This window comes from Protopterus annectens, chromosome 12.part0 (genome assembly GCF_019279795.1).
Source record: "Protopterus annectens isolate FY-2018-M chromosome 12.part0, PAN1.0, whole genome shotgun sequence".
NCBI classification, from domain to species: Eukaryota; Metazoa; Chordata; order Ceratodontiformes; family Protopteridae; genus Protopterus; species Protopterus annectens.
This window is the reverse complement of record NC_056746.1, coordinates 557,334,006-557,478,184: the sequence shown is the minus strand read 5'-3', so window position 1 is coordinate 557,478,184 and position 144,179 is coordinate 557,334,006.

The window sequence follows — 144,179 nt, the reverse complement described above, 5'->3', positions numbered from 1 at the left end:
TGTGTCAAAAACCTTGGCCAGATCAACATAGGTGGCATGCACTGTCTTACCTTTATCCACCCCTTTGGTGACTTTATCAAAACAGTCTACTATGCTTAATAAGCACGATTTACCCTTAACAAAGCTAAATTGGGTTGGGTATAGTGTTTGAAGGTCATCTATGTCCTTTCTGATAAGGTCTGTGGTGATTCTTTTCAAGGCTTTGCAAATGAGACTGGTTAGACTTATAGGTCTATAGTCCCCAGGGTCAGTTGATGGTCCCCCTTTGTTCAAGGGGATTACTACTGCTGTTTTCCACTCTTCTGGAACAAAGCCAGTTCTCAGGTTAAAGAGGATGCTAATTTGGTCTGCTAGGTCCTGTTTTAGATTCCTTAGTAAACAACCTGATATGTTATCTGGTACCATAGAGGTTAACCTTGGAGAGCACAGATATGACCTGATGTCTAGAGATACTAGGTGGGGAACTGGTGTCAGGTATGCTTTGGGGTATGGCCGGTGTGATCAGTGGCTTGACGTTTGAGCCAAATCTGTCAGCTAGCAGGTTGGCTATTTCCACCAGTGCAGCTTCATGTTTAGACTCCTAGTATTAAACAGCAGAACTTTAAGTTTCCCTCGAGTGGACGTTGTTATGTCAGAACTTTTGTTGCTTTCACTTTGCCTAACAAAGGCACTATGGGGGAGGCAAGCACCTTTGCCAGTATCCGACAGCCTAGAACACATCTCTGGCAAAACAGCATGGCTTGTTAACCATGTAAGCCCAGGCTGAGATATTGGATCTTCCTAGATTGACACCAGAAGCTAAGCCAATTGTTGAAGTACATCAGTTTTGCTTATATTGTGGCATTATCCTGGGTGAAGGTAGAATGATTAGACTGTAGAATGCCAGGAAGAACAGGAAACCAGCACGACCAACCAGTCAACGTAACAAGTGTTTTAATATAAACGTTTTAGCGCTTTCGTCAGGATTAAAACAATGACTTCATCAGAAACTAATGTTAAAACATTCAAAGATCATAAATACTCTTTCAAAAATGTCACATGTTAGAAGACAACCAGTCAATGGCCACTAATTACTCACATTTTATTTAAGGCCATAGGACATTATACATTAACTAATATGTAAATACATAAAATAATAATAATAAACGTGTTAAAAATATTATAGTAATATAATGCATTCCTGTTTTTACTGCTTCTTTAAAAATCCAGCTTCTTGTAAAACAAGTATGTATGCAGTAAATATATTTGTATATGTGTAAATATAAATATAGCTCATCAGTTCGAAAACACTCTTAAAAGACCTTTAAAAGTATATTCAGAAATATTTAAAAACCATGCTAACATTAAAACCAATAGTTAAGATAACAGTAAAAAGTGAAAAGTGAGAAGTCAAGAATGAAGTGTAAAATTGAAAACAGTATAAAATAAAATACTTTATTTTTAAATATTTTTAAATATTTCTGAATATACTTTTAAAAGGTCTTTTAAGAGTGTTTTCGAACCGATGAGCTATATTTATTTTTACACATATACAAATATATTTACTGCATATATACTTGTTTTACAAGAAGCTGGATTTTTAAAGAAGCATACAATGGGTTAATTGTTCTTTCCTGCTTACGTTGGGGGCAGGTTTGTCTTTTGCTTGGAGGAAGTTGATGTGGTTTGAATTTGTATTTACTGTTTGAAACATTCTTGTTGCAACTGTCTGAAGAAGTCTCACTAAGAGGTGAGACGAAAAGCGCTTTATGGTTACTGTTTTTTATTGTTTTTATCATTTGTTTGAAGCAAAGTCTGAAGAATAAACTTTGGAAACTACTACTGTGTACGTGCCTCAAGCCCTCTTGCCTGCATTCCTGTTTTTGCAGTTACCTGTTTCAGTATTTAAAGTCTGTTCTGTGTACTGGTTTGGTTCTTGGTATTTTAAGGTAGAATGATGCTTAGGGCTAGGGTAATGTCTGCCTGGGACACATAATCTGACAGTTCATTCTTGTGTCTCTTTGTATAGTCCAGAGAGGTACATTACCAAAACAAATGCACAACCCAATGATAATGTAAACATCACCCACCTATGAGCAGACCAAGTGGTCTGTGACCTGTGTATTTGGTAGATGGCATGTAGAATGTCCATCAGCATTTTCCCACAGTGGTGACTACTCCCTTGCATGTAACACAACTCCTGAGTATGTGCAGGACATCCACATCAAAGGCCATAATACTTCCATAATTTAGAGCCTTCATCACACCAATAACTACAATTCACCCTTTTTCATGTACCTCCCTACACATCTTGCAGGAATGCATAACTCAAGTGTACCACATCTGCTATAATGAGGTCTCACACATCTTATTGGCCATACCTAGGTATACTTGTTGCATAAACATTACTGTCTGATTGCGGTTAAGGTGTTATACCAGACACATGTGTGATACCTGTTCAGTGATGCACACAGTATATAAGTAGCTGTTTGACAACATTGATGGCATGGGTTACATTCACGACAGTGTGGATTGTGCCATATATATGCCATGCACATCTGTCAACTAGCCTGGACTGATCATAATGTCACATGCAGTATAGAAAAGCAGTGTCCCTCCTAACACCTCCAGTAGATGTTACTGTGTCAGGACAGTGTGCTTGATTACCCACATAGATTGCTCACATCTCATAATAGTTGTACACGTGTGTTCAGGCAGAACTATCTATGATCAGTCACAATCACGTATGTTATGTCAGAGACATGGGATTACTGGTGGTATTATTGTGATATTATCCATGATTGTGGCTGTTTCTGTTTACTGTTATCCATGAGCCTGTAACTATGTGTGCCACATGGTGGAGACCTCTGCTGACATTACAGTCATATTCAGGCAACTCATTTTGCACAGCTTTACAATATGCACCTAACCCCTATTTGTATATAACATCCCTGACAGATGTCCTCTCCATTCTTCATATCAGGGTGCTTATATTACCAAGACATCTTCTCCATTGTTATGCCACCTTGTTTGACAGTCACATAACATAAATTTTCACTGTGTAGTCTGTACTGTAACATGTTGATATGTGATTGATGTTCCTGCTACAACTGTCATTTAAATGCCCTCATCTGCTGTACATTAAGATGTTTCACCTCTCCTCTATCCCCGTGTTCATTCCTGCAATTCATTTATGTGTCCATGTTCAATACACACATTTCCCCTGACTGTTTATTTTAAATGGCAGTCCATGTACCATTGCAGATCATTTACACAACTTTTGTTCAGTATGCCTGAAATGGGATTCCACAATACCCTTGGTCTGGACTATATACATTGCTATATTATTAAACCTGGTAATCATTGTGGCATTCTGCACAATTGCACAGACCTAGTTTGCCTATAGGTAAACAAGGCTACATGTCTGCTGCTGTCTGTGTTGCTTTAAATGGTTTCCTGGCTGGCAACACTGTTGCTAGCCACAACACCATGCTTGTTTACATTAAACGTGGTGCACGGCATGAATATGTCAGTAATGTTGCTGGTCACTGCATAGCCACATGCTTTGCGCATAGCCTACATGGAGTTTATTGAATCCCCAGGATCATCTAATAAATAGGTGTACATTCTCACATGTTTAAACATGTCATTCTTAAACACCAAATATTTCTCCCAACAGCAAAATGCAAAATTCACAAAAATCAGTGCGGATGCTGCCCCTATAGCAACACCAGAATATTGTTTGAAAAATGTATTGTCAAATATAAAATAATTATTCTTTAAAAGAATATCCATCAAGTCACATACCAATGTCAAGTTTTTATCAACCAAAAATTCCACTTCCAATAACACTTCCAGAAACCATTCAATACCCAAGTCCTGGGGAATAACAGTAAATAAATTTTGAATATCTGCAATGGCTAAAATAATGTCCTTATTAGATACAGGGTAGGATTCAATACACCCTACACAGCTCACTAAAAGTGTGTGCACATCCTGGCACTCCACACATGTATAGAGCCACACAAACATGGTAAACATCATGGCATGCTAATTATTGCATACACAGCTGAATTGTATGCCAGTCAGCCAATCCAAGATGGCAGAGCTATTCAACAAGCTATAAAGCAATCATGTACCCTTAGTGTAGCCTTGTTTTCTGAAACCTATTTGAATACAGCCACAGAAACTTCACTGGAGGGAAAGAATGCTATGGGGCTTCTGCTCTTCTGCATGTGTATTTGCAACAGGTTCATGTCTATGCTGCTGCTGCTGATAGACCTCAAACAAGGAGGAGAGGGGTATTTAGACTCCATTTAACTTTTCATGGTCTGCATGAGGTGAAATAGTAGAGTGCTACTGGGTGGATAGAAACACACTCCAGGAACTCTGCAATCTCTGTCATCCTCACCTGAGCAAGGGCAAACCAAGGGGGAACCAATACTTGTGGAGACCACGGTATGTGTAGCACTTATTAGCTAAAGGAACATTTCAGAGGCACACAGGGGATATGTTGGGGGTATCATAGGCTTCAGCATCCAAGATCCTCCACCAAGTCCTGAATGCTATGCTGCAGCATGCCAGTGACTATATGTATTTCCACCATACCCTTGAGAACAGAGCTAGAACTATGAAGGATTTCTGCCCTGTAGCACAGTTTCCTGAAGCTCTGGGTGCCATAGATGCATGCACATTGAGATCAAAGCACCATCTGGGGAACAGGGAAGAGTCTATATCAACAGAAAGGGGTTCCACTCCATTAACTGCCAGGTCATGTGTAATGCTAAGAGAATTATCCTGAATGTGAGTGTTGACAACACCAGCAGTTACCACATCAACTATATCTGGCACAACTCACAGCTCTACCAGAGGTTTTCCAGGGGCCATTAGCTAGGGGTTTGCAGGGTATGTACCCAAACTATAGCTGATGATGCCCATTAGAAATATGCACACACCCAGACAGTAATACTATAATGAACCAAGCTCTCAAACAAGAAATATCATACAGCATGTATTTGGGCCACTGAAGTCACAATTTAGGTACCTTGATATATCAGTGGGTTCTCTGCAGTATGATTCCTGCAATTGTGTCAAAATTATCACAGTCTGTTTTATTCCTAACACCAAGGGCTAGGAACAGTTCCACCATCACTTGCAAGATCAACACATCCACATGCAAGTGAGGAGTCAGAGGGGGAACCCCCAGCTGCTGTGGGTGTAGGTAGATGTAGGTGTGCACAATATACCCTCACCCTGGCCAAGAGGTAATGGATAGCACGCATGCTAAACACCTAAGGGGTACAACTTTCATCCTATGCACATACATACAGTAAAACTGATGCCAGGCAATGCTTACAACATTTACTTAAATGTAATGACTGTGTACTACTAGCGTCAGACAGAGTCAGCCCTGAAGTACAACATTTGTAACTGCAGGACTATCAAGGTAAGTGCTGAACCTGTAAAAGAAAAATAAATGTGTAAGAACATGAATGAATGGCAGATACCTGCATACTGTTACTTGTAAATTTAGCCAAGTAGAATGTGTGTGAGTTGTCCAGCAATGACATCAAGATGTGACAAGACTGACTTATGTAATATATATTTATGCAGTTTATCATCTAACATGGCTCATGCAACTAAAATACCCAGCATAGAAAAATCAGTGCAAACGGTACTTATCCTTATATTCTCACAAGTGGAGCAATAAGCATGACTGCTGTATCAATGATTTCAAAGTAGGAGTCACAACACTAAATTACAATCAGAACAAAATGTCCAAATAACATCACCAATACATATCTTAAGCACTCATTTAACTATCCACCCTGTAGATCAGACAATATACGTATGTAACCCTGAATCAAAAAGATAGAAACAAGGTGACGTCACGATTATCATCATTTATACAGGTTGGGGGTTGGGGTGAGGGTGGGGGTAGGAGGTCAAGACTGACACTAAAGTAGTGAGTCTGTGTGAGTAAGAAAAACAGGCAGGCAGAATGTAGAGAATATGAAATGTTCACTGAAATGGCAACTGAGACAGAATGGCCTGCAACCCTCATTAATGCCTCATGTAGCTGGTATATGTGGGTGTCCGTCGGGGAACTCTCTCAAGTAGAAAGGTTCCATGCCACCTCAGATCCTGTAGTATGACCTCATTCTCAGCATTACTAAAAGGGGATTTTCATGGATTTGTAGGATTGGGTCCCATAATCCTATGTGACATAAAACAGAGAAGGAAAAAATGCATTAATATCACATAAGTAATGTATTTGTTCACAAAAATAATCACCCTGTGAACACTTTGTCAACATAAAGCACTTGAAACAGACTTCTCATTTATTAAGTGGCTTCCACCCCCTCCCACACAAATGAAGGTTTGTACAAACCAAGAAATACTGCATAAGTAATGTATAAGTTTTTGACAAAACGATTAGGCTTGCTATATATTTTCAACAAAAAAGCACTTGAAACTTCTTCTTTCGGCTGCTCGTGTTAGGGGTTGCCACAGCAGATCGACTGTTTCCATTTCTTCCTGTCCTCTGCATCTTGCTCTGTCACACCAACCACCTGCATGTCCTCTCTCACCACATCCATAAACCTCATCTTAGGCCTCCCTCTTTTCCTGTTACCTGGCAGCTTCATCCTTAGCATCCTTTTTCCCAATATACTCAGCATCCCTCCTCAGCACATGTCCAAACCAACGTAAATCTTGCCTCTCTGGCTTTGTCTCTAAACCTTCCAACCTGGGCTGACCCTCTAATGTACTTATTCCTAATCCTGTCCATCCTTGTCACACCCAGTGCAAATCTTAACATCTTCAACTCTGCCATGTCAAACTCTGACTCCTGCCTTTTTTGTCAATGCCACTGTCTCCAACCCATATAACATAGCTGGTCTCACTACCCTCTTATAGACCTTCCCTTTCACTCTTACTGGTACTCATCTGTCACAAATCACTCCTGACACTCTTCTCCACCCACTCCATCCTGCCTGTACTCTCTTCTTCACCTCTCTTCCACACTCACCATTACTCTGAATTGTTGATCCCAAGTACTTAAACTCATCCACCTTCCCCACCTCTACTCCCTGCATCCTCACCATTCCTTTATCCTCCCTCTCATTCACACACGTATATTCTGTCTTAGTCCAGCTGGCCTTCATTCCTCTTCTCTCTAGAGCATATCTCCACCTCTCCAGGGTCTCCTCCACCTGTTCCCTACTCTCACTACAGATCACAATGTCGTCTGCAAACATCATAATCCACGTGGACTCCTGTTGATCTCATCTGTCAACCTGTCCATCACCATTGCAAATATGAAAGGGCTCAGAGCTGATCCTTGATGTAATCCCACCTCCACCTTAAACGCATCTGTCACTCCCACCGCAGACCTCACCACTGTCACACTACCCTCGTACATATCCTGTACCACTCTTACATACTTCTCTAACACTCCCAACTTCCTCATATAATACCACAACTCCTCTCTAGGCACCCTGTCATATGCTTTTTCTAAATCCATAAAGACACAATGCAACTCCTTCTGACCTTCTCTGTACTTTTCCATCAACACTCTCAGAGCAAACATCGCATCTGTAGTGCTCTTTCCTGGCATGAATCCATACTGCTGATCACTAATCATCACCTCCCTTCTTAACCTAGCTTCCGCTACTCTTTCCCATAACGTCATGCTGTGACTGATCAGTTTAATCTCTCTGTAGTTACTACAGCTCTGCACATCACCCTTATTCTTAAAAATCGGTACCAAAATACTTTTTTCTCCATTCCTCAGGCATTCTCTCACTTTCCAAGATTTCATTAAACAATCTAGTTAAAAACTCCACTGCCATTTCACCTAAACACCTCCATACATCCACAGGTATGTCATCTGGACCAACAGCCTTTCCGTTCTTCATCCTCTTCATAGCTATCCTTACTTCCTCCTTGCTAATCCACTGCACATCATGATTCACTATCCGCACATCATCCAACATTCTCTCCCTCTCATTCCCTTCATTCATCAACCCCTCAAAGTACTCTTTCCATCTGCTCAACACACTCTCCTCACTTGTGAGTATATTTCCCTCATTATCCTTTATCACCCTTACCTGCTGCACCCTTCTCATTTAAGACAACAGAATGGTAGGTGACCACCCCCCTCCACACACAGACACACACACACACACACACACACACACACACACACACACACACAAAGTTTTGTAAAAACCAAGGAAAAAACACATAAGTAATGTATGCATGTTTTCCACAAAATAATCAGGCCATCTACACATTTTCAACATAAAAGCACCTGAAACACACTTCTCATTTAGGACAACAGAATGGTAGGTTGCACACTCCCAAAAATGTAAAGGTCTCTAGAAGCACCCATTCTGTCAACATTCATATAGTGAAGACTGAAAAGTTATGTCATTGATTACTGGATGACATTATCATTGCTAAACAGTAAAGAGTATATGCCAGTCAATTTTCACTGTGACCACCATTCCTCTGGAGATTGCCCTGGGCCATCTAAGAAGTATAACACCAGTTTCAGCAACATGCACATTACATCAGTCTCCAATAGCAGATGAAATTGCAAAAAGAAATGTTAAGGACATAGTTGTGCTGAAAGTATAACCTGTCTGTCTCACTCATGTAAATGCCTGTCAAACCTGCTTATGCCAACAGTGAAGTATAAGAAGTGCATACAGATAAAACTTCATTTTCTCCTGCCTATATAAATACATCTGTACAAGTTTGCAAAAATCTAAAATATCCTTGAATAATAGAAGCACACCTTAGCAAAAGAAGGGTTTCTCTGCAGAGAAATCACCTTCAAAGAAATACCAATCTTCTGTTTTGTCTAAATACACAAGTCTCCTCACTTTCAAGTTCCCTAGGTACATTGCTCCCTTTTTATAGTATACAGTCAGCTCTCTGAGCACTGTGAAGATGCAAATGAGGTATGAACTCCTTGGAATTGCTGAATGTCAAACTTTTGACTTTGTGTAGCAGATGTAAACAGCAAGACACCACACATGTATATTTTTTGGCCATAATAGCACAAGTCTCCTGACTTTGATAAAAGCTGCTGTTCACTGTTTTATATTTTTATCACACCTTGAACAAAATGATAAAAAAATGCATTACAGACTGCATATCTGACACTAAAGCAGAGATAAGGGAAGAATGACCATAATACTACAAGAAGATGGGTGCATTTCTGCCAGGGCTGGCGTAGGAATTTTGGGGGCCCCCAGCAAATGACAAGCTGGAGACTCCATGGGCACTTCCAGTTTAAGTGTCACTCTGTCACTGCCACTTCTGCTATCAATCATTTTAGCTCATGCTTCAAACTTTTAGAAGTAGTACACTCAGAGTGACCTGTAGCTACAATACTCTTACATTACAGCAGGCCTATGTTCTGCACTATATTGGCCCATCTCATAAAAGGGACATTCCCACTTGCTGTGGTTAGGGGTCCCCAGAACCATGACCTCCCAGCATACCTCTCAACCTCTTAGAGCAGGAAATCTGCACAGCCACAAGCAATGGGGGTACAAAGGCCAAAAATAGGAACACTTTTTAAATATTGCTCTTATAAACTTAGAAAGTTGATAGAATAACAGATTTTGCATTACCATGAATTTTCTATAGGGTGTGAAGTCTGAAACCCCATTTCTGCCATTATTTCATGTCTTCAGGCCTCAATGATTTGCCAGTGATTTGCCAAAAAACACAATTTTATGAGAAAAAGACAAAAGTTATGGGGCAAAAATCTGGGCAGTCTGCGAAAATCTGGACAGTTGAGAGGTATGGCAGTGACCGTGGGGTTCACTGGTGCCTAAAGCTGGCTAGGATTTCTGCAAACGTGTTCATTGATGCTCATGTGATCACTCATTGCACTAAATATTTTAGCCACATGTACAACCAACTGAGAATGTCCAAATATATGAACTGTTAATACTGGATATGAAATGTGAATTATTTGTATGCACTTGGTTCGATTTGTGTTGCAAAGCTGTGTCTGTGGCAAAGACAGATAACCCACTACAGCTGTATTTTGTAAGTGCAATAGTCTGATGGTTCAAATCCAAAGCTGTTTAACCTTTGTTTCACCTTTTTATATTTTCTTTTTTTTATTGGCTTGACCATTTGCGTGGCATGTGGCTTAGTGCAAATATAGATAACTACCTGAAAATTGAAAATGTAATGTCAGTTGCCTTATGATACGCAAACATGTTTAGTGGCATTGCTCCCTGGTCAGCAACATGGATGGCAATCACTGCAGAAATTCCACATGTTACCTGACTGTCTCTGTGGCACATGGTGTAAATACATTGGGCTAAGAGAGAGAACATAGGTAAAGTGGGTTTGAAGTCCCACAGTAGTTATTTTTACTGAAGAAAGGACATAATGACTATTTACACAGGTAAACATTAGCTGCAGGACAAATTACCAGCAGAATTTTTAAGACTAACTGCTGAAGGAACTGCCTACCCAGTTTCCATTCTTATCAACAGATCTATATCGGAAAACCGAGTCCCTACCATTTGGAAAACCTCCCACATTATTCCACTCCATAAAGACGGCAATTCAACAGGTATGTCTAACTACTGACCAATTGCAATCCTATCCCCTCTGTCTAAGATACCAGAGAGAATTGTTCACAAGCAAGTCATGGACTATCTGAATACTAACAAGCTACTTACCAATATGCAGCACGGTTTCCATCCGTACCACTGTGTTAATGTCATTTACTAACACCTTCTCAGAAACAATAATAAATATGTGACATCCGGGAGGGTGGCCTAATCATTAAGGCATTTGCCTTACAAGCACAAGGCGCAGGGTTTGAGTCTCACAATGGATAATTAGCTAGGCTTAAAATGGCTTGCAAGGGCAGTTAGCCTAGTACTAGTCTATGAATTTATCTTTCTAGACTTATTGAAGTCCTTTGATATAGTCTCACACAGCAAACTTATTAATGCTTACTCCAAACTGAACCTATCTTAGCCTACTGTTGCCTGATTCCAGGACTACCTAACTGGGCGTCAAGCAGTACATTGGAAAAATACCCCCCCCCACTTCCTGTCATCCTAGGAGTCCCACAAGGCTCTATATTAGGTCCTCTACTCTTCTCTATATTCACAAACAAACTCTATACCTCTGCCCCTCAAGCCTCAGTCATTCAATATGCAGATAATTCTACAATGATCTGTGCCGCTGCTATCCTACAAGAACTACAAACACTAACACAAGACTCCTTCTTCAAAGTAGAACCCAGGCTAACAAACTCCCATCTAATTCTAAACCTGAAGAAAACCAAGCTCATGCTATTCTCCCCCACTAAAGCTACCAACCCCCTTCCCACCTTCAACGTTGTATCAATAAACAACACTGTCATCTTACCCTCACCTCACACCAAACATCTGGGAGTAGAAATAGACAGCAATATGAGATTTGACATACACATATCCCAAACCATAAAAAAGTACACAAAAAACTTGGCACACTACATAGAAATACGCAGTATTTTACAGAAAGCAAAAAAACTACTATTGCGCAATCCCGTCTAATCTTGACTCTACTCTCTGCATCACCCATGTGATCTAACTTAAGAAAAAATGACTTAGTAAAACTAAACTCCTGTTATAATAAAATTGCCAGGTGTGCAACAAACTCACCCCCTAGGTCTCATCACTGTTATGCACTCAAACAACTTAACTGGTTAGAGCTCCCTCAACTCTTACTCTTTAACCAACTCTCCATGGCCCAGAAAATCTTCTGCCAACCTGAGAAAATACCATCCCTGCAAGACCTACTACAGCCATACTCCAGTTCCAGAATTCTATGCTCTAGCAACAAACCTCTTTTTAAATTACCTCAGCAAATAATATGGATGGTGAAGCCCTATACTCAAACTGCATTGTCAGAATCTGAAATACACTACCTTCTAACATAACATTTATCTCAGTCCTAACTCAATTTAAGAAAATGCTACAAACTCACTTATCCAATAAGTGGCAATGCCCATGTACATCCCCCGACTAAACTGTCTCTCTCAGCTAAAGCAACTACATCCCTAAGCTGTCACTTCCTAAAGTCTCTGTTAAATAGGTGATACAATGTTATTCAGTGAAACCTCTGTACACGTATGTCTAACTTACTCACTATAGTGAATATGTGATGTTATATTGAATCTGTGAGCTAAGTATATTGTATATTGTAAGCATATTGTAATTCAATGTTACTTATAATTGTTCTGAAAGTATACTATCTTGTATGTGTTTTGTTCTCATATTCTTTTTAACCTATGTGTATTATGTGGAGTTTTTCTCCCTGGAGCTCCGCTGAAAAAGAACATGAGTGTGAGTTTATGGTCAGAAAACAAATGAGCCAGGATTCTAATTCAGCATAATTCACTTTTGAGTAAGGGTGTCTCACTGTAATTTTTCACAAAACTATGATTATAGGTTCATAGGTAGGTACTAGGCTATCGGACCTAGGGTCTACTTAAGCCTAGCCAGCAAGGTATGTTATACATACCAATAGCCATATATAGCAAGTTGATTGTGCATGCACAAACTTTTGTAGGTATCATATGTATTATATTGGTCACTAATTTATGATGTTAATGACGATTATGCAAAAAATGCAGTTGCAAATGTATGGTGGACACAATAGTTTACTAACAATCATCTAAAACCCTCTCATAACACAGCTGTAATTGTAAAACCAAATGTTATGTGAGGTACCGTATGTACCACAAATCACAAATCTACTACTAAAGTAATGCAAGTCTATCTATTCCAGTGTATTGTCAGACATTAGCCCTGCATCAGTGCCAAAGGAAAAAACTTCAAAGATCAATTCACGTAAGGTTCAAGTATGGCACCCTTTATTAACTTGCAGCAAGGAGACAAAGCATGCAGGCAGAATGATTTGTCTGAATTACTAGTGAGCAGTATGCTACTTTTATACAGTTCTATGAAATGTTACTATTCTATTGTTGACGTAGTTAGACACAGCTTTCTGTATTACTCTACAGAAAATGTTACTTAGATTTCCTGCTGATATGTTCAGATTTAAAACTTAAATGTTACTATTCTATTGTTGACGTAGTAAGACACAGCTTTCTATATTACTCTACAGAAAATGTTGCTTAGATTTCCTGCTGACATGTTCAGATTTAAAACTCACTATGTGTTGCATAGAAAATGTTACTTAGATTTCCTGCTGACATGACTGGATTATTGTTGATTTACAAAAACATTTGAGAAAAACAATCTGGCCTTGAGGCTTATTTTTAGCCCACCGCAATCTTTCAATTCTTCAGTTGTGCAGTTCTAATATATATGTGTTACATTTTGCCTAGATTCAAGGTACATTTCTAGCTTAGGTACAAGTAATGCTGACTACGGTTTATACTTTCAAGCAGCCTTTGTTTTCATTATCAATAGCTTCAGCAGCTGTGTACTTTCTCATGGCATGAGCAGAAAATCAATAACTCTTTGTTAAGTCTCATGACACTAGTAGAAATCAAATGCTTCTCGTTAATTTCCATGGCATAAGCAGATCATAGCTGCGCATACTTTCATGACATAAACAGGATTGGAATGTCTCTAGTAGCTGTGCAGATTCAAGCAGTGTGAACAGAATAAATGTATTAACCCTTTTAAACCTCGAGTGCACTAAGCATGCATATTACTAATACATATTTTTCTAACAATCAGAAATGAGAATGCATAAGCCAGGATCTTGTAATGTCACACACAGGCAGACCAAATTATAAGTATAGCATCAGTCACTCTTTAAACTGTATTATCTGTGATTATCATGACTGGCAAACACTTCTTTAGTGGCAATAAGGAAAAATTACCTATATGGAAATGTATGCATTCTCTTTTCTACATAAGTTTGAATCCCACATTGTACAAATGACTTTTAACAGTGTGTAAGCCTGTGTAAGCCCCTACAAAAATATGTGTGAAATAATCACAATGATATCTCTAAAGTCATGGCTTAAAAGCCAAGTCATTTAGCACTTTTCTGTTGAGTGTGGTACAAAGTGTGACCAGGTATAGCAGCTCACATGCCATAAATTAATACCAAATGTCAAATTATCATTACTGTTTTATAAACTCCCTTCCTGTTTGTTTGGCAATTTTTATCTTCACTAACCATAATGCTAATGTGGTTGGCATGGTTGTACATGTTTGAGAACTGGTTGTAAAACACAATATCACAGATTTGCAGGAAAACACTTGTACTCTTGTTGGAGGACCTGTGCAGACATGGCAGGAGCTGGGGAGGATGGTGCCTGATTCAATGCTCAAAGAAGGGGTGTTGAGGAGTCAAAAATATTTGTTCCATTCCTTGTGAAGCACTACAGCCATAGGCTGCTGCAGGAGGACTATATTGGGTCTCGGTATAAGGCTGAGGCTTGGAACAGCTTAGTCAAGGCTGTCTACAGTAAGACTGGCATCCTGCACATTTGGGGAACAGTGAAGGTACCATTACAGTGACCTGAAACTACCCAAGCAGGCACAACTTAAACATAGGCTGAATGACTTTAGAACAGCTGATATCAAGTACACATAAAAAGCAACTAAAGTGATATGGAATGGTGTAGATAGGTGAGGCTGGCATGTATAATGCTTTCAGGTTTCTTTTTTTCTCCTTCTTTATTTTCCAGTTGCCCAGGAAATCTCAGAGAACCAGGAGGCACATGCTGAGATAGGCAAGGGGTATGTATGCAGCACAAATGAACATGATTGCATTAAATATATTGGGATTCTATACATCAGTAGCAACTTAAGCATGAAGATTTTAACTGTAACAACAATCCTGTATACTTTCTCTGTAGCTCTTGGTAATTGCATTAGGCAAGTGTAATACTGTATTCAGATTAGGTGGGTTCATTTCCCACAAGTAACCTATACATACACATTCAACGATTTTTTAAATGTAGTATCTTTAAAAGCATGTATGGAATATCTGCATATTCCAAGGATTACTTATAACAATTTATAATAATTTTTGGGATTGGGAAAGCATTATGACTAATATAATATTAAAAGTATATTTATTGTAATAAAGTGTAAATGTGATGTATAATGATTCTGATCATCTCTTTTCTTTTTTGATTCACCCCACTGCTTATCTCTTTTTTTGAAACTGGAAACACACTGTTTTGATGTCATACCTTTCTGCCAACAAAACAAATACAAGTGCTTTTCAGCAGAGGGCAGTAGGCCTACCACTGTGGTTCAGCCTACCAACCTTCCACTGGGACCCACAGTGGCAGTACTGCCTCTGCAGCCCCTGCACTACCTGGCCCATCCACATCAGGTAACTTTGCCCCAGCTGCTGGTGCATTGGTACCCTTCTGGAGTATTGGTTGAAGCAGTGATTACATCACCCACCAGGACCTCCCAGGAATGACTCGTGATGTCATAGAAACTAGCCTTGGTGCTCGAATCAGTCACCTGGAGTGGCTGCTTATTAAAATAGAAAAGAGACTCCCAGATCAAACAGTCTCACAGGGAAAAGAGGAAGGGGACAGTGATAACAGTTCTGAGAGACTAGATTCTCACTGTTTCCATGCTTGATGGGCATGTGCCTCTGATGTCCCCTACCTATCCCCAGTCATGGTGTCCCCCAACCTTTTGTATATATCACTAGCCTTGTGTCTCTCTTCTTTGCCCTGTTTCTCTGCACCTGCTTCCTCACCTACACTACCTACATGACCCTCACATTCCTACAATCCTCCCCCATCATTCCTCTCTTCTTGAAATCCAAAAGAAAAAAAATCGGCACCTGTCCCACAAAAAAAACTTTGTCCCATATATAGCTCACTACTTTGCATATGTGTCTTCTTGCCAGACTTGATTTGGTCCAATTGGCTATACAACATTATTGCATTGGTGTCACCTACCTGTGTTGTGGTGACAGTCCAAATTCATCCAATTTTCTATACATGTTCACATTATGATGTTGAAGAAGTGGAGCTCAATGGTTCTTTCATAATCCTATCCTGCAAATTCCTTTATTGCTTCTCCTTTGTTCTTCCTTCTGTTTGTCCCCCCATTTCACCACTTTTCTATCAACCCCATTTTCACATTTTTAATCCGGTAAAAAAATAGAATCACACACCACATACACAGTCTGAAACGTCTCATAAAAAAGCCGTCACTTTTTTTGTCCTCTGTACTTGTGGAGTTTGGCATTGGGCACCAATGCAGAGAGGAGGTGAATGATTGCTCAAGTCCTAATGCAAAACCTGGGGAGTTTTTGCCATCAACTGCACTAGTCCAGTTATCTCCACACAATACTGCTTAAACATGCTGCACTAAAGGAACACAGAGTTACAGAACAGTAAAGCTACTACTTTGCAAAAGTTACTCTGACAGTCCTTTACCAGCTGATTGTAACAAAATGCAACTTTCTATGTGGAGTATTGAAATAAATCACTTTACTAAAGACTTTTTTTGCCTGTAGCATTAAGGGTTTGATTCCATATGCATCTAACATTGTTACTTAGTGTGATGTTATACGTGTATAATGTTTCATCACCCATATCTTAACATTTGCCACAGTTATGAGTATTCATGGAGATATATTGAACACTGGTGAAAGAACAGTATTTTAAGTCCACCCCCAAAACTATGACATATTTATCCAACCTTGTTCTGCTTGTCATAAGCATGCTGTACCTCTCCTAACCTTTCTCTTCCCCTATGTCAGTCACTTCATGCTATACAGCATGGCAGTTTAATAATGAGAACAGACCAAAAACATGTCCATGAATGTTCCACTGTATCAAACATTGTGTTTGTTCACTCCTCCTTGTAGTCATCACTCCCACCCCTTTTTATGTGTGTGTGTGTGTGTGTGTGTGTGTGTGTGTGTGTGTGTGTGTGTGTGTGTGTATCCATTAGGCTGATGGATGTACTGGTCATCTCATGGCTTCTGCATACTGGCATGATTCTGCTGATGGATAATACAAACATGTTACCTTGATTCAACAGTTTATCAGTGCTCCTGTTGTGTGCAAGGTTTACAAATCTGCTGTAGAATTCCCTTTCTGTCATGTTCATGTAATGATGGATGAAACATTCATCTAATGTGATGTGGAAACTGTCCTGACTGTGAAGAAGCATACTGCATACACTTTTCAGGTTATCTGGCCCCACAAACACATAGTTAGCACATCTGACGAGTCATAATAACCATTTCACAAGATATACCTCCCATTATCATTTCTAGAAAGCTGTTCACACAATTAACTTGTGATTTGCAGTGAGGACTGCAAAACAGCTACTAGTTACAAAACTGTATTGAGGTAGGCATTACTGATAAAATTTGGAGAAGACACATACTTTTGTGTTGTCATTGACAGTCACATTTATTTTCCTGATCACATTCACTTATCTAATGCTATCCTGGCACAGTTTGCAAAAAAAAAAAAACGAGAATAAACTGGATTTGAATCCTGGTTCATCTATGTTCTGAGCAGGAGCTTACTGTTCTTATACACTGTGCCACAGAGAAAACTAGGTAGCAGGCGTATTTTCCACACTCAGTACTGTCCAGAGTGCTGATGGACACGCATTGCCACTTAACCTGTTTGGAAGAAGGAAGGTGAACCAAATTAAATCTTGCACTTTTTTCTTTAAGCAGAGAACTGTGTTTGTTTGGCGCTTATTGTGCAAACAAGGAAGGCATAGGCAACAGTTATTTATGTAATAAAACTTTGGATCAAAAATTTCAAATTTAGAATACAGAATGAACATCATAGTATCTGTCAGCATTTCCTCCCATACCAGATCTTGCAAACTACTTCACAAGTTCAAGTTGAATTTATGAAATGTGAATCACGCATATGCTATCACTTTTCCTTCATCCTCGCAATGCAGTTTCTCAGTGATGCGCTATGTAAAGAGATGTTTAGCATGTGTTACTCTGGTTTCTGAGCTGTTATCTTCCATGAAATGGAAAGGCATTCATAAACACAAGAGAATGGCAGGCACATGTGCTTGACTGAACACATAATTTTTGATATTCATGTATGCCCTGCAGCAAAGCACTTGCAAATAATATACAAGTACTTTGGCCATTGTCAAACAGACTACAGAAATGCATAGCATAACTATATTGTTACATCTGGAATGGGCTTATACTGACAATGGACATTGGTCAACCATGGTCATATCACAGATATTGTCAGTAAATTCTATTAAAGTAGACATCACTTCATCTGAATAAGAAGATACATACCTCCAACCTTGCTGTACTGGTGTTTCCAAAGTGCGCGTGTGTGTGTGTGTGTGTGTGTGTGTGTGTGTGTGTGTGTGTGTGTGTGTGTGTGTGTGTGTGTGTGTGTGTATTATTTAAACAATGCACTGAGAAATAAGTATATGTCTGGCTCAGTTCTGCAACATGACTGCTTCTTTCACACAGGTTTCCATGATGAATTTAAATGTATTTTTGCAAACTGCAATCACGCAATCATATCCCAAGTCCTGCCTTTGCACACAAGTCTTATAGCAACATATGTTACCTGTGACACTATGATGATGTCATCCTCTATAAAGAGCATTGTGACAATGATAAAATTAGATGTCTGTGATGGCGTGAGTGTTAAGTACAATGTTCTCCAGCTTGTGTAACTCATTAGGTAGGGATCAAATCACATAACAATTAATGTGTGTGTCTGTATGTCTGTGTGTGAGTGTGTGTGTGTGTGTGTGTGTGTGTGTGTGTGTGTGTGTGTGTGTGTGTGTGTTTGCATAGTCAGAAGAGCGTGACTCCAGGTCCTGCTGCCCTCACTCAAGTATCATTCAGAAAATACTTTTGCACTGGTACATGACTCCACAGCAGTTTCATACAGACCTCCCAACATCGTCTTCTCAACATACAGTGATGATGCCTTCCTCTATAAAGTGCAATCTGAGATAGTTAAATTCAAATTTGTGTTGTGGCACTAGCAATGAATACTCTGTTCTCCAGCTTGTGTAACTAGAGGTGTTAAATCTACAGCAGTCAACTTGTGTGTGTGTGTGTGTGTGTGTGTGTGAGTGTGTGTGTGTGTGTGTGTGTGTGTGTGTGTGTGTGTGTGTGTGTGTGTGTGTGCACGTGTGTCTGTCATACCTCTCAACTGTACATATTTTTGTAGAATGTCCATATTTTTGCCTCATATTTTTGGTCTGTTTTTCATAAAAATGTGATTTTCTGGCAAATCACTGACATATCATTAAAGATCAAAGTCAGAAAATAATGACAGGCACTCAAATTTCAGACTTCATACCCTTCAGAAAATTCATACTGATCCAAAACCTGTTATTCTATCATCTTTCTAAGTCTGTAAAAGCAATATTTATAAATTGTCCCTCTTTTGGGGCCTTTGTCCCTCCATCATTTATGGCTTTGTCCAGATTTCTTGCTTGAGAAGTATGGTTTGTGTGTTCATTCAACTATTAGTCTAGAAACAATTTTACACTGGGATGTGAGTCCACATGTATGTCACACAATCCTCCCAACATCTTCTCAGCATACACTGATGATGTCATCCCCTATAGAGTGCATTCTGACAGTATTAAACTGAGATGTCTTTCTTGACATGATAGTTAAGTACTATGTTCTGTAGCTTGATTGAATGGATTAGAAGGAGTTCTAATCTCAAAGCAGTAAACTTGAGTGTGTGCGTTCATAGGTTCATAGGATGATACTAGGCTATTGGCCCAAAGGCCCTTATAAGCCTAGCCAAGAATTTCTCCCATGTTCCCTCAAAGTCAGCACCTGTTTTCCCTGTCCAGCAGGGACACAGGTGAGATCTCAGGGGTGTATTTTTTGTTTCCCATCCAGATGTCCAGGTTCCTCTTAAAGAGGGCTAGAGAGGTACTCTGCTTGACATGGAGAGGGAGTCTATTCCACAGATTGGGGAGTTTTTGGGACACAAATCTATCCCGCCAACAAATTATATTAATGTCACAGACCAGGTTAAGGCCTTGCGTGTGGGTTGCTCAAGTGAAGTTTGTCTTATGGATATGCCGCAACTCCATCAAGGTTGGGTCTGAGATGGCCTTGTATGCCAGACACAGGTCATCTGTAAGCAATCTGTATGAGTCTGAGTAGAGGGACAAGGCTTTTAGACTATCTGTATAGGATAGGTGTTTGAGACCCTGGATTTTCCTGGTCAGGAACCTCTGTGGTCTCTCCAACTTCTGCATGTGCTTGGCAAGCTAAATGCTGAAGGGGGCACTGAACTCGATAATGGGTCTGATAATGGAGGAGTATAGGGATGTTATGACCTCCTTGTTCCTGGATGAAATACCCTTACTTATGAGGTGGGCCATGTAGAAAGCCTTCCGTACAATGGAGGGAACAGAGTGGTCAAAAGTGAGGTTGCTATCAACAAGGGTGCCCAAGTCCCTCATGACTGATTGCGTGCTTAGTACATTGTTATTAATGTGATAATTAGTGGGGATGCCATTTTCCCCAAAGGAGACAATGATGCATTTCTTGGCATTCAGTTTGAGGCCATGCTTCTGGCACCAGTCATTAGTTTGGGTAAGGCCCTCTTGGAGGATGTTCACATCACTAGGGGAATTTAAGACAGCACCTAACTTGCAGTCATCTGAAAACTTGGTCAGCCACAGACCACTGGTTTTGGCTTGCACCTCAGAAAAGTATATCCCAAACAGTAGAAGCCCCAAGACTGATGATTGGGGTACACCGTTCATTACAGGTCTACTACTAGAGGTGGCTTTCCCTACTTTGACTGAGTGGGCTCTATCAGTGAGCCAGTTAGCTACCTATCTGGTAACATATGGGTTGATGCCTAGCTGGGAGAGTTTATCTAGTATGCCTGAGTAGGGAATAGTGTCAAAGGGTTTGACTAGGTCAAGGTAGGCAGTGTGCACTGTCTTCCCCTCGCCCATGGCTTTGGTGACTGTTTCAAAGAAGTCAACCAAGTTTAACAGGCATGATCTCCCTTTGACAAAATCAAACTGTGTAGGGTCAAGCATTTGGATGTTGCCTATGTCTTTGTTTATAAGGTCCATGATAATGCATTCCATGGCCTTGCAGATCAAGCTAGTTAGGCTGATGGGCCTATAATTTCCTGGGTCAGTGGGTGCTCCACCTTTGTGTAGTGGCTGTCCTCCATTAAACTGGGATGAAGCCTGTGCTCAGGCTTTGGTTGAATAGGGTGTCTAATGGAGCTGAGAGCTCATGCCTGAGTTCATGTAGGATACAGCCAGGGATGTTATCAGGTTCCATAGAGACTGTATTTTTTGGCTTTTCTCCCTGGTGATGAGGGGAGGGGTCAGGTGCGGGGGATGTCCTGGTTTACTGATAGAGGGCAAGGGGGGGGGGTGAAGTTTTCAATGAACCTGTCTACCAGAAGGTTGGCTATATCTATGGCATTTTTGTATTTGGTGTTATTGACCACAACTTCACAGCAGATTTGGTTGTTACGTTTGAGACAGCAGACATATGAAGAAGGCCTTGTGATTGTCCTTAGTGGATCTGGCCAATTTGGACTCAAAGTTAGCCTTAGAGGATTTCAACAGTGACCTTATTTTCTTGTTCAGACAAAGGAGCTGCAGTGGCTACGTATGTTAGTTAGGACCAGGTCCAAGATATTTTCACCTCTTATAGGGGTATCGATCAGCAGATCAAATGCATTGGCATTGATGAAGTTGAGGAATCTCTGGTCGTTCATGTTTGTGCTAGAATAGTTCTTCCACTCTATGGCTGGGTAGTTAAAGTTACCCAGGATCAGGGTAGAGGGTTGAATCTTGATGGATTCAAGTAGGTCCAGATAGGTGGAGTGGGCATCCTGAGTCATGATTGGGGATCTGTAGCTATCTATCTATGATTTGAATAGGTGTTTTGTGAACAGTTAACTGCACTTGGAGTGTCTCCTGTGCTTCATACCATTTGACTAGCCTGGAGGTGTGCATGTCTTTGATAAATATTGAAACTTCATCTCCTTTGCCTTTGTAGCCCTCCGTTTGGGGTCTGAAAGTATGGTAGGATGAATAACCTGGTAAGGCTGGGGTGCTCTCCACAGCTTTGAACCAGGTTTCAGTGACTGCAGTTAAAAAAAAGTTAACAAAGGATTCCTTTGTAAATTGTGAATATCATTAGTTAATTAGTGGGGGGAGCCAAGAAACAACATTGATCTTTTATTTAGAAATATCTGTAGTTAGCTGAAGTTCATAGGTTCATAAGTGTGTACTAGGCTAATGACCTTGGAGCCTTTACAAGCCTAGCCCATAGGATTACCCTGGCATCATGCCACTTGACCTTAGTTCCTTGTGCCTCTGTCGAGTACACTGGAGTGATCCCCGGGGTGAATTTTCTATTTCCCATCCACTCATCAAGATTTCTCTTGAAGAGGGCCAGTGAGGTGCTCTGTTTGACATGTTTGGGAAGTCTATTCCTTAGCATGGGCAGTCTCTGGATTATGAACCTGTCCCTCCAGCATGTTCTGTTGATTGTGGTAATAAGGTTGAGGTCTCTGGAGTGTGTGGTGCAGTGGGATTGGGATTTCTTTAGATGTAGCATTTCTAACAGAGCTGGGTCAGATATGGCTTTGTAAGTCAAGCAGAGATCGCCTCTAAGTAGGCAATATGAGACAGAGATTAGTTGGAGTTTTTGAGTCTGTCCATATAGGACAAGTGTTTAAGGCCTAGGATCCTCTTTGTGAGGTACTTTTGCCTCTCAAGTTATTTCAGGTATCTAGTGAGGTACATGCCAAATGGGGCATTGTACTCGATGATTGGCCTAATGAGGGAAGAGTAGAGGGAGACAGTGACCTCTTTCTTCCTTGATGCAAAACCCTTAGTAATGAGATGTGCCACATAGAAGGACTTTCTGACCACAGTGGCAATGTGGTGGTCAAAAGAGAGGTTGCTGTCAACCTGTGTTCCCAGATCTCTTATAACGCCTTCTATGTTCAGTAGACTACCATCAATGTGGTAATTCAAGGGAACCGGGTTTTTCCCAAGGGGGGAGGATGACACATTTTTTGGCATTGAGCTTAAGGCCATGGTTCTGACACCAGTCATTGGTGTCATTGAGGCCTTTCTGTAGGATGTCAACATCACTTGGGGAGTTAATAATAGCTCCCAACTTGCAATCGTCTGTGAACATTGTCAGCCAGAGTTCCTTCGTGTTGGCCTGGACTTCAGAGAAGTAGATACCAAACAGGAGAGGACCCAGGACTGAACCCTGTGGGACTCCACTCGTGACTGGTCAGCAGTCTGATTTGGAGTCAGCTACTTTCACACGGTGGGTTCTATCTGTGAGCCAGTTTGCAACCCACCTAGTGATATAGGGGTTGATGCCTGGCTTAGTGAGTTTTTCAATGATTACTGAGTGGGGAATGGTATCAAAGGCCTTGGCCACATCAAGGTAGGCTGTATGAAAAACCTTGCCTTCATCCACAGCTCTGGTGACTGACTCAAAGAAGTTGACCAAGTTGAGCAGGCATGATCTACCCTTCACAAAACCAAACTGTGTAGGATCCAGAGTTTGGAGATTCCCTATATCCTTGTTTATTAGGTCCATGCATTCCATAGCTTTGCATATCAGACTCATCAGACTACTTGGGCGATAATTCCCAGGATCTGTAGTCGCTTCTCCTTTGTGGAGAGGGATGACTATTGCAGTGCACCATTCTGTAGGGACAAAGCCTGAGGTGAGGCTGTGATTGAACAGGGCACATAGGTGAGGTGCCAGTTCACTCCATAGTTCATGTAGAACACAGCCAGCGATATTGTCAAGTCCCATTGAAACTGTATTCTTGACCTTGGACAGTGCTGTTTTAATCTGTGCATCAGTAATACTGGGTGCCTGGCAATCTACTGGTATTGTGATTGGTCTTTTGGGGGTGAGAGAGGTAAAGTTAACACTGAATCTGTCAGCCAGTATAATGGCAATATCCGTTGGCTAGGTATAGGAGGTACCATTGTGCAGTAGCTAAGAGCAAATCTGGGTATTGCCATGGAGATTCTTTACATAACTACAGAAGGCCTTGTGGTTGTCTTTACTATCTGCTGCAATTCTGTTTTCATAGCTAGCTTTAGAGGATTTGATGAGGGATGTCAACCTTTTGTTGAGGCTGATAAGGGAGTTTTTCCAGTCTTGGGACTTCGTTTTATTCCGCATCAGTTTTTTCCTTCTGTTGTAGAGTTTGTTTATGGCAGAGGACCACCAGATTGGTTTTCTTTGTTTTGAGGAGAGCATCTTAGTTCTATTGGTTATGGCGAGATACATGCATTTGTGTATGTGTTCATACAGTGCATTGGTGTATGATTTGGCTAGGGTGCCGTGAAGGAGCCCAAAGCTAGCTTTGGAGACATTTTTCATGGTGGTTACCCTTGTGCGGGGGTGGGGGGAGGGAGGGATGTGGATTTCCAACATGATTAGTTTGTGGTCGGATCTAACCAGGGAGGAGATGACTATTGGTGTAGAGCAACGGTCACCCATGTTAGTAATGACCAGGTCAAGAATGTTGCTACCTCTAGTGAGGGTAAGAATACACTGGCCCAGAGCATTGGAATTAATGAATTCCAAAAATAATTGGGCAAGTTTATTGGTACATGAGTAGTTTTCTCAGTTAATGGAGGGGTAGTTGAAGTTGCCCAGTATAAGAGTGTTAGGTTGGAACCTAATATTCTCCAGGGTGCTTAGGAACATGGAGTGTGAGTCTTGGGACATGGTTGGGACCTATATCAGGCTATGACCTGAACTGCTGTCTTACCCAGTGTCAGCTGCACCAGAAGTATCTCAGATGTGTTATGTTGGGATACCAGTCTGGAGGTGTGCACATCCTTTATGAATATGGAAACACCACCGCCTTTGGCGCTTTGGTCCAAGTTCTGGGGCTGAAAGGTCTGGAATGAGTTATAGCCTGGTAGTGCAGGGGTGCTTTCTGCTGCCTTGAACCAGGTCTCTGTTACAGCACAAATGTCGATGTTCTCCATTTTAAGGAGTGCTTTGAGTGAGTGCATTTTAAGATTTAGACTTCTAGCATTGAGCAGCATGACTCTCAGATTGCATTTGTTTGTAGCTGTTACGGTGGTAATTTGGTCTTTGGAACACCACCTAAAAAGGGCACTATAGGGGTGACAAAAGCCTTCGCCAGTATCCAGAAGCCCAGAGGTGACAGATGCAGGCCATCTCTGGCAAAGCATTGAGGTCTGTCAATCATGTCATCTCAGGCAGACAGATACTGGATCCCCTTAGAATGACACCAGAAACTTAGCCAATTGTTGAAATCAATCATTTTCTGTTTGTATTATGGTATTCTGGGTGATGGTAGGATGCTGCTTAGGGCTAGGGTCATACTCGCCTGGGCTACATAATCCAAGAGCTCCTCCATGTCTCTTTTCACGTAGTCCAGGGAGGTAGGTCTCAGGTCATTCACACCTACATGTACAATGACAGAGTCATATTTGTACCTGTTGTTGAGGGACCTGAGTGCGTGCGCTATGTGGCGGATCCTGGCACCTGACAGGCAGCTGACTGTTACTTTCTCCTTATTCAACCTAATGAGTGGGACATCAGTGTGCCTCACTATTTAGTCACCTATGACTAATGTGCTGGGCATGCTGTTTAACCTTAGGGACTTTAGTTGAGTGGCACACTGTTTAGGAGATTTATGTGTCTCATCATTAGGCTTGTGTTGTGGTGGTCAGGTGCATTTCTGCCTTGGAGGTCACTGCTGTTTGTGTAGATTTTTATTGACAGCCTCCAAGAAGGTGGGTGTATGGTTTGTGTTTTTATGTGAAGGCAGTGCTGGTGTGTGTTCTGGAGGGATATTTGTTCCATGTGGTGTAGTGCAAGTGTTTGTGTGGTCTGCATTCCTCTGAATATCACTCATCACTGCATTTAATTTTGATTTGAAGCTCTTTATTTAAGGTTTGATAACTTCTATTTTGTATCTTATTCTATTATTACATTTGTTTTGTTTTAAGTTCTCTGTTCTGTTGGAGTTTTAAGAGTTCTTGGCTAGGTCAGTTAAAAAAAGTTACCAAAGAATTCCTTTGCAAACTGTGAATAGCATCAGTTAATTAGTGGGGGGATTAGGGGTAGTAAACATGTACAACTGTGTTGTACATGTGGCAGGGATGCTTAATGTCTACAGAAGGCACACAGTGTAATCATTTGAGCAGTATTTGCTTGCCGTTTCCTGTATTTATGCAGTGATGACTCTCTGCAGAAACATTTTGCTGCTACCTTCCTTGACAGAACACTACTATGTATGTCACCAATTTTCATAGTTGCAATGTGGTTTAGTGGACAAATGGTTGCCTCCCACTTGTAGGGTTGGTGGTTCTGTCCTAGTTTCTGTTGTAATCCTACATGTATCTGGCTCTTTCTTACTTGTAGCCCATGCCATTTGTGTACATGTCCAAAGCTGCAAACTTAAGGCATGTATACAGTTACACATGGGTCTATATTATAAGTTCGAAGTTTGAAAACTTTGTATCTCATATGATCGACATCATATGAGCAAAGTTTTCAAACATCGAACGTTTCAACAGAGATCGCCGTAGGGAATATTTCCCTTCACTTCAATGTAGTGCGATCTCGGAGTTGGTATATTTAAGTAGCGGGGGGTGGGGGGTGCAGGTGGGCTTGTCCCCTTCATAGAGTGTTCAGGTAGGTTTTTTAATTTTTAGTTTGTTTATATTTTATGTTTGATGTTTGAAAACTTCACTAGTATGGAGTTGATCATATGAGATTAGAAGTTTTCAGACTTCGAACATATAATATAGACCTGTTACACGTGTCCTTGGAAGATTATTTATGCCATATAGGGACCTGTTAAGCAAACCACTTCTGAAGAAATAGAGTTTTCCCGCATGTCTTAATAATTTTTTTCTTGTACATATATCACTGTAGTATACAAAGAATGCATGATGAATTATCTTGTGACCTTTTTTTTTTGTGCTGTTGCAAGAAAGATGAGTTGGAGGAAAAACTTCTAGTTGTAAAACAAGAAAATTCTATCACTTTTGTGCTTTATTTGTTTACCATAAACCATCATTTGTTGAGAACATTGTTTTTAATGATCAGTTTTCCTTTCCAGCTCCAAGAGACATCCTTATTCTTCTCTTTATTTAATATTTGCTTCATTAAATCTGTATAATCTTGGTTTTAAAAGACTGATTATTCACTCTTTTTTTAAGGTAAACAAAGGTATCACAAATAGGCCATGATTTAGAAACAATTAACAATCTGCGTTAGATGAAATAGCAAAGTGAATGGTGACATGTAGGGTGGGGCCAGTTCAGAGACATATGTAGGGCAACGTGCTACCTGGAAAAATAATGCTGTTAGCATTACATGCAAATGATCATAGAATGACACACAAATGAGCAACATTATGGAAATAATAACAACAGTGAATGTAATTCAAATGAGGGTAAACTACTGACAACGATGATGTGAAACTGCCAATGACTACTTGGCCATGCAGTGTGGAGGGCCACTATGGAGGCTACATCTGTAAAGCCAGCCCTGTTGTGCCACACCAGGCTTACCACCAGTAATTGGCAACAAGGAATTGGTGCTATGTGATCTTGAGATACCTGCACTGTGGATCTTATCCACAGGGGAGACAATGGAACAGTGACGACAGGTACGACATTAGCCTTAGCAGACTGAGCCAAGAAATTCCATGGAAGCTGCAATAGCTGCCAAGTGGCCATCCAACAATCTGAACAAGTGGGAGTGCTTCCTCCCTCCCTCTCTCATTTGTAGCTGTATGCAGGCGTTGCAAGCCCTTACATATTTATGCATGACATGCAGTACATTGGCCATTTGTGCTATGGCATTGGTTGCATCTGTCTGTACCTGGATTATCAGCCTGCACATCCATTGATTTATGCCCAGTGTGACACTAGGAGAGAGCCATGGCACTGATGTCCACCAGTATATATGTCTCTAGAGCTGTATAATCAGTATGTAGTGGTGCCACAAGTCACTGTTATTTTGTGAGCTGGTGAGAACCATATGCAATGTATTGGGATGCCAGGCATATTGTGCTCTTCCATACCACAGCTCAGTAAGTGGATGTGGGTAGTAGGATGCTCTTCACTACAGCCATTGCTGACAGTGGAGTAATCCACCATCATTATCATGCTCTGATGCTGCACTGACATTGGGTATGACCTGTTGTAATGACAATGATCTTCCAACTGTTGCACCTGTGAAGGTAGACAGTTATATACCCAAGTGCACAACTGAAAATATGTGACAACCCCACAACCTAGTGCTTCAACAATAAGGTACCTTGTGGCTTATACTGCTGTGCTTGTCCAGACATTCCTCTACTGGAGATACTGTGATGTTTACAATCAGCAAGCTCATGCCTATACTCCACTAACATGCCTAGCTAGTGCATTAAGACAGAGACACACAATGTTGTGACCAGTCCAGCCACCACCAGACTTCCAAGCATCGGTATGCTCTCATTTTCCTCGTACAGAGACACCACAAATTCCTCTGTCAGTGAGGGCAGTCTGTGAGGGTGGATCCCACCTGTGGCATTTCTCTCCAATACAATTGTTTCGGTTTTCATGTGGGCATGCAGCATCATGTTAATGACCTACTGCTGGACCATTTTGGCTAATCTGTTGTGGAAATTAATGACATTCACATCCATAAAAAGGTCCTGCCACTCAGAGTCCCTGATGGCTCTGTCAGCTTTGTCTGTGCTTATAATGTGACTAACTTCTTTGACATTTAGAGCCTGCAGTAACATGTCTGTTTCTGTTGAGGATATTTTTTAAGCCATTGCTGTTGTTTTGGTGCCACTTACATTCCTATACATAGGGCCATATACCTATAGTCAGTGACTGGGCACAAATATTCCTGCCATTAGTTTTACTAGTCTGCCTGCCATGTGGACGAAGTTGCATGCCTGCTATAAGGTACATTTATGGCTCACATCCCCATAGTATTCCAGCTGGGACAGCTCAGGGATGGAATGTAGTATAACATATGTGCTTTGATCTATTTATATGGCCTGTTTCTCCTCAGGCAACACCACTATGTGTCCCATAGAATGTATTTTCACCCTGAACCAATTACTGAGTATGCCACCCCCAATGCCACCTCCTTCTAAGCATATGTTAGTTGAACTCCTGTAGCAGATGGTGTGCCTTTCAGTGCATCTGTTTTTGTCTTTGTTGCCAGCCATCACAGTTATTCCAGAACTAACTATTATTCAGCAGTCCATCTGTTGGGTTAGTGATGAATAAACCTGTGCTCTGTCTGCTCATATTCATCTTTCCAGCCCCCAACCCCATGTTGCCAATCCCATTGTCTGTAGGTTGCTGTTAAGCAACACCATAAGGTAAACATATACCCTTTCTGTATACCTACATGCAGCTGAAATTAGTACTTTTACCACAACTGTTGAAGAGCACTATTACTGTGTATGTTACTCAGAATCTGCTTTCTCTACTATAGGAATTTTGATCATGCAATGAGTACCACAATAGTGACCATTGCTTATATTGCACTATTAATAAACTCACAGTGTTGTAATTATGTTAATGATGTAATTTTGTTAAAATATTTCTGAATCACACATGTAGTATAGTGAGATATTAGCTCTGCATTGCACTATGGGATATGTGCCTGCCCATGCATACACGTGATAGAATGTGATTCATTCTGTGCATGCCTGAGCAGCTCTTTTGCACTGAGAGACTTTTGCAATCTAGTCAATGGCCTATAGGGTGTTATACCATGATTTGCGGTATGTTGCCATGCTAATATACCGTGTATATGTTGGCAGATCTGTGCTGCCATGTGTGACAGGTGCACGTCTGCCCCCCCCCCATGCATATCTGCTGTGGCCACACTAGTGCATATTGACATTAAACTGTATCACACTTCTCTGATACCTGTTGATGCACATCATGTGATTTTTGAGTTGTGCATTGATGCTACTCAGCTACCATTCCCTCCATGTATCAACCTGGCAAGTAGCTATGACCTCTGGAAGAACATAAGTTGGAAGTGTTCCTTGGTGGTGCAGCAGGGCAACAAAGATCACCACCTGCTGCATATGCACCACTGGGAGCACATGGTGATGGACTCATATGAGAGCTTTCAGTACAAGGTGGATGCTTGACACTGTCTTGTTAAGGTGGTAATTGATGCTGCAGGCATCCTTGGCTCTGGTGAGCTGCATCTGTACATTGACTCGATGAAATGTCACCCTGACCTTTTCTGCCAGTGGTTAGGAATAAAGAGCCTGAGTACTACAGCACATATGACTACCTACTGATTGCTTTTACAAAATCAGGCCTTATTGTACACCTATAAGCAGTCAATGATGTCTATGGGTATGTTATGCTCATATTTTTTTTTCTGTTTTTTTGTCTTTGCAAATCTGGTGAGATTCAGGAGAACTGACAGACTTGCCAGAAAAGGCAAGCTTGCTTGCCTGTCCAGGTGCTCAGGTATATACACTGAATTGCTGTCATAACTCTTTATCCCTGTCTCACTTTCTTAGCACAGATTTGCCAAGGTTTGCGATGCTGCTAATTTATTTAACCACTTCATATAGTTTTGCTTTGCTTTATGTTTCATATAGATTGCAAGTGCAAGTATACACATACAATTGTCCTTACTACTGCCAGGTATTCCTGAGATGGCCTTCATATTACAGAACAGACTGATCTTGGGTGTAACAATACAATAAAGGGTGAAGGCCTCTGCTAGGGTAAGTTTTCAGTTTGCATCATTTATTGCTTGACACTTATGTGACCGCCATGTAGGCACTGAGCACAGCCTTTATTAGCCATGCTCATGCATGTTGAACTGTATGACTGACCATTCCACTGCGCATGACTGTGCCAAGTATGCCTAGAAGACTGGAATGCTATTGTTAGGTTGTCATATAACAATCCACTTGATTTTACATTTGTGAGGATGCAATGTTGCCACAGGTGTGTATTCCTGTTGGTATACTGGGGGTTGTTTTACATGGTCTGGTGCTACCCTGTGCCCCACATCCCAGTATTTTCCACACACTGTATGCTACCTGCTCATAAAGTGGTACCTCCTCAGGTCTGTGCAATTCATTTATGCAGCTTGGCTATTTCTGCCAAGGTTTGATACCCATTGCGCTCATACTGGTTGATAATCATATGCTGTAGCACCACTCTGCACAATGGTGACAGAGCATCTTCCATCTTACCTACCCTGTAATTCCCATAGACCTATTATAGTATGTCCCAGGCCTGTATATCATGTTTATGTTGCCACATTCCATCTGACAGCATTTTCCCCCTTCCAGAGCCATCATTACAAAGGTGGAGCAGAACCTACTGGTCATTGTATTTTGCCATTCTCTTTACTGCTGTCATTTTCTTAATTTCATTATTTGACCCTTTGTTGTTTAGTTTCTCTCCATTTAAATTCATGCTTTGTCAGCTGAGAGCTGGACATGGTGCAACAGTGACTACTGCACCATGTATCTGCCTCATCATCATCTGCTGAGTCTCAACAGTCTCTGGCTGGAATCTCTGCAGGGTAAGGCAGGTCATCATGAGGGAGGAAGTCTGGAGGTCTCACTGGTGGTGTCTGCTGTTCCTTCTCCAGTGAGGGGATGTAAACTCCTCATCAGAGAGTGCCACTGAGGTATATTGTCCCATTGGGTCTCCCAGTGGGAGTTAGAAAGGCAGGGGAAGGTTGTGGTGGATATCCAGATTGATTCCTTTGATTGCATCCTTAGGTGGCTTACGGAGTCACACAGCTGCATGACTGACCACTGGACACAAGTAGCTGGAACCAGCCATGAAGTCAGTCACAGAAGTTACTGACCTCTGGCTAGGTTTGCCACTGTGCAGCTTGGCATGCAATCCTCACCCCACCACTACTCTTTCAAGGCCCACCATAACTCTTTCCTTTCAAGGCACCCCATTTCTTTGTGTGTCACTCTTATCCCCAGTTTGTTGTCCAACCCTCCCTATCACCAATTTCCTTCCCCTGGCAGTTTGTCTTTGTAGACTCTCCTTTTATATAAATGCCTTCCCCATCTGCCATTGGTTATGTTATATGTCTGCTTGTCTGGTCCTGCTGCCATTCCTGTACCCTCCTTCCCCAAAAACCTTTTATATGCCACCTTCCTCTGTCACATTTTCTTATAAAAATAAATAAAGGGCATCAGTCCCTCAAAAAATACCCTTCCCCATCACTCTTCACATCCCCTTGTTATTCTGGGTGTTCCTTTGCTGGCACTTCTCCTATTTTGTTTTTTTCTATCAACCCATTTCCTTCCTTTTTATAATATAAACATGGTAACGACTTTGGTGTTTAGCTACCATATGGGCTATCAGCTGTCCCCCTGTTGTATAGGAGTGGAACTTTGAAACATCTGTGGATGTGAATATGCTACCTGCTGCCTACTGGGCCTAGGTCACATGACCTACCATGGTGAGGTTATGCAGACTAGCCTGGCAGGTCAGCTCTAAGTTCTCCTTTTGCATGCTTAATCCCTGCTGCATCACATTGTATAACTTTGCTCATGCTATTTCACACAGTGTAGCTGCTTTAATCTTAGCCATAGATTATCATGCTTCTTGCTGAGTGACCTGCAAACATTTTCTTAGCTGGGTTGAACAGCTGACATTGTGAAGTACAAGCCAAGAGTGAGAAATCATCAAGCAAGCAAAAATGATTTGCAGAGAATTTGGGAGTAGACCTGTAAAATCATCTGCCATGTTATTGTTCTCTGATGTTTTCAGTGGTACATTGTGACCCCATTACTGCTGATTCTCTGAGAGAACTGCTATCCAGATGCTTTGTCAACTTGCTGAAGACCAGTCCACCCTGATATGTGGCTCAAATCGGAGCTGAAGCTGCAGTAGTTCGACAAACTGCTGATGACTGCAGTAAGCAAAGTTTCATAGTTTCATAGTATAGTACTAGGCTATCTGCCCTGGGGCATTTGTAAGCCTAGCCATAGTGATGTGGCTTTTGCCACCCCATGAAATGGTACAAAAAATGTACAGAATAAATTTAGAATACTGTGCCTCTGTCTAGTAGTGACACAATGAAGGTCCCCTTATATAATAGAATTAGTTTACTGTGCCCCTGTCTAGCAGTGACACAGATGTGACCCCTGGGATAAACTTACGATCTCCCATCCACTCATCAAGATTTCTCTTGAAGAGAGTCAGTGAGGGGCTCTGCCTAATACGAACTGGGATCTTGTTCCAAAGCATGGGAAGCCTCTGGGTTATGAATCTATCCCTCCAACATGTCCTATTCATACTTGTGCCGAGGTTTAAGTCTTTAGCTCTCGTGGTCCTGATGGATTTGGATTTTTTGAGGTGGAGCATGTCCATCAGATCCTGATTGGACATGGCCTTGTACATCAGGCAGAGATCACCTCTGAGCAGGCGGTATGCTACTGAATAGAGCTGAAGTTTCTTTAGTCTGGCAGAATAAGACATATGTTGGAGACCCTTGATCCTCTTGGTGAGGTACTTTTGTGGTCTCTCCAGCTGTTGCAAATGCCGGGTGAGGTACATACCAAATGGGGCATTGTACTCAATCATGGGTCTGATGAGGGAGGAATATAGGGATACAATGACATCCTTGGATCTGGATGTGAATCCCTTCATGATGAGGTGTGCAAGGTAGAATGTTTTTCTAACCGCTTTGGCAACGTGGGTGTCAAATGAGAGGTCGCTGTCGACTTGGGTCCCCAGGTCCCTGATTACTTTTTCCGTACTCAGTGGGTTGCTGTCTATGTGATAATTTGTGGGTACTTTGTTTTTCCCAAAGGGGATGACTATACATTTTTTGGCATTTAGTTTAAGGCCGTGACTCCGGCACCAGTTGTCCATTTCTGTGAGGCCTTTTTGTAGGATGTGTGTGTCTGCTGGTGTATCAACTATGGCGCCTAGTTTGCAGTCATCTGTGAACTTTGTCAGCCACAGCCCTCCCATGTTTGCTTTAACATCTGAGAAATAAATGCCGAACAAGAGGGGTCCCAGGACAGATCCCTGTGGGACACCACTTGTGACTGGCTTTGAGTCTGACATTGCTCCAGCGATTTTAACTTTATGGCTTCTGTCCTTTAGCCAGTTCGCAACTCATCTAGTGACATAAGGGTTTACTTTTAAGCTGTTGAGCTTATCTATGATGCCTGAGTGGGGTATTGTGTCGAAGGCCTTAGCCAAGTCCAGGTATGCTGTATGGACTGCTTTGCCCTCATAAATGGCTCTAGTGACTGTTTCGAAAAAGTCAACCAGGTTTAAAAGGCAGGATCTGCCCTTTACAAAGCCAAACTGGGTGGGGTCAAGTGTCTGTAGGTCCCCTATGTCTCTGTTTATGAGTTCCATAATGATTCTTTAAATAGCTTTGCAGACCAGGCTGGTTAAGCTTATGGGGCGGCAGTTTCCAGGGTCTGTAGAGGCACCCCCCTTGTGGAGTGGGACCACTGTTGCTGTACGCCAGTGTTCAGGTACATATCCTGAAGTAAGGCTAAGGTTAAATAGCATTTTTATGTGTGGGTTTAGCTCCTCTTGGAGTTCACGTAACATGCAACCCGGGATACCGTCAGGTCCCATTGATGCTGTGTTTTTTGCTTTGTTTAGGGCAGTTCTCACTTGGACATCTGAGATGACAGGGAGATTACATTCAGCTGGGATAAGTATTTCTTCTTTTGTGGGTGAAGGAGGGGAGAAATTTGCACTGAACCTGTCAGCCAGAATGTTGGCAATATCTGTGGGTTCAGTGTATTTTTTGTTGTTTTGAACCAACTCTGAGCATATCTGAGGGTTTCCGCCCAGGTTTCTAACATAGCTGAAGAAGGCTTTGTGGTTATCTTTAGTGTCTTTAGCGATTTTTTTCTCAAAGTTGGCCTTGGATGTTTTTATGAGAGAACATAGTTTTCTGCTAATGTTGATCAGAGATATTTTCCCTTCATGGGATTTTGCTCTGACGTGCAGTAGCTTCCTTCTTTTGTTATACAATTTGTTTATGGCTGAGGTCCACCAGACAGGACACTTACCTTTGGTGGAGAGGGACTTGGATTTGTTTGGGATTGCATGATCCATGCATTCTTGGAGATGTCCATAGAAAGCATTTGTGAAGGATTCGGCATTGTGGGATGTGGTATCCACTGGCACAGTGGGCTTAAAGGATACCATCTCAGTCTTAAGAAGAGTGAAGTCTGCTTTTGAGAAGTTTTTCACTGTGGTCTTTTGTGCTGGGGGTGGAGGTGGGATATGTATATCCAGGGTGAATAGTTTGTGGTCAGATCTCACTAGTGAGGGGTATACTTCCGGTGTGGAGCATTTTGTCCCCATGTTTGTGATGATCAGGTCTAGTATATTATCTCCCTAGTGGGAGAGGTGACTAGTTGTTTCAGTGCATTTGAATTTATGAATTCCAGGAACCTTTGGGCTAGGGTATTAGGGCTAGAATAATGTACCCAATCTATATTTGGGTAGTTGAAGTCTCCCAGTATGATGGTATTTTGTGATACATTCATATCCTCCAATGTCTTCAGGAAGGCTGAGTGGGGTTCTTGAGATTGGGAAGGTGGTCTGTAACATGCTACCAGTTGTATAGCAGTTTTGCCTATGGTTAGTTGCACCTGTATGGTCTCTGATGCTTCATGTGTTGCTACTAACCTGGAGGTGTGGGTGTCCTTGATGAATATGGACACTCCCCCTCCCTTTGTGGTTTGGCCCAGGTTTTGGGGCCGAAAAGCATGATACGAGGTATAGCCTGGTAGCGCTGGGGTGCTCTCTGGAGCCTTGAACCAGGTTTCAGTTACTGCACAGACGTCGATGTTCTTCATGCTGAGGAGTGCATCAAGTGCCTGCATCTTGAGATTTAGACTTCTGGCATTGAGCAGCATTACCCTTAGTTTTTTTCCATTTTTGTTTTCTAAGGAGGTGGGTTTGTCTTTTGAGCCTTGCCTAAAAAAGGCACTATGGGAGTGGCAAGAGCCTTAGCCAATATCCGGAAGCCCAGTGGTGACAGGTGTAAGCCATCCCTTGTGAAGCAGCGTGGCTTGTCCAACATGTCATCCCAGGCAGACAGACATTGGATCCCCTTAGAATGACACCAGTACTTGAGCCAATTGTTAAAGCTGATCATCTTGTCTTTGTATTGTGGTATTGTGTTGCACTTCCACTATTTATGCACTGCTAAACGAAAGAACTATCCTAATGAATCAAGCAGACAAAATACTTCATCATTTATATCCATACTTCATTTAAAGCCGAATGCTTTCACTGACCATTGTTTGTTAAAATACTCCTGAAGTAATACAGATGTGATTTCTACTTTGGTGTACAAGTTCTGCTCAACCAGAATAGTATAGAGATGCTCTGACATGAAAAACTGAGAGTGAGCTTCTCAGTCAAATTGCTTCTTTGTAACAGGTATAGAGTACATCTGCTCTGACTGTCTATGGCTTCTGTGTTTTCATATTATAAACTAATTTACTACAGAGCTTTTAATAGCTTCAGATTTTTTCCCTGATCGAAATATTTACAGGTTGCAGAAACTGGAAGAAGTGTTTTGCAAGAAGAAGGAGGGAGAGGAAGGAGAGAAAGAGAGAGAGAAATCAATAGAAGCATAGTTTACAGAATAAAAATCAATATCTTAATTTGTAGCCAACAATAAAAGGAAGCACAGACCATGCCGGGCCATTTTCACATGCTGTAATGTACTACACAGTTGCTTGTATCAGTTGTAAAGGTAACTGTGCTGTGTCTACTTGTTAATTATTCACAGAAATGGTTATGCAATATGGAAATGTACTGTAACACTAAATGGAATACAGCCTGATCATGTAATACACCATGTAATGCTATAAGAGATCACATAAGGCCATTTTATATTTCTTACCTTGCATAAAATTTAGTTTTGCAATTTCTGCCCACTTTGAATCTATTACTTCAAAAGAGTGAAGGAGAGTTGTCACATTTTGCTTGAGGGAGAACTTCCATGTATTTAACTAAATAAAATATTAAGGTGCTTTACTGGTTCTGTGGATAGATGAATCAGAAACAACTGATTATTGCGTCATATTTATTTTGTAACTCGGTAAGTGCCCTGATCCAAAAAACATTTTCAAACACTACAAGGGCAAAACTGGCATTGGTGAGTGCATGTATAATAATCAAAGTAGAAGTACAAAAACACTAGTAATTGTGTTCATTTTATGAGTAATATTAAACCAAGCTTGTAGCCAAGCAGCTAGCACACATATGAAATGTTCAAATATTTCAAGTAGCTAATTAGCATTTGATATTGGTCAGTCTGTTTCTCTTTTATCATTATGGCAAAAGAAAAAAAACATAAAAGAGTAACAAATCAAAACATAATAGATGATACATACTGGTGAAAGGATGCTATTAGTATGCAGCCTAGGAAGTTCCAAATGTACTAGGAAGAAATATGCTATTAGAGTATTACATAAGAGGGAAAGTATCATTACTGTACTGGTATGTGTGTGTGTGTGTGTGTGTGTGTGTGTGTGTGTGTGTGTGTGTGTGTGTGTGTGTGTGTGTCATTTAGAAAGAACGGAAATTTCATTTTTAAACAGCTGTTCATCATATTTTAGGAGTGAAGTCACAACAACACTATATATTTATGATCTTGATAGCTTTTAAACTTTAGCATTATACAACGACCCCCTATTAATATTCAAAAACGTGCACGCTGATTGGTCAGGATGCATGTTGTAAATTGAGTTATAGTAATGGGAAAAGGTCCGGTCGCCCAGACTTTTTCCATTACTATAACTCTTACAGCAACACTGTCTCGCTATGTTAAACGAGTTTAACATAGCGAGACAGCTTTAAAAAAAGCAACAGAGATTCTCCATTGCTTTATTTAAAGTTGTCTCGCTATGTTAAACCCATTTAACATAGCGAAACAGTTTGTAAAAAGCAACGGAGATCTTGCTTTCTCCATTGCTTTTGCCCACAGCTCTGATGTACTGCATAGGCATACGCATGCGCAGTACATCAGAACTGCCGCAGAATACCAGACAGCTGCTAAAGGGCAGCAAGGAGGCATTATACAATGCCATTATTTAAGAAAAGTAATTATTTTTTTTCTTAAATAATGTCATTGTATAATAGCAATAACCCACTTCTGGGTGTGGGTAATGCTGGATTTACCCACGGTTGGCTTTGTTTGGCCACTAGGGCTTCGCCCATGTGACCAAACCACACCAACTGTGGGTAAATCCAGCATTACCCACACCAAGGCATAGGTTGTTGCTATAATAGCCCACAACTGGGTGTGGATATCACAGGATTTATCCATGGTTGGTGCGGTACCATGAACTAGCGCCCCCCCTTCCTGCAGACAATATCCAATCCACACACTCAACCCCACTACCCACTCTTCAAGTGAAAAAAAAGGAGAAAAATAAATTTTGTTTTCCTTTTATACTGTAGCAAACAGTTGTTACAGCTTATACCCTGCACTGAGCACTATGTTGCTCAGGTTTTAAGAAAGAAATCTGTTTTCTTTTTCTGTTGTAGTAGGCAGTTGCTGCAGTTTATACCCCACGTGGATATAGCATTCATGTTTTAGTTAAAAAATATATATATTTTTTTTACTTTAAAACTGTAGCAAATTACTTGTTAAAATGCAGTTGGTACAATTTAGACCATACACAGAGTACTACAGTGCTCAGGTTTGACCACAAATGCAGTACTGGCTGTTAACTAAAGTGTGATCAGAATCGGGATAATGGATGGCTGATTTGCACCCCCTAACACTTTCTGCCCAAGGCAGTTGCCCTCTTTGCCTCACCCCAGCTACATACTGATGAGGGTAAAGCCCGAGTGATCAAACAAAGCCACCCATGAGTAAATCCTGAGATAGCCACACCCAGGAGTGGATTATTACTACTATACAATTTCATTATTTAAGAAAGAAAGAGATTTCTAACCTTTCTTAAATAATAACATTCTATGATGACAGTTTAGTGTTCTGCTTTCTTCCTTGCATTCAGATGTACTGCGTGTGCATATGGCACTCACATTACCATGCTTGCACAGTGCATTATGCAGTGTAAGGGGAGGTGGCATCTCTGTAGCAGCTGTGTCTCTGTGTCTTAAAAATGAGAGAGAGCAAGAGAGAGAGAGAAAGTACTATAAAATTCTAACATCTGTCATTAGTAAGTGACAAATTCTTAGTGATTGAGCAACAAATCTAAAATAAATTATGAAGGGCAAGGCAAATGTATCATGAAAATTGGGGATCTTATTGCTATTAACCATTCTTTTCAACTGTACAGAGTTTTGTAGAAAGTCCAGATTTTCCTTATATTTTGCTGTGTCCTTCATAAAGTACACTATGGGTGGTGTTTTCATCCTATACCAATAGAAAAATCAACAATACCTTAGCAGGTTAATTTTTTTTCTATGGGTATATGCTCAATTTACAACTGTCACGTTGAGTGGGCTGTCGAATCAGTGTGAGCATTTCTGAATTGTAATGACCCTTTACTGTATAACTGCTACTCTGAAGAACTGTGATTGCTATATTTCTGCTTTAAACAGATAAGGTATTCTTCCACTTCTCAAAGGTATGTTAGACAATTTGGTAATTCTGTACATTGTCTGTACATAACATGTGCAGTGTGTGCATGTACACAGACTAGCACTTCTTTCAATAATATTTGTCTTCCTTGTACTCATTACTTCCATAGAAAGGCTCCTGTTCTACCGTTCTACTACCATTAGTGTAAGCATAGCCATGGGAGAAGAACCATTTACAGGCTACCTGTTCCCATTATAGACATATGCGTCAAACCAGAGGTGACTTTCCAGTTCACCATACAGTTGTCCAAGTTACTCTTGAATTGGATTAGTGAGGAACTCTGCGTCACTTGGATGCAGAGCCTGTTGGAGAGAAGGGGTAATCTGTGGGATGCATACCTGTCCATCCAGCATGTCCTATTTAAAAGCAAGGTTTAATTCTTTAGAATAGGTAATTCTGGTGCTGTTTGTTGGAGACCCATCAGAGTGGGTCTGATGATGCCTTGTATCCCAGGCATAGATCATTCCTCAACAGCCTGTAGGAGACAGAATACAGGCATAAAGCTTTGAGTGGTCTGGATAAGAGATGTTCTTTATGCCTTATATCGTTTTAGTGAGGAACATCTGTGGTTGTTTCAATTGTTGGATGTGCCTGGTTAGGTACATACCAAAGGAGGCATTATACTCAGTGATAGGTCTGATGAGTGCTGAATATAGTGAAACAATGACCTCCTTGGACCTAGATGCCATAACTTAGTTTATACCTTGTGAAATATAGAATAATTTCCTCACTACTGTAGACATTTGATGACCAAAGCTAGATTACTTTCTATGGGTGTCCCCAGGTCCCTGACTATTGAGTCGACTCTTAGGGGTGTGTTGCCAATATGATAGCTACCAGGGGTGAATGACTTCCCAAAGGATACTATTATGCATTTCTTGGCATTTAGTTTTAGTCCAAGGCTCTGACACCAGTTATTTGTTTGTGTCAGCCCTTCTTGCAGACCATTAGTGTTGGTAGGGGCTTCTGTGATTACTCCTAATTTGCAATTATGTGCAAATTTGGTCAGCCAGAGGCCCTTGACATTGGTCTTGACTTCAGAGAAATAGATGAAAATGGAATGGTCCGAGAATTGATCCCTGAGGGACTCCCCTGGTGACTGTCCTCTTTGTTGAGGTGGACTCACCAATTCTAACTTCCCGAGTCCTGTTTGTGAGCTAGATGACTATCCACTGGGTTACATAAGGGTTTATACCTAACCTCTTGAGTTTGTCAACAATGCCCAAGTGGAGGTATTGTGTCAAATTACTTGGCCAGGTCAAGATAGGCAGTATGAACCATTTTGCCCTCATTCATTGCTTTGGCGACCTTCTCAAAGAAGTCTCATAGGTTGAGTAGGCATTACCTGCCTTTAATGAAACCAAACTGGGTTGGATCCAGTGTCTGGAGGTTTCCTATGTCATTATTGATAATTTCCATGATAATTACTTCTATGGCTTTGCATACGAGACTAGTGAGGCATATGGGTCTTTAGTTTCTGTATTACTTATTTGTTTCACCTCTCCAGAATCACAGTGCTCCCTAGTAGACCAAGTACTTTATAAACTGGTAGCCCTTCCTGATTTTAGAGTCATGAAATACCAAATTGAGATCCATGCTATGATATCTGCATTGAGCTTCCATTTGACGTACTATAATTTTTACCATTCGGTCACTACGGCTAGGCAGCAGGTGCCTGCTTAAGATGGCATGGCTGAGGCTCTCCTTCTTCAAGAATAAGCACAGGCACACTATTCTAATGCTTCTGTCTGGTGTGTTCCTTAGTTGTTTCATCTTCTGTTTTCATTACCTTGGCTTTTTTTGTTTTCTCATGGTGCTCATGGCTTAGGAGCTTCTGAGGTTATAGCCCCTAAGGGATTTCCATATACTATGATAAGATGTCTTAGAGTTTGCCTCTATCTTGTCAGATATGGATACTTTACAGAGTTGGTCATTTCTACTTAAAAAGAGGGCTCAGGAAGTAATATTCCTAGCATTCTAGGTGAGGATGCAGGCTCAGACCGACCTTCTTCTTCTGGGTTTAATGGCCACCACAATCTTCACAGGTCTATTTGCACACTTAGGGATGTTGGTGCCAAACTAGAATGTGAAGCATCAATGGCTGAAGAGTCATTTTTCTCTTATATGAGTCCTTCCTGGTGTCATATCCTAGTTGCTCAGCTTTAGAGTGGTGAACATTTCATGGCAGCATCAGTGTTACTTTTTTATCTTGCAGGAATACATCCTGCAAGATTCTTCTGATGAATGGTTGCTCACATAGGGTATACATGACACCTAGATGGTTCACGAAGAGTGGAATGCCAAGAAAATGAGGTTTTGTAAAACCAGGTGGGGCTACTGGTAGTGCTTTGTTCCATGAAAGCTCTGGAAGGGAAGCTGAGATGTGATCTCTTGTTCTTGTCACACAACTGATTCATGGTGTTACATAAACAAACAAGATAACTTGCTGTCATACCCCCTGTGCTGAGAAGTGATGTATGCTTGGCAGTGGATTATACTCCAGGGGCCCTCATCCTTATGACAGTTCACACACTGATAAAGTGCTGATGCATCCCATGATCTACAACTTCTGGTCTGGCCTGTGAGTGAGGATTTGTGAATCTTATCTCATCATTATGCCCTTAGTGTGGGATACTTCGGAGAGCAACCTCTTTTGCCTTTCCGTAGAATGCAGGACTTTGCATGTTCTGCTTTTATCAGCAGGACAGAGGGAGAGATGATGATGGGATATGTACTCTTACTAGTAGAAGGTAAGACCCTTGTATGCCACCCCTATTCCATAACTCAATGCAAAGCTCAGAGAAGAAAGATGAAGACTCATCCTTATCACCTCTTTGCTGGCTTGGAAGAGTATGGTTTCAGTTTTTCATGTCCTTACTGGTGCAATAGCTATCCCAGTACAAGTCTATGAAGTCCCCTGTCTGTAGCAATTATGTTGTCACAGAAGCTCTAACTATGGCCCAGGTGATCTGAGTTCAAATGCCTGTTCAGGCTTCTATTAGAACTAGTTAGGGAAGGAAGGGTGTATCTATCCTTAGAGTGAAGAATGCAAACAGAAACAGAAACAGCCTATTGTCACAATGCCTCATACAAGGAGCAGTGATGCAAGGGATGGCTCAAAGTGGGCTTTCAGCTACCAAGCTGCAAAAATGATTTCCCCCTTTATAGATGCACAGGATAATGCAATGGGATGGGGAGGTAATAGTGGTTCCTGTAGTGATGCAGATCATCATAGCTCTCAACCTCTCAGGGACAAATGTCAACAGAATCAGGGACAAATCCAGAGAAAATCAGGGACACTTTTAAAATATTAGTACTATTAACTTAAGACATTGACAAAATAAGAGAAGATGAATTAATTTACATCTTTTAAAGTTAAAGAAGTCTATAACTCTTAATTATTGTCACTATTTACTAAGTGTAATTCACCACCTTTCCTCCAAATGTTATCGGTTTTAGGAGGGATTAAGAGGGACAGAGCTAAAATTTGTGTCAAAATCAGGGATATCCCTGAAAATCAGGGACATTTGAGAGGTATGCAGATCATATGTCTTCCATAAAGGGGAGTGGCTAGGGCAATAGTAAATATATCCTACTGCTGGAATGCCAGCAAGAGCACAAACCAGCTCTTACGCTGCTTATATGATGACTTCCCTCCTGCCAGTTTTTGTTCTCATGGGGAATGCCCAGTATGTAGAAAAAAATGGTCCTGATGAAGTGGGGAGGGTTTGATAGTTGGCAGGAATAACTGGAGAAAGCATAAAAAAAAAAATGAAATCCCCCATAGTAAAGTTGCCATCCAAATGGACCTCAGAGCTTGCATTTAGACTTGACTCCCTTATTTCCATAAATTCTCCTGACTAAAGTTTCCTGAGGGGATAGAAGCACCAGGAATCCTTTAAAATTATCAGCTATCTTCTGCTAACAGAGGTATTTTTTTTTCTTTGGGGAATACCCAATGCCATCTCATTTTATTAGTTTATAGGTAACCTTAGCCAGTTTGAGAGACTTGTATGACTTCTACATTTTAAGGTAAATGTCTTTGTCGCTAGCATAATGCTGTGATAAGAACAGAACTGTTGCCTGGAACTGGCTAGTCAATTTGCTCTTCGAGAAGCTCTATATATTTTTCCATCTTTGAATAGTCCTTCCTTGTTATTACTTCACAACCTGGGCAGAGCCTGAAATTGGTCACTCCTGATCAACGCTCTACCCAGGTAATCAAAATTTAAATAAAATAAATAAATATATACTAGCCCTGATAGTGAATCATTTTAACATGGAGTAAATCTGTTTCTGAAAAGCAGTATCCTTTGTAACTTGTGATAAAATTACTCCTTTGACAATAACTACAGCTGCATATTTTTTCAGTGCACTTCCCCACTTCAATCTGCTTCATGTTTTCTGTGGCTAAAACTAAGGCAGATCCATGGTACTGAACCCAGCAGCTGCTCCAGCATTTTATATAATTAATATCTGTTACAACTATTGAGGAATTCAGTATACTGAGGGCAGGGCTCATTAGAATCTGAGAGTTTGCAGTCACGTCAGTTACCATTGCTAGCCATTCACTGTACACTGAAATAAATCCCTTTTACAAGACATTGTTTCATTGGCCTAGAAGAAAGACTGCCTCATCCTAGTTCAAAAATAAGGTTCTCAAGCTAAAACTGAAGATGTCATCATGTTTCTTTCACAAGTCCCTTGATTAAATTTGTATACAATTACTTTTTGTTCCGCTTGCAAAAGTGCATTGACCTGCACAGATAACTACATTACAAAAGATGAAGTATGAAATAGCATGGAAAACATGGACCCAGAGTTGGATCATGGTCAGATGGGGCCCTAGGCAGGGTAATATATCAGGGGCTCCTCCCACATCCCTAACCCACAGCATCCCAGCCCAGCAGTCATTTCAGTGTCTCATTACTTGCCTCCCTCTCTCTCTCTCTCTCTCTCTCTGTCCCCAGTTGTCATTAAACACTGTTCTGTTCAAACTTGTCAGTGTGCTTGCTATTTTTCGTTACTTCTACAAAGATTATAGATATTTGGATTTAATGTAAAACCTTTATTTCAAATGTTACAGCACAAACACTAATAGCCATTTGCTAAACAAAACAATACAGTCTCACAATGAAAACATACTTAGCATGAGCAACAATAAATTTGTCTCCCCTTGAAACTCACATTCATTAAAACTACATTGAAACCCACATTCGTAGAAAATGCATCTAACCAGTGGCAGATTAATTACACCTTTGGTCTGTTTTCAAACCATGGGTCCCCTGCGCACAATTTTAGGACCATGCATACATGCAAGTATTCTTTGATACTCATCATGCACTTGGAAAACATGTGTAGTGCTCTTATTTTTTGTGCGGCAGCTGACATGGAGCACTGTCACTTTTCAGGATTGACTTTAGACAGCTGGCACTTCACACACTATGGCAAAAACTCAAAAAGTAATTACACAGGAGATAATATTTTGCCTTCAGCTGTGCAAATAAGCTTGGCTTTAGCACATGTCATTTATCACTGGATATATCACAAAACGTAATACAATGAGAATTTTTTCCACATAAAAACATAATTGCTTCAAATTATTGCTACAATAAAGGAATGCCCAATAGTGCAATGAGAGGGTTGTCAGAAGTAAGTATATTTCCAGTCTTGCATGAATCTGTCATCATCAGCTTACACACTTTGAAAATCAGTTCCCATGTGGTGTTAACAGATAATACTCAGAGTTCAGACGCTCGTGTTCCTTTTTTGTCATGGATTTGATTCCAAGGTCGTATCACACATACTTTATTAATTTTTATGTGGGACCAAGGTATCTTGTACTACTGAAACAAAATGTACATAAGGACAACACAGAGCAACAATATCATGGGGATGATTTCATATTTGTGTGTCACACTGTTAACATTATGAATGCTATAAACCATTCCTGTGTGCATGGCTAGAGGTGGGACTATATCATTTGAAATGCAACTGACATATCAATATTAACCAGGATGAACTGGAGTCATTGTGTTGAGAATGCATATATAGTGATCACGACACAAGTCTAGCTCTTACTGCCATGTTTCTCACCTAATCTGGACATTGAAGAAATAATGCAAACATTTCATTCCACCCCATTTCATTGTCTTCTGTCATGCAAATGCAGTTCTCTAGGTTGTCTGTCATTGTGCACAAGGTTTTGCATGTGAGGTCTGATTTGGGTGCCAGTTCTTTGTAATTTTTCCTGAGATCTTTGAACAGAAGACATGGCAGGTGAAAGTGAGGTTAGTGCTCTACAGATGTGTGCCACTTAACATCCTTCCATACAATGTCCGACCACATTTGCACCCATACTGTACTAAGTGGACATAAACGCGATTGGCCATTATGCAAATGGATGTTAAGTGAAGCACAATACAAAGTATATGATGTTCGCTTAACATCCATGGCATAGAACCTATCCTTGACATTAAGCTGCACATACCTGTATTTAGAACACAGAGGTGGTGTCAGGAGGCTTTGAAGATTTTTTGTAGGACTTCATGCTAAACATTACTGTCAAAGGCTTTTGTAGGGTGCCTATATTGGGTCACAGTACAAAACTGACGCTTGTAATTGCTTAACCAATATGTCACCTGTGCAACAGACATCCAGCACATGGCAGGACAATACTATCACTATTATTATGACTTAAAAAGATGGAAACAGGACCTCCTTAGCCAATGGAAGGAATATTATAGGACCCATGAGCCACCTCAGTTGTGCTGGTATACTGCCCGTAACCAGGCACTATGCTATAATGACTTGGCAACACAAACACATTTTCATTACTTTTTTATTTTTCCTGTTTTATATTTATAGCTTCTGCAGAGATTGTAGAAACTGGAAGGTGCATCAGGAGAGATTGCAATGCCTCAGAGATTCATGTGGTAAATATGGGTTCAGGTATCACTTGAAAACACATTAACAACAACAATCAAACTAAGAAAAGAACTAAAGCTGCGGCAAGCTGGATTCCAACAGTAAAAACTTTAATAAATTGAGCACTTTCATCCCCTAAAACACTGAGAATTCATCAGAATTAAAATCACATCCTTTTCCAAAATATTTACTTGATGTACTTAGAAAAAATCTGGGGTCTAATGTTTTCTCAGGACTTGAAGGTGATGTTAGGGGATACACAGGTTGTGACCTTTAGTAGAAGTAAAAACTAGAAAAATTGGTTGCAAAAGGACAGAACAAGACCACAGAATATTAATCTACAGCTAGAATGTCTAAATGTGGTAAATGTAAATACATTTGTTAATGATGGTCCCTATGTTAGTATTGAAGAGTATGACAAGTTGATAGGATGCCCAGGCTCATGTAATTGTGACTCTATGGGGTTTGTTTATATGGCCACTTGTATTTCATGCTCAGCCTTCTATCTAGATAAGACCAATAGAAGTCTTAAAGATAAAATTTATGAGCACGTACACAACATTAAGAGGCAAAAAACACTAATGCTTTGATTAGGCAATCTGCATTATGTAAGAATTTCAAGAGATTTGCTTTTTTAAGATTGACAGAGTTGTAAGGAGTGAGAGAGGGAGGAACTAAGACAAGGTATTACAGCAGAGAGAATCGATCTGGCAATGGTGTTTGAATATTTGTCACAAGCCTGGCATCAATGATACTGGTTTTATTTCTAGTATGTTAAAGTAGAAATCCATGGCCATTTCATTTTGTTAGATGCGGCAATATAACTATTAAATTTTAGGTCAAATGATTTTTAGTTTTTAAGCTTTGACTGCATTCATTGTTTGAACTATACATAGTCATGTTTTTATGTATTTAAATTTCTTTTGTGAAGGTGTATACATTTCTTGGTGGTTGTCTCTTTAAGGAAACCTGGAAGCAATGTAATTTAAATGGAACCATGTTTGTCACTGATTAAGTAAGAAATTAAATAGTACAAGCACAAATGATGCATTCATAGGTACAGTTAAGGGATAATAGGCTGTATAACAGGAGGAAGAAAATGATAGCAAACATTAGGAGGTGCACCACCCAGCAGGTTAAAAGCACTCTCATCAAACTAAACAAACAACTCAGAGGACAAATAAAATCTACCAAAGTTATATTTGAGGTAAGTTTGGCCTCATAGGCCAACAACAACCACAAACCATTCTTTAACTATGTCTATAACCTCAAAGGCAACACACAATTGTTTGCAAAGCTCATTGTAGATGGAGCCACCTATACTGAGCCAAAAGATATAGCAAACCTCCTGGCTGATAGATTCGGCTCCAACTTTACCCCTCTCTCCCCTCAGGAAATATCATCAAATATAACTCCCCGTGCTATCCCTAGGGAACAGGTCCTTAATGCTCTCTCTAAGACCAAGAGCACTGCATCAATGGACCCAGGCAATATCCCAGGATGCCTTCTTAATAGCATGAAACATGATCTATCAGGGCCTCTGGAACTACTGTTTAACTTTAGCCTCCAAACAGACTTCATGCCTCATGAATGGAGAAAGGCAACAGTCATCCCTCTGCACAAAGGTGGGCCATTTACAGACCCTGGAAACTACAGACCCATAAGTCTCACCAGTATTATATGTAAAGCCATGGAAAGAATCATCATGGAGATGATCACTAGAGATACAGTAAACCTCCAGACACTGAGCCCAACCCAGTTTGGTTTCATCAAGGGCAGGTCATGCCTACTCAACCTGGTGGACTTCTTTGAGAAGGTCACTTAAGCAATGGATGAGGGCAAAATTGTTTACACTGCCTACCTTGACCTGGCCAAGGCATTTGACACAATACTCCACTTGGGGATTATTGACAAACTCAAGAGGTTAGGTACAAACCTGTATGTCACTTAGTGGATAGCCAACTGGCTTACAGACAGGACCCATGAAGTAAGAATTGGGGAGTCCACCTCTACAAAGAGGCCAGTCACAAGTGGAGTTCTTCAGGGATCAGTCTTGGACCGTTCCTTTTTGGCATTTACTTTTCAGAAGTCAAGGCCAATGTCAGTGGTCTCTGACTGGCTAAATTTGCAGATGATTGCAAATTAGGAGTTATCATTGAATCTCACACTGATACAAATGTTTTCCAGGAGAGGCTGACACAGACAATCAACTGGTGTCAGAGCCATGGACTATTTATTTATTTATTATTTATTTGAATTTGTTGACCGGGAGAGTCCATTGGGTCAGAGCAACCCATTTTCAGTGGAGGCCTGGGGAGAAAAGCTCCACAAGTAGTTACATTCATGGCAATAGAGGTTACATTTTTGAAAATTACAGTAATAAAGGATATATAATAAGGAAAAGGCTTTCTTGCATAACATTCCTTACAGAAGAATATAAAATTACATATTAGATAGGAAAATATAATATGAAAATCAATATTCAGACATTTGAGCAACTTTAGAAAGATAGGATATACATGATAAGATTATTGTTAAGATTAAGTTAGAATTATGTAAACATTCCTAGTAAAGAATAGTATGCAGGTTGCTTATTGATTTAGAAGGGTCATTTAAAGCATTGTGAGGTGTTAATGCATATAGAGTGCAATTTAATAGACTTATACCATATAGAATACCACTGAAAAAGGGGAATAAATTCATTACCAGAGGAAATTGGATATTATATTGCAGGAATAGTGTACTGATTCTACATCATTATAAAGAGGGGTCATGGGTTTAAGAGTAGGGGGGGTGTTTAGGTTAGGTAGGAGCATGATGTTTAGGTAGGAGCATGAGAAGGGCATTCTCATTTGGAGGACAGATGGGAATGCAGGGTGAATTTGAAATTGTTATGGCTTGGTATAGTGCGTAGTGGAGGGTGAAGAGAGTTCCATAGTTTGGCTATGGTGTAGGATAGTAGTAACTGGCCAGGGGGATGTGAGGGTTTTTGCACTTGTAGGAGGTTTTGGCTCTCGGATCTGAGGGAGCGGCTGGGTGTGTAGGGTATTAGGGATGTGGCAAGAGAAGGGCGTTCTGCAGGTTTGAAGATGAGTTTGTGGGCAGTGATAAGTTGTAGGCATTTTAGGTAGTTGAGGAGTTCTAGCCATTGAAGGTATGTAGGGAGTGGCAGTGATGATAAAAGTTTTTAGAAATGGTTGCAAATTGCAGATTTTGTGGTAGCAGGATTCGAGTTTGGAATGAAGGCCAAGTTGAAGTTTGGAGAATAGGGGAGGGTCATACATGAGAGAGGGGAAAAGCAAGGTAGTTGTGAGAGTTTGTCAGGTGGAGGGGCTGAGGTAACGGTTTTGTCTGTAGAGGACACCGATTTTTTGATGGGTTTTCTTACTTGTGGAGTAAATGTGGAAATCAAATTTTAGGTTTTCATCAATGGTGATGTCTAGTAGCTTGGTACTGGGAACAATTTCTAGGGGGTGTTATTCTTGATTTTAATGGAAAATAAGTTTTTGTTGAAATTGGAGTTTTTGGTAGGAGTAAAAATCATTAGTTTTGTCTTGTTAGCATTTAGGGCTAGGTGATTGGATTGGATCCAGGATTCGGTAAAAAAGGAGAGGTTGATGCTTTCCATTGGACAGTTTGTTGGTGGTGGGATAGGTAGCTGGAGAACCAGGCTAAGGTAGAGGAAGATAGATTTAAGTATGAGACTTGGGACAGGAGTAAGGAGTGGGAGATGGTGTCAAATGCTTTAGAGAGGTCCAGAAACAGTGATGATACATATTTGCCATTGTCGTGTGCTAGGCTGATGGTTTCAAGAAAGGATAGGAGGACGGTCATGGTGCTGTGGCTGGGGCAAAAGCCATGTTGAGTAGGGGAGAGGAGTTTGTGTAGGGTTAGGTATGGCATAAGTTGTGAGTGGATAGTCTTTTTGAGTATTTTAGATAGAGGAGAGAGTATTGCTATGGATCTGAAATTGGTTGTGCCTATGTGTTTACCACCTTTGTGGAGAGGGATGATGAAAGCATGCTGCCAGGTAGTTGTGATGTAGGATTCTTGTATGGATCTATTTATAAGAATAGATATGTGATATGTTATGGATTCAGCAGATAGTTTGAGGAAGGTCAGTGATAGGTTGTTTGGTGCGTTGTGACATGGTTTTAGCTTGAGGAGCAGTCTTTTTATTATGTTTGTGGGGATGGGTGTTAGGCTGAATGGGAGGAAGGGAGGAGTTTGATTAGGGGGTGAGGGGGGCAGGAGAGGGTGGTGTTGGGGGGTCAGGGAAGGACGAGGATAGTTTTGTTATGCAGTCAGAAAAGAATGAGTTGAATTCAGTGGCTGTTTCAAGGCTGGTAAGATTAGGATCTGGGGAAGGGTTGTCTTTACTACTGGGATTCAGGATGGAGGAACTGGCATTACAAAATTTTTTAGGGTTGGTTGAGTGCATGGATTGGAGATTGCAGTAGTAGGTTTTGCGATCTTTTGTTATTAGTTTTTTGGCCAGGTTATGTAATTGTTTAAATTCTAGGAGGTAGTTGGGGTTTTCTTGTTTTTGGTACTGTTTCAAGTTTTTGTCTTGTTGATGCATAATATGCTTAATTTCATGGGATAGCCAGCAGCAGGGATTAGTTTTGATTCATTTGGTTCTAAGGGGAGCTAGTTTATTTAGTAAGGTAAGGAAGGTTTGGTTGAAATAAAATACAGCACTGTCTAGTGGAAGGGTTTTTAGGGGTGACCAGTCAGTGTGCTTAAGGCATTCTGAGAAGATTTCAGGGTTGAAGGATTCTAGGTTGCGGGTTTCGGCATATTAGTGCTGCTTTTCTGTAGGAGGGTAGGCGGTCTTTGAAGGCTGGAAGGTGGTCACTGAAAGGGTCTGGTAGTATTCCGGCATTTGAGGTAAGGTTGGGGTGGGTTGTTAGTATCCAATCTATAATGGTATCAGAGGTACCATCATTATTTGGCCTGGTGGGAAGGTTTATGAGTTGGGTGAAGTTGTATAGATTGATTGAATGAGATGGGGTGTCAGAGTTAAAAGAGGCCCAGTTAATGTTCATATCACCTAGGATATAGGTTTCATTTTTGATATTGGAGCTAAACCAAGAGAGGATGTTTTCTAGTGTTTTGATATTATCTTCTGGTGGGATGTAGATGGAACAGATGCAGATTGATTTGAAGTTATTAAGTTTTAAAAAACCTACTGTCATTTCGGAGTTGGAAAAGGTTAGGATGCGGTTTGTGTAAGGAGTAAGGATATAAGTGGAGGGGTAGATAATAGCTACTCCACCTCCTTTTCTCTGAGGTCTGTCATTGCATAGGATGTGGTAGCCTGGAGGGAGGATCTCATTGTCTTTGATGAAGGGTTTAAGCTAGGTCTCAGAGATTGCGGTTATATCGGGTTGGTTGTGAGAGAGCCAGGCATGGAGTTTGGGAATTTTATTTTTGAGGCTTTTTGCATTAAGGGTGGTGAGGTGGATGGATTTGGGTTTTTGGGGTTTGGAGGCTTGGTTTGTGAGATTTACATTGGGGTTGGGTCCAGGGTTAGGGTGGATGTCATCTGAGAGTGAGAGGGAGATCTGGAGGAGGAGTTGACTGAGGTAATGTAAGGGGGATAGTGAAGTAGGGCTGTGAGGGGGGAGAGTTTTTTTTAGTTAGAATGTAGAATAGGGTGAGGGAAGGGAGGAGTGGGGAGTATTGTGGGTTTGAACATATCAAGTGGGTTGGAAGAATAGAGTTCAGGGGAGATTTGTGAATATGTGTGGGATGTGTTTGGGAGTTGTGAGGTCATTCCTTATGGGTTATGGGGTAGGTGTGTATTAGTGAGGTGTGTACACTGGGTAAGATGGGTGAAGGAGATTAGTAGGATGGTTTGTATAATACTTTGTGAGGAAAAGGTGGGCATTGTTGTTGGGGTGTGTGGTGTTGGTAATGAGAATGGAGATGGGTGGAGTCTGCTGGAGATTATGTGTTATTGGAAGGGGTGTGTGCAGAAGGCGGGGCCTGGTTAGCTATAAATGTATAGGTAACAGGGGCGGGTGGGAAATGGGGGCAGTGTAGGGGAGCGGAGTGAGCCCAAAGGGCAAACAGAACTGGCAGAGCCGAGCAGGAGTAAGATTCCCTGAAAAAAAAACAATCAGTAAAGATTGCCAATAGGAGATGGGATTGTGCAGCTGGATAGTTAGGTAAGTGAAAACTTCCAGGAGCAAACAGGGGAAAGTAGGGTTAGGGACAGATAAGTTATGAAAAGAGTAAAATTATCTAAACTGTTGTAGCAAGGCTAAAACTGGGACAAAATTGCTATAGCAAGGGATGTCACTGGATAGGGAGTTTCGGTACAGGGAGTGGTAGTTAAAATGAATACTGCTGCCACCAATGGCAAAGTGTAAGTTTGTAATAATGTACTTACTCTCCGAGGAATGGGTAGAGAGAGAGAGGGAAAAGTATACACTGGGAGGCAGAGAGGTAGGGGGGAGATTGGGGGCTGCTGTAGGCTGCTACCATGCACGCTGCAAGTAAAAGACAGAGATAAAACCTGTAAATATTTCAACATGCATGCTGCAGTACTTTTGTTTGGGCAGATTAAGGTTTGGGCATGAGAGAATGCTCTGGGAGCTGTGATGCAGATTTCCTGGGTGGAGGTAGCCTTTCAATAAGGAGGAGAGTCCTTGTTGTCATAGGTTTAGATAGGGAGCACCTGAGGGCAAATAGCAGGCTGTAGAGAGAAAAAGTTATGAAGTAATCAGAGGGAGCACTTAGTAGACAAATGTTGTTTTGTTAGGGTGATTGAGGTGCAAGAGTGTGAGAATGGGAAGACTTGTAAAGGTGCAGAGGAGGTGTACAGTAGATGTAACAGAACCATTCAAAGTGTAGGCAGTTTAACAAAGTACTTTCACTTTTAGCATTTGGTATCAGAGTAGTACCAGTGGCGTCACAGCATTAAGCAACCCAGTCTGGGAGACAGGCATTTTATGTTGATATGCGCTTGTCTTTTCTGTTTGTTAGAAGAATAACAAGATTATGGAGGACAATCATGATATAATTTAAGTGGCTGTGCGTGGTTATGGATAGGCTCGTTTATAGATAAATACTAGATTATGGAGGACAAACTTGTTTAAAATGTCAGTAGTAGGACTTAAAATATAAGTGGCTGTATGCATTTATAGAAAATGTGTGGTAGTGCATTTCCTTTGAGATAGATTAGCTACTAGTGGAATTACTTGACAAAGTAGCTGAAACTGCATCAAAGATAGGATAAAAGACAAATAGTAAGCAAGCACATGCGGCACACTCTTGGCTTACAGGTCTATGTGTATTATACAATATATCTGAGCTGCACCAGAAAGAGAATAGAGGAAAAATAAACAGCATGTGTATATACACGGCACACTCTAGGTTTATAGGTTTTGTTTATATGAGCTGTAGAGTGTTGCCGAGAGAGAGTAGCACCTTCTACTTTTCAAGATGTTAGTAGATAGTATTTGTGTGAACTGCGGTGGTGGTGCTGCGGTAGCATTGTCGCCTCATAGCAAGACGTTGTCCCATTCGATTCTCAGCTAGAGCATCTTCTGTGTGGAGGCATACGTGAATGGGGCGTGCCTTCATTGAAGGTTGTGCGTCAGGGCTGGTAACCCAGTATGTAAAAATCCACTACCAATCATTAGCAGACCAGAGTTCCACTGTGGTGACCCCTACCCGGTAAAAGCCGAAAGACACAAACAATTTGTGCAAGGTAAAATATCAGTAAAGCAGATGTTGGGTACATTGAGCAGACTTGAGTGCAGTATCAGTGCAAAAACACTTTTGAATTACAGATTCAGCTAGGTATCAATTGTATTTTAACCATAGACAAGCAATAGCGTAATACAGTAGCAAACCACAGTGCCTGGTGTTAAGGCAGCATTTAAAGACATTACATTCAAATTCAACTAAATGCCAAGAAATGCATAATAGTATCCTTTGGGAAGTCATCCATCCCTGGTAATTACCATATTGACAACATACCTCTAAGAGCTTTTCCAGTATTCAGGGACATAGGGACACATAGATAGCAATCTAGCCTTTGAGCATCACGTGTCTACAGTGGTGAGGAAATCATTCTATATTGCACAACTTATAAACAAAGGTATGGCATCTAAGTCCAAGGAAGTCATTGTTCCACTGTATTTGGCATTCATCAGACCTATCACTGAGTACAATGGCCCCTTTGGTATGTACCATATCCAACAATTGGAATGTCCACAGAGGTTCTTCACTACAGGAATACAGGGTATAAGTAAAATGTCCTATGCAGACCGCCTGAAAGCCCTACCCCTGTAGTCTGTCTCCTATAGGCTTTTGAGGGGAGAGCTATGTCTGGCATACAGGGCATTGTCAGACTCCACTATGATGGACCTCCTGCATATCCACAAAACAAACAGCAACAGAATTACCCATTCTAAAGACTTAAACCTTGCCTGTGATATAACAAAGACCTGCTGGAGGGATAGGTATGTATCTCAGAGACTACTTCATCTATCAAACAGGCTCCCCATCCGTATGAAGCAGAGTTCTTCCCTAACCTAATTCAAGTGCAACTTGCACAATTGGATAGGAAACCAGAAATTCATCCCTGGTTTGGCACCTATGTCTAATGGACACAGTTAACCTGTAAATGGCTAATCTCCCAGGCCCATGATTACACGTATCAAGGGTATCAGAACTTGTCAAAGATTTAGGATGCATGGCTAAGCTTAAAAAGGCCCTTGTGGTCATTAACCTAGTAAACACCTATGAACCTATGAATAGACCCCCTTAAGGACATTCCTGGTAGTAGCCCATGACTGGATCCCTTCTGTGTTTTTTTTTTTACCCTGGAGATATCCATGATCTAATAGAAAACATCTAGTTCCATTTCTGACAACTGCCTTCATCATGATGGAGCTGGACAGTCTCCATTGTCTATCATTTCAACCTGCAAAGATGGCCATTGAAGTCATAACTTTGGCACACTGGTTGAAAATGCTGAGACAAGTGGAAGCACAGATAATTCTAGTTTTCTTGAGTTTCATGGTGACCTGCATGTTCACTGTCACATTTTACCACTTGCATCTGAAGGTGTTTAATTCAGTTTAATTTCTCCCAGTATTTTGGGTTTCTAATACCATGAAGGGAATGGACCCCATTCCTAAGTCAAAGTATAATTAAAGTTTATGAAATTAGCAGTTTCAGTCTTTGATGTTAGCAAAGAGTGCTCTACACAACAACAGCAATGTGCCCAGAATTGACTCCTTCTGCAAATCATATGGCATTATGTGTCAGTAGTATATCTAAATAAGACTGTAAATTCTTTTACATGAGACCCATTGCTCCTACTACTATTGGAACTGTCTGGGTATCTTTCTTCCACATTGGTTGTAGCAATTTCAATGACCAATGCTTTTCTTGTCTTCTTTTTGTGGACTAATACTTCTGGTTTTCTCGCATCTGTTTTTTTTTAACTGTTGGGAATGGATGAGCCCATGTGATATAAACTTCATCATTCTCTATAATGCTTTGTGGCTCATGTTTCCAATGCTTCTCAGCTACTTCAGTATTTTGTAATGTTCGCACAATCCCCATTGCAACAGTCTTGCCACATTATTATGCCTTTCAGTATACAGTCCTTCTGCCATTAGTGTATCACACTCAGCAACAAGATGTGCTGATACTAACCTTTCATCTTTTGTTTTAAATTCATCTCTGCTTAACCATTCCTGTATTAGATCCTGATTGATATGAGGTTGTTCCAGGAGTTTTTCTGCACTTACAACTATATTTATGCCTTTTCCAAATTTCTGCCTTCTCATCTGATCCTTCTCCTTATATGCTTTCTTTTGTTTTTGGCACATTCAGTTGCTTCCTGATGTTTGTCTGCTTCTGGTTTGATTTCCATTCTAGCTGACATCGATATGCTTCTGCTAAAGTAAGCAGGGAAATCATTTTAGATTTGTACTCTTCATGTTTCAGAATTTTCACTATGTTTGGATCTGATGAGGTTAGCAGATATGTGTGCAATCCTACGATTGTAGATCTATACAAATAGTCAGTTTCGAGGAGGCCCATACCTCTCAATTGGTCAGATTTTTTCAGAATGTCCAGATTTATGCCTCATATTTTTGGTCTGTTCCTCATGAAATTTTGTTTTACTGGCTAATCTTTGGCAAATCCTTGTGAATTGAAGTAAGAAAATATTGACAGACTGCTGAGTTTCAGACTTCACACCCTTCAAAAATGCATGCTAATGCAAAACCTATTATTCTATCAACCTTTTAAGTTGCAAGAGCAATTTTTAAAAATTGTCTTTACTTTTGGGTCCCCCCCCCATTATTTATGGCTGTGACCTAATTTTATTCTCTGAGTGGTTGAAAGGTATGAGGAGGTACAGACCTCCTTCTGAATGAGAAATATATAATCTTTGTATAATAAACTGATTTTTATATACCATTTGATAAGCGTGAAGCTTTTTTCTTGTTTTCCTGTCCAGCCGATCCAATGCCATCTGGGGCCAGTCAGTCACCCTAAAACTGTAAGTTAGAACAGGAATAGCAAATTGGTTTATAGCTTGAAATTTGTTCCTAGACAGCAGGGCTGTTTTCAGTATTAATTTTGGTCTTCTACAATATTCTTTACTGAGTTTTGTTCACATTTTTTCAGGTTTTATTGTCAATCCTTCATCAATTCCCACTCCCTCCTGCTCAAGTTCCTTTGTATCACATTCCTGTCCTAATATTTTCTTGGTGCTGCAGCTTTCCTGCTTTAAATGTTGCCTTTGCACATTTATCAAGACCAAATTACATTCTTATATCATCTGAGAAAGTTCTGACCACTTGCAGTTGTGCTTTCAGCTCCTCATCTAATGAACTATACAGTTTTAAATCATCCACAAACAGAAGATGAGAAGTCTTTACACTTTGCTCTAGTCTGGTAGCCAGATTGTAATCATGACCTAATCTGTTAAGCAGACAATCTAATGGGTTAAGGGCAAGACAAAACAGCAGTGGTGACAGTCACCCTGGAGTGAATTTTTATTACTGGGATATTAATCTGTCCTTTATCTTGGCTTAGCTGCAATTTATTGCTGTGCTTCACTGTAGAGTGAGGTGACTGTAGAGAGCTATCACACCCTCATGAACCTTCTGCCATGGATAGAACTCTCCCATACAACTGTTTAGAAAAATATGGTTCCCAACCACCTTAGGGTGGAGTTATGCTTCTTTTATCTGGACCTGTTGAGTCTAGATTTTTAGAAGTTTTAAATCCCTTTCTCCTCTTGGAAAATATGGTAGAAACCACAGAGGAGACTGAAGCTGACAGAAAGTACCTCATGTGACAGACTTCATCTTTTAAGTGGAAGAAGTTCTCTTTTAGTTCAAGAATGTACCCTGTACCCTATACTACCTCAACTTAGTTTATGGGTAATTATGATATACTCCAGAGAGTCATTTAATTTCATTGTTAGGATGCATATTTACACCATTATGACACATCACAACCCTGAAGTCAGAAGTGTTGCCCTCGATAAGAAAGAGTCATGCATCTGTTTGTCAAACAGCCCCTCAAAAAATCATCACATTTCCCTGTCTTTGAAGAACTCTTTTCCTCCATGGAGCTTGAACCTCTTTCCTGCCAACATTTAAACTTACCACAGTGGCAGATATGAAGTTCTTATTTTGAAAAATGATGTCTTTGGTGGTCATTATCTTTCTTTCTCTCTGTACAAGCCATTATTTATGGGGTAGTCCTATATGGTCCTTCACTACTGCAGGATGTCCCTTAAAACTAAATCATGTTTGCTCTTGAATGCAGTCACATGTGTCCTTAAAGTAGTTCATTCACCTTATTTTCTTTGTTGAGGGGAGGAACAGCCCTTTGTATGCTTGAACTGCCCTTTTAGCTCAGGTCTTACCTGAGAAGGTTAGATACATAAAGGAAAGCTGAACACCTATGAGTCTCATTTGCTTACATTAAACAAAGCATGTCTAAATAAATAACGACCACACCTGTTTTGCCATCAGGGCTACCATACTTTGATTATTGCTGTTCAAGACTACACCATCAAGGTTGTAGGTGCTTCCATTTCTTGTCTCAGGACTATGCCCTTGCAGGTATTTTTGCTACAGACACTTGTCCATCTGTTAATACTTTCACAAACACTATTTTTTCAAACAGTGGCTGCAGAGTCAGGCTTCCTTTGTCATATTAGTGTTTCCAAGACCTTGGATGTTGAACTTCTTTTGTCTCTACTTTTCGAAAAAAAAATGTACTAATTTGGATTCATCCCAGCAGTTGTCCATTGCAGAGGTCTTTCAAAATGAGTTGTACTAGCAATATATTTACCATGTCATTTTTCTGACATTGTAGGCTCCTTTAAAGAGTACTGTGGTTGGGTTCACCATCATCAATATTTAGTAGAATTTTTCCAGAAGATTTCACAATGGAGGCATATTGCTTCCATGATGACACACTTTGTAATGTTACACATTGACTGCATAAATGCACTCATCCTCTGCACCTTTCGCTCCATTTTTGCTAATGGCACAGTTCAGATCTCTAACCTTGCTTTCACTGGTTAAAGAAAAAGTGCACATATTGTATGACCTGTTGTTTTCTTTTGCTGTATTTCCAGATTTAAGAAGAATGGCAGGAGAAAGATCTGTGCAATACAGGTGACATGTTCCCTTTTGATGCCCAGCTCTAGGGAATGAGTTGTGCCTGAGACTGTGCTTGAACTACTCAATGAGTACATTTGACTGGCACTCACTGTAATCTCCAGAATCTCTCAGGAACTAAAATGACTCCTGACAAGCAGGGGGCTTCATTGCCATTATAGCCCTGTATTTTTTGGGAGACTAACATCCTGGAAGGGGCACAATCTTGGCATTTTTACATTGCCTTTCCTCTGTGAGACTGGTCCGGTTCTAGATCCACCCAGCCTTATCATGGAGAGTACCCCTTTGGATAATCACTCCAAGGATTAATAGTATGTTAGACTGGGACTTCTGTTGAAGCCTCCCAAGTGGCTGAGCTGGACTAGTTGACCCCCACTGAGAAAGAATTATAGTGTGATTTCAGGCAAGGGAGATTAGATCTTCGTTGACTTGAAGTCATTCATGTGGATTTTCACCCCAGAGACCTTGACTGAATGCCACTGTCTGTCCCCATGCAGACCTTTCCTCCTTACATGCCATCCTTACCTGACCAGCATCCCTATATGTAATAATCCCACAAGCTTTGATGAGTTTTCCTTCAAGAACTGTGGGGCTTGTGCCTCAGTCTTCAGTTGGCTCCCTGAGGAACTCAAATTGAGAGATCTTCATTTGCAATAGATGATGCTTGAATGCACCAAAGCTCCTCTATCTGATTTGGATTAGATCTGTTTTGGAGATTTCTTGTGATGGCCCATTATGCATTGTTTGTCTGGGATGCAGACTCCCTCTGAGGTTCTTTCTTGCCAGACTCTGTTGTAATCCAGCCCGGGACATTATTTCTAAAGTCTAGCGGTATCTTCATCCTGCTGTTGCTTCTTCCAGGAGCTCTGATGTCTTCCATTGGCCTCTAGCAGATTGGAGTGATGTCCTTTCTTAATATTCTCTAGTTGACTTTTCATGTGATATCAGTGGGATTTCATTGCTTCCTAAGATTGCAGTCTGAGCCCTCCCAAATAGAAGACAAAGGAGATTCAAAAGGGAACACCCTGGCAAAGAAGGTAATCATTTGAAATTCAGAGACTTTTTGGTGTAATTCCTAGAATATCAAAACTGAATGACTGAATATGCAAATTTACATATACTAAATATAAGATTGCTGTTCCTCAGAATATTCCAGTTTTGAGGTATGTCGATCTTGGAGTTGGAATATATACTTTTGGTGGGTGGGGAACTTGACTTTCACATCTGGAAATGCATAGGGTCTTGCCTACCTGCAAAAAGCAACTGTAAAGGAGAAATTTGATGCATAGCTCTCAACCTCTTAGCATAAAAAAACCTGGACAAAGCCAAAAATAATGGGGGTACAAAGCCTCAAAAATAGGGATACATTTTAAATACTGCTCTTATAAACTTATAACGTGGCTAGAATAAAAGGTTTTGTGCTACCATACATTTTCTGAAGGATATATATTCTGAAACTTAAATGACTGTCATTATTTAGTGTATTCAATCCTCACAGATTTCCCACAAAAATACAGAAAATCACAATTTTTATGAGGAACAGGGCAAAAATATGAGGGAAAAATCTGGACATTCTATGAAAATCTGTACAGCTGAGAGGTATGATTTGATGTTCAGTGTTCATGTCCTGTTTTTCTTTTTTTTTTAATTTCAGAGCTCAGTGTTATGAGTCTTTGAATTTCACTAGGGAGTTGGGCAAGAAGTTTATTCTCTGCCACACTGGGGTATAGAACCCCCAGCTGTACATCTAATCTATCCAAGTGACAGGCCTTAATGATGGTGGGTATCTTGGTTAATGTGTGGATCCCTCCCTCACTCTGTTATTTGGGAGGATTCCCACCTTTGTCCTGCTGCTGCTTTGTCGCTCAGTACCATCTTAAAGGCATTCTAGCATTGGAGAATAATTTTCTGTGGAATTGCCAGGCTCCATTCAAATCAATATTGATTGTTTATTTTATTCCTATTTGTTTTATTTTGCTTTTGTTTACCAGGTTTGTTTGACTGGGTTTACTCAAAAACCTTGTTTCAGTGGAGGCTAGAGGAGAAAAGCTCCAACATATTACAAACATTTTAAACATACATTCAGTAATATAATATGAACAGAGATTAATACACATTAACAATTACACACACATTTGCTGAATAGATTCAAAATGTAGAGGCTGCTATTGCAGTGTAAAAGATACTTATTCAATAGCAGATGTTGAACGTTTTGCGTTTGAAGAGGTGTAGGAGTGGTATTTGTCAGATCGATAGTATATCATGTGATTAGTGCCTAGAAATTCAAAGAAACTGAGGGGAGAGGAAAGAATAAGGAAGGGCAGAAAGTGGGGATATTGTAATTAAGATGAGGGGTGCAACGCAGGTTTGGAGACAATTATGTGCATGGCTTTAATAAGGTTTATATGGGAAGTACAGAGGTGGGAGGTGAGCAGTGTCACAAAATAGTAAATATAGCTGGGAGGTACTATTAAAACTATTCAGGCATAGTTGAAGATTGGTTGTCAGGCTCCATCAGTAATTAGGCTTCCTTTTTATCTTTATGGCTGTGAAAGTAACTCCCTAGGGTTCTTCTAAGGTGCAGCCTCTTGAACTGCAGAGGAAAGGGGTTGTTTACCTTCTTAGTTACCACTGTTTTACTTTAGTCTCTTTCCAGTCTGCCATTTTTGGCAGTAAAGCAGCTGAGCAGGCTCACACTGCTACCCTCTTCTTTGAGAAGGAGGACTCTGATGCTCCCTTTCCTCCACCCAGGACCTTTCCTTCTTAGTCACTTAGCCTGTAGATTCCCACCTACACTTTAGGAGAGAGGTCTCTTAGAAATAATTTCTCTCTCTCTCTTGATGTCTCAAGGGCCATGCAGCCTCCATGCCAAAAAATCAGTTGTTTGGCAATGATGATAATTCAACCAAAATTGAACCCCTATGTACCCCTCCTTAGGGTGCTAGCTACCACTGCCTTGTCAAGGATTCCTGGGAAATGAGACTGTCCACTGGAATCCCCCTGACTTTTGCAATTTAAGCTATTTGGAAGTCTCCCAGCTGCAGGACTCTTGGTCTATATGGCCTATTTATTTTCTTGCTAGGTAAGCATTTTTCTTGCTGGCTGGCTTTTTCCTTTGGCATTACCAGGTTATTTTCTTTTCTTTTTTGGTTGTGGGAGTGGCCAGTGTCATGGGAGCCTGGAAATCCTTGGCTATGTTCTTTAGGGAAGATCACTGCCTTCCCCTCTTATTTGCTGGTTCAGTGAAATGGGAATTTGGGGCAATGCCCTTAGGAAGTTCCTGTTTTTGATATTCCATGTTGCATGTCAGGGGACATAGCTTTTAGCCCTTGACTCTTTCAGTGCATGAGGAGGCAATGTGGATCACTCCACCAGTAGTCAAGGTGGTTTAGCTTCCATTTTTCTACATAATCTTTGCCTTTTGCTTCCAGGTTCCCATATTCAACTGGTGAAGTCCTGTTGGAGGAGATTGAAATGGCAGGGAGGAATTCTACTTTTGCTTAAGTGAGAAAGTTTCTCCATGTGCACAATGAGGTTCTTAGTGTCTCATTGGTTGACTTATCTCTGATGCCCCATTGTTTTCTGAGTATCCATTGGTGCAACTGTTCTCCATTTGGGGGCTTGGACAAATCTGTGCCTTCTTTCTGATGGGGGTCCAGGATGGAGGTCCAGCTCTAGCTGCTCAGACAGCTCTCCAGCTGAGGGCTGCTTCTTCCTTTTGCCGCATTCTTTCCCCTTTGAGGGTCTTGAATATCCTGTGGAAGGTATATCTTTTAAGGAGTCCTTTGGGCCTCTGCTGTGAGAGTTCATCTGACAGCAGTCTCCCTACTTAGTACTTCTTCCTCTTTGGGCTGCCTCAGTTCTTATGATTTTGTTGAGATAAGAGGGGTTCTCCTTTTTTTTTTACTTCCTGCACTTCTTTAAAGAAGATCTGACTCTTTGTGAAATACCTTTTATTTTGACGTTTTAAGAAGAGGAACTAAGAAAAACAATGGAATGACTCAATCCCATACGTATAGTGATTTTTTTGGGGAGGATGGTCTCCCCAAATGGTCTCAGTCCAGTTTGGTTAAACTGATAGTTCATTTCCTAGTGCCCTGGGAGTAGGAGATGAGTGTCTTAAATTGTCTCCTTCTCTTTCTAGGTAGGGAGATCTCTTGTTCTTGGTTAGTCTAGCTGTTTTCTTCAATAAACCTGGGTGTGGTTTAGTCCACTCCACTTTAGGAGTAGCTGCTTCCAGTGCTCAGTTGGTTTACCCTTTGCAGCCTTAATCACTACAACACTTCAAGACCACTGTCATCACTTATAGTATCCTTCTTTTCTGCAGCCAAATGTCAGGCCTTCTGGTGGGGTGTTTGCCATTACTCAATCCTCTATCTCTTCCTGGTATTGCTCTCAGGCTCTTACCTCCCTGGTAGTTTTACTACTTGTGACTCAGGAAATCCTAGGGTTTATCAAACTGAATCCTTGATGTTAGATATAACATATATATTTGTAATATATCAGTTGACCTATGTCAGATACCTTCCTTAATAGTTCAGGGTTACTGTTTCTCTATATTCCTGCAGATCTGCAGATTGGTAGTCTCTCTACCTAGCCTTGGGGGCTACATTTTCCTTTAGTTTTTACTGGTATGTACTGGAGGGGCATTTATTTAAAAAAGTCAAACATTCAGTGAAACATTTCTCACATTCTTATAGCCTTTTCTTCAACTTCTTTTTTCTCTTCTCCACAATTCCTTATATCCGCTCATACATTCTTAAATGTCCTATGACTTCCTTCAAATTGTGCACATCGTAACCTCATTAGTCTCGCTGCTCTGCTGTTTTGCTCCCTCATAACATCAATACAATATTAAATCTTGCTTTTTTGGAAAGGGAGTATCAACACATTTAAAGTCCAGTTTATTGTGAGCAGTAAAATGTCTTTATAACATAATGAATCAAAATATTCTGACATAGTTCAAGCATGCCTAGTCGTCATGTTACTGAAAACTGTTTCAGTATGCAAAGTGTTTTACCTAGTACTATTTCTTACTTAACTAGATATTTTCTTTTTTTATTCGTGAAATCTGAAATTAATGTAAAGTGGCATTGAAAGTAATTAGCTGACAATGGAGTGGGATTTCTTGTCTAATGTCGTTATTAGCCAGATGCTTTTAGAATGTTGATTCCAGAGCTTAAAGCCAAATCCCTATGGACACTGAGTTATCAGCATACAAAGAGGGCATACTTTATTGCTTGTAGCAGGTCACTTCTTTGATGAAGTGCACTGTTTAATCTTGTTTGTTTGACAATGACCTTGTATTGTCCCTTGGCTTCTTTGCTTTTCCTGATGCCGTCTGCTGGATGACATTCACCAGTACATCACTTAACCTTATGTCACTGTCCTTTTCCTGGGGCCCACTTGAGAGAACTCACAAATGAATCTGTCTGCTTGTTTGAAAAATGAGTACTATAACCACTAGCAATTGTGTATCTGTAGCTGTTGTGACATTAAAGTGCAGCTACAGTAGTGAAATAAGGTTTTGCCAGCAGAGCTTAGCTGATAGTTGCCTGAAGGCCCCAAAATAGGAAGAGATAGAACACTGTGACACTGTATTCATGGAGTTTGCAATGTTGCTCACCAGTAAACTCCATGAATTCAGATCAATCTGACTATATAGTTAAATTCCACAGAAATGCTTACTAACCATATGCTGGAGTATTGATTACGAAAGTAAATGGAAATTGGGGTACTGTGCTCACTATGTTATTGTGACAGCCTAAAAAATAACCTTGTATGGCTTATGATCAAGGTAATTTCTGTAATCATTTGCACTGCTGATGTGCCACTGAAAAAGCTTGTTTATAAGAAAGCTGCTTCAGTTTAATGTATAGTGTATTAAAAGCTGTTCCAGCTGAATGCGTAGTGTGCTCTCGTGTAACCTATTGTAAGAGTGCAATATGATTTAATGTGGAGGAACAATATAATTTAATGTCTACACAATGCATTCATTGTTTAAGTTGTAAAGTAAATCCATAGATACTCATAGAAAAGAAATGGCAGAATGCTATTATTTAGAAAAAAAGCAAATTAAGTATATCTTTATATTTAGAAAACTATTGCTTTGAAGACACTGCATACCGTAGAAATAGTCATTTTTTCAGGTTACCATACGTGTGCAGGCCTCAGACTCAGATATGGCACCATGAAGACCTGTAATAATACCTGTCCTATGTTTTCTGTTAGCTCTGAATCTGATTTTTAGGATATGCACACTGTTTTAAATGACATTGCCAATCTGGCAAATGTTTAGTATTACCCTTTTTTTGTGTGACACTATGGAAATGTACTAGTACGCTTCATTTAGAAAATCTGTACATGTTGACTATTTACGCAGTAAATGACAAAAAAATCTGCCTGTGCCATGACTAAAACAGTAGCTGGTCCTGTAATGACTACAGAAAGTATATGTATATATATATATATATATATATATATATATATATATATATATATATATATATATATATGCATGTACTTGCACATATATGTAATATATAACTATATAACATGATATGCAGTATTTTATATCTATGCATATATATGTGTATATGTATATATGCGCGTACACACGCACACACACACACACACACACACACACACACACACACACACACACATCTATATCTATATCTATATATATATATATACACACACACACACACACACACACACACACACACACATATATATATATATATATATATATATATATATATATATATATATATATGTGTGTGTGTGTGTAAAATAACTTGAGTTTCCATATAACTGTGGAGTTAGGAGTTATATCATGATCATGCTTCTCTTCCAGACAGATCTTACTAATATAAACAAAAGATATAACTTAAAGTAGCTAAGGTGAAGAAGAAACTGCCATATAGTCATAGAAATCCAAACAGTGCTGACAGTTTTGTGGGGTTTATAAACCTTAGAAGTACATTGATCATGTTGAAGCTGGGATTAGTTAGTAATGTTACTTACATCCAATACCAGAGTTACATTAGGATGGTTTAGCTAATGGTCAATCAAGAGTCTGGAGGGTGTGGGAAAGAGTGGGGAAGTTGCCCAGTCAGAGTCAACCTAGTGTGGACCAAAGGAATTTGAAGGGGGCATGCCTTAGGCCACTTGATTGGTCCTTGAGTATAGGATGGTGATAGAAGAGGTACTTAGTGATTTGGTTATTGGCTATGACTGAATGTGAGTTTAGAATGTTGATAGGTGCAGGGGGTGCTCTATGATTTACAAATATTATTGCATGGGATAGCAGGAAGCATCCTGTCTTTGTATATCAGACCACTTTGTAAAGGGGAAGAGTAGATGGGGAATGTAAACCAGTGAATTAAAGCTTAAAGTGTGCAGAATGTAAAATCTGAGACCTGTTCCAAGTAGGATCAGTATGTGTGAGCCTGTGTGTTAGGGGCTAAGCCTAAAATTTGTATCAATACCCTAATATAATAGCAGGGTGATTCCATACCTCCACAATCAGAAGTAGTCCCTTTATCCTAGATGAAGCGTAGTATGATGCCTTATGGGAAACTAATAAGCAATACCATAAAGGTTACATAAAATAATTGAATATATTTATTGTTTCAGATGTCCTAACCAGCAAACTAGCGCTTTTGTTTCTGTTCAGAAACTTTGTCATATCAAAAATGTAACAAAAGCACAAAATATCCAATCATAATAAAATCAGTGCATGACTACTGACATTCCGCTTTAGCGAGAGATAGTGCATGAGTCCCAGTTAAATATTTTAGTGTCGTCAGATGAGGCAGAGGTATGGATTTTTACTGTGCTCTTGAATAATGTAGCCACTGGTGTATAAGGGTCTCTGGTTCTGATGATTTACATTTCAAGCCTTATGTCTGTGGTCAGCTTCTTGCTTCATGCTCACCTGATAAGCATTAATGGAGGTATCTTGCCTTGTCTGCTAGTAGCATTGTTGGTGGTCTAGCAGTTGGAGAATGACTTGCATAGTTAATACTGTATACAGGTGGTAGCTGTGAAAATCAAATGGATGTGGATGGGCATTGCAAGCTCATGTCATGTCTGCCACTTCTACATTGCCTGCCTTATGTTTGGTAATTACACACATTCAACTGTATTATTAGCAGAGTGCTCTGTAGAGCAGACAATATACAGAGCAATACTTTTTTGGCCTTGAGATAAAATTGGCAGAGCTGATCTCTTCAGACAGGCATAGCCACTGATTGCTGGCCTGATGACTACATGTGACAGCGACCAGTGCCTGCTGATATGCAGCAGGTGACGTTGCAGTGAATGGGATATTTTCGTAATGAGTCAGTTATCAATGGACTGAGAAGGTGTGCAGAAGGTATGGGGTTTCTTTTATTGTTTTTCTTCATCAATACAAATTCTGTCAATTTACTAGTTTTCACACATTAGTTTCTGATTGCCATACGCAAACGTTTTCCTTTGTAAAGTTACCTCCTCAGCTGAGATGCTTGATCAGTCTTTTCATTTTGCACTGTTTTGAGAAAGTGGTTATTCACTGTGAGTTTCATGTAGTATTCCAGCAGGCGCACTCGTTGTTGGCACTTAAAGGAATGATCCCTGCAGTGCTTAACATCTGTACAACCCCATGTCACATGCACTCTTTCAGCTTTACCCTTTAATATTGTGTATGAAGATTGCAGTCCTATGAGAAAACAGTGGCACATATTTTAATTTGATTTCATAAAAAGCACAGTTTACAAAGCAGGCATTCCAGATATTACATACTTTTGTAGACTCCTGTTTACCTATTAATCTGGCCAAGGAATACCTTTATGTTTCATATCCTGTGTTTACATACTGCTATAATTGTTCTGTAGAAATTGTCTGGCTATTATATTTTTCTACATTGATGTACTAAAATAGACATTTGATTAAATAAGGCATTAAAATACATCAAAAGTTTTCTTCACTATGTTATATTGATTGAACATTTATGCTTTTTGTCTCTGATGTCAAAATGATAAATTTGATAAGCAGAAACCCTAGTGTCTCTGTAGAATAAGATATGTATCTTTCATGCTGATAAATTTAACAGCTATAGTTCACCATTGTCACAATTAACCTTGACAGTGATGCTGCCTGACCTCCAGGGGCACCTTGTCTAAATGTCTGAACAAGCTTTTCTGTTCTTGCCAAGGCTCAGTGGTTGCATTGAGTTCATCTGTACAGAGGGTCCTACCAGAACACATTATCCTATCACTTTCACATTCCTGAGACTAATAGTGAATGTAAACATTACTCATCCCTGACAATAAAACTGGAATGTATTTAGCCTTACTTATTCCTGAAAATAACACTCGACTCATTTAGCATTACTCATTCCTGAGAATAATACTGAACATTTGTTAAATGTTACTTGTTCCTGAGAATAAAACTGGGAGTGTGTTTAGCATTACTTGTTTCTGAGAATAATACTAGACATGTTTACCATTAATCTTTCCTGAGGATAATATTGAACATATTTAGTATTACTCATTCTTGAATAGTAATGTTACTCATTCTGATAAAATGCGATGTGTTTGATGTTACTCGATCCAGAGGGTAATAGTGGATGTATATTTTCAATTACTTGTTTCTGAAAATCATACTAGACCTATTAAGCATTACTCCTAGCCTTTAGGTAGAATTTAGATCACACTTTTATTGTGCTAATTTTGAGCCAGTAATGTGTGGTTATTTGGGGATAAAGTTTAACGGAACTGGCTATAGGTTATGACAAAATTAATTAATGTATGCTTAGTTTAATTTAACAATATACCATGTCTGGCTGTAGGTATTGCACAGTTTACTCACAGCTGCTGTGGTTTAATAATGAGGGTGACACTTTTGATCACGCAAAGCCAACTGTGAGTAAACCAGCATTACCTAAGCTCAAGCATGGTTTATTGCTGTTACACAGTAGCATTATTAAAACAAGTAATAAAAATATGAAATGTGTTGCTTTTTCAAAAAAATAATGTCATAGTGTGTCTTTATAATTACATGTTTTCATGAATGTCTTTTGCATGTACTGTACATGTTGTCTCCGTGTGTGTGAGGATAGCTGTACAGAACAAACATTTTATTTAATCTATGCTCAGGTGAAAATTCAGTAGTATAGTGTGCTCACACTGTGTGAAGAAGTGGTTATAGTTTAATGGAGAGGGACCTTTACTGCTATAATTTGTGATTGTAGTAATTTTTACATATGTCTGCTTATCACAGAGTTATGATTGAATGGTGCTTTAGAGATTAAGGGTCACTACCTACATGACAGCAGTGTGGAACAGCAATCTAAGAGCCATTTGAGAATTGCCACTTGTGCAAAATATTTAGGCCTGTACTAGTATTTTATTCTACTAAAATAAAATAAGTAGAGTTCCCTTTCAGTTTTACTCCTTAAAATTACATCAAACTTGGTGAGTGTATTTTTTTTCTGTTTTGGTGGCTGCGATGATTTATATTTCAGTGTGGCTACCAAACTCTATGCTGTGAAAAATGCAAAATGTATCACATAAGCATTGGCTGTGATGTGCAATCAGGTGTTGCAGTTTTAATTATAAAGTATGTGTCACTGCATAAAGTAAATCCAAAGGTGTGTGTGTGTGTGTGTGTGTGTGTGTGTGTGTGTGTGTGTGTGTGTGTGTGTATGTGTGTGTGTTCGTGTGTTTGTTTGTAAGCAGTGCATACTTTTTCCTTATGTACAGCCTTAACAAGACTGATACCATATCATTCTTCCTAATTATCCCCCATTCTATTCACGGCATTTATTGCATAACAGAGTGAAGCCAAATTTAGTAGTGATATAGTTGATATGTGTCTACTGCCCTTAGAAGAAGTGGTTTGCTTTATGTTTAATTTCTGTTGTTATAGATTACTGGATGTGGTCCTTTTCCACACACATCTACAACTTTACTAACGTTATACATTTACCAATGCCATTTTGTCTTCAATCTTCTAATGTAACAGGGCAGACCAGCCTTTGGCAAAGGTACGATTCTGCCTATACCTGATTATCCCCTTCTCATTATTGGGTGCATTCCTGCCCAAAACACTGTGAAACTGCAAGCAATGTAAAACTGCATCTGCCATTTCATTGCTGGAGCAGACAAAAAGCAATGTCACTGCCCTACAAATGGCACTCTACCTCCTCATTCCTCTCAACATCACCATGTTGATTAGTATATTCATCTACAAGACCCTTCATTTGGATCAGTATAAAGCTCTACATTGTTTTCTCACTATTAAAGAATTAACAAGACTACTGTCACTCCTGTCTCTCCTCTAAACTCCCCAGTCTGTGCCTATAGATCTTTTTTATATTGGGTCTTCCACATGGAACTGTCTTCCAAGCACCCTATGCCTTCTCCCTACCTTTGCTCCAGTCAACAGATTAGTAAAATGTTACCTATAACAGTATGGAATGGAATGGTATGGTATGGCATCATATAGTGCAGATCTCTATTAACTAGTGCCAACTTGTTGTATGTATTGTATGTTTGTCCATGCCTTGCATGCTCTTACCTTGCTGTGCTGTCTACCTGCTATATTTTTATCTGGAAGTTAATAAATTAATTAGGGTATCATTTATATTGAAGAGCTGCTGCTTCAGACAGATTTCATTTGAGAGGATTATTTGTCATCTAAACACTTTTGTTTCTGATGACTGGTACAGGGGATGTCTTCTGTCATCAGTATGCCTGGTATGCGGAGTTAGATTCTCATTTGATTTTGCCCTGGTTCTCAGAATGAATTTAGCAATTTATATAAACATGTATTTCAGAAGTGCTACTTTCATATTAACTAAATGCTGAGTTATAGGAGGTATACAAAGTATATTCTCCAGAGCAAAGACAAGTTTTGTGCTCTTAATGCAGTGGGTGCTGCTCTTATAGATATATATTTACTGTTTGTCTGTAAATGGGTAACATTACTGAACAGGCCAACCCTTTTTGCAAAATCAATCAGCAAATATTTATTCTGCAGCTGCTATTAGCTAATACTCTGGCAAAACATAGTGAGCTGTGTCCTGGAAGGGTTTTCACCACTGAACCGGACGTCCTCATGTTCACAAATGAGGGACCTAACAAAGATGTAGGCCTCATTTTCTTACTTTATTCTTTAGACAGATTTTCCAGTCTGTCTAGACAACATTTTTTTAATTGTATAATTTAGCTTTTTAAGCACATCTTTTCTCCTGCTTGTATGGAGAAGTCTCCAAAAGCGTGTTTTACAAATCAAGTGTAAATGAAAGATAGCTCAGCAAAACTGGCATGCAGTCTTCTTTTTTAGATCCACAAAAGCCAAGGAGGTATGAATTCGACAAGAGAGTGTTTCAGAAACCACAGAAGATTATTTTAGTCACTCTAGAGGGCACAAAGTAAAATGACAAATATTAATGTCATCTTCCCCTAATCAGGGAATTAGAAGCAACAACAGCCATTATTATTAAGTCAGTATTCGTGTAAGATGGTAGAGGGAGGTCACTTTCCTCTTCCAGAATAAAATTGTATTCTCCTGTTTGAGATCTTCACAGAGGTATTTCTCATACTGCTTTTATCCCAATCTTGGAAACAGTTGATTCTGGATTCCCAGGATATATGTAGTCCACATAACTAAGTAGGTAGATAATCTGTGGCTTGTTTGCTTTCTGCCATCAACATCTTGTTGATTGCACCTTTAATCTCATTAGTGAGTCCTTGATTCTCTGTCACTGGTGTCAGGTAAAACATCCAGAGGCACAGATAACTGCAGTATCTTATCCCATCCTTGCTCTACCACTGAAAACAAAGAAGTCTGCACTGGACGTTTTCAGCTTGTCATTTAAAAAAGATGACCAGTGGCAAAACATTATCTTAATGCAAGAGATCAGAGCTGTTTTTCAGTCTGTATCCAGACTATTTGATAGGTCACCATGTAAATTTTGCATATCCCCTGTAGTGCAGAAACCGATGGAGTTATGTCTGAAATGGAATAATCTAAGGAGGAAAATGGGTCTCAAAAACTTCTTCAAGGGGTCTCATTCAGGCTAACATTCTTTTCTGTAGAATATCCAATCTATTCAGGGAGTCTGTAACCAAAACTTTAAAGCAATCTAATCATTTTTTTTTCAGAATATTTTCTCTCATCAACAATATCAAATGATGGCAGGTCATAAGAGGAAAAGCAAACCCTTCACTTAATTCTTTCCCCAAAGCCATGTGGGCTGGAGATCAAATTCAAAATAAAAATTATGATTTTTTTCATACTTTTAGATGATACAAGACCATAGTGTCCTTAATTATAAAATTACTGACATGAAAAAGCTGGTACTATTAGCTGTTATAGAGGCAAGGTGGAAAAATTACACACTCATATACAAACAGAAAATTAAGTAATATATAGTCTAAAATCACACACTCACCTACAAACAAAAAAGCTTAAGTAATATGTAGTCTAAAAATCGCACATTTATCTACAAACCGAAAGCTTCAGTAATCTATAGTCTAAATGTAAGACAAAACCTATCGATGACCTAACTAAACTATACATAACGAGATACCTAGCTGTTATCAGCACATTTACACAAAGGAGTACAGTGCCCTTGTCAAGCACTATCTATGTTGCCAGGTAGATGTACTCAATAAATTTTTCCATGTGTTAGCTCTTCTTGCTTCCTTTTGTCACATGTCTGGATTACTACCAAGATGTTTAGTTCAGGTCATGTACCCAGCACAAATCTTTCATCAGCACTGAGCTGTATTCTTTCACAATCTTTAATATATCAGAAGAAAGTTTTCGTGCACAGTGCATTTAATATCATATTCAAGGATGTTGTCCTATTGCAATTCTTTTTTTTTTCATTTAGAAATTACATATATAATCTATTTAAAGAGATAAACTCACATTACATGCCCACAGAAAACATTTGCTTATTTATTTATAGATTTATGTCTTTATTTATTTATGTTTGTTTGTTTGTTATCCAAGTAAGTGAGCTGGTCTAAGGACCCTTTTTCAGTCATGAACTAGTTAATTCTGGCAGAAGACAATAGGGTAAATTACATAATCAATTATGTCATTACAATTGCATCCCATTATTTTATGGTAACAAATGTTGCACTGGAATACAATGCAATGCAGTGAACAGTGAAATATTCTGACATTAACAAAGTATAAAACAGAGATGTAACAGTAATCACTCCATCTTTAAATAAAGTGCATGACAAGCATTCAGAATATGTCAATATCTAACAACTTCCTCCTCAAATGTGTAATTTATCAAAACAAATTTATGTATTCAAGTAGGAATGTACTGTACACCTATCTCAATCTTGTCTTTGTCATTTGTTATTGTTAATAAGATATTAGCAGAATACAAAAAGCACATTGATTTTAAATAATAATGAGTGTCTGTTTCTGAAAGACAAAACATCAAATGTCATTTCAAATATTTCAGATCACAGATATCAAATATTGAAATTTGTTTCTTTATTCACAACAATATGCACTTGTCAGATGTTAAATCTTGTAAGATCATTTACCTGTCAGAATCATGTCATTTACATTTATATCAACCCCTATATCATTAGGTGGGCTGCAAATTGGCTCACAGATTGAACCACAGTGTGAAAGCAGTGGACTCCAAGTTAGACTGCCGACCAGTCATGAGTGCAGTCCCACATTGATCGATCTTGGGTCCTCTCTTGTTTAGCATCTACTTCTCAGAAGTCCAGGCCAACACGGAGGGACTCTGGTTGACCAAGTTCACAGACGACTGCAAGCTGAGAGCCATTATTAACTCCCCAAGTGATACAGACATCCTACAGAAAGGCCTCACTAAGACCAATGACTGGTGTAGAAACCATAGCCTTAAGCTTAACGCTAAAAAATGTGTCGTCATCCCCTCTGGGAAAAACTCAGTTCCCACTAATTACCACATCAGTGGAAGCCCCCTGAACACTGAAGGCATTATAAGAGATCTAGGGATGCAGGTTGACAGCAACCTCTCCTTTGACCACCACATTGCCACTGTGGTCAGAAAGTCATTCTATGTGGCACATCTCATTACCAAGAGTTTTGCATCCAGGAAGAAAGAGGTCATTATTTCTCTCTACTCTTCCCTCATTAGACCAATCAGAAAGTATAATTCCCCATTTGCCATGTACCTCACTAGACTCCTGCAGCAGCTGGAGAGGCCACAAAAGTACCTCACAAAGAGGATCATAGGCCTTAAACACATGTCCTACATGGACAGACTCAAAAAACTCCAGCTATTCTCTGTCTCATATTGTCTACTAAGAGGTGATCGCTGCTTGACTTAAAAAGCCATGTCTGAACCAGCTCTGTTAGAAATGCTACATCTAAAGAAATCCCAATCACTCCGCATCACACGCTCGAGACCTCAACCCCTTTACCATGATCAACAGAACATGCTGGAGGGACAGGTTCATAACCCAGAGATTGCCCTTGCTCTGGAATAGACTTCTCATATATGTCAAGCAGAGCACTTCACTGGCCCTCTTCAAGAGAAATTTTGATGAGCGGATGGGAAATAGAAATTTCACCCTGGGGATCACTCCAGTGGCTCTACTGGATAGAGGCACTGGGAACTAATGTCGGGCAACACAATGCCAGGGCACTTCTATGGGCTAGGCTTGTAAAGGCTCCAGGGCCATTAGCCTAGTACACACCTATGAACCTATATAATAATACTGATTGTAAGTACTAGATAAAACTATTATTAGAAACATATAATTATTAGTTAATCATAAATTAAAATTGTGAAATTGTTCATATGATAGGAAATATATATCAAATATTACAAACTTTAGGCAAGTGTAAATAGTTCTATATATGTTGATTGCCATTGTAAGTTTCCTTTGCTATTTAAAAATTAATAAAAATTTATATAAAAGAATAATCTGGCATTTACGCATGTATCAGTAGATCAATATAATATTTAGTAGTCATAAGAGGATAGGTACCTTGTGAATAATCTACTTTATTCACCAAGTAATTTTTAAGTCCTAATTCTGTAGGATGACCTTTATTTCTAACCTTCAGTTTGATTAAATAGAACAATCACTTAGCATTCATGCTCAAGGTAAATATAAAGAAAAACATATCCCAGGATTCAATAAAGCCTACATGGTTGTTTTTCACTGTGTGTGTGTGTGTGTGTGTGTGTGTGTGTGTGTGTGTGCGCATGCGTGTATGTGTGTGTGTGTGTGTGTGTGTGTGTGTGTGTGTGTGTGTGTGCTGCAGAACAATGCACACATGGCCGGGGAAAGTTTTAGATTCAGTAAGCGCTGTGTAGAGGCATGCACCCCTGTGCAAACCAGGTAAACACCTGAGGTATACTAATTACAGCATAATCAGCTGAACTGCATGCTAATCAACTAATCCAACAGAGTGGAGCTATTCAATAAGCTATAAAACATCTGTGTAGACTCCATGCTGCTTTGTCCTGCATATTCCTAAACTTTTGGAATACAGCCACAGAAAGGAGTTTGCACAGACAGAACCATGTCAACTGCTGCATTTACAAGGTAAGTCTTGAACCTGGAGTGTATTGTGTAAAATCAAAATGAGTGGCATATCCTTGGATCACACTGCTAGAGCAACATATCCTTGTTTGTGCCATAACAGTAACTCACCTTTGCTCTCCACCAACAAAAGAACAGTATATCCTTGTTTATGCCATAACAGTGACTCACCTATGCTCCCTCCAAAAGAACTGGAAAATGACACAATTTGCTAACAAGCCCTCTTTGAAATGCTAAATGTTTTATCAAAGGAACTGTTCCTGAAACATTTGTACATATTTATCACACAGCGTTCCATTTTCATGTATTGGCAGTCATGTATACCTCTGAAATGGCTTGACAAACATGAGCATGCCATCAGTACACTTCTAACTAATGCATACAGATACAAGTGTAAAAGCCTATGCTTCAGATATTTCTTAAATACATTCCAGCATATATGTAGCTGACCAAATGGAAGTATACTTTCTGAAGTGCAGTACTTCCTTGTACAGATATATCCTGAAGAAATAGCATTATGTACAGACTTTCTAATGTAAACGAGTGTCCCCCCACCATCAATTTGCTAGGTACATGGTTACCTTTTTATGGTGTAGATTCAGGGTTGTTGGCATGGTGAAGACACAAATGAGGTGTGAACTCATTAGAATTGCTGAATCTCAAAAAGCTGGATCTGTTTAGGGGATGTAAACATAGTGCAGGCACTCCCCCAGTGTTTTTTTTTAATGGATTGCAACTCTGAATGATTACTGGTTGGGAGAAGGAAAACACGACAGCACTGCAGGCTGTCTTATTTCCACTGGTATGTCAGGTTAGGTCTACAAAGTATTAGATGTAAGGTTGGAAATGTAAGTAAGCAGCACACAAGTCACAGGTTGTGTTCCTTAACATCTAACCTGCCCTTCATTTGTTAGCAACTACATATGGTATTATTTCCACTTAATATCCTCACACATCTTAAGGCGAATGATGTAGCATGGCTTACACACCACATGTCTCAAAGTACTGCTCAGATAAATGAAGACTGGCCGACAAGCACACAACTGTAAAATAGAGCTGTATATTTGCAAGCAATAATCATGACAGGTTTTATGATCACAATTGCACTATATCCAACTAATATATGTACAAACACTTACATGATTTAATATCACTTTAGAAACTGTTGCAGTTGGCTGTGTACATATTGAGTTAGGTTCTTTGCAGCAAAGCTGACTGTGTGGCAAAGAGGGATAAGACACCCATCCTGTGTTCTGAATGTTCATTGGAGTGAGAGTTCAAATCCAGACCTATGTAGAAATATCTTATGTGTAATAACATTTTCTATTGTGTATGTCATAGATTGCTTTTCCTCATTTCAATTACCTCTCCATTTTCTTTTTTTCCCTTTTTTATTGGCCAGTGTTTACACAATGTGCTGAGTAGTGCAAACAGGCTGAATGGAAAAAAAAAAATAATGTCAGGTTTGGCTGTGCTTATCTGGTTTGTTTGAAGCATAACAGTACACAAACTGGACAACTGGCCCACCAAGGAAAGCAGATAGTGAGACCTTAAGAATGATTAGTAAAATAGGGAATGTCATGTAACTAGCCCTGTGGCAGCAGGTAGTAAGTGTAGAGCTGGAGGGGTGTGTGACCTTTGTTTTACTGTTGTGACATTGCAGTTTATAACAATGAACTGCAACACAGACAACTATTTTTTCAACCTTCTTGGGACAACACGTGTAAGTATAGGACTGACATACACATGGTCCTGGGTACGAATACAGCATATTCCATGCACTTTTACTGTTGTCCCACTTCCCATTATAGTCACTCTCACTTATAACACTTGACATGGTGTAGCTGATAGTAATTATATGTATGAGGGCTGAGATACTAGTATTGTGTCAGTTATGTATTAATTTATCTATGTATTATCACATCTATTTTCAAATGTATGACTGTGGGCATCTTGTGTGCTAAATTCATGTAAGCATATTTCTGCCATCTGGACTGCCATAGCCTTCACATTTGTCTAATACACATATACAACTGGCTGTACATCCAATAACCTTGAATTTGCTTTGCCTGCTACTGTTGCACTCTACTTACCATTGCGCAAACACTATGCTCAGAGGTGCTCACTGCCGAGTACCATGTTTGCACAATGGTAAGCAGAGCACAACATTTGCAAAGAGTATGCACACTCCCAGTAAATGCAGTAACTGAAATTGGTGAAAAACTATCACTTTCCATTGCTCTTGATCAATGGTAGACATGGCTGATGTTTCTGGAGAAGGTGTCAGATTTAGGGCACAGAGATGGGGTGTCCAGGAGTCCAAGATTTTTATTGGACTCCTAGTTAAACACCACAGTGCCAGGCTTCTGCATGGGGACTATTCTGGCTCTCACTGTAAGTCAGAAGCTTGGGATAGTTTGGCTTCGGCTGTAACTAGTGCCACTGATATCCCATGCACTGTTGACCAATGTAGGTATCACTATAATGACCTATGGTGGAGAAAGAGGGTTACCCTTGATGCTTGGATCAAGGAATTTAGGACTGCAGACATCCCACAACTGTGTAAGTACAACTACAGAGAGTACTTGTAAGACTTAAAAGCTGAATGTAGGCAAGATTAGTATTCATAATGGTATTCTGTTTTTTCCACAGCTGGCATGGACTGGGTGGTCAGTGTAAGAACCCACGGAGCTAGAATGGTGAGGAAGAGGGAAACATGTGGTATGTATGCAGCAGAACAGTAGTGTTATTGTAGCATTAAACGTTAAGGATGCTTTTTTGGTCATTTATAGAGTTGTATCAAATTGAGCATGCATATTTCAACTGTAAAAGCAAGTATGTATGCATTAGTCTGTAGCACAAACCACAAGTACAATATTGGACTTTAGTTGGAGGTTGTGGGTTCAAAGACCACACTTCCCAATTATACAATACTGTTAATTCTTCAATTATGTATAACATAAAGGTTAATGCACTGTATGTCATATATGAAGGTGCTAATCTTATCTATTTTTTTCTCTCACCCCAACCCTTATCTCTCTTTTTTATTTTTATTTATTTATTTATTTATTTTTGTTGTATTTTATTATGTGTTGTCAAAATGTGCCCATGTCTTCCATGTGTACCACATCATTAAATGCTCCACAGCACAGTGGGGTAGGCCTGCCCCACAGGGCCCACCTACCCCCTCCACCAGCTCCAGCACCATTTCCTGGCATGTCTGGGAGCCAACATGGCAGCACCACCTCTGCTGCCCCTGCACTTACTGCCCCCTCAGGTAGTTCTGCCACAGAGTCAGGCCTTGTGGTACCTTCCAGGAGCAGTAGCTCACCCACACCAAGATGCCAGGGATAGTGTGTAAGGTTATGCACTGCACCGTTGGTGCATGCCTATGCCGGTTGGAGGAGCTGCTCTCCCTCATTTTACACAGTAATAGGAGGAGGACAGGACATATCAAATACTCCAGCCAGGGGCAGAGTGAGGTGACAGTGATGACAGTCCAGTGGGTGAGGATTCAATTCTCACTGTCACTCAGCTTGATGATCATGAGTTCTGGATGTCCCCACCCTTACCCCAATCATGGTGTCCCCCAACCTTTTGCATCCATCACCATCCCTGTCACTTGTCTTGTTTGTCTTGTCTATCTGCAATTGCTTCCTCACCTACCAAGCTTACCTGACCCAGACATACCTATGTCCCTTCCCCCAACATTCCTCTCTCAAAAAAAAAAAAAATGGGCACCTGTCCCACAAAAAAAAAAAAAAAATGTCCCAGAAATAGCTCTCCATTTCACACACGTGTCTTCTTGACACACTTGATTTGGTCCAATTGGCTATACATCATGATTGTGTTGTGGTCACCCCTCTCTATCTCTGGAGGTGATAGTCCAAATTCAGTTAATATTTTGCTTATTGCACACTGGCACATAGTAATGGTATTGCAAAAATAGTTAAAAGTATTACATATACATCTGTATTCAAACCCAGTACCATCTGGTCCCAAAAAGGAATGTATCACTGCATTAATATGTGCTGCCACAGAGTCAGTTAAGTAGCAAGTGTATTCTAGAGGCTCAGTACTAACTGTTAGACTTTGTTCTTCCCCCCTGCTTGCTCCCCATTTCACCACTTTCTTATCTTTCCCATTTTAACACCTTAATCTGGTTAAAAAATAGAATCATAGACAACATACATAAGTAGCAGAAAAAGCAATGGATCCCTTCACTTTTTGGGTTCCATGTTTATGAGGAGTTTAGCATCACGCAATGATGAGTGGCGGAAAAATACTGTGGTTACCTCTATGCAATGCCGCTTAACCACGCTGCGCTATGCCAACACACAGCAAGAAATCTTGTATAAACAATTCATGTCACTGCATAATCACTCTTTAATGAAAATTATTTTAAAGTATGAGATATACCTGTATTTACACCCAGTACCATCTGGCTCACAAAATGAATGCATCAATGCATTAACAGATGCTGCCACGGAGTCAGTTAAGTAGCAGGTATATTTCATAGACTTAATACTAACTGTCAGGTTTTAGCAATATGGCTAGCATTTGTGCAGTGCTTACCTAAGTGGAAACGTGTATCTTGCATGTGTATGCACTTTTCTAACCATCATGTAAACCAGCTGCTAGCCATGCTATGAAAATGTTTATATTATGCTGTATTACTGCTGTTTACTGTCCATTTCCTGTGTATGACTTGAAATTACATGTAGAAACATTACAAACTGAGGGCTCTATCTAATGGTATGTCACATATTTACAATGCATTCATGTGTTTTCACTCCCCAAGGACTGCAAACCTGGGGTCTCAGTACTTTTTTCACACATATGTGAACTACACTACAAAATGTAATATCAAATGTTGTATGCTATGGAATGCACATCAGTCTGGTAACATACAGAACTACAACTATTGACCCATATGCCTAAAAAGCTTATCTGCAAGGCTAGTGCAGGAATCAGCATGCACCATATCCACAGGGACATGGCTGACCTTCAACACACTTGACTCTACTCATTTTGGTTTTGTCAAGGGAGCTGGATGAGGGTTAACAGGACATAATACCTAGGTTGAGTTATCCAAGGCCTTTGACAGTATCCCCCATTCATGCCATAGTTAAGATCTCCCATCTGGGAATTAGGTCATACAGTACTAGATGGATAGCCAACTGGCTCAACAACAGAACATACACTCTCAAAATTGGTGACTGCACCTCCACCACTAGCTCATTCACCAGTGGAATATCACATGGATCTGTGATGGGCCTTCAACTGTTTGAAAAATACTTCCCTGTAGCACAGGCAACAGTAGATGGCCTGTGGTTTACCAAGTTTGCAGATGATTGTTAACTGAACACAGTCATATAGAGTCCCCCAATGATGATAATATATTACAGAAGGAGCAGAGACAGACTAATGATTGGTGCCAAACTCATTGACTGAACCTTAAAGCATACAATGACTCGTTGTTCCCTTTATCAATGACATAACCCTGCTAATTATGATATACATAGCACCCCCTAAGCTCAAATACAGTGTTGTGAGACTTGGGAACACATGTTGATAGCAATCTGTGCCACCATAGTGGTGACATACACAGTCTGCATTGCACACATCATGCATATGCACATTACATATAAGACCAGGGTAGTCATACCTCTGCTGTACTCTACCCTTACCACATCAATAATGGAGTACAATGCTCACATCTGTCTGTACTATGCCAGACACCTGCAGCAATTGGACAGAACACAGGCTTATTCCTGGGAGAATTCCAGGCCTACATGGAAAGACTGACATGCCTGTCACTTTACTCGGTATCATGCAGGCTGCTGAGAGGTGACCTATGCCTGCCCTGCAGAGCAGTGTCAGACCCCACCCTTCTGGAAATGATGGACATCTGCAATTCAAATGGAACAAGAATAATTTCTCCCAGGGTACTCAACCTAGCCTGTGACATAACCAGAACATGCTGGGGAAACAGATATATCCCACAACAATTCACACTTTTCTGTAATAGGCTCCCACTGTGTGTGAAGCAGTGCACCTCAGTGACCCTGTTCAGGTACAACCTTGAGTACTGGTTGGGTGATTGTAAAGTCACCTCTGGGCTGACACCTATGTTCTTCATGGAAAGGGCCAATTGGTGCTGCTCACAAACTATGCTCAATAAGGGTACTTGTGTTTTTACACCACAAGGCTTCTAAACACCCCAGTGGTATTAGGCTAGTGTCTGCATATGAACCTATGAAGCTATGTGCCTATGCAGGCCTCCCAACCTGTTGTCCCTCACATGGCCTGCTGATGTCATCTACTATAAGTTCACCTGCACTCTTATATAAATCAGATTTGTGCCATGGTGCCTGCATAAAATATGGGGTTCTGTAGTCTGTGTACTTAAATGAGTTGGAGTTCTGTTCTAACTGCAGTTGATTTGGTGTGTGTCTAGACAGCAGAGCAGAAGTGTTTATCCTACAGTTATTTCTCCAATGACATGGATTGACAGTATTTTGATACTTGTACATGCCCACCCATCCATTTAATGCAGGCCTCCCCCATGGCCTACTGATGTCATCTACTATAAGTTCACCAGTATTCCTGTATAAATCAGACTTGTGATGCACCACTTCCATAAAGTACTGAGTTCTGCAGTCTGTGTACTTGGATAGGTAGGGGTTCTGGTCTCACTACAGTTGATTTGGTGTATGTGTATGTGTGTCTAGACAAAAGAACAGAAGTGTGTATCCTACAGTTACATCTCCAATGACATGGAATGCCAGTATTTTGATACTTGCACATGCCTACACATCCATTTCATGCAGTCCACTCAACCCATTGCCTCTCGCATGGCCTACTGATGTTATCTACTATAAGTTCAACTGCACTCCTGTATAACTCAAACTTGTGCCATGACATTTGCAGAAAGTACAGGCTTCTGTACCCTGTGTACTTAGATAGATAGTGGTTTTGTTCTCACTGCAATCAAGTGTGTGTGTGTGTGTGTGTGTGTGTGTGTGTGTGTGTGTGTGAGTGTGTGTTTGAGCTCATCCATAATATTATAGAAAACATTTTACACCAGCATGTGGGACACGGTTATCTTCTCAACAGACACTGCTGATGTCATCAGCTATAAAGTGCTGTCTGATACACTCTAAAGGGGACTTCAGCTGTGGTACTTGTATAAAGTACTGAACTCTGTAGTCTGTGTAATTTGATTGGTAGGCGTTCTATTCTCACTGCAATCAACTGGGTGTGTGTATGTGTGCATGTATGCGTAAGCTGTTGACTGACATTATACAGAGCATTTTACACCAGCATTTGGGACACTGCTATAGTCTCCTCAACAAACATTGCCAATGTCATCAGCTATATCACATTTTTGCATATGCAGTACTCCCACCAAAGCAGGGTCAGAGACTGGCCTGTAGGCCAGGCAGAAGTCACCTCATCCTATACAATAAAGATTACAGTGACATAGATTTTAATCTATCCACATATATGATGGCATGGTTTCTAGGCCCTGTGTTATCTTGCTGAGAAAGGCCTGTGGTCAGTCCAGCAGCTACATGTGTCTGGTGAGGTACATGTAAAAAACAGCATTATATCTTTTAGTGTTGTAATGAGGTTTGACTACAATGCTGTCATACAATCCTAAGATCTCAGTATGATGGTGTGACTTATGCTGTGCACAACATAGGCTTTCAATAGCAGTGTGGACACTTGGTGGTCAATGTTTCAGATCTACATGTGTTCCCAGTGCTTACATCACTAGGTTTCTGCATAGTAGGACTGTTGTCAATGCTGTGATTAACAGAAAAAACACCTTTCAGACAGACTACATTACAAACACACATTTCTGCATTTATTTGTACAATGTGTGCCTTTGTCACCATTCAGTTGTGTATGTTAGCTCCTCCTGTACTATGTTATCACCATTGGTGGACTCAATGATTGCACCCAATATGTAGGAATCAGCAAACCTGGTAAGCCAAATGCAATATACTTTAGCCTGAACTGTCCAGAAATACAGTTCAAGCAGTGAAAGGCCAAGTGCAGATTCTGGGGTTTGCCAATTGTGACAGCTTTGCTGGTACAGGTTGATTCACCAACTTTCACATGATGTGTTCTGTCAGTGAGCCAGATGGTTACCCAGCTTAGGGGTTTTCTCAATGATACCTGTGTGTGTGTGATTGTGTCAAAACCCTAGGCCAGATCACAATAGACAGTATGCACTGTCTTACCTTCATCCAGGCCTACCACATGGGCTAAATGGGCTGGGATAACATCACAGATCACCCATGGCATGACTCAGCACATACACCTTCCTGATACTGTTGAATACATAGTTCAAAACACCCTCCACATGGCCTATACAAGGGTGCACATCACATGCATCCTCTTGAGTTGGAGGGACAACACCTAATGCATGCATGTATAGGTTCATAGGTTCATAGGTTCATACTAGGCTATCTGCCCTGGGGCAATTATAAGCCTAGCCCAATTCTGTATGGCTTACGCCACCCCTTTATTTGAGTATACTGTGCCCTTTTTAAGGTTTAGTTTACTGTGCCTCTGTCTAATAGTGACACGGGAGTAATCCCTGGGACAAACCTATGATCCCCCATCCACTTATCGAGATTCCTCTTGAGGAGATTCAGTGAGGTGCTCTGCCTCACATGAACTGGAATTCTATTCCAGAGCGAAGGGAGCCTCTGGGTTATGAACCTGTCCCTCCAGCAAGTTCTATTTATTTCTGTGCTGAGGTTCAAGTTCCTCGAGCATGTGGCTCTAAGGGATTTAGATTTACTGAGGTGGAGCATGTCCATTAATTCTGGATTTGACATAGCTTTGTATGTCAGGCATAGATCGCCTCGAAGTAGGCGGTATGCAACTGAGTAGAGCTGGAGTTTTTTTAACCGAGCAGCATATGGCATCTGTTTGAGACCCTTGATCCTCCTTTATAGAGACATCCTGACTCTCCTCAGCTGTGAGGTAGACCAACATGTCATCATGGACCTCTTCTACATGTACATTAGTAATATTTCAAGTGTGTGCAACAGACCTCTGTGAGTTGTTAATGCTACATCAGGTCAGTTGCATCTGAGAGATGTCCACAAAGAGGTCATTGAGGGCATGCATGATGACAACAGTATCATCTTGTGGAACTTGAACAGGTCAAGACAATTAACACAAATCCACACTGAGGTATTCAATCAACAGTGTCATATGTGGCCACAAACATCTATATCACCATATGGGTAGACCAGTGTATGGCATACATGGTATCTCACTATGTTGAAGTATGTGATATGGCATATATCTCAGGTCCAGTGATCAGGTTGGTACATCAGGGGTGTCTTCTAGGCCCTTTCCTACCCAGTAAAGTGATGGACATCACAGATTACATATACATGCTGTATCCAAACAGCTACCTGAAGGAACACAGCTTATGGGCAGTCATGGACTCCAACTGTGATATCAGTATAATACAGACAGTGTCAACACATACCAAAAACTGCTGCCACAGCCATGACAACACCTGCATTGACAAGAAACATGGAGGGATTTGTTGAATCAGGAAACAGACACACCACCTAAGTATAGTGTGGACATTGTACCCTATAATCAGACCAATAGGTATGTGATCTGTGTCCTGGGGTAGAGGATAACTGGTACATCCACCTCCATGTGGTCACAGTGCTGACTGCTCTCTTGATTGTAACACAACTACTGGGTATGTGAAGGACATGCACATCGGAGGCCATAATAACTTCATGGTTCCCAGCCTTCATTACACCAATAACTGTACAATGCACCCTTCCTCATGTACCTCCCTACACATCTTCCGGTGTTGTGCAACTGAAGTGTGCCACCTTTATCACAGCGCACTGTCACACAGATTATTGGCCATACCTAGGTATTCTTTTTGGGGACTATATATGACTATATGATGACTAATCAAGATGTTACATCAGATGCATGTGTGCTACCTGTTCTGCTTATGCACACACTACATACATAGGTACTTTACAATATTAATGAAATGTATCTCTTCCTTGACAGTGTGAATTGTGCTCTCTCTCTCTCTCTCTCTCTCTCTATATATATATATATATATATATATATATATACCATGCACACAAGGCAACTAGCCTGTATTGACCATACTGTCAGAGGGTCTATATTACTTTTTCGAAGATTAACTTTCTTGAACATCCATTCATCAAACATAAGTCAGTTCCCTTCAGTGAATGTTCACACCAGTGAATGTTTTCAACAGGTATTGGAGTTAGTTGACTATGAGTAGGAAATTTACCCTTTTCCGCACTGTAGTGATATATATATATATATATATATATATATATATATATATACACACACACACACACACACACACACACACACACACATATATATATATATATATATATATATATATATATATAAATATTCTACTTCAGTAGACCGACTTACCATAACACCGAATCAAATATAATCGAGATGACAACACCAAAAGTTCATTTTAATGAACGTTTAGACTGTAATTTTAAAGCAGGAAAACAGTCAGTTGGCCACCACTGTAACTAAAACAAACCACAGGAAATTACACCCACCCAAGTGGGGGGGGGCTTTGCCCCCACACCCCCCCTAACTAAATATACCAACTCCAAGATCGCACTACAGTGTGGAAAAGGGCAAATTTCACCATGTTGGCCAACTGACTCTTTTCCCATGTTAAAATTACGATGTTGAGAACATTTGTTAAAGTGAATGTTCAGTATTGTCATCTCGATTAGATGTGGTTCAGTGTTATGGTAAGTTGGTATACTGAAGTATATATGTAGGTGGTTGTGGGGTGTGCAGCCTCCAACCTTGGTGGGTTTGATATGCTATGCTGTGTGTGACGGTCTGAGTGGTGGACAATTAACTTTGTTCCCTGTGTAAAATGTTCGTTGATATGAATGTTTGCTGAAGGGAATTTTGGTGAGTTATGTTCAATGAACGGAGGTTTGATGAAGGTAATTTTTGATAGAGTAATATAAACCCTTCTAACACATCCAGCAAATGTTACAGTGCCAGGACAGTGCGCATGGTTACCCTCATAGAGTGTGGATGTATCATAATAGTTGTTCAAGTGCGTGTGTGTGCAGATTCATCTCTTATCACTGTACATCACATATGTTATGCCAGAGGCATGGGATTAGTGGTGGTATTATTCTGATATTGTCCATGATTGTGGTTGGTTATTGTAATGTTTTCCATGATCCTTTACCTGTGGCAACCTTGCTGGAGACCTCTGCTGAGAGTACAGTCATATTCAGCCATATCAGTTTGCACAGCTTCACAATATGCACCCTACTTCAATTGTATGTTAGATCTCTGATAGATGTCCTTTGCATTATTCATGTAAGGATGCTTATCTCACACAGACATCCTCCCCATTATGTCACCTTGTGTGACAGTCACAGAAAACACATTTTTAATGTACAGTCCATACTGTACCATATAACTATGTGCTTGGTGTTGCTGCTTCAACCATGTTTTATTGACATGTCCTCCTCTGCTGTACATGAAGGAGTTTCACCTGTCCTCTTTTCCTGTGTCCATTTGTACAATTCATCTGTATGTCCCTATTTAATATACACATACTTCCCCTGAGTGATCCTTTTACATGGCAGTCCCATATCATTAACACAGCTTCTTTACAGAATGCCAGGAGTGGGATATCACAATGTGCTGCACTGTAGGTACACTGTCCTATACTTTGTTTGGACTATATACTCCACATTCATACCTCTCAACTGTCCAGATATTCACAGGCTGTCCAGATGTTTTCCTTATCAAGTTTGTGGCTTTCTGCCATATCACTGGGATGCTCTCTGCACTGATGTGACTCAGTATTGCACACATTTGAGTGCAGACTTCTCAACTGTCCTGATTTCTGCAGGATGTCCCGATTTTGTCTCATACTTGTGACCTTTTCCTCATTACATTTTTGTTTTCTGGAAAATCATTGGCATGCCATTGCGGAGTGAAGTCAGAAACTAATGACTGACTTTTAAGTTTCAAACTTCATGATTTTCAGGCAGTTCAAGCTAATGTACAACCTATATATTCTATCAGCTTTCTAAGTTTGGAAATACAATATTAAATATCTGTCCCTATTTTTGGGCCTTTGTCTCCCCATTATGTATGTCCTTGTCCCCATATCTTTCTCAAAGGGGATGACAGGTATGTTTGAGTTTCATTCTACCACATTTATATGTGACATCTATGGCAATTATGTCCCTATTTATGGTTAAATGCCCCTGCATTATGTTGGCCTTGGTGGAGACTTGCTGAACTAACAGATTCATAGCTATCTGTGAAGCCCTGGTGGTCATTGTGGCATTCCGTGCAAATCCATGGACTGTAGGTGCTCTGTTTTACAAGGAATTGATATCCGTTTTCTCTTACATGTAGACTCTATGTAGGTTCTGTGTGAAGCCTACATGGAGTTTATTGAAGCCTGGGATAATTTGTACATTTCTGAAATAATCTCTAAAGTTGTCTTTCTAATGCTGAAATGAAACATTGGCAGTATATCATCTTTTTAGTAAACCCAAACTTAGCTGATGTGTTTAAAAAAGTCAAAATGACATGCCTGTTACTAAAACTTTCATATATCAGCACAAGTCTTGTTTCCACTTTACACTTGTAAATTCTGTTATTAATATACTCATTTCCATTTTTACCCATTTCTAGTCATATGCCTGTCGTGTCCCTTTCATTTCCTCTAACTAGTAACAACTTCCCCCTCAGTTCCCTGTCAAGGGAAATTAAAATAATTGTAATCTATTAATGAAACAATATATCAAAATATAAAATTCTTAAATGCAAGTTTGCTGTACAAAATGTAATCTGTAGTCATTTGTACTTTTAGAAAACTAATTTTCAGTTTATGAATATACATATGCATATGTGCAAAGTAATGTCTGCAGGAAAACTGTTTACAAGCGGCAATAACTTTAAAACACATTTGAAAATGAATCAATGCATGTAGGTTACCACCCTTTACTGTTTTTCAGAGCCTCTCTAACGCTGCAGTTCTTTTTTAAACTCAAGTTGATTTACCCCTTGTAAATTGTCAAATAAACATATTAAACACTTATCTCTACCTGACAGATTAACTTTAAACTATGATGTCACAGTCTGAAATTTGCTATGCTGTTCAATATGTCGAATTTCATAACTGTCATATTAATAGTTGCTAATTATCCAGGATTAAAAAAAGTCTTCTGATTAACATAATTCAGCATAAATCTTTTTCTTAGCCATTCTTGTAAACAAATAAAGTACTTTGTATACTCTGACGTCCTAGCAATATAACAGCTCATCTTTCTTCACCTGTCAGATCTGAGCTTTGATTGAAAGTATCATAAATATACTTTTTACTTGTAAACTTATAATAGATCATGAGAAAAAAAGAGTCTTGTTAACCTAACATACTGGGTGAGAGGTTGGCATAATGGTTAAGCTGTTTACCTTTTAGAAACAAGGTACATGCTTTGGTTCTTACATGGGGTAATTGGCTAGGCTTAAAATGAACCAGAAGGGCAGTTAGCCTAGTACTAACCTACAAATTAATTAAAATTATGCTCACATATTATCCTTACCCTCATTTAAGGCTGTTGTTCTAGTCACCTAGTCTATTACTGTCTTCTTCTTTTGGCTTTTCCCGGTTAGGGGTCGCCACAGTGGATCACCTGTCTGCTCATGATTGGCAGTGGAGTTTTACAGTGTCGAGTTGCCAGCCCAGTGCCCAACCTTCCACAGAAGGCACACACATGCACTCACACCTAGGGCCAATTTAGAGTGCCCAATCCACCTACTGCATGTCTTTGGAAGGAAACCAGAGCACCCGGAGAAAACCCATGTGACCACAGGGAGAACATGCAGACTCCACACAGAAGGCACCCCAGCCGAGAATCAAACCAGAAAACTTCTTGCTGTGAGGCAGCAGTGCTAACCGCTGCACCACCGTGGCCACCCCTGCCTAGTCTATTACTGTGTTCTATTACTGTGTTACCCATAATTTACTAATTAATGATTAATGTCAATGTCTGATGTACCTAAAGTTATGATATTATTTAAACTGAATAAATTTTCCAAACTACCTAACCATGGTGCTTTATATAGCTTAGTTAAAATACCTTACAAAGTCTAAATGTTTTATATGCTTGCGAAACATGCAAACTTTAATTATACTATAGGCATGTTACCCACAAATCTATATTCCTCTACATTAATTTTAGCTAATGAAGCACTTATGACGCTATTATATGACCATTGTTATTGAATGCACTCAAAATCAGTTTTTCTCAGAAGTCGTAAAACAAAAAGTGGCATAATAATGTCTATTTTGTAAACACCTAATGCATTAGATGCACAGAAGATGACACATCCCTTCTTTTTATTGCAATACATTAAAAGCAAAGGAGAACATTTTCTTTACTGTTAGCTACTATAAACACTGGCTTTTAAAGCTGCAGTCCCTTAAAAATCCAATAACTACCTGTAATGTCATTGTCTTTAAAACCTTAAATGCATCCTACCACTAATAGTCTTAAAATTTCCCTGCCAATTGTTATCACCTTTGATATCTGAAAGATTAAGGAAACACATTTTAAAATATATCTATATACTCTTACCTGGATTCAACACCCATAAAATAAATACCATAAGATGTGTGTGCGTGTGTGTGTGTGTGTGTGTGTGTGTGTGTGTGTGTGCGTGTGTGTGTGTGTGTGTGTGTGTGTGTGTGTGTGTGTGTGTGTGTGTGTGTGTGTGTGTGTGTGTGTGTGTGTGTGTGTGCGCGCGCACGCGCGCGCGGAGGTGGCATTTGTATAATCACAAGTCTAAAATAATCTCATAACACTATCATTAGCATACATGTATATATTAATTGTTTCTGTTGTAATCAAAGTAAGAAAATCAATGAATACATTTTCAAGTTATAAGACTTCAAATGTCACTTAAGTAACTTCTCTTATCCCTAACAGTGTAATATAAAACAAGTATGTAAAAAAATATATATAATAATGAAGCTCTCTTGTTCTGCTAGTATGTGTTTCCGTGTCTCTTCTGTCCTGATTACCCTTAGAAACAATTAGGTTGTATTGCACTGTGGATTAAACAGCACTAACCAATTCAAATCACCTTGTAGTACCATAAAATGTACTTGTTGCTTCTTCTGTCAGACTCAGAATCAACACAAGACATTCATAAGCTTAGGATTCAATTTCCTGTTGGTACCCCATAATAAAGCTGTATGTAAAGCAATCAGCTAATTCTCTTAGAAAGCTGTTCTCTTTGTCTATGCATAAAATCTATTAAACACCCCCTGTGCGCTGTTAAGTTTGGGTCTACAGAGCTAACTAGTAAATAGAAGCAGCAGGACATGAAATGGCTTCATTTCAACTCCCCTTCTCCTCACTGTCTGTTAAAGTACACAAACTACTTTGGGTACAACTGCTTCCCTTAGACTGGGACAGAGAATATGTGGGAATGTCAAACATTTCCCCACTGCTTTACTGGCTTTCAAATCCAGCACACCAGATCGCATTTTTCTTTAACTTACTTTTGACTAATTTGTAGTAGATGGAGAAGATAAATCTCCATGCACTACAAAGAATTATCACTGGATATCTAATCTTAACTATATATTATGTGTTTTCGACATGGATGCCAACATTCACCTCTCAAGCTTCATTCTTGAGGAGAATTTCTTGTCATCCATGTCTCTAACACATAAAAAATAAGTTAACAATCGGCAACCTGATCATAGTCCTCTGTATCAAAAACATCAAAGCTGGAATATTGTAGTGCAAAATCTTGAACTTAAATGTAACATTTACATATGAATAAAAGAAATGCATAAAATCATATTGACAAATTTTCACTGTGAGACAGTGGGAATCCAAAAAAAGCAGTAAAAGGATTTTTTTTGTACTACCTAAGGGATGTTTATTTTACAATTTTGAAACAATTCCCATTGCCAAGCTGACAACAAATTGCAACTTTCATACTGAAGCAGTAAGCAATGTATAGAATACTTGACATATTTATACGGTCATTATTCCAAAAGATTCACCTTGTAAATGATCTGAGTGTATACTCTGCATAACAGTTACCTCTGAAAATGGGAACATTTTATGAAATCTGGTTATATTATTATCCAGACAACTTTTTTAGCCATTTGTTTGCTACATTTCATAGCAAAGCATATACATGTTTCTTTGTCACAAAAAGTAATCTCTCGCTCTCTCATCTTTATTTTTCTACGTGGAGAATAAAGAAGGTATATGCAGACAGAAATATAACTCAGGTAAGGAGGCCCGTCTTCTTTTTCTCTTTCTCTTTCTGTTGGGAAACAAACCCATATTTTTGTAATGATTTAAAGGCCAAATTCAGGTAAGAGTCGCATCAAAAAAAAAAAAAAAAAAGATTTAGCTGAATTTTCTCAAACATAGATTATTTGCAAATCTCTGGATTCAAGTTACAGAAGAATAATTACCATTTTATCAGTTCGTTATAGGAACATTTCATCAGCACTTTCTCCAGCAAAGTCCTAAGGCTGACAGCATTTGTTTCTTGTTAAAACCACGTCAGTCTACTAAACAGTATCTAATGTATTGCACTTCAGAAGCATCAAAGCAGTGAAAAAGTTATTTTCAGTTCTTGGAGATTAAACTACTGGTTGGCTTGTGTCATCATCACCAAATTAGAATGATATGCAATCATGTACCTATGTTAGCAGTACATGGCAGTGTGTAGCTTCAACATTTTTCTTCCTGAGCTAACACCCTTGCTAAGAAATAACAACTATGTCATAGTTCTTGGTACCCACAGAAGTTACTGTTGAAGTCATAGATCTAAATCATATTTTATGCAGATGTTTTTTGCTTTTAATCCATGTTTTTGAAAACCCGAAATATGCTAGATTTACATTTGTGCACAGTTGATACATTTAGTCTCATTCATAGGTTCATAGGTTCATATGTAGGTACTAGGCTATTGGCCCTAGGGCCTATATAAGCCTTGCCAAAAAGGTACCCTGGCTTTCGCTACCCAAGAAAATTATTTTCCTGTGCCCCTGTCGAGCAGAGCCACAGAAATGATCCCCAGGGTGAATTTCCTATCTCCCATACAATCATCAAGATTTTTCTTGAAGAGTGCTAATGAGGAACTTTGTTTGATATAGATAGGTAGTTTGTTCCAGAGTATGAGAAGTCTCTGGAACAGGAATTTATCCCTTCAGCATGTTCTGTTTATTGTGGTGACAGGATTTATGTCCCTAGAGCATGTAGCTTGGAGGGATTGGGATTTCGTTAAGTGGAGCATGTCCAATAGTTCTGGGTTTAACATAGCTTTATATGTTAGGCAGAGATCGCCTCTGAGTACGCAATATGCGATGGAGTAAAGCTGGAGTTTTTTGAGACAGTCTGTGTAAGGCATCTGTTTGAGGCCAGTAATCCTCTTTGTGAGGTATTTCTGTGGCCTTTCCAGTTGTTGTAGATGTCTTGTGAGGTACATTCCAAAAGGGGGGCTGTATTCTATAATGGGTCTAATGAGTGACGAGTAGAGGGGAACAATGACCTCTTTTTTTCCTGGTTGAGAAACCTTTTGTAATGAGGTGTGCCACATAGAAGGATTTCCTGACTACTGTGGCAATGTGATTGTCAAAGGAGAGACTAATGCCCACCTGTGTCCCAAGGTATCTTATAACACTTTTGGTGTTAAGTAGACTACCACCTATGTGGTAGTTCATGGGTACAGAGTTTTTACCGAAAGGGGTGACAATACACTTTATGGCATTGAGCTTGAGGCCATGGCTTTGACACCAGGCATCTGTCTCTGTGAGGCCCTTTTGTAGGCTGTCCACATCATTAGGAGTTTTGATTATGGCTCCTAGTTTGCAGTCATCTGTGAACTTCATTAGCCAGAGACATTCTGTGTTAGCCTGTACTTCAGAGAAGTAGATAACCAGGAGAGGAGCCAGGACTGAACCCTGTGGTACTCCACTTGTCACTGGTCTGAAGTCAGATTTGGAGTCTGCTACTTTCACAGTGTGGGTTCTGTCAGTGAGCCAGTTGGCAACCCATCTTGTGACATAGGGATTTATATCTAGTTTAGTGAGTTTATCTATAATTCCAGAGTGGGAGATGGTGTCAAAAGCCTTGGCGAGATCTAGATAGGCTGTGTGAACCACCTTACCCTCATCTACGGCTTTGGTGACTGCTTCAAAGAAGTCTATCAGGTTTAGGAGACATGATCTGCCTCATAAAACATTTCTGTAAGGAATGAAGTTGGAAATCTTGCCAAAAGAGACAGGAATTCAAGCTTGTTTTGATTCAGCCATTCTTAGTTTACTTGTATTTAGATATGAAGGATGCTTGATGTACATCTAACTTAGATTTCGCAGGTGAAATACAAGTTATTGGTACTTTTTCATCTTTTTGAAAAACTAACAGGTAAATGATATTTTTGCAACATTTTTTCACTCATTTTGCATGAAATCTCATTAAGTATGGCAGCATATGCATCTCATTATTTTATTATTTTTTTATTAGCATTTGTTTACTGACTGAGTCAGCAAAGTAACCCCTTTTCAGCACAGGCACATGGAGAAAATATCTGTACACCAAATATGAAAAGGACAAACTACCCAAAAAAATTACAATAAATTCTTGCTAGGATAACATAATAATACAAAGTAAACTTATGAGCAAGCAATTGCAATGCAGGAGTTAGTTTTACAGATTTGTAATAAACTGTATTGATAATTAGTCATTATTACATATACAAAGCAGATTCATTGTAGATCAATGTTAAAAATGTCATATACATACACAGTTCCATTAGAAGTACCAGAGCACAATAGGCATAGTTGTTGCAATGCAGTACAGGGTATAAACAGGGGTAGAATTAGAATTATTGAGGAATTCGCAAGTAATAGCCAGATAGAGCAGAGCTGATAATGGGTAAGGAGAGAAGGGCCAAGATCTAGAGTAGTTTGAAGAAGTGGATTTGGAAAACAGAAAGAAAGGAAAGTGGAAAACATTAAGGAACAAACCAAGAACAGCATAGAGTTGAGAGGGTGGCCTAATGGTTAAGGTGTTTGCCTTACAAACACAAAGTACAGAATTTGAATCTCACAGAGGATAACTGGCTAGGCTTAAAATGGCTCGCAAGGGCAGTTAGCCTAATACTAACCTAAGAGCAGGAAAGGAAGATAAGAATAAAGTAGGCAGGAGGCATTTTGAGTCTAGACTATCAGTAAGAATTACAAATAAGAAAAAGGCAAAATGCAATGGAGAAAGGCCTGCTGTGGTGTATATGTAATAATTTTATAAATTATCATGTGAGTGAGGAAAGGCAAGGGAGGAAAAGCTGGCTAGAGGTGTAGGCAGTGTAATGTTAGCATGGTATGGAGTAAGAGCAGAGTGATAGATTCAGTAAATGTTGTTTGAATTCAGTTTTGAAATGTCTGTCATTGTCATGCTGTCTAAGTAGTGGGGACAATGAGGTCCATAGTCTAGATACATAGGAGGACACAGACTCACCAGCTAAATTATCAGATCAGGGTTTTGAATATTGTACAGGGTATGGGAAGTTTGAAATTCCCAAGGTACCGTATGTTAGTGAATTTGTCCCTCCAAAAACAAATAACAGCATTAATGTTTTTGAAAAAACATTGGGCAGGATTCACAAAGCCTCCGTGTAAGAGTTACAAGGCTTACACGGAGGCTGCAGTTAAACGGTGTGACATCAGCATGTCATGCATATGCATGAGGGCATGCTGAATCACACCTAAGGCTTACACGGTCCATGGAAGACAGTAGGGGGCGTGTCCATAGGCCGAGCCCTGCAAACAGACACACCCCCAGAAGAGTAAAAGTCCCGAAAGTAAACCCCCACGACAGAGTCCATGGAAATGTGAATAAACACAACACAACACATGCCCCCACAGACTATGAACATAAAATATATAAATGAACATGTTATATGTTTTTTAAATTGTAAAGATGTTTGCCTGTGAGTCCGCTCGTTTGCATGGGCGTGCCCGTAGCTCAGCCACAGTTAGCAGTAAGTGGGAAAGCATATAAGAACTAACTATGCAAAGTAAGCCAAAAAGCAATAGCGTAGCAGTAGAGACGTCGGCTGAAGAGCAGGCAGTCATGGTTCGAGCCCCCACAACATAAAGTTTTATATTTAGTGAAATAAGCACGAAACAGGTCCCTGACATATATGTACGCATATAAAATTATATTTTATGTAACATGTAATGAAATAGGCTATTTATTTTGAAGAAATGTGAGATAACAAAATACTAAAAAATGCCAGATGTGCCTATAGCTGAGCTATAGTTTAACAAGGTGAGTGCATCTGCCCGTAGGTGAGCAGTGGTTTAACAGGTGTAAAATCAGTGCCCGAAGGTGAGCAGTGGTTTAACAGGTGCAAAATGAGTGCCCATAGGTGAGCAGTGGTTCAACACGCTGAAACTGTGTGCCCATGGCTGAGTTGAGTGTAATATGCATGCTGACACCCAAATGAGGTGGAAACCAGCGTAACCCGTTTGCGCGGAGCTGCGCACCGCGCCAACAAGCTAACCGACGGGCAACATTGAGCAAGCTGTAACAAAACTGCCTTTACACAGACACACCTCCTAGCCTGTCTAGACAGTCATAAAATATAAAAAGCAGTGGCCAGGTTCAAATCCATGATACCATGCACTATAGTTAAGGTACTGAACCACTAAGCCATGACAGCTGTACTTATAAATGCAGTAATAGAAAATATATAGTAATGAATAGAAAGAGGAGCATGACAAAGCAGGTTTTGTGAAGCTGATACAATTCCAAAATGGCCAATCACAGATAAGTGTGGGAAAAACGGCATATATAAGCCCCATAGGCGGGAATACACAGCATAACCGATTGTAGAACTAACTTGCAGCCAGAATGTCAGGAGTAGATGGGGGTAGTTGCTTCCAAGCACAGAGGTGGGGTGTTGAGGAGTCCAGATATATGGTCTGGCTCCTTGTCCACAATCATGAGGCCCAACTCATGCAGGGCCAGGTCCTGTGGGGAGCATATAGGGCTGAGGTGTGGGACCGGTTGGCTCATGATCTCACCAGTGCCACAGGGATTCCAAGGACTGGTGAGCAGGTCTGTCACCACCATGCAGACCTGAAGAGGCGTAAGCAGGACCAACTGAACCTTTGGATCCAGGAGGCCCGGCAAATGCCCAACGCCCCACTACTGAGTAAGTCACATCTAATTATGTATGTAAGAAATTAACCTAGCTGATATTATGGAGATGTGTATTCCAATATTACTTTATTTATATTACAGCTGCAGGTGTCCGTTCTGCGAACCGCAGAGCCTATGGCGATAGGCTGGTGTGGTTGCGCCACCAGGCAGGTCAGTAATCCTCTCCCTGTAACTGTAAATAAATATAAAAGTATGACAGTTAGCAAAAGAGTGCAGTGTAGTCACTAAGTAATAAAATGTGCAAGTAACAGTGTAAGAGTGTTTGCAAGTATTGCCTGATTACAAAAGTGTGTTGCAGTCTGTAATCCAAACAGAAAAATGAAAATGACTGAAATAAAGTCTGAAATAAAGATGCCCCACCTGTAATATAATTGTACACAACCTGCAACAGGCTGAAAAGTACAGCTGCAGAAGATGAGCAAATCACATGTGTGAAATATATCCCTGTTGAAATACTGAAACATGACAGAAGTGAGAATGTTGGAAAGGATTGTAATAACTACAGGTAAAACATGTCAATAAAGCCTAGAAATAAGTACCATCCTGAATTGTAAAATTAAAACAAGTGAGAGAGTGTGAGAAAGAGTTATGAATCCACCAATAAAGTAGTAATAACTCCTGAATAAAGTATACTGCAGTTAGTACAGAATTAAATGAATGTGACAAGCAGAACCAAACTGCGAAATGTGTTCAAAATGTTCCTGCAGCTAGAATGTGTATCCCAAAATCTGGATATGTTGCTCTCAGTCTGCAATATGCAGATAGTATGATTGTCTGAAATACCAAACATTCACAGTTGTCTATAGCTATATAAAGCAAATGTAGCAGGATGATGTAGCTGAACAAAGCCAGATATGAACGTGTATGAATAAAAATGAAAATGTATATTGATGTAGCAGTAACATTCCTATCACCAACTTGAAGTAGTTATCACATAGGAAACTGTAGGTACAACTGTAGTGTGTATATATCTGCAGCTATTAGAAATGTACAGCATATGTATTGGTATTTGAAGGTGTTAATTATATTTTCTTCACCCTACCCTATAACCACATATAATCCATTCCACGAGAAATTGGTATGTGCAATCACAATTAACCCCCCTGGACATTTGTCCTGTTGGGTCATACATATTTGCATGTACGTTGATGCATCTTCCCTGTTCATACATCCAAACCTGATGGCCTGTTGCCATCAATCAACCCTGCATGTTGTTGGACTGTGTATTGCTGTTCAAAGTATGCATGTGTTATGCTCGCTGTTCAATGGTGTGAATATCTGGGTGTTTGGTTAATGGGAATACTAATGCATGCTGTTACAACTAATTGCGAATGGTATTGTATGTTACTAACCCAAACTGTCATGACATAATGCAAAACATAGGACGACAGGGAAGGCGGGTTCCAGCGGACCCACCTCTCCCACCTCAGCTGGCGAGTGCACCTGGCAGTAGTGCCCAGTCCGGACCCTCCTCTGGTGGCCCTGTGCCACCTGTGGGTGGAAGTGCTGCAGGGGATGGGGCTCATCCCCCCTCTGCAAGTGTGGCTGGAGGAGAACCACCACTCACCCTCTGTAGTGTCCGGACTGTGGTGCGTAGGGAGATCCAGGAATCTGTTCTTGGGCCCCTACGCCAGCTTGAGGCACAGGTGGCACAACTAACGGGCATGCCTGTTGCCCGGCCTACACAGCCCCCAGCACAGCCCCGTCCTGGGCAGTGAAGGAACAGTGGCAACTGCCCATGGGTGGGGATATCAGTTCCACTGTTGCCATCTGTGGGCTCATGGGCTCTGGATATCCAAATATCCGTCCCCATCAATTGTGTAACCCCCCCACACGTGTCATACACCGCCCCTGTATGCGTCTTGTTTGTCTTGTCTGTTGACCTACCCAACCTACCTCCCCAGCTATACCGACTTCCTTTACCTGACATACCACTCGCACCTGAAAAAAAAAAAAAAAAGGGCACTCTGTACCCACAAAAAAATTACGCCCCATACATAGCTGCTCATTTCGCACACATGTCTGCTGGACATGGAAACTGTCAATTACAATTGGCTGTACAAGTATTATTGTTGTCCTGACACCTCTCTCAGGGGTGGAAGGTTTCAAATGTCACACCAAATTACAAACATATGCACAGCTGTTGCTGATGAAGAAATGGGCAGCTATGGGCTTTACCTACATTCCTACTGTCTTACCCTCTTTGTGACCCCTTTTTCACCACTTTCCTGTCTCCCCATTTTCATTTCTTTCAAAGAAAATAGCGCGGGTGTGCGCCAGAGTAAGCACTGTTAAGCGGTTGTAAGCGGGTGTGCGTGGAGCTGAACGCCAGTGCGCATGCAGGAGCTCCACACAAACCAGCGCTAACCCGGTTACAACTGCTTAAAAGTGCCTTAGTCACTCTGAATGACAGGTCCTGTAGTCAGTTCAAAAGCAAAATAAAATCCCACTGGCAGTCCCGAACCCAGGACCTTGCAGCCAGTAGTCTGCATGACTTACCACTAAGCCATGACTGTTATATAAGAACATTGTGCTACAATAAATATATCATGTAATAGTAGGAATAAATGTAAAGGGAATATAGGATGTGTAGTACACAAAGCATGTCATGTATATTTACTGTCAAATCTAGTGGATTTCTATAATAGTAGTGTGTGAACAGAAACAGCCATGCTAGTTGGTAGCAGGTAGGTAATAATGTCAGTTATTATACATATATAAATATATGTATATATATATATATATATATATATATATATATATATATATATATATATATATATAGTTGTAGGTGTCAGTGTACATACACACTTAGTACAGGAAACAGAAGAGATGAATGGAGAAATGTTAATCTACAACACAGCCTGAATTATGAGAGAGATACTAACCGTTCCACTCACAGAACGGTGTCCACAGCATACCAGCATGGTCCCCGCCCTTACAATCTGAAAGGGCAACACCTATCTCACATACCCTTTTATAGCACTGTCCTGAAATCACAGTGAGAACTGCAATCAGTACACAACTGGCTGCATGCAATTAGCAAATGCTGGCTTACAATTGGTGCAGAGGCCATCACATGAACATATGCAGATACCTACAAAAGCATCCTGTACTCCCAGTCCACGCATGCAATACTTTCATTGCACCGTCTGAAGGCAGAGAGAGAGAGATAGAGAGAGAGAAAAAAAGAAAGAAAAAAAGAAAATAAAAACACAAACAAAAACCACACTTAAGACAAACTAAGTTGAAGCTGTCATCAGTGTCAGTATCAAGCTGGGCTAGCAGCAGCAGGAACCTATACTAATGGTAACGCAACCAGCTGCAACAAACACAGGTAATGTAAAGTAACAATTTAATAGTCTACATACTGTGAACCCTCCATATGTGTTATTGGTCTGTATCTATATGTATGTTTATGTGATAAGTTGTGTGTAGGTTGTTTTACCCAAAGGGGATGACTATACATTACATGCCATTCAGTGTTAGGCCATGATTCTGGCCCCAGTTGTCTGTTTCAGTGAGGCCTGTCTGTAGGATGTGTGTGTCAGCTGGTGTAACGACTATGGCGCTTAGTTTGCAGTCATCTGGGAACTTTGTCATCCACAACCCGGCCATTTTTGCTTTCACATCTGAGAAGTAAATGCCAAACAAGAGGGGTCCTAGGACAGAGCCCTGTGGGATACCACATGTGACTGGCTTTGAGTCTGACATGGCTCCCGCAAATTTGACTTTATGGATTCTGTTGTTCAACCAGTTTGCAACCCATCATGTGACATATGTATTAACATTTAAGCTGATGAGCTTGTCTATGATGCCTGAGTGGAGTATTGTGTTGAAGGCCTTAGGCAAGTCCAGGTAGGCTGTATGGACTGCTTTGCCCTCATCAATGGCTGTAGTGACTGTTTTGAAAATGTCAACCAGGTTCAAAAGGCAGGATCAGCCCTTCACAAAGGCAAACTGGGTGGGATCAAGTGTCTGTAGGTACCCAATATCGCTGTATATGAGTCCCATAATGAATCTTTCCATAGCTTTGCAGACCAGGCTGGTTAAGCTTATGGGGCGGTAGTTCCCAGGGTCAGTAGAGGTGCCTCCTTTGTGGAGTGGGACCACTGTTGCTGTATGCCAGTGTTCAGGTACATATCCCGTAGTAAGGCTAAGGTTAAATATCAGTTTTATATGTGGCTGTAGCTCCTCTTGGAGTTCACGTAGCACACATCCAGGGATACCATCAGGTCACATTGATGCTGTGTGTTCTGCTTTGCTGAGGGCGGCCCTCACCTGGACATCTGAGATGACAGGGAGGTTACATTCAGCTGTGATAAGTATTTCTTATTTTGGGGGAGAGGGAGGGGGGATATTTGCACTTAACCTGTCTGCCAGAATGTTGCCAATATCTGTGGGTTCAGTGAATTTTATGTAGTTGTCTACTAACTCTGAGCATATCTGAGGCTTTTGGTCCATGTGTCTAACAAAACTGAAGAAGGCCTCGTGGTTATCTATAGTGTCCTTGGCCATTTCCCTCTCAGAGTTGGCCGTGGATGTTGTTATGAGAGAACTTAGCTTATTACTAGTGCCGACCACAGATGCCTTCCCTTTATGTGATTCTGCTCTGTCCTGCAGTAGCCTCCTTCTATCATTATACAATTTGTCTTTGGCTGGGGTCCACCAGACAGGATGCTTAACCTTTGTGCATAGGGTCTGGGTTAGAATTGTGTGTGCATGTTCCATGCCTTCTTTGGGATGTCTGTGGGAAACATTTGCAAAGGGGTCAGCATTGTGGGTTGTGGCTTCCACTGGCCCAGTGGGCTGCATGGATACCATCTCATTCCTAACAAGTGAAAACCTGTCTATTCACATATATATCAAAGTAGTCTACTGTGCTGGTGGTGGTGGTGGTGGTGGGATATGTATATCCCGGCCGATTATTTTGTGTCCAGATCACACTAGTGGATGATGTTCCACATACAGTACCTTGTTATGAACCCCCAGAGTGAGGTGGTGCATTGGACCTGTCTCAGTGTGCTGACTGATGGGGCTTGGTACTATGTTGTATGGAATGTGGAAGGTATTGTTGCACAGGTGTTGGCTGACCACTGATATCTGGCCATGTACATGTGTATCCACCAAGAGACACACACGTGCTACATATGGGAGTAGTAGTATATCACTACAGTTGAGTATCATGTATAGTATGTGTGCCATATTTTGCTGACATAGTTTGCTGATATCCTGTTTGTGTTCTCTTTCAGGGGCATGGCGCACCAGCGAAATCCTGCCTACTCTGCTGCAGAAGATGAAGAGATACACCAGAGCCTGGTGCGAGATTATGACATACTGTTTTCCCTCACCAGCCAGAATCAGCAGGAGAGGGCTGCACTGTGGCAAGACCTTGTCCATAGGGTAAATGACATTGGCACGCATAATAGGACATATGAGCAGGTACAACATCACTGCAGTGATTTAATCAGAAATGTCTGTCAGCGTGCGTCGGATATCCACAGGCAACAGGTCACCACAGGAGGTGGGGTGGCCACACATCCCCCCTCACCAGACTGGAGGGGCTACTCCTAAGTGTTGTGCCTCCAGCCCAGGAACATCAACAGCAACACACCTGCATTATGATGGAGGCTGGAGCCACACAGCAACACGACATGGAGCGTGCAGGTAATATGCCATATTCACACTTGACTGTTCTGTACACTGTTAGTTTATGCATGTGTAAGGTGTGTCCTTGGTATGTAGCTGTCAACATAGTATGTAATTGTGCAGGTGTGATATTACCAATATCAGCAGCTGACATGTGAAAGGCAACTGTTGTACTGCTGAACTGTATCATATGCAGTATCAATGGCACAGTTGTGCCCACTGACATTAATCCCCTCATATCTGCAGGTCCCTCCGGTGTTACAGCAAGGCAGCCCATCCATGCTGGTGAGTGTGTTTTAACAATACCTATAATAGTCCTGATAGTGCTAGTAATAATAGTGTAACTCAGTAGTGCTATGTGTGTATACTGCGGGGTGTGCATGTGTGCATGACCACGTGTGCACGTGTGCACGTGTGCATGTGTGCATGTGTGCCTGTGTCCACATGTGCATGTGTGCACATGTGCATGTGTGCCTGTGTCCACATGTGCATGTGTGCATGTGTGCATGTGTGCCTGTGTCCACGTGTGCATGTGTGCATGTGTGCATGTGTCCACGTGTGCATGTGTGCATGTGTGCATCACTGGTAACATTGTGTAGGCATTGTAAACTGTGTTTCCTGTCTTCCTCCCACAGGTTCTGGTGCTGCTCTGGTGTCCTGCAGCAGGGAAAATGAATATGGTGCCACAGGTACTGATAATGATGATATCTGTGTAATGGCACAGGAAGGTGTGTCAGGGTCCATCATTGGTCAGCCAATTGACAGTACACAGCTGTCAACCCCATCATTGTGCACAGTCATCCTGCCAGTACATCCTATGTCACCAATATCCCTAGGTGATGGACAGGATACAGTGGCTATTGACCAGGGTAATGTGATATCTGTGGCACATGCTTCCCCACACAGCAGCCATGGGCAGGGTCCTGAGATGGTACCACACAGACAGTTGCCCATGGGTTCTCGTGGGAGCATCCATGGGCGTACTGCCTCTGGCAGACGTGCCCAAAGAGGTCTGTCAACCTCAGCTATGTTTCGGGCTGTCATGCAGGCACAGTCACATATGGAAAGGTACACCAGACAGGGTCTGAGGGAGCTGAGAGCATGTCACACATCCATGACTGACAGTGTGTGTGACATCGCGGATGCTATCCGTAATTTCACTGATGTCATAGACAGACATTGTGGGGACATATTACAGCAGTTCCACAACTACATGTCCATGAGCCAGGGCAATGGTGGACGGTTGCGGCGTCGATGTGGCCGTATGCCAGCAACAGCAGCAGCTGGCAGTCGGCGTGGATGACAACAGGCCCATGGACGCCCCCATAGTGTCAGCAGCAGCCCCAGCAATGCTGGGTCTGTGCTGTCATCAGACCGCCCCAGGAGACCATGTGCACGTGGCTCTGGACAGTCCCAACAGGGACCTGTGTCCAGTCAATGAACACCCACTTCTGATGACAGTACCCAGTCTGGCTTAGTACCGGATACGGTCCATAGCACCCCTGCCAGGCACAGGTACCTTGTCCGTGGCCACAGACCTGCCAGGTGCAGTCTGTGGCTGTCCACAAACTCCAGTATATGGCAGCCATGAGGTGGAACTGTGTGCATGCATACACAGATATGAAATGTTAACACCTAGGGCTACCACATACATGCACACACTGCACCAACAGTGCCCCACCCTGTACTGCTGTCCCTCACCAACACACATACACATACATGTCAATTGGTGGTATCAGTGGCAGACTCAGGCATACCTAGTTCACAACCTGTGCATATGATGAAACTGTGCCACCTCCTGCAATCTCCAACATCAGTGCAGGAACAGGTTAACATGTTGCTGATGCACAGGGTGACTACATAGAAGTTTATTACTAGTATCATGTTGGTAACAGTACAGTGTGCTGATATGATTGTGTGTATATCCCAGCATGCCTGATGCAGTAACTGTATGACTGCCCTGAATTGTTATCTACACCCATAGTAAGTACCATATTGTAACAGCTGCACATTATTGCATATCGGTGGTAAGGATGTCAACAGATAACCACATACATAGGTAGCACAGGGGAGAAGGTAATGCAAGTAGTGATACGCAATGATGGACATGTACACTAATGGTGGCATGTTGCCCACAACGACTATGCAATGTGGATGTTTATGCATGTTGATATGTGTGCAGTACCAATTTAATTTAAATTAAATTAAATATTAAATATTATCAGTTTTACCATGGACATCTGAGCTGTGCATTCCTGGGTACATGTTTATAGTGCCTGCATATTTGCACTGTTACCTACTGGAAGTGGTACCCCTTCTTTGTCGTACAATGGACTACTTCCAGCCCTGCTTACTGTAGCTTTGTTTGCATGCATGTTTGCTTGAGGTTCCCTGGAACACTGATTCCACCTGCAATGCAGATTTACAGAGCTTCTGTGGATTCCTAGTGACATCTGCATAGCGTACTATACGTATGTCAATGTCTCACTTGACAGAACTTCACTGTCTGTCCTGTTCACATGTACGTTGCCTGTGACACATTGCATATGACTTACCTGGCATTTGCCCACGTGTGCAGTCATAAATGCCAGCGCTATGAAATCAGAAGCAGTACACCCACACATACTCACCTTCAGTATGTTGTTCCCCATTGGCCCTATGTGTTGGTAATCACCATGGCAATCACACTACTATGGTAGCATGTGCAAAGGTAACCTGTGAATCACCTCTATGGTCCAGTTGTGGTATATGTGAGTCATGTGGCAATGTCACAGCTGCCACATGTATGCAGTCAACCCTCTCCCCTGGCCAGGAACATACAACACATGTGTGAGATGCAACCACATAGCCAATCTGGGGACTGAGCACTCTGAATCCAGTACTGCCATACCCTGTCAGGTGGCATGACATACTACCATGACTACAATACCAGTCTGACATAGACCTGCACTGACAGCAATCCAAACACATGAACACACTGGGGCATACTTGGAGCCTCAGAATATCATCCTGCCTGAGCATCACACACCTCCGCAGCTGGCACACAGGCATACGTTAAGTTAGAACAGAGCACATGCCACACATGGCACACACATCCCATGTGCCAAACACTCACAGCCTGTAGGGCTACACAACACACCTGCTACAGATGTGTCAGGTACCTCTCTTGGCTGGTGCAGTGGGGTCCCACTCAACAGGCTGTACATGGTGAAGGTCACAGTGATATGCCTGTGGGGCACTATGGTCCACCACATAACGCATGCATACTGGTCAGTCAGAGGCATGGACACATATGACTCAGTCATTGTCCATGCCACTATGGATGACCTGAGACATACCTCATGGAACTACATGATAGGGAACATAGAAGGGCTCTCTCAGCATGTGGCATGGGATGGTATGAGCCTGACCTTGGTTGCCATCATACCCTCATCAGGTATGCTACCACAATATGTAGGAAGGGTGTTCTATGTCTACATTCTGCTCAATCTCCAATGTCATTCATAGGGTATCCAATGGCTGTCAGCGTGTGCTTACATGCTAGGGAAGCCACAATGATTTGTGAGGGGCAGCTTGCACGTGTCACCCATGGGCCATTGTATATTGGCAAAGCCTCTTGATACACACATAGTGCCTTTTGCTGCAGGGCACAGATTACATAGCCACCTCCATGGGTATCACACGGGATAGGACACTAACAGTAATGCTACACAACACCAGCAGTGTACACCGCAAGATGCATGCACTGGACACTGTCCTCAGCATGGTAAACTGCAATATCTGTGCAGTAACAGATTCCTGATTCACGGCTCACAGGTGCAACCCATCACTGCCAGGTTATGCCTCATACTATGCCTGTCGTCCCCTACACATGTACCACACATGAACAGGGGGGAGGTATCTCAAGGCACCACAGATACACACACCTCCAGGTTGTTGGCACAGCACAAAGCATCAGGGCCAATCCATGTGCAGCTAACAGTGTGTTGGACTGCCTTCTGGTTCATAGCCTGGCACACACAACCCTCCCATACACAGGAAACCCATCTGTCCTCCCTAACAACACTGGGAATATGACAGTCTCTAGATATGTCTTTATATGGCTGGACTGCATCCAGCCGAACATTGTGTGTGAGCAGTACTGTAGCAACTACACACTAGCTGAAAGGTTCCCAGCATGTAGTCACTGAATTGCAGTGGAACAACATGTTACCACTCCCACAACAGGTGGGAACATGCAGCACCTGTTCATCGACTATATGTAGACTATATGTCCCAGACCAGATGTGTATCCCCTGCTGTTAGGATGATACCATATACAACTCACACTGTATATACACATGCCACATGCAGCCCCTGCACAGTAAGACACAGTCCTAATGTTATGCAGTGCAAATACCATTTATTCACTTGAGGCACGTGTCAGACATGGGAACTATTGAAGGTCACAGGTATATATGTGTATGTGTCACACACATACATCATGTGTGCATTGCCATTGCTGGTTTAAGCAATGTCATGCATTGTTATGAACAACAACCCACACATGGGCATTTTGTGTGACACAAACACACGTGGCAGTTGTGGGTTTCCAAAACATACCTATCTGTGCTCTGACAGTAGTAATAGACCCAGTAGCGGAGAGCACTATTTGCATTACTGGGCGATTAGCCCTGTTTGGCTGTACTGATAGTGTGGTGACATCACCTGTGTTTACTGGGGGAATATGCAGCATCTGGTGTATTGTAGTAGTTCTCTCACACTTGTAATTACACACACCCTACTACCCCCACACACACACACACACACACACTTGCTATTTGCAGGATTCATACCCCTACCTAACTATGTTATGACACTTAAGAAAGATGCATTAGCGGAGAGCACTATTCCAATTATTGGGAGGTTCCTCTTCTCCGGCTGTACTTATAGGGTGCTGACATCATCAGTGTTTGGAAAGGGTAATGTGCATCATGTAGCATCTCCTGATTGCCAAAAAGGCACACATCTTTTATACAGACTTGCAAACACACAAACTCCCCTCATCCAAACACACACACTTGCCGGATTCAAACCCCTACCTAACTATGTTATGGCACTTGAAAAAGATGCATTAGCAGAGTGGGCTATTTGAATGATTGGGAAGTTTTTCTTCTCTGGCTGTACTTATAGGGTGCTGACATCATCAGTGTTTAGAAAGGGGGAATGTGCATCCTGTAGTGTGTTCTCCTAGCTGCCAAAAGGGACATTTCTTTCATACAGATTTGCACACACACTAACCCCTCTCCACACACACTGGGCATTTGCAGGATTCAAATCTCTACCTAATTATGTTATGACACTCGAGATGGACGCATTAGCGGAGCACGCTATTCGCATTACAGGGAGGTTTTCCTTCTCCTGCTGTACTTATAGGGTGCTGACATCATCAGTGTTTAGAAAAGGGAATGTGCATCCTGTAGTGTGTTCTCCTAGTTGCCAAAAGGGCCATTTCTTTCATACAGACTTGCACACACTAACCCCCCTCCACACACACTGGGCATTTGCAGGATACAAACCCCTAACTTAACTATGTTATGACAGTCGAGACAGACGCATTAGCAGAGAGTGCTATTCACATTACCGGGAGGTTTCTCTTCTCCTGCTGTACTTATAGGGTGCTGACATCATCAGTGTTTAGAAAGGGGAATGTGCATCCTGTAGTGTGTTCTCCTAGTTGCCAAAAGGGACATCTTGTTCATACAGACTTGCACACACACTAACTCCCCTCCAAATACACTGGGCATTTGCAGGATTCAAACCCCTACCTAACTATGTTATGACACTTGAAATGGATGAATTAGCAGAGTGCTCTATTCACATTACTGGAAGGTTTCCTTTCTCCTGCTGTACTTATAGGGTGCTGACATCATCAGGGTTTAGAAAAGGGAATGTGCATCCTGTAGTGTGTTCTCCTAGTTGCCAAAAGGGACATTTCTTTCATACAGACTTGTACACACACTAACCCTCCCCCACACACACTGGGCATTTGCAAGATTCAAACCCCTACCTAACCATGTTATGACACTCAAGATGGACACATTAGCAGCACGTGCTATTCACATTACTGGGATGTTTCTCTTCTCCTGCTGTACTTATAGGGTGCTGACATCATCAGTGTTTAGAAAGGGGTATGTGCATCCTGTAGTGTGTTTTCCCAGTTGCTAAAAGGGACATTTCCCTCACATAGCCTTGCACACACACTGAGCATTTGCAGGATTCAAACCCCTACCTAACTATTTTCTGACACTTGAGGAAGACACATTAGCAGAGCACGCTATCTGAATTACTGGGCATCTGTTCTACACCTGCAGTATTTATAGGGTGCTGACATCATTATTTCTACAGAGGTATGTACATCTAGTACTACCTGTCAGGTGGGGGATAGCATATATATGCATTTGCAGCCACCTACTTCAGGGTCAGATATGCACATCGCACTGGCAGGTTATGTTCTATACCATGCTTCATGACCACAGGACCTGTAACACACAACACAACCAGTCCAGACCACCCCTCCCACATCCAGGACACACACTTTGCTTCCCTGGGTACAGTGCCAGGATATGCAGGTGTTCACATACACCATTCCAGTTGTTAACGTCAGGTACAGGCATATTGTGTGTGGGAACTACTCAGGCCTCTACAACATTACCCTACAGCCACTACAATTTGTGAGTCCATGTGCTATGGCAGACCACTCACCACAGCCACAAGGGGGAATACATATTGCACCTGACCATCTGCAACATGGGAACTCACTGTTCCACACCAGAGGTAGACCACCATTGTTGATATCTGACCATACCCACCTTTCCCTGGACATCCATATCCCATCCCCACCCTCAGGCAAGGTTGTCACTGCAAACAAACTGTATTTATCACAAGCAGACTTTACACTTGTGAAGACTGGGGTGGAAGACTTCAAAGGATCCATGCTGGGGGAGTATACTGGCCACTCTGCATAATCCTTGACAATTGCATTCTATGAGCATGTGGAAGGTTTGCATTGATCATGCTATCCCAAATATACCCATGACTGCTCCACAACAGGACACTTGTCAGGTGTACACCAGCCATATATGAGCTGTCCAACAGACAGAGTGAGCTAATACATTGCAGAGCAGTAGCCCACAGAGGGAGGACATCTCTGAACAGTACCAGCATGACACTTCAATCCCACATAATCATCACGACACAGTGTTGACAGTGAAATTGTCCAGACAATGCAGATAAGGCTCCCCTCAGTCTGTTATTGATGCCCACTTACTGTTAGAGGTCCTCAGCAACCCTCTTCCAGCACACACCAACAATAGGATGTGGCTTAGCACATTCAAACCCTGGGATCTCCACTGTGTCCCTGCTTGACAAAGGCACAGCACACTAGCCTCACACGGTGCCTTATGTGACCTACTTTACAGTGGCACCGTAGCCTACTGTACTGGGGAGGCAGAAGCCAAGCACACTCTGGCTAAGCTGTCATTCCCTAGGGCAAACAGCCTAGTGTTGACCTCTACACCCATATGTTTGATTGTCAGATGCACATTATTTGTTGCTGATAGACTGTTTGCAGGTCTTTATTGCCATAGCATTCCCTGTTTGTATGAACAACGTGTGTATCTGTGGAAGATGTTTGCATATGGGAGGGATCCACTATATCACGTATGTCTCTGTAATCATTTAACTGTGTGCACTGGGCAGATTGCTGTAATGTGGTTGGTTCCTGGAATAACACGTACACATACCAGATATGTGTGGCCAACTGCTAAACTGAGATTTGGCCTAAGTGTGTGAGCATGCCCAGTTCAGCCTTCCCATGGCATGTTGTCTGACATATGTCTCATTTATCAAAGTGTGCGAGCATTCCCAGTGTGTGCTTTCCATATGTTGAACTCTGCAGCCCACCACATTTGTGGATGAGTGTGAACTTCAACAATTTCTCTCGTTTATGGTTGTGTGTTGTGTGTCATGTTGTGTAGTTACTGTCCAACTGCTTTGTGTGTAAACACAACAGGGATTATACTGTGCCTGCAGGGTTTGCATGGGATACATTGCATACAGTTGTCAGCATCCTTTCATACTGACCTAACACTGTAGTACCGTATAGTGCACTGGTTCAGTACTTTCACTGTGGTGGACAGTATCCTGGGCTTTAGTACTATCACTGCTTTACATTTCCATAGTGAGCACAACAGCCTGGTTAGGGGGCCAGTTGTGCACATCTGACCATGTTGCATTATGTTCAGATATGAACTACTTATACCAGGCTTGTCCAACATTGGTAGTGTATTCCACAACATAGGTGTACATTGGCAAACAGTAGCGATGTGCCCTAGGCCATTTCTAATGCTAGTCGGAGAGTTTGTTTGTCCTTCGACACACATTGTAAGTGGAGTTTGCCATGACATATGTCATGGTTACTATACTGTGCCTCCGTCTACCTGTGACATAACAGTGATACCCAGGGTAAACCTACCATCTCCCATCCACTCATCACGATTCCTCTTGAGGAGAATCGATGAGTGACTCTATGGATAACCTGTACTGGGAGTTTACTCATGAGTGGGGATGGCTTCTGTGTTATGGATCATGCAGTACAGCTTGTCCTATGTATGTCAGTGCTGGGGTTCAGGTCTCTCATGTGCATAGCTCACTGCCATTCAGATTGTACAAGGTGCAGCATGTTCATTGATTCCAGCTTGGACATGGCTTTATACATCAGGCACAGCTTGCCTCTGCGTGGGCAGTATGGCAGTGTGTGGAGCTGCAGTTTGTTTAATCAGGCAACACATGGCATCTGTTTAAGCTCTTTGATACTCCTGGTGAGGTACTGTTGGGGACTTTACAGTTGATGGAAGTGTCTACTGAGGTACATCCCACAGGGGCTATTGTAGTCAATTGTAACGCTGATGAAGGATGACTGCAGAGCCACAATGACCTCCCCTTATCTAGATCTGACAACCTTCATGATTAGGTGGGTATATGGTATGTTTCTGTGAACACTACAGCATCCAATGCAGGATATCTATCACCTTATGTCCCCCAGGTCTCTCATTACATGTTAGGTACGTAATGGGTTAACACCTATGTGATAATTGGTGGGCACTTACTGTATATCCACGGGGGTTGACTATACATTTTTCTGCAATTAGCTTGCTGACATGGCTATGGCACTAGTTGTCTGTTTCTATGTGGCCCTTTTGTGGGATGCTTGTGTCAGCTGGAGGGTCAGATATGGTGGGCAGTTTGTAGTCCTCTGCATACATGTTCAGACACAGTCCTTCCATGTTGGCCTGTACCTATGGGACATATATACCAAACGAGGGAGGTCCCAGGACCAAACCTTGTGGGATGCCACTTATATCTGGTTTGTAGTCTGACATGGCTGCAGCATGTCTTACCATGTCAGTTCTGTCCTTGGTCTGGTTTGCAACCCCTCTACTGACATAGGGGTTTATATTTAAGCTGGTGAAAATATCTATAATGAACATGTAGGGTATTGTATGGAAGCATTTGCAAGGTCCAGCTACGCTGTGTGGACCACATTGCCCTCATCAATGGCCTTAATGACTGTTTCAAATGCGTCAAACATGTTTAGGGGCAGGATCTGCACTTCAGAAAGCCACACTGGGTAGGGTCCAGTGTCAGTAGGTCCCCAATATCTTTATGTCTGTGGTACATGCTGATCCTTTCCATAGCTGTGCAGACCATACTTGTCAGGATTCTGGGGTGGTAGTTTGCAGTATCCATTCAGGCAATACCTTTGTTGAGAAGGACCACTGTTGTTGTACACTGCTCTTTGGGTACATATCCTGTGGTAAGGCTGACATTGAGCAGTAGTGTGATTTGGCATTCCATTCTTCTTGGAGTCCATGTTGGACTCAGCCCAGGAACCATCTCATACCATTGCTGCTGTGCGTTTTGCTTTGTAGATGCTGGCTGTTACCTCAACATCTGCAATGTCAGGGGGCCAGCAGTCTGCTGGGATAGATATTTTGCATTCTGGGGGGGGGGGGGGTTTGCACTGCACCTGTCAGGTTGTATGTTGGCAATATGTGTGTGTGTTTGGTATGTTGTTTGTAATATTTGAGTGATTCAGAGCATATCTGTGAATTACCAACACTGTTCCTACCATCAGTTGAGTAAGGCTTGGGATTATCCTTAGTGTCCTGTACAATTTGTATCTTTATAGGTTCATAGGTTCATACTAGGCTATCCACCCTAGGGCATTTGTAAGCCTAGCCAGAGTGTGTGTGTCTTTTGCCGCCCCTTGCTATGTGAATATTATGGCCATTTATTATTTACTTTACTGTGCCTCTGTCTGGACGTGACACAGTGAAGACACCCAGTGTACATCTGCGATCATCCATCCACTTGGCAATATTCCTGTTGAAGAATGTCAGTGAGGGGCTCTGCCTAACATGGAGTGGGATTCTGTTCCAGGGTGTGGGGAGCCTCTGGGTTATGTATCTGTCCCTCCAGCACATCCTATTTCATTATGTATTGAGGCTGACATCTCTCACTCTCACAGCTCCAATGGCTTTGAGTTTTCTGGGGTGGAGCATGTCCATTACTCCTGTGTTGGACATGGCCTTGTACAACAGACATACAATGCCTCTGTGTAGGCAGTATGTGACTGCATTCAGCTAGGGTGTCTACAGCCAGGCAGCATATGACATATATTTGAGACCCTTTATCCTCTTGGTGAGGTACCTTTGAGGTCTTTCTAACTGCTGCAGGTGTCAGGTAAGGTACATCCCAAATGAGGCATTGCACTAGATTATGGGTCTGATAAGTGAACAGTACAGGGGCACAATGACCTCTGTTGACGTAGATGTGAATCCTTTCATGATACGGTGTCCAATATAGACAGTCTTCCTAGCCACATTGGCAATGTGAGTGTCACATAACAGGTTACTGTCCACTTGTGTCCCTAGGTCCCTGATTACTCCTTCCATACATAATGGTTTAACACCTATGTGGTAATTTGTGAGTACCTTGTTTGGTATTTGGTGGGACATTCATACTGTCCAGTGTCTTCAGGACATCTGGGTGGGGTTCCTGTGTGTGAGAGTGTGGTCTGTGGCATGCTACAGACTGTACAGCAGTTTTTCCTATGGTTAGGTGCACATGGGTGGTCTCCGATGCTTCGTGCATTGTCAGTTACCTGGACGTATGGGTGTCTGTGCTGAATATGGATACTCCCCCTCCTTTTATGTTTTGGTCCAGGTTTTGGGGCCATAATGCATGATATGAGGTATAATCTGGTAGTGCTGGTGTGCTGTCAGTAGGCTTGCAGCAGGTTTCTGTCACTGCACAGACATCAATGTTCTCCATACGGGGGAGAGCCTCAGGAGCATGCATATTGCGGTTTACATGTCTGGCATTGGTCAGCATTACCCTTATGTGTCTTACCACTTATGTTTTCTAGGGTGGTGGGTTAGTCTTTTCAGCCTTGTCTATGTAAGGCTCTATGGAGGTGGCAAGAGCCTTATCCAATATCCAGATGCCCAGGGGTAACAGGTGCAAGCCATCCCTGGAACAGCAGCATGGCTTGTCGTGCATGACATCCCAAGCAGACAGACATTAGATCCTCTTGGAATGACAGCAGTAATTGTGCCACCTGTTAAAGCTGATCATTCTGTGTTTGTACTGTGGCATCATTCTTGGTGAGGGTAGGATGCTGCAAACGGGCAGTGTCATACCGGCCTGGAGTACATACTCAGAGAGCTCATTTATGTCTCTTTTCATGTAGTCCAGGGAGGTACATCTCAGGTCATTCACACCAGCATGGACAATGACTGCATCATATTTCTACTTGCTTTGGGGTGATCTGCGTACTTGTGTTATGTGGCGTATTGTAGCAGCCTACAGGCAGCTTACTGTACCCTTTCCCTTGTTCAGTCTGGTGAGCGGGACAGCAGTGTGTCTGCCTATAGAGTCACCTATTACAACTGTATCAGGCATGTTGCTTCTCCTTCTGGCCTGTGACTGTTTGGCACACCAGCTTTGTGTACTATGTGTTGCATGTGCTATGTTTGGAGGTTGTGGTTGCTTGGGGGTCTGCTTTGGAGGCCTCTGTTGGTGTGGTGTGTTTGTAATTAGGGCCTCCGGGAATGTTTTCCTGTGTTTATGTGTTTGGTTTGCAGTTGTGATAGGTCTATGTGGGACTGGGTTTGTGGTGTGTGTAGTTACATTCTCCTCCTGACTAGTTTTAACAGTGCTGAGTTGAGGGAGCTCAGCCTCCAGTTTGGATAAATGGTTGCATCTCTCACATATATTTGTATTTCTTGGGGGTTGTTGAGGGTTGTCTGTGTACTTGGGGCAGGTATAACATTGCCTTAGGATTCACAGATTCAACTTGTTGTAGCTGGCCTTAGTGGATTGTATGTGTGGACATATTTTATTGCCATACTACTGATCAGTGATTACTTCCCTTTTTATGTTTGCTCTATCATGTCGTAGCTTCCTCATTCTCTTGCATGGTTTGGTAATGGCTGGAGTCCAGCATGCCAGATGCCTGCATGTATGGCATTGTGTCTTGTTGTTATTTGTGATTACATAATCCAAGCATTCCTGGCTGTGTTCATGGAATGCCTGTATAACAGGTTCTGAGGTGTGGCCCATATTTTGCACCTGCACAGGGCCATTAATGGATTCCACATCAGTTTGGAGGGGTGCAACTTATGCTTTACACATGTTTTTCACTGTGGTTTTCTGGCCAGGGACTGTGGTCAGGATGTGTATATCCAGTGTGATTACTCTATGGTCTGGTCTTACCAGTGAGGGATACACTTCTCATCTTGCCATCCAGTACCCATGTTGCTGATTATCACATCCAGTATGCTTACCCCTCTTGTGGGAGTGGTACGTTATTCCTGGGCATTTTGGTTTATGGATTCTAGGAACTTTTCTCCTACAGTGTTGGAGCTAGTATAATGCTTCCAGTCTATGTCTGGGTATTTTCAGTCAACCAATATAATGTGGTTTGGGGGCCTTGATATATTCATGTTTTCCAACATAGGCCAGGTGCAGTTCCTGGTGTTAGGATGGTAGTCTGTAGCAGGCTATACACTGGGAAGCAGTTTTAGCCACTGTTACTTGACCATGGCTAGTCCATGTTGCTTCTTGTTGTGGTACCAACATGGGGGTGTGGTTATCCTTGACAATTATTGCTAGTCACCCTCCTTTTGTAGCTTGTTCCATGTTTTGAGGCTGTACAGCACAGTATGAGGTGTAACCTGGTATTGTTAGGGTGCTGTTGTGAGCCTTGACCCAGTTTTCTGTTACAGGACAGATATCAACATTCTCCATACTGGGTGAGTTTACACTGCACGCATCTTGCTGTTTAGACTTCTGGCATTGGGTAGCATTACATCTAGGTTCTTATCCCTTGTGGTACCTATGGAGGTAGGTTTGTGTTTTGAGCCTTACCTATTCAGGGCACGCTGTGGGTAATGACAGCCTTTGCCAGTATCCATGAGGCCTGGACTGATAGGTGCACGCCACCCCTAGCAGGAGGAGCATCATGTCATGCTCAGCATGTCATCCCAGGCTGGCACACATTGGATCCCCTTTGACTAACTGCAATACTTCAGCCAATTATTGCAATTGATCATCCCATCATCATATTGTGGCATCATGCTTGGTGAGGGTAGGATGTTAGTCAGGGTCCTCAAGTGTGCATATACTACATGGTGTTACATTACTTAACACATGGCATTCATGCCCCAGGTGGTGCTGCAGGGCTGCCTCTGTCAGATGCACATATTACACTCCCTGTACATGTTTGAGAGCAGGTTATGTCATTTTAGGCATCCATGTTATTATATGAGTGAGTCAGAGAGGGGTATCATTCCCAGGGTTCCTACTGAGCCAGTGTATGTGCTATGCATTGCCTCTTTGCAAGGCCAGGGCATACTGGGCATGCTTCCTTCTGCCTACTGGGGCAGGCTCAGGTTGTTCCTCCTTTGAGTCACGCTCTGCCTGTGAGGGCCTTGGCAATGGTGGGGGGCTGTTTGGCCCGGCCCTATGCTGGTCCTGCTGCAGCTGTTTTCGCAAGATCATATTATGTAGCATAGCACATACCATAACAATTTGGGTACATGTAGTTGGTGAGTACTGCAAGGCTCCACCAGATGTGTCCAGACACCGGGACCGTGACTTGAGCAGCCCAAACACACGCTCTATTACATTACGTGTTTGTGCGTGTGCCTCATTATGGCGTTCCTGTTCAGGTGTGTGTGCATTTCTGATGGGTGTCATCAGCCACGGCTCCAGTGCATAACCTGCATCCCCCACTAGGTGTCCATGTGGGATGTCCCCATTGGCAAATGTCTGGTACAGCTGCGTCAAATGCCAGATATGGGAATCATGGTAGCTCCCAGGGCAGTTAGCACACACATTCATTATTATGCCCTGGGCATCACACACGACCTGGCAGTTGATGGAGGGGAAGCCCTTGCGGTTAATGTAGGCCCTACCCCACTCACCGGCTGGTGCTTTGATGCATATGTGCGTGCAGTCTATTGCACCCACTACCTCAGGGTATTCCGCTATTTGCTGGAAGAGACACATATTGCTGGCCAATACCTCACGGGCATTGGGGAAATATACATGATCACCGACATGTGCTGACATGGCATCCAGGAACTGGTGCAGTACCCTGGAGGCTGATGCCTGTGATATCCCCATCATATCACCAGTTGGTCTCTGGAAGGTACCTGTTGCTAGTATTCTTAGGCCAACACATACCTTGGTTTCCACTGGGATGGGTTCCCCTCTGCTGGTTTTGTGTGTGAGGCGTGGCCTGCACAGCTCAACAATTTGCTGCAGGAGGTCTCTGTCCACTCTATAGCGCTCTGCTATCTCCAGCTCAGGTAACCCATGGTAGGTGACCCTGGGCCTGTACACTCTTCTCCGTCTCCTCACTGTGGGTTGTCTGGCACCATCTGCATTGTCACTACCCTCAGCAAGACGCCTATGTCTCCTTATGACAGCTATCGCAGCCCCTAGCATTTCTGCTCTGAGTTCAGCTTTTTCAGTTTTCACTTCTAATAGCTTCTAAGAGCAGTGTCTCTTGAGAGAAACATCCTGCACTGCTGTTTGCAGTGTTTTAAGTGCTTGGCTGAGCTACTATTCTGCCTGTGTAATTGCCTGCTTCTAATTTTTTTCACCTGCTAGCTCCAGCAGTATTCCCTGCTAGCTTCCTACTAATTCTGTTGCTTCCTTTTTCCTTTCTGTTTCCTCAGGGGGGATCAACGTGCATACCAGCAGAAACACGCTCACAGTGGCTTACACATGCGCACACATGCTTACATGGTTCAGAATCTGCTTATTCGGGTTAAAATGCGTGCACACCAGCGCAAACAGTCTTACAAGTCTGCCAACAGGCTCCCACATGCTCAGTCTGCCCTACACACGCGCACACCAGTGCAAACAGTGTTACAAGTCTACCAACAGGCTCCCACATGCTCAGTCTGCCTTACACGCGTGCACACTGCCCTACTCATGCTTCATGGCGCGCACACGTGTGCATGCATGCCCAACAAGAAACTTTGGTGTAAGTAACAGTGTGCACCTTCCATTTCTTGACTTTCCCATGCTTATGTTGTGGCACTCCTCTTTCGATGATATGTGTGTGACATCTGTAATGTAACACTGACCTCCAATGAACTGCATTTCTTTCTACCATTCCCCCCTGTGATGTCACCTATCTCCTACTCTATTCCTCCCCCTTATGTATCTCTTACACTACTCAGAATGTGCTCATTTGCTATGTGACAGTGGAATTCAGTATCCTAACACTCATTTACATCAGATTGCCTACTAATGCTTAGTTACATCTCTTAGACTCAGCTTCCCCCCTTAACAACCACTAAACGGTGGCCATGTTGTTTTTGGTCTGCTGGTCCCTGTATTGTAAACCCATGTATTGCATAAAACCCACATTTGTGGGTTTATAACCTTCATTTTTATGTGTTATACAGCGCAACCCATTTGTGCGGGGCTGCGCTGTGTTTAAACATCGGCGATCACCAAAAAAAAAAAAAAGTATTATTTTTCATATTTGCATTGGGGTACCTTGCCAATGGCCACATATTTGGCCATTGGCATGCTGCCTGACACATATGCACCCTTTATTTTGAGTTGACATGGCTCCATTGTGATTTTTGCAGAAACGTACTCAGTTGTCAACTGAGTACATTTCTGCAGCTAAAACGGCTCTTACACGGGCTGCTTTCTGCTTCGTGGATCGCTACTCTACCTCATTTGCATGCCTTTCAGCTGTAAGTGAGGTATTTAGCATATCCACACCCAGTCCGTGTAAGAGACGTTTTAGCTGGTCTCTTACACTGAGTTTCGGGCTGTTCCTGGATCGCGAGGCTTGCATGGAGTCTTACACGTCTCTTACACTCCGTGCAAGCCTTCGTGAATCCTGCCCATTAAGTAAACAAATTGTGAAGGAATTTGGTTATTTAAAAAACATTTAATGTGTTATAATCTTTCTAAAGTAGAATGGCAAGCTTTGTGTGAAATAAGGGAGTACAGTGATAAATATGTTTTTACGGAATCTGACAAAGGTGGTAACTGGGTAATTTTACCGAGAGAGAGATATAATTCTCTAGTGTTAGATTTGTTATCTGATAACAATATTTATGCAAGCTTGCCAGCAAATCCCAAGGTGGAATTCAACAGTGCCTTATATGACCTACTAGAAAGGGGTGAATGTTTGGGATTCTTTACATCTGGAGATGTTAAGAAATTGTTTATTAAGAATCCAAAAGATGCTAGATTTTTTTATTATCCCAAAGGTACATAAGGATTTGAGAAATCCACCTGGGCGACCAATTGTATCAGGGAGAGGTGCTTTTTCACAAAATGTTTGTATGTTTTTGGACTCAGTATTAAAAGGTTATTTACCAAGGATACCCTCATATGTAAAAAACACTAGGGAAGTTTGTGATTATTTTACCAAGGATACCCTCACATGTAAAAAAACACTAGGAAAGTTTGTGATTATTTAAAAGGAGTTACTTGGGAAAATGACTTTTACTGGGTCAGTGTGGATATAAAATTATTATACACCTGCATTAATAATAATTGGGGACTTGAGGCAGTAGGCAAATTATTGGGTGAAAGTCCACAAACTTCCTTTGTTATTAGCCTGTTGGAATTTTGCCTTACACATAATTATTTTGAGTTCGAAAATAAATTTTTTTTGCAGAAGGATGGCACTGCGATGGGTTGCCTGTTTTGCTCCTTCTTATGCCATTATTTTTATGCGGTATTTTGAAAACTTGTTTGTGTATTCTAAGAATTTTTTTCAAAACAAGGTGGTCAAATATAAAAGATGTATTGATGACCTCTTGTTTTTATGCAAGGGGGACCCCAAAGAATTTGAAGAGTTTATCTCTACTTAAAAACAAATCCATGTGGGTTGGATTTTACTTTTAATTTAGGTGGAGACAAAATTCAATATTTAGATGTGGAATTTTATGTGGGATCCGATGGAAGAATACAACATAAACCATTCCACAAGACTATAGCAGTTAATAATTTTTTACATGTATCTAGTATGCATAGTTTCCATCTTATCGAATCATTGCCAATTGGGGAATTTAAACATATTGCAGGCAATATTTCAGAAAAGGATAAATTCAAAGTGGAATTTGACCGAGTACATGAGAAGTTATATGCTAGAGGGTATTCCCATGAAAGGGTAAAGTCAGCTAGAGTTAAAGTAGAAAAAGAGTTGGGGTTATTGCATTATGACCAAAGTTCATTAGGTAGTGTAAGAAAATATAAAAACAGGAACAACAGAAATGGGGGAAATAATAACAATAAAGAAAGTGATCAGAAAGACAAGATATTTTTTGTCAATAGGTTTTCAGCTTTTTCCCCTATTTTAAGAAAACTGGTGATGGCATTGTGGCCCATCATTAGTAGTGATGACAACTTGAGAAACATTATTCCTAAGGAAGTAATTTTTTCTTATGGTAGGTTTCAAAATTTAAAGGAGTTAGTAAGAAATAAAGGCAGAAGGAAAAAGATGGCTAACGCAGGTGCATATGCATGTGGTAAATGCAAAGTATGTGATAAGATCAGGAATTTAGATGGTACCAGGATCAATGGCATTTTATATAATGCCATAGATCATTTTGATTGTAATTCATTTGGGGTAATCTATGCTATTGGGTGCAATTGTCCAGTACAAAAATGGTATTTGGGACAAACCAAAAGTAAGGTAAAATTAAGAATACTAGAACATCTAGGAGATATTAGAAATGTAAGGCTTGATAGTCCTGTGGCTAGTCATTTTCATAAAGAGCATGGAGGTTCGGTGAGAGATTTAATTTTTAGTGTTATAGCCAAACCCTATGGGGTGGGGGGGACGACAAACCATAGTTTCCAGAGGAGGTTATTAAATATTGAATCTAAATATATTATTAATTTCAATACTCTCTATCCTAATGGCATGAATTTGGAAATATGAATAGTATTTGTGGATGTTTAATAGGAATTATTGTGCTATTGACTATTAGTGTATAAGTATTTAATATGTAATAAATACAGATAGAAGTGCTTTGTAGAAATTTTGTAAATGTGGCTTTAAATTTTTAAATTTTTGAAGCAATGTTAATTGATTTCAATTAATGAAATGTTAGGTGGTTCTTATAGGCTTGTTTTTGAGAATGTGAATTATTCCATTTGAAGGCAAAGGCCGAGGTACCAGAATCACAATAAAATTTTTATTTATTTTCAGTCCGTGCTGCTATTTCCGTTGCTGTATAGTTTGGTGTATTTTGTCTTTGGTGGCTGTTTTCAGCAATTTTGGTGCTTTATGGTGAAGTAGTTTGCATGCAGAGTGGAGCTGTGTATCTGGGATGTAACACTGAAGAATAATATTTAGGATTTGGCAGTGGTCAGGTTTGTAGACATGTTTGTGTGTTGTTAGTAGCTGTGGGAAGGATAAGTAGTGAGGTAGTTTTAGCCAAGAAAGCTTTTAAATGGAAAGGCTATGATGGGTTTAATAAGGTAAGTTGGCAAATTCTGTGACTTTTTTATAACTTTGCTCAAGAAGACTGAATTGTGAGACATAATCATACAGAAGTGGTATAGAGAAGTGAAGGAAAAAGGAAGACTGAGGCAATGTGTCTTCTTAAATAGTTTGTTATATTAATACATATTTTTTACAGTGAGCTTAGATTCTGATGGATTCTCTTAACTGTTTCTTTTACATGGTAGTCAAATTTTAGTTGTTTATCAATAGTTACTCCTAGTAGCTTAGTACTGTATACTAGTTCAATTTTTGTGCTGTTTAGGAAGTTACTGTAAATATCATTTTCTGGTCAGAGTAATGTTTTAGGGTAAATATGATTATTTTATATTTCTGGAGGACTGAAGAAGATGTGGGTTTGGAGAGCCAGGCTTTGATGGATATAAGACATTCTTGGATTAACTTTTGAAGCTCATCAAGGCTTTGAGTTGTTGGTTCATAGGTTCATAGGTAGGTACTAGGCTATCTGCCCGAAGGCATTTCTAAGCCTAGCCAGAATGTGTTGGCTTTCGCCGCCCCTTTAGATTAGTTCCCTTTGCCTATGTCCAGCAGAGCCATTGAAGTGATCCCTGGGGTAAACTTTCTTGTTTCCCATCCACTCATCAAGGTTTCTCTTGAAGAGGGGTAGTGAGGAGCTCTGCCTAATGTAGATTGGAATCTTGTTCCAGAGCATGGGAAGTTTCTGGGACAGGAATCTATTCCTCCAGCATGTCCTATTTATTGCTGTGGTGAGGTTTAGATCCCTAGAGCGTGTGGCTCGAGGGGATATGGTTTTCTTTAGGTGGAGCGTGTCCATCAATTCTGGATTGGACATGGCCTTGTATGTCAGGCAGAGATCACCTCTGAGTAGGCAGTATGCAACTGAGTACAGCTGGAGCTTCTTCAATCAAGCTGCATAGGGCATCTGCTTGAGGCCAGTGATCCTCTTGGTGAGGTACTTCTGTGGTCTTTCAAGTTGTTGCAGGTGTCTTGTAAGGTACATCCCAAATGGGTCATTGTACTCTATGATGGGTCTGATGAGTGATGCGTAGAGGGGCCCAATGACCTCTTTTGATCTGGATGCAAACACTTTTGTGATTAGGTGGGCCACATAGAAGGATTTTCTAACCACTTTGGCAATGTGATTATCAAAGGAGAGGTTACTATCTACTTGGGTTCCCAGATCCCTTATTACATCTTCCGTATTTAGGGGGCTACCACCTATGTAGTAGTTTGTGGGTACTTTTTTTTTTCCAAAGGGGATGACTATGCACTTTTTGGCATTTAGCTTGAGGCCATGGTTTTGACACCAGGTATCTGTCTCAGTGAGACCTTTTTGGAGGATGTCTGTGTCAGCTGGAGAGTCAGTTATAGCCCCTAGTTTGCAGTCATCTGTGAACTTGGTCAGCCATAGTCCTCCTGTGCTTGCCTGTACCTCTGAGAAGTATATGTTGAACAGGAGGGGCCCTAGGACTGAGCCCTAGGGAACACAACTTGTAACCGGTTTAGAGTCAGACCTAGCTCCCGCAACTCTTACCATGTGGGTTCTGTCCGTGAGCCAGTTGGCAACCCATCTCATGATGTAGGGGTTTATGTTCAGGTTGGTGAGCTTGTCTATAATATCTGAGTGGGGAATGGTGTCGAATGCCTTTGCGAGGTCTAGGTAGGCTGTGTGGACCACCTTTCCCTCGACTATAGCCTTGGAAACTGTCTCAAAGAATCCACCAGGTTTAGGAGGCATGATCTGCCCTTAACAAAGCTGAACTGGATAGGGTCCAGTTTTTGGTGGTTCCCAATGTCTCTGTTAATGAGATCCATAATGATGTGCTCCATAGCTTTGCAGAGCAAGCTAGTCAGGCTTATAGGGCGATAGTTCCCAGGGTCTCTTGTGGCTCCACCTTTGTGAAGCAGAATAACCGTTACTGTGTGCCACTCTATGGGCATGTAGCCTGTGGAGAGGCTGAGTTTAAACAGTGTGTTCAGGTGAGGGGTAAGTTCATCTTTGAGCTCATGTAGGACGCAGCCTGGGACACTGTCCGGTCCCATTGATGCTGTGTTTTTGGCTTTGGAGAGGGCTGTTTTAACCTGAATGTCTATGATTTTAGGGGCACTACATTCTTCTGGTATAGTTATGGGCCTTTTTGGGGGTGAGAGGGGGGTGAAGTTTGCACTGAACCTGCCTGTCAGGATGTTGGCTATATCGGTTGGTTCAGTGTATTTTGTGCCATTCTGCACTAACTCTGAGCAGATCTGAGAATTGCCACTTAGATTCTTGACATAGCTAAAGAATGCCTTGTGGTTATCTTTGGAGTCTATGGCAATTTTTATTTTGATGCTAGCCCTGGATGATTTTATGAGGGAACATAGTTTCTTGCTGATACTGATCAGGGATGTCGTCCCTTCTTGGAATTTTACTCTTTTCTGTACTAGTTTCCTCCTTCTATTGTATAGCATGTTTATGGAAGGGATCCACTAGACTGGTTTCCTTTTCTTGGAGGAGTGAGTCTTGGTTTTGTTTGGGATAGCATGATCCATGCATTCTTGTAGGTGCTCGTAGAGTGCAATAGTAAAGGATTTTGCAGCTTGAACAGTGTATCCTTTAGCATGGGAGCTTTGAAACTACCCACCTTGGTCTTAAGTAATGTGAAGTTTGCTTTTGAAAAGTTTTTCACGGTGGTTTCTTTGACCAGGGGTGGTGGCAGAATGTGGATATCCAGAGTGATTAGTTTATGGTCAGATCTAACCAGCGTGGGGTTGACCTCTGGTGTGGAACACCAGTCACCCATGTTGGTGATGACCAGGTCCAATATGTTGTCACCTCTGGTGAGGGTGTTAACCAGTTGATCCAGGGCATTTGAGTTTATAAATTCTGGGAAATGTTGGGCAAGGGAGTTTGTACTTGAGTAGTTCTCCCAGTTAATGTTTGGGTAATTGAAATCACCCAATATCACAGTGTTTGGTAGGACCTTTATGTTTTCCAGTGTTTCCAGGAATGTGGAGTGGGGGTCCGGGGACATGGAGGGTGATCTGTAGCAAGCTATAATTTGAATAGCAGTTTTGCCCATTGTTAGTTGCACGTGGATGATCTCTGAAGCATCGTGCTGTGCCACTTACCTGGAGGTGTGGGTATCCTTGATGAATATGGATACTCCCCTGCCTTTTGTATTTCGGTCCGGGTTTTGTGGCCGAAATGTATGGTATGAGTTTTAGCCCGGTAGTGCTGGGGTGCTCTCTGCAGCCTTAGACCAGGTTTCTGTTACTGCACATATATCGATTTCCTCCATACTGAGGAGTGCGTCAAGTGTGTGCAGTTTGAAGTTTAGACTTGTGGCACTGAATAGCATTACCCTCAGTTTTTGTTACTTGTGCTATTTACGGTGGTGGGTTTGTCTTTTGAGCCTTGCCTAAAAAAGGCACTATGGGGGTGGCAAGTGCCTTGGCCAGTATTCGAAAGCCTAAGGGTGACAGGTGCAAGGCATCTCTAGTGAAGCAGCGTGGCTTGTTGAGCATGTCACCCCAGGCTGACAGACAATGGATCCCCTTTGAATGACACAAAAAGCTTAGCCAATTGTTGAAATTGATAATTTTTTCTCTATATCATGGTATCATTCTTGGTGAGGGCAGGATGCTACTCAGGGTCAGGGTCATACCGGCCTGGGCTACGTGATCAGAGAGGTCCTCCATGTCTCTTTTCATGTAGTCCAGGGAGGTACGGCTCAGGTCATTCACACCGACATGGACAATGACAGAGTCATATTTGTACTTGTTCTGGAGTGACCTGAGTGCTTGTGTTATGTGCCGGATCCTGGCACCCAACAGGCAGCTAACAGTAACCTTCTCCTTGTTCAGCCTAGTGAGTGGGACATCAGTGTGCCTGACTATAGAGTCACCAATTACTAGTGTGTTGGGTATGTTATTTTGCCTTAAGGGCTGTGATTGCATGGCACACTGGTTTTGTGAAGTATGTGTTTCATGGTTTGTGTTGGGGGGTGGAGGTTGCCTGGATGTCTGCTTCGGAGGTCTCTGTTGCTTTTGCAGATTTTTATTTAGAGCCTCCAAGTATGTTTTCATGTATTTATGTGTGTTTTTTACCTGTGCTGGTTTCATGGGTCTATGTGAGACTGGTGGTGTGATACAAGTAATTCCCTTCTCCTCTTGACTGCCTGATCCAGTCTTGGGTTGAGAGAGCTTAGCCTCAAGTTTGGCCGTATAATTGCATCTCTCGCATGTATTAGTGTTTGGTGGAAGGGGGAGAGGGTTGTCTGTGTACATGAGGCAAATGTAACATTGCCTCAAAATGCCTAGATTCACCAGTTGGACTGGAGAGTACACCTGAAACTGCCCTTTGGACATGCCTGGATTGGTACAGTGAACTGTTTTACTGATTGGCTGGTAAGGTCGAATAGAGAGCCTTGTCCTTCTCTACAGTATAGGGGGGGGGTCTAGTGCTAAGGTTTATTAGTGCTTGCTATGAGTTTTGAGCAAGTGCCGGGATGAGAAGTGAATGGTTTGAGTGCTTAAGTTGAACGTTTGTATAGTTCCAAGGGAAAAATTGAAGAGTAGACTTTGTGGAGCCGGGAATAGTTATACTCTAGCTAACCGGCGTTGCCCGGTGCACAAAACCGCACAAATGCGGGTTTTATAGCAGGGAAATGAAAGAGATAGAAATTAGCCCAAAATGGCCAATAAACTACTAATTTCTGGGCTGAAACCACTCCTCCAGGGACAGATAGGCTGCTCAAAGCTCCCTCTCTCACAGTGAACAGAGAAACTTCCTTCTATCCAAGTAAGGTATGGGCAAACACAGAAACTTGTAACACAGCCCTGAATTCAGCACTAACCTGAAAACTGGACTATACTAGCTTAGAAAGGTGGGTAAACAAGTATATATATATATATATATATATATATATATATATATATATATATATATATATTTTTTTTTTTTCAGAAAATAAAGCAGATAAAATCAAAAAACACTTTAAATGCACAGAAATGGCTATCACACTTGAGTGTGTAGCCTACAACAGTTAAACAGGTAATTTAAACACAAAAACAACTTTGTTAACGTGCAGTCAGTAATGATACTAAGAAGGTCGGTGGAGGAACTATGATGTGGACAGAAACCATGTTGTGTGAGGGATAATAGGTTTTTGTCAGTGATGAATTTGAGAAGTTTGTTTTGAATACATTTTTCTAGCACCTTGGATTAGAGGGAGAGAATGGATATTGGTCTATTTTTTTGAGAAGTCAGTAGAGTTTCTGTACTTAATGGAGTGGCAGGATGTATGATTTCTTCCACAAAGCAGGTACCTATTTTTTAATAGATTTGTTATTGGAAATACAAAACTATTGGCTGCTAATGTCATGTATTCTGCAGGTAAGCTATTAGGAGCTAAAGTGGCAGGTTTTAGCTGAGGAGGAGGCTTCTGACAGTGAACAACTGAAAAGCAGAAGGAGCTATTTTCTTAGATGAGCTGGGATAGTGGTAAAGATGTTGCAGAGCTAGAGTTTTTTATTGTAAACCTTCTTGTCATGTTTTCTTTTGTGCTTAGTTTTGTCTCTAAGGTACTTATAGGTTTGGAAGTTTAAGTTCAGTTTTAACCAACATCTTCATGCTTTGTCTCTTTGCTTCAGTAAGTTTTTAGTTTGCTTGGTTAGGCATGGAACTGGAGTGTTTTTAATTAATTTATTCCAAAAATGGACATAGACGTTTAGAGCATAACAGCTGATTCATCCAGGGGGGGTGGTATGTGATTTGAGTTGTGTAAAGTCATGTAGGTTTATCCCAATACTTGAGGTATAATCAGTGTTGATGTCACAAAGTATTATAGTTTCTTGATGGACTGTTGAGGAGGTCTAGTAAAAAAACTATTCATCAATGGCAATGTTGTTATCAGTGGGATATGCATATTCTGACTGTATATATGCTTTTATGTTTTTTTTTAAAGTTTATGTGTGGAGTTGAGGATTTTGGCATTAATGACTTAAATATCCATTTGCTTGCTGTGCACAAATACCTGAAGATGTAACCAAATGCATGCTGGTAGTTCTGTACTTCCTGAATGTCTATGTTTTATGTCACTATGTTACTCCATATTTTCACTTCCATTATAGAATCTTTTCATACAGTTAAAAGTATAGAGAGACATTTTGTTCAGGATGTGTTGCACTCAATACAAATGTTTGACTAGAACTGAAATGCATGCTTTAATGGTCCTTGATGTATCAGAAGAAGGTGTTTCTTGCACAATATTTTCAGTTACCTATTCAGGTATTCTGATAACTGCAATTTTCCTCCTTCAGTTTAAAATATACATGTAGAAATCCATTTAAATAGACTGATACACATTACAGGCCAATAGAAAATAATATGTTTATTGCTACCTAAAGGGGATGCATTTGTGTGACATTCTATAATGAATTTGGGCAAAAACATTGACTGATCTTGTGTCTCAGTTTGTGGTGTAGTGGAATAAAGTCATGACTATGAGCCGCATGACTAGTATTTGATTACTGGCTCAGGTGCCTAAAGAGTTGAAAAGGAGAGAGAATGCGAGTGATTGGCTAATGATGGCTCAAACATCTTAGGGGTAAGGGAGGTAGTGTCAGGTAGTTAGTCAGCCAAAGTGGAGCCCTGTGTGACACTAAAAACAACCAGGTCTAGTGACATGAGCTTAGCGTTCCCAAGATGGTGATGGAAGCCCTTGATAGCATGTGGTTGGAAACATGCATATGCATGAGGTAGGTATGGGAGGCCTAGCAGTGACATGACTAGATGCCAGCAAGGGAACAAACCACATCTATAGATAGCTGGATGGTGACTCCTTCATTTGGCTCTTATATTTGTGCTGTGGATACCCAGTACAGGGAATAAATGGATGCAGAACTGATAATGGGAAGCTCTGTGTTTAGCAAACATGGAAGTACAAAAAGTATATAGGTTTTCAGTAAAACATTTTCATTTCATCTGTTCTGTCTTTGAAGAAGCCTTTTTTTTGCCAAATTTGCCAAGTCTATTAAAAGTTAGACATTAATGCTACATGTGCTAAACTTGTTAGGATCAAACAAAGGCCTTCATCTGCAGGCATATCATGCTCAAGCCAAAGTGATACAGGATCCTCCCGTCCATTACATATCTTCTTAAAAAAACTTCAGAAAAGCTGTTCTTGACATCTGATACAAAATATTCTCTGGATATTAAAAAGGAAGAGAACAAGAAAGACTCACCATTTGGCTCTGCTAATGCAAGATGATGGCTTGGTTCAACATTTTTATGGTGCTTTACCAGAAAGCATTTTGCAAAACAGATGAAATTCAAGCAAATACATATTAAACAAAAGTTGACAGCTAAACCCTAGGATTCAGAAAGATCCTCACTGCTCATGTAAATTGACCTACTGCAGGAAAATAAAAACAAAACAATAAAATATATACAAAAAAAATCAAATGAACACAGTAATTAGGACTGTCCATAGAGATCCATGCAATATAACAGAAGTAAACAGGATATATTACTGTGCAGCTAAATTAATAACTAATAAAGTTCTACCACAAGAACACAGGGTAGTGAGGGAAAGAAAGGGGAGAAACTGAATATCATCATGGAAATATTGAATAGTGAAAATTATAAAGCAATTAAGACAAGAAGTGTCACTGTAAGAAGAATATAGAAGAGGGAACAGATCAACAAAAATACTAAGAAAGATGCAATAAAAGCAATGTGCAGTGTTAGAACAGACCAGGATCTATCATACAGTATCGCAAACAGGCTAAAAATCTCAGCACAGGCAGAAAAACGTAGAAGATATGTAGATAAATATAGAGGAAAAGTACAAAATAAGTGATTTACTGATAACTCAAAAAAGTTTTACAGAGAAATGGGAAACAAGGTAAAAGGAATTGAAAGACCACCAAAAAAGAAGAAACAGATACATTTTGAAGTATTTATGAAGATCCTGTAGAACATAACAAAGATGCTAAATGGATAGAAGAAGTAAAAGAAAGAATAATAAGTTTAAAGGCACATGATATGAAATGGGATGAAGTAACAGCCAGAGAGATTGAAACAAAGTTAAGAAAAGCCTCTAATTTGGAAAACCCCAGGCCCAGGTGCAGTACCTAACTTCTGGTTAAAAGTAACATCTTTGCATGAAGATTTAGCTATAAGTAAGAACTATTTATATGCCTACCCCAAACAGACACCAGCCTGACTAACAACAGGAGCAACAATGCTCCTACTTAAGAGTGAACTTGCAAGCCACCCTAAAAATTAAAGACCAATAACTTGCCTTCCGATGATGTATAAACTATACACTGGAATTGATGCCAACAGTTTATAGTCATTTAGAAGAAAACTCAATTATGACAGTAGAACAAAAGGGCAATAAAAGAAAGTCATATGAAACAAAGGATCATTTGTTTTTAAATAAAGTCATAGTGGAGAACTGTAAAAAGGAGAAGAATCTAAGTATGGCATTGATTGACTATAAAACGCATTTGATAATCTCCCACATTCATGGATAAAAGAGTGCTTAAAAATGTATAAGATACACCCTACACTGATCGACTACATTACAGAAACCATGAAATAATGGCAGACCACTTTGCAAAATTCAAAGGGGGATATTTCAGGGTGAATCCCTGTCTTCACTGTTATTCTGTCTTGCCCTTAAACCCATTAAACTGTCTACTTAAAAGCTTAGGCCATGACTATAATTTGACTATAGAAAACAACAAAGTGTAAAGATTTCTCATCTTCTCTTTGTCAGTGATTTAAAACAGTATAGCTCATCAGATGAGGAACTGAAAGCACAACTGCAAGTTGTCAAAACTTTTTCAGATCATATAAGAATGTCATTTGGTCCAGATAAATGTGCAAAAGTAACCTTTAAAGCAGGAAAACTGCACCACCAAGAAAACATCAGTTTGGAACAAGAATGTGATATAAAAGAACTTGAGCAAGAGGGAGTGTATAAATATTTGGGAATTAATGACGGATCAACAATAAAACATGAACAGATGCAAACAAAAGTTAGTAAGGAATACTTTAGAAGATTTAAATTAATCCTGAAAACAGCATTGACATCTAGGAACAAAATTCAAGCTATAAACCGATTTGCTCTTCCTGTGCTAACGTATAGTTCTGGCGTGATTGACTGGCCACAAAATGTGCTGGATAGCTTAGGAAAACAAGAAGGATGCTTCGTGCTCACCAAACGATTTATAAAAATCATTGCATACCAAGATTATATATGCCCCGTTCCGAAGGAGGGATGGGCCTCCTTGAAATTCATTACATGTATAGATCTGCAATTGTAGGAATGCACACATATCTGCTGACCTCACAAGACCCAAATGTAATGAAAGTTTTGAAGCATGAGGAGAATAAATCTAAGATGACTTCTTTGCTTAGTGTAGCAGAAACATATCAGCATCAAGCAGGAATGGAAATCAAACCAGAAGTAGACAAAAATCAGGCAGCAACTGAATGTGCCAGAAAAAACAAAAGAAGGAATATAAGGTGAAGGACCAGATGAGAAGGCAAGAAATGGAAAATACATAAATATAGTTGCAAGTACAGAAAACTTCTGGAAGAACCTCATGTTGATTAGGAATGAACGCAGGAATGGTTAAGGAGAGTCAAATTCAAACCAAGAGATGAAAAGTTAAAATTGGCGACACAAGTCAGTGGGCTATGTGCACATTGGTTTACAAAGTCCATTGAACATGTGGGAGAAACAGACAAATGTAGGTTTTATAAAGCGGAATTGGAAACAGTTGCACACCTCGTTGCTGGTTGTGACATACTAATGGCAGAAGGGCTATATACTGAAAGGCATAATAATGTGGCAAGACTGTTGCACTGGGGATTGTGCAAACATTATGGCGTTGAAGTGGCTGAAAAACAATGCAAACATGAGCCACAAAGCATCATAGAAGATGATGATATCTACATCACATGGGATCACCCATTACCAACAGTTCAAAAGATAGATGCTAGAAAACCAGATACAGTGGTCCATGAAAAGAAGACAAAAGTAACATTGATCATTGAAATCGCCAGACCCAGTGACTACAGTGTCTTGTGTACAGAGAGACACAAAGTCATAAAATACCAAGATTTGCCAGCAGCATTGAGAGCAATGTGGAAGAAAGATACCCAGACAGTTCCAATAGTACTAGGAGCAATGGGTCTTATAAAAAATAATTTATAATCGTATTTAGATATGTTACCAATACATGCAACCTCATACAAACCGCAGAAGGAGTCATTACTGGGCACACTGCGGGTGCTGTGAAGAGCACCTCTGGCTGACATCAAAGACTGAAATGGTACTATTTATTTATTTATTTTATTTGCCATTTGTTAACTGGATTAGTCTGGCTGGGCAGATGCCCTTTTTCAGCAGAGACCCGAGGAGAAAAGCTCCAAATACAAAAATTAAATTTGTTATAATAAAAAAATGCAGATATAAACAAAACATACAAGGAAAATATGATTCATCTTATACATGCTTAGAAAAAGACAACATTAATAATCTTAAAGTACATGTATTGAGAATGTTGTATGGTAACAGATAGGAGAAGAGGAAAGGAAGGACTAGTATGTAAGCAAGTCTTAGGTATAGCATGGAGTCTAGTCGGAGAAAGGTGGGGAATGGACAAGAGAAATGGATGTAAGATATTGCTGAGAGTTGTCTGATATGGTAAATAGGGTTAAGAAAAAGGGGCTTGTTACTGAAACAGAAGGAAAACATACAAGCAGGAGAGTATAAGATGTAGGAAATAGAGACAGTGGTTGGAGGAAGAAAAAGGTGGGGGAGGAATTGCTTCAAGTAGGATCTTTACAGGGGCAGGTCCAGGAGTTGAGTAGGTATTACTTTAGGGCCAGTTTGAAATTGGAAGAGTTTTGGTATGATCTGATATAGACAGGGAGTTTGTTCCAGGATGTAGAGACTGCATGACTATAAAGACTTTTTCCTATGGATTTATTAGGTTTGGAAACTTGGAGGAGGTGTTGGTCAGAGCTACAAAGCTCCTGGTTAGGGACATAAGGGAAGACGAGAGTTGCTAGTGAAGGACAGGCTAAGAGTTGATGTAGGATAGAATGTGTCAAGTGGAGTTGAGGCAGAAGGCATTGATTATGGAATTCTAGCCAGTGGAGTTTTTTAAGGGGAGACAGTGGTGACAGCGATAGTGGAGATTTGTGGCACACCTAGCTATTTTATTATATGTAAGTTCGAGTTTGGTTAACAGATTAAAAGATAGGGGTGGCATATAGGAAAGTAGATAGAAGGTAGGCTTGAGCAAGGGATACTTTGAACTCTTGTGTAAGGAATTTTGTATTTCTGTAGAGCAATCCTAGTTTCTGGTGGGTCCTTTTGATGCAGTTGTTGATGTGGGAGTCAAATTTTAGTTTGTTATCTATAAGTATACCGAGAAGTTTAGTATGAGACTTAACCTGAATAGTTGTGTTGTTTAGTGAAAAAACCGAGAAGGATGATTTGAGGTGCTGGAGGAGTTTGGGAAGGAAAAGAAGTTTAGTTTTATTGGAATTAAGTAGGAGTTGGTTAGTTGTGAGCAATTTTTCAACAGAGTGTAGTGTGTCTTGAGTGAGGGCATGTAGGTGGGATAAATTGTCAGAGGTAGAGATGATGGTAGAGTCATCTGCATATTCTATGAGTTTAGAGTGGAAGCAGGATTAGAAGAGATCATTAGTAAAAATATTAAATAGTAGGGGACCCAGGATGGAGCCTTGGGGGATGCCAGTTAGAAATGGAAGGAACTGTGAAGTCGCTGACTTCCATTTGACATATTGAGCTCTATTTGTTAGGTATGAAGAGAACCAGTTAAGAGTGGAGGTAGAGAGGTTGAAAGGAGCAAGTTTGGAGAGCAGGAGGTTATGAGAAACAGTGTCAAAAGCCTTGGAGAGGTCAAGGAAGAGAGAAGACACTAGTATGTTGTTATTGAGAGAAGTGGAGATGGAGTTAGTAAAGGACAGTAGTGCGGTAGTAGTGGTATGTATGTAGCACTGGGACCAGGGGTCTTCTGTATTCCATACTGCCTGCAGTAGAACTGGGACAGAGGGGCTTCTTTATTCCATGCTGGATTACAGCAGTGTATGTAGGACATGGACCAGGAGGGTTCTTAATTCCTTACTGAGCTCAGCGGTATACATAACACTGGGACCAGGGGTCTTTCTTACTCCATACTGGCTACAGCAGTGTATGTAGGATAAAGACCAGGAGGGTTCTTTAGTCTACATTTGGTTCAGCAGTGTAGGTAGGACTGGGAACAAGGGTCTTCCTTGTTCCATACTGGGTGCAGTAGTGTATGTAGTACTGGGACAGAGGGGCTTCCTTATTCCATGCTGAGGGCATACAGTACTGTTATCTGACTTTATAAAGAAAGATTGCTATATGGGAACTTTTCTTATCAATGGGCATGGCATTCTCAGCTATTTATTACAGTTGAATCCATTTACATTTTATCATTGTGTTTTGGGAACAGTGCAAAAATAACTTGGATCACTGTTTTTGAACAAATAGCATTTATCAGCTTTATTTAGATTAGTGTTGCATTACCAGCAGAACACTCCATATTTCTTTCATTACTGCCTTTGCTCTGTCAAGTTTCTGCAGTTTGAGATAAGGAGCATTAACTAGCAGGACAGAGAACATTATGCACACCTCTTTCTGTATGTTTTCTATTCCCCTGCAAAGGCCTATCCTCCCTCTTAAGCTGTAGATTAAATGCGAATAATTTAAATGTTAACCGCTTTCATATGTAGGTCATCAGCTGATATTATTTTTTTTTAATAATTCCTATATGTATCTCTCTCGCTGTTATGGAAAAGAAAAGTAGGCCATGGATGACAACATACATACAAAGTCACAAGTTGGCTTCTGCAAGTGCAGTAATTACTTTTCTATATCAGATACTGTTTGATTAAATACCTGCAAGAAAATTAAATTTACATGATGAATGGAATGAGGATGAAGGTTAGAGTATTGTCTGAGCTGATACTCTGATAATTGTGGAAGAATATTACTTAGCTTAATTTATTTTGTTTCTTGAGATTTGGCGCATGGTAAATGGGGATTTGATTTGGAGACATCCATCTTTATAAAGCTGATTAGCACTGAAAGCAGCTGCGATCACTCACCCTAGTCCATAGCAGCTTTAGACAATAGTACGCTGTTCTTATTGTCCAAATTGCATTTAGATTCCAGCAGAATTTAGCCACTTTTGTTCAAGTTAAACTCTGTTGTTCTTCTGCCTCTCGTTTGTCAGTAGTTGTGTGCTACACATTTTCACCATCTTAAATGCATAGATGTGTGCACTTGCATAGCAAATGCTATCCTTTGCATTCATATTCATGCATATTTCTTTAAATATTTACCATGATGATAAGATTTGGTATCAGGTTATCTGAGAAATATTTTGTTAATGTAAGCTTTTCAGCTTTTATTTTACTCAGGGATATTTTCTGTTCTCAGTTCTGTTTTTGCACTGACCACCACATTTTATTGTCCATGAAACACTGTATACTGTTGAATATTCCCCAGAACAAAATTTTTTTATCTCATTTTATTTTTTTTTCACCTGTTTTTAAATATTTTTAAGACAGCAATTTTCCTTGGTTATTTTCTTCTGAATTGATGCAGTTTACTCCTGTATCTGTAAGTTAAGTAACTGAAAGCATTCTGTCAGCAATTCCTATCAGTTTTAGTGGCACACGTGCAAGATTTGCCATGGATTTTATCTTATTTTGTCTGATGTTGTCACCTGAAACTTTTGGAAACCTTTTTTATGGGAAGTTACTTAGAAAAAAAATTGCTGTTGATCAATGAGAACAGTGCCTGAGACCAGTAACCTAAAAGAAGTGCTATATCAGAGCTGTAATGTATTACATTTACTACCTACCCCTGACTGGATATGTTTTAAAGTAGATAAGACTGCAGTACCATTTCTTCCATTCTTCCTTTATTTCCATCCAAATTACACATGACATAGTTTCTCACTAAGTAATTAATCTTTTTCAAATTCTTCCCACTATTTATTCTGCTAATAATTCCTGCTACCCTCACTCCAGCTATACTCTGTCGCATATCGTCTACTCAGAGACGATCTCTGCTTAACATACAAGGCCATGTCAAACCCAGAGCTGTTGGACATGCTACACTTAAAGAAATCCCAATCCCTCAGAGCCACACGCTCCAGGGATCTAAACCTTGTCGTCACAATGAACAAAACATGCTGGAGGGATAGGTTCCTGACCCAGAGACTCCCCAGACTCTGGAATAGATTGCCCATACATGTCAAGCAGAGTGCCTCTTTGGCCCTCTTCAAAAGGAACCTTGACGATTGGATGGGAGAAAGGAAATTCACCCCGGGGATCATGTCAGTCGCCCTGCTAGACAGGGGTGCAGGGAAGTAAATAGTGTGGGAAGAAATAGCAGGGAATTGCTATGGCTAGGCTTGTATAGGCCCTAGGGCTGATAGCCTAGTACCAACCTATGAACCTATGAACCTATGAACCCCATGTGTTTGCCATGTAGTTGTTTCTGGCTCTAAATTCCATTCTTTCTGCTTTTGTTGATAAAGGTGCATTATGTCTGCCTTTCGGTACTTTCCCTTTGCTCATTCTTTCTACCCTCTATGATCAGCATATATGTACTTCAATGGCTCTAAACAGTATGCATTACAAGCCTGTGGGTATCACTGATATCAGTCATATCAGTGAATTGGTACAATATCAGGACTGTAGTTTTATTTGTGTACCCTTTACCCTGTAACCAGACTGTAATGTTACCATGGCTTTGTAATGCTGCTGACACCTGCTAATGTCCATTCACCGATTTGCTGTGTGGTAATGTTCTTGGAATATTGGCATACTGCAGTATCCATTGACAGTGAGTCCTTCTGGAACAGCACTGACATCATCCCACTTGGCATTATGTTTCCACTCTTTCTGGTCCTTAGTCTTATTCATTTTTGCGATAAAAGGATATTATCACCTTGATTATCTTTTGTCTTTTGAAAAAAAGTGATCATAGAACTGATTCTAATATTAATGAACAATTAGACACATAATGTAAATCTCTACACTGTGTGGTAGATTGCAACTTGGCTATCCAACTGATCCCAAGTTGTGAAAGTTGCTGCTACCCTCACTGAATGCAAAATTTTAACTAGCTTGTACCATGGGGATTAGTGCTGGGCCCTCTCCTGTTCATAATTTATTTTCCGGTCACCCAAGCCAATATCTCAGAAGACTGATTGCCCAAGTTTGCTGATCAGTGCCAGATAGGTGCTGTTATCCACTTAGCCACTGATATTAAACAGTTCCAGCAGGGAATGAAATATGCATATACCTGGTGTACTGAAAATGGTCTCAAGATAAATACAAAAATGTGCAGTATGCTAGTGTTTGCAAAAAAAAAAAAAAAATGCTCCCACATCATATGTTATAAATGGTATTACTTTTCAGACAGACATGCTCATAAGGATCTTTGTACTTATGGTGGCAAATGTCTCTCAATGGATCACCAGTTTCCACTGGTCAGTAAATTCTTCCATTTGACGCATTTAATTTCCAAGGGAATATCTTCAAGATCTAGTAGTGCTTGCCAAGAAATCCATCTATTTGGCCCATTTAATTTCCATGGAAATATCTTCAAGATCTAAGAAGTCATTCTAAAAGCTATTTATTGAAATGTTGGGACTCACAATGCTGAATCCCAACACATCGGAAAAAAGAAAATGACTGAAACTGTAGAGAAGAGATGAATTTTGAACATTGCTCTTCTATATACTTGTTTTTGCAATGGCTCAAGCCCACATACCCCCCAATAAACACCCCCCCACACACACACACACACACACACACACACACACACACACACACACACACACACACACACACACACACACACACACACACACACACGCACACACACACACACATGCATGTACACTCCCTAAACTTATACATACCAACTCTTAGACTGACATACTTCAAAGAGAAAAGGTATTATTCTAAGAGGTGGTAATCTCAGACTCAATATATCTAAGACCCTATTTTCATCCATTCAGTTTCCACGTTACAGGAGTCTGCATTCTGAGTTTTGGTATTTCAAATGGTTACCCATCCTACCACTGTACTCTTCCCTTACCAGATCCATCATGAAACATAGAGGTCCATTTGGGATGTAAAAATCCAAGCATATTGTTCAACTGGAAAGGCCCCAAATATTCTTAACTCAAACATATTCCCAGCCTATGGAATAAGTTTTCACTAAAGGTCAAACAAAAAAACTACTCTGACTATCAGCAAGGCTAGTCTTTTCAACTGGATGGTTAAACACAAATGTACACCACAGTTGTCATGTAGAGTATCGCTCAAGTTTGGAAGGTGAGCACTGCTAGGTGCCTGCTTCTCCTTAAAGGTGTTCATGATTAAGCTTCTTATAGTCTCTGATATTGCTTGCTTAGTATTGTTCATATGCAATTTCTTTCCTTATTTAATTATTTATTTGTAATATACCTGACCAGCAACAAGAACCTTTTAGCAACAATACATCAGCATGTAGAATAGTCCAGTTGTCTTTTTTCTGGCATGCATTTTTGTTTAATTCACAGTTGCTTTCTGCTGCACCTCAGCTGTCACACCTGGCCTTCTTGATATGGATTTCCTCCAGTTTGCCTGATGGGAGTAGTTTCCCCATACAGAAGAATCCAGCCTTAGTAGTTAACATGTACATGGACTTGAGTAGATGACCCTAATATTTATTAGGAGTTGTAGCTTTGTACATGGTGGTAAAAGTTGGGAGTAGCCAAAACCAGGTAAAAGGAACTACATCCAGTGTTTTTCTCATTCATAGAGACTTACTTTGGTAAGTTCCTTTTCAGCATAATACCTGAACCCATGCGTAAATATAGTCATTATAGTCTCTCTCTCTTTCTCTCTCTCTCTTTTAAGTTAAGAAGCTTTTTAAGCTGCTGTTGTAAGATGATCTCATTAAATTATTACCTATTGAATATTAAGCCATCAGGTGACACTCTTTGCAAGAATTTTACAGGAGTCCCTTCCTGGAGGCCTCCCTCTTTCTCTTTCTTTCTCATAGGTGACATTACAGTACATCCATTAAGGAAAGTGTGCATCCATTCTCCTCATAGCTTGAAAGCAGTTTCAGCCAGTGCATTCATATCTATTTTTAACTTCTGTCCAGGAAGATGGACTCTGTGCTTGCAGAAAACACATGTGATGCAATGAGCAGAATGTGGTTAAGTCATACCTCCACTGCTTTTCAGTACATGTTTTCTGTAAGGTTCAGACCCTCTAAACAGCTTGAATCATTAATTGTGAGTTGATGAATGGCTGTCATGATTCAAGTGCCATGGCATATGATGACTTCAGAACAAGGAGGGGCTGAAAAAAGCAACCAAAATAGGTAGAGAAAACTGGAAAAGGGTGGGCCTATGTTACTGCAGGGTCACTTTTGAGCAATGTTAAAATTTTACATAAATAGCTGGTCACAGAGAGCCAAGTGGTGCAAACTCAAGGTGTCTGTCTGTGCTACTGGTGACATGAGGTTGGGAACAGATTCAAGCCTCTAGTAAACTCAGACAAGGAAGGGGTAAAAGGAAGCAGATGGCAGCCACCTCACCTATCAAAGACAGATAGTGGGAAAGTGATTGCTATATGTGTAATCTATAGTAGAGATAAGTATTTTCACAATTCAATAACAAGTTAAGGGCAGTGGCACAAGATCCTTTTCCTGGTGTGCTGATGTCACTGCTTTTCTCTCTGCTCATACACAATGGCTTTTGCAAACCTTTTTGCTTTGCCCCTTTTGGTCCACACTCTCCATCTCTTATGAATCACACCATACTTTCAAGCTCCCAAGAATTCAGAAGCCTATCTGGCCAAGTGATACATCTGGATTTGCCAGAAAGGAGGTATAAGGGTACTGTAGAAGGGTGAAAGGCATATTGTGATAACCTAAAAGGACAGCAGTGTGTTGGGGTTAATGAGGGGTTAAAATAAATAACTGTTTATACACCACTTCACATGCTAAATAGTCTTCCAACAGTAGTCTTTCTCTCCAGAATACATGCCAGAGCAACTCTGAGATGAGAGTTAATTTCAGACATATGATGTCTTTATAGCCACTTTATCAGTGATTTAGATCTCAGATGTCTGATTGTGATGAAATAACAAAAAATAGCACAGTAATGTATTACAACTTGTTTCACTCTAACACACACTAGTCCTGCCAAACTAGATCAATGACTATTTGTGATGAAATAACAGCAGGAGTCAGTCAGTCTCATCCACAGACTACCTATACCACTTACAACCACTTTGTTGACTGTATTCAACTCAGATGCCTGACTGAGATTGAATGAATGAATGAATGAACAATGGTCACAATGTATTGTAAATCATAGGTTAATATTAGGTTAACTGCCCTGAAGGGCCATTTTAAGCTTAGCTAATAACCTGAGGTCAGAATCAAACCCTGCACCTTGTGCCTATGTGGTGAAGACTTTAACCATTTTGCCAAACCCACCCCAATACATAATACTGCCATATACATACAGTACAACTCACTGAACCCTCAGTGCGTGCGCGCACACACACACACACACACACACACACACACACACACACACACACACACACACACACACACACACACACCACACACAGACGTGCGCACACGCACACACACACACGTGCCCACTAATTACAACTGCTTTATTGACTGATGTCAGATTATGAGGAAATGAAAAAACAAATTAATTAATAAATACATAACGGATTTGACACTATCATACACCCTCCCCTTCGACAAGTGTGTTCACAAGCACACGCATGTGAATGTGGATGCATATACGCACACACAATATTAACTGTATAAAAATGCATACAGTAATCCTACAGGCTATCTAGAAATGGCACGAATGAAGAGACTAGAACAAGTCAGTCAGTCAAGTAAAGATAAAGATTAATATTCAATCACCAGAGACTATAAGAGTATTATTTAGCTCAAAAAGAAACTTATTTGAATTAAAAAAAAAAGAAAAAAAAAAGTTCTATTTTGCCCCTGCACTTGCATCTTGCTTCCTCAAAGTCAGGTCTTCTTTCAGTTTTGTTCTTTTATACCTTGGCCATCTCATGCACCAGTCAGCTTTGGCAGCCCCGAGCAAATGAGACAGCTTTTCATTGCTTCTTCTAGAAGCCAACCAGCCCCCTCTGAAGCATTATTTCCTAATCCCCCCAATAGTAGAAGAAACTGTAATATCTTACAATCTCCCTATTCTTTATGGAGGTTTGCCTTGACAGTAGGCTGTTTTAAGAAAGGATTCAGCAATAAGCCAGCTTTTTTGGGCACAGCTCCATTGTAGTGTACTGCAGATCACCAGCATTTCAAGTCTGAAGAACAGGAAACATAATTTTTAATAAAAATAACAATGAAAAACATATACAAGGCATTTAAAAGTAATTTGGAGGGGCTGCAGTCCAGCAGCCTAGAATCATGAGCCACCCCTGTTCACATCCTTTACTCAGTGGTCCAAACAGAATTTCTGGTTTTGTACTCATAGATTATTATTCTCATTTTTTATGCCCATTCCCTCCAGTTTACATTGTCATCAATCATTACTACTATTCACTCATGCTTAGGAAATGCACATCTTATTTACTTAAAGTATTCACATAATAAATAAGTTGAACAGGAAAATATCATTATAAAAGTATATTTAATCAGTTTTGTACATTTTTCTATATCATGTAGTTGTTTCATTACACAAGACTGTAGAGGCAACAATAAAATCATATACACTTTAGAGTTTGTTCTTCTTTCGGCTTTTCCCGCTTAGGAGTCGCCACAGCGGAACTCCGGTCTGCTAATGATTGGCAGTAGATTTTTACGGTGCCGAGGTGCCAGCTCGATGCCCAACCTTCAACGAAGGCACACTTTAGAGTGTTACTTAAAAATGTACTCCAAGTAAGACATGCAAACCCAGCTATGCCTGTAGTCCTAACAATGCACAGCCCTCATTCCCTGACAATTATTAAACTACTGGACTTTATACCATGAGTGTCAAACAATGAGCAAAGTAGTATAGTACCAGAGCAGAATTACAACAGCTTAAGCCTTAATTGTTGACAAATTCAAGAATGAAACAGATCTCAGTAAGGTACTGTAAGAAATTTGACAAAGGGATGTTAACATCCTCTGGCATGGTCATGGTACTTTTATCATCTGGAGAAGATATATATATTTCATGGGGGGATTATCTGAAACGGGTTAGGCACTTTTTTCAGTGTGAGCTAGTGACACATGTCAGGGGTCTTTCTGTGGTCTGAAGTTTATTTCAGTGTATCCAGAGATATAGAAGCACTGATACCTTTCTGAAGAATTGTCCACGGTATTGGGTATAAATTATTTCAAAGCAGTAATTATCACTACACTACACTACATGAATAACACAGAGAAAACATCTAAATTGAAAGTGATGACAGTGGGAGATAAAGTCTTACACTGATGTTTTCAGCAGTGTCCTCTTTTAAACAGGGTTCCCTATAACTTCAGCCATTTTTTTTGCCCGCACTATTAAAGATCTACATGGGATTATGTATTTTAGCACCCTTTCTGAAACATTACTATATGCAGAGCTAATGTACGTATACCCCTTTATAACTTGAAAATGATGGCTTGGGGGTGTGAAATGCTGATGCATTATCATGTGTTTTGTTAATGATAGGTGTACTGCAACCATGTGACAGGCCATTTACATACTGTTATATGCAGCACTGCATGCAGATTAGAAATGTACATTATGGGGGTGCTGTTTCCCTTATGCCACTACCATGCTGGTGCCATTAACACATGAGGATGCTGATAAAGCATATGCCTTCATAATGTCAACCAAACATGGCATTGGCACGTAGATGTTATCTGTGGAGTCAGCTGGCTGTATCACGTCAGTACAGACAGATTCTATAGTCACATACAGCCAACGGTCTATGTAGCTTAGTATTTCTCTATAACTATAAAACAGTAATACATATATTTTCTATCCAGATGATTTTGCAGACAACAGACCATCCCCTATGCAATACAAAATGCTGACAGTGGGGAGGTATGCACTAAACTTTTGTGGAACTCCCACTGATGTCACAGGGTAAAGAAATGTAAATATTATTACTGCCTTTCAAATAGAAAAAATTGTCGTTTAAATTGATCACAATGATCATGAAATAGATCACTAAATGCCACTGCCTGTAAAGCAAATTTTTAACCTGAAAAACTACATTTTTTGAATGGAGCTTATCTGTGGCAATGTAAACATTCCACAAGCAGCTTGCAACCCACATAAACAAGTACTGTACTACAATTTCAACCAATGCTGCAATATTGCAATAAGTAAAAATTGATATTGGAGCTCTTCCTGTATTCCACATGCCTCTTACAATTAGAAGGATGCTTGCTGATGCCCAAACTGTCATTCTAGCTCTACAATAAGAATGCCAACAGGCAACTGCTGGGAATACTGTTTTTTAATTCACTCTGAGGAGTTTCAACAAACAATCTGCAAGAAAAAGAAAGTAATGATATTATTTTTAACAAAATTAGGTTTTTATTGAAGAAATTACTCCGAGCACTCAAAACACACTACCAGCCAACTCCATCTTAGCATACCAAGTTTCTGGGTTCCTGCACTTAGGCTTGTATCATCAAAATGAGATACATGATGAAAATAATACAAGAAGCAGATAGTGTGTGCCTCATACTGGTCTATTACAGCAAGATTTTAAAGTTATCTTTTAACAATAAACATTCAAAAAATGTTAAACATCATAAGGAAAAAGGAATACAGTACATTCTCTGCCAGGAAACAATGTGTCGCTCATCCGGTCAGGATGAAACAGACGGACAGTTGTGGGTTCGGTTCAAGCAGCTTTATTAAATTAAACACAAACACATCAGGAATGAGGCTTAGTAACTTAAACAAAGATAATTAGACTGACTACCACACTCATACATAATTAACACTCTGGCTGTTCTCTCAAAATGGCACTGCTGCCTGCATGTGCTCACTATTTATATGCATGTGTCTACATCTGGAAATGCTTCTTAAAGTTACATACACACGCTCTGTTCTACATTTCCCTCTTTGAGAAATAGATCATATAATAAATGACAGTATTCAATGACATGCAATTACACAGAAATGGTCTCTTAACAACAATTATACAGAACTAATTCTTTGACATGCAATCATACAAAATTAGAAACATATAAAACAATCATCT